A 121,476-nucleotide genomic window follows, 5' to 3' on the forward strand; every position below is an offset into this window, starting at 1 on the left:
CTTTAGGCTTATTTATGGTGGTTTGTGACAGAGACAACCTTTGTCATTATGATTTATACTCTTCCAACAAAGGAAATACAGAAAGAGATAAGAAACCCAAATTAAATCATGGCACTAGATAAGAAAACCCAAATTAAATCACGACACAAATAATAAATTTAAAACTCCAGTGAAGGAAAGGGGCTGACTCAGAATTTTAAATCAAAACAAAGAAGTGTATAAATATACGGACTTTGTACAATAAAAAGATAGAAATTTCAGAGCCTAAACTACATAATCTAGCATTTACCAAGTAAGCCGTTTTCAGTCTTGAGTCCCATATTTGTGGCTTTATGAAATAATGCTTGGCTGCTACAATGATTTTAAGTGCTTTGTTTTCATCGTACTTGGTTTGTGCTCTTGTTTGGGAAACCAAACATTATCTTTTGGTATGATAAAGTGTTAGTGGCAGCAGATATCCAATATTATTCTTTTTTTAATTAACTTCATTTATAACAAAATTGACCTAAACATCTGTTTTCATTTTTAGTGATACTTTTAAATTCCTTGATGGTTGAGTGCCAAATCTAAAACTTGATTGGATTTCAAGGAAAGACAATTGCAGTAGAAACAAAGAAATGGAGAGGAAAAACTCAGGTCTTTGAGCTTTGCCAATAAAAGCTTAGTTCATGATGGAGGCCAAAGGTTAGTTCAATAGAATAGGCAGTCAATGGTGTGTGCCCAGCAATCTAAATACTACACAGCTATACACAATCTGAGTAAACACTAATGTCCAACTCAGGAATTCTTAATAAAAGAAGTTACTATGACCACAGAATTAATTGATGCTAACTAAGCCGCCAAGGACATAACTGTCCCATTAATATGAGCACATAATTATACGGAACACTGTCTTTGATTTTGTGTGGAACTTGGAAGCAGAACAAATATTGAAATTGAGCTTGCAGGTCAATATTCTAGACTTAATTTCAAATGACAAACTCAAAAATGCCAAAAACTGGATGCAAAAATAATTTGTGAATTATTTCCTGGCTTTATAAAGAAAATACAAAGAATGAGTTCCACACACATACACACACTCACGAATGTCTATATTTTTTTATTGTGCTTTGCCATATCCCCCTACATTTTGTAAAAGTATTTTCCCTGCTCCATTCCCAATTTGTTTCTTATTATTACCTTATAACTGGTGGGGGAAAGGCACATATTTAAAGATTTTTACATTCTCTACATGCAGATTTCCAAGAAAATTAAGTTAAAATGGAATTGAATTAAGAGATATATTAATTTTCTTGTAAGCTTATCAATTTTCTTACTTAGCTGATCTCCTTAAGGATTGACTTAATCTTTTATTTCTAGAACCCAAGGTCCCAGCTTGTTTTTAAAATTAGTACATCAAAATCTTACCCAGTAGACATGTTTTATTTCCAAAAGATATTTGGAAATTATTTACCTGCTCACATGCCAATGGCAGTACTTAAAACAAATTGGATATAACCTCTGTCTATAAAAACCAAGCATTCACAGAGAAGACAAAGCTACTGGAATCTGAGGATTTAAAGGAAAAAAAGAAATATTCCATTCCATTATGTTCCCTCTTTTTTTTTTTTTTTGTCTTTCACAATAATGACTTTACATTATCAGCTCCAAATCTGCTAGGAAGTTACCTAATGCCACAATTCTTTATCCAAAAAAAAAAAAAAATGATTCAAATATATAAAAAATGAAAATCAACTTTAAAAAATGTTGGTAGACAAAAATTGGTACAAATAAGATATATCAGTAGATTCTAAGACAGAATTTATTTCTAAGATAGTACTTAGTTTTCTAAAGTTAGTTGATACAGTCTGGGGCAAAAAATAATAGTGCTGCCCTGACCAGATAGTTCTATTGGTTGGAGCATTATCTGGATGTGCAGATGTTGCCGGTTCAATCCCCAGTCAGGGCACATACAGGAACAGATCAATGTTTCTCTCTCTCTCTACCTCCCTCTCTCTCCCTCTAAAGTCAATAAATAAATTTTTAAAAAATAAAATAAAATGTTATTTATAATTTAAAAATCACTGTTACATTTCAAGCTGCAGAGTATCACCAATAAGTTATAGTTCATCTGCTCTGAGGTAACAACTATACTGTGATAACCTCTATCTAAACCTTGATAATCAGTATGTTTCTTCTTTCAGAAACCCAGAAAGTGACTGCAAGAAGTGAATTAAGGTTTTCAGTAATATAGTTTTATTTCTCCAAAAAAAAAAATCACATAAAAGCTAAGTTCACAGTATAACACTCTGGGATTAAAGTTGACAAATCAATTCCTAGCCACAAAAGAAAAACTGTAAAATGGGGAAAAGCCTACTCAAATTATTGTAAAATTGAATATAGAAAAGCATGGAGAAACTACAGCAAAAAAAGATAAAAGTAGACAAACACACAGAACAAAGTAAAACAGGAGGGGCACAATGTGTGTGGTTGGGTGTTAAAAATTGCAAATGAATGCTATAAACAGAATAAAACACTGGCTATTGAACACTGTGTTTGACAGATTGACACTTAGAGAAAGAGGAACTATTAGGAGCCATATGGTTTGTTTGGTCCTAACAGTCATTGCAGTAAGGACACTTTATTCTACCTAAAAATAGCTTCATAGTGATCGTCAAACATTTCAGGAGAGGAGCCGTGTTTCTCACTTGTTACCCCAACATTCCTGCTGCTGCACCCAAAATGCTCCTAGCAGTCTTTGCAGCAGCTTTGAAGAATTTGGGACTTCTACTGACCAGTTCAAAAGTCACTGTGGTAATAAATACATATCTCAGAGTCAACAGATATTAACATAACTTTGGTGGTGGTGGGGTGGGGGTTGCAGAACCTTAAAAAAAAAACTTCAAATACAGTTATGTCAGATTCCTTAATGTTGGTAAACCTCAGAGCTCAGTCCTTGCTCTCTTCTCTGTGTATTCACTTTTGCTGCCTGAAAGAGCTTTACAAACCATCTCTAAGCTGATGCCTCTAACTTAATGTCTAGACTTCAGATCAAATACTTTAGAGTCAGCCTTGACTCCTCTCTCCTCACATGCATATTCAATATGGTGGGAAGTCTTATTGGCTCTAGCTTCCAAACACACCTAGAACTGACCCTTTTCGCCACTCCCAGGGCACACATTCCCTGCTGCACCCTGTCGTGTTCTCTTACCCGGAAGGCTGCCACAGCCTCCTAACAGATCCCTTCGCCCTTTAATAGTATTCTCGAAACATCTGTTGGAGTGGTCCTCACATGTAGTGATATGGTTTCACCCCTCCATTCCAAAGAATCCCGTGATTGCTTTGGCACCAGAGGAAAAGCCAAAGTTCTTTCAATGGCCTTAAAGCCTGTGTTGGACACCATGTTGTGCTGCCCAGATCCTCTGCAGAATGACTTATTACCTTGCTGCTAGAAATGCTGCTGGCAGGTGGCCCACAGCTGTTAACATCTTCAGGAGTTGCCTCTGCTGAAGGGACTAACCTCACCCAAGGTCACAGAGCCTTCTCAGGATAGTCAGTGACAATGACATGGAGTTATCAAGGCCCAGACGTCTCAACCCAACCTGGGGCACCTATGGAAGGCCACTCTAGGTCCGGCACTCTGTGGGGATTTGCTGCAAATGTGGTTTAACCTGCATTGCAACAGGACCTCTACTTTTGTCCTACTTGCTTCCATTCTTTCCACAGGTCTTGATCCCAACAGCAGTCTCTAATAAATGATCTGCACTGCAAATTCTCCCTCAGAGTCTGCTTCCAGAGAATCCACACTGCAACAAAGATCCGACATAATCCAGCCCCCTGCAGCCTCTCTGAGGCCCAATCTTACCTACCAGTCTGCCTGGCTCACCCTGCTCCACGCTCACTGGCTTCGGGGTTTCTTCTAGAGAACAGGCCTGCTCCTGCCTTCTAGTCCTTGCACAGCTGATCCGTCTGCCAGGAACCGCCTTCTCCAGACATCTGCACTGCTACTTTTCCCACCAACTTCCAGCTTTGCTTAAGTGTTACCTTCCAAACAGGCCTACCCTGGCCATACACTTAAGGCAGTAAAAAAGAAAAAAGATTTAAGGAAGAGCAGTTCTCATCATTTCCTAATGTATATACTCACCTTTCTGGGTATGGATTTCATTTTGAAGAAATGACTTTACTCTTTTTTAAAAAAAAGAGTTAAAATTACTGTTTGAAACACACAAAGGCAGTACAGTGTAAAGAACACAGGCTCTGGACTCAAACGAGCCTGGGCCTGAGTGCCCCATCACTGCCCCTCTGTGACTGTGTGGGCTGGGGCAGGTGACCTCACTGCTCTCAGCCTTGGCTTCTTTCTCTGTGAAACAAGGACAATGATATTATTTAGACTTCTTAGAATTATTGTGAGTATTAAATAAGTATGTGTGTGACAGGCTGTGAAAGCTACAAGGGGCCGTGTAAATACTGGGAATTATGGAGAGACGGCCCTGTGAACTGCACATACCTAAACCTCCACTAGGAGCATATCTGCATTCTGGCTTACAGGTCAGGGTCCTAGGAAACGGTCTTCTTAGCTCTACTCAACCCTTAGTGGACTGAGAACTTCCAACAAAGCAGAAAGAGTTGGCATTGTAGAGCAGGGATCACCCCCAGGGCACAGTGAGAGCCTGGCAAACATTACGGGGGACACTGAAAAGTAGTTACCAACCAATATACTCCTGTTACATGGTACAACACTCTAATATTTTGCACTCTTTGCACTAGCTTTAATTACTTCAGACTTATTTTAATCTCTTAAGGCCCATGTGAAAAAAACAAAAACAAAAAACCACATAGGATTTCAAATATCTAGATCTATATATGTTCATCAGAAGAGCTTTAAACTTTAAAAACAGTCATTTGTCTGGTATTTGAGATTAGAGCCTAAGTCTTTTTCATGTGTATTTTCAACCCAAAGTTTTTATATTTATTTCTGTTTCTGTGATAAAAATAATAACTGTACTTGGCTTAAAAATAAAACAATAATGCCACCAAAATCCCAACTGTTTTTATGTTTGCTTCCATTCATTTTTCACTTACTAGAGTGAAATGTCCTTGCCTGTAACCTCAAATCCATAAGCTTGATTGATTTCAGAGGCTGTGCTGGAGGCCCACTCTGCCAAGCAGAGATGACAGACTGCCTATAAGCTGGCACTAACAAAAACCACACTAATCTAGCACTTACCATTATATTATGTATCTGCCTTTTCAGATTTATTTGCAGATCTAATTCTTTATTTTAAGGGGAGAATCACATGAGCTTATGTTCAAAACAATAAGAATGTTCACTATAGAGATATCATTATTGAAAACCACCATTCTAGTTACACAGTAAAAAATAACAATAATTGTATTATTTATTAAAGTGACCATAATAATAAGTGATGTTAAAAAAGGAGGGGATAAAAAAAGCAGATGTTGTCCCAACCTATAACCACATGCTCTGTCTGGGAAAATCACTATCTAGGGATTAGCAAGTGTGTATGTGTGTGTATGTGTGTGCTATGCCCCCCTTGAGAAAGTCAGTGCTACATCAGATTATCCAGGGTCTTCTCTAAATCATAATCTAATAGAAATTGCCTTTGCTTTCCAAGTCTTCCTTTGAGGATATCATGCACTCCTTCGATTTTTCTTCATAGCTTTATACAATTTGATATTCAGGCTAGGGAAACTAGAAATCTCCTCTAGGTCAAATAACTCCTTAAATCTATCTACAAATTTATTTTCTTTCTCTAACCTGAATTTCATGACCCAGAGGATGATGGTAGTTTCTTTGCACAGATGGTCAAAGGTAATGAGTAGTTCTTCCAGGAAAGGATGAGCATAGACAACATCAGCTGCCAGGATATAGTCAAAATTGTTGGAAGACCTGGGGAAGTTCTTGTCTAAAGCTATGCCCCAGGAGAGTTCTTTAACCTGAGGCAAATGCTTGCATTTCATTTTGGTGTTTCGGGAAATATTATATTGCAGATTTCCAAGTAATTCGGGTAAATCCGTGGCAGTCACATGTGCACCTGTGAAGCAAAAGGCAGTAGGAAAAGTAACCCTTGTGGAATAAAAAAACAATCAGGTTTCAAGCCAACATGTATTTTGCATTTCTGCACAACTGCTAGTCCCAAGGAAAAAACTGGTCAGTCAGTACATACAGGAAAGAAATCCCTTTCAAGAAGGATGTGAGGGCAGCTTTATGCCTTCCATTAAAAATTTTTTTTAGATTCCCATGGTTCTTTTGCACTTCATTTCATTTTTCTGTTCTCCTGGTTTTCTTCTTGTTTTAGTGTTGTTGTTATTGTTATTTTCTATTTATCTACTACATGCTAGGATTAAAAAATGAAGATAAAAAGAAAATCAAAATATTTGGTACCCTCACTGAAACAAACATAAATCTTTGTTGAAAGATGACCAACTTCTTCCCTAAAAGAATTCTGAGCCCAGTCCTGTGAGGCTGAACAAGTGTATACAACATTGGCCATCATATCGTTGAACAGGAAGTATTCAAGTGTGAGAAGTAGAGGAAGGAAAGAAGACTATTCAATAGCATTACATTGAAAGTATCTATGTTTATACCCAAGTTTTCAGCTTGACCTCATTTTAAGTGTGAGACTTCCCATCAAAAGATGTTTAAAACCTAGCCACAGCATGCATATAGTACTCAAACAGCCAAAGATTGCAGATGCAGAACAAAATGCTCAGATGAAGAAGATATAAACCATTTCCTAGTTAAAAGTCAATAGTGGTGGTCATTTTCAGGAGAAAATATGAAGGGGAAAATTGTAGATACCAATAACTACTGAAATTTTTCCTTTAAAGTAAACTTTGAACAGCAGGAGAGTCTGAAAATAATGTGCAAGTAAACTTAGGATGGGTCAATTCCACATCATCAAACAAGAACACACTTACTGAGCATTGGGAAAACAGAACTGGAAGAGAAGTCTAGCTCAGCCCAAACCAGTTTAGGCCCCATTCCTTAGCTACAGTGATATATTTCTGTGGCCATTAATTATATTTTATAGAAAATATTAAAATGGGATGGTCAACATGCACATCATTGGTAGAATTGCAGAAATATGCATCATCAGCTCTAATGTGGGTGGATCTATAATTTTGAACAAGTCTTTTGAAAATCCTAAGATAAGGAATACATCCCTACTGACAGTGATTATAAAATTTTGACTATTAATACCTTTATATTAATAGTCTAGAGAGGTGAAGATCACCACTTTTTGAATACTGACTAAAGAAAACTGCAATCTTTTGATATTTGTGTCCAGATATACAAGCAAACCAAAAGGATAATTGTTTTTAATGAAACAAATGACTTCCCAAACATAAATTCTGCTCCTAGGAAGTCTTCGAGTATCAATCCAATAGTGCCTTAGATTCAATTCATACAAATAGAATGGTAACTTAGGAAAGCAATATCAGGACAGAGAAATTTTTAATATATATATATTTGGGGAGGACTTCAAGAGTCCTATATTTTCTCAGTGTTTAGAAAGCTGTAAATTGATAAGTCTTGAATTCTTCTCAAGATTTTAGGACATCAGGTATGCACTTCTGAAGATCAAGGAAATTAAGACAGATGTGGGTAGCACACATTGGGAAAGGCAGCTAAATTAAGGCAATGAAATCTATAACAACGACAACAAAGAGTGAACTGGAGGAGGCAGAGGCATACATAGAACCTAGTACACATTTAGCTAGAAAAGAAGATTCCAGTGAGAGAACATGATTTCCAAAAAAGAAAGAAAGAAAAAGAAAATGAACTGAGGAAATAAATTCAAGAGCAAATATACAAAATGAGAAGCAGACATGATTTCTATGTGGTTTCTAATACTTCTCCATTCCAACAGGGGCTTTTTCATAAAAGCATAGGACTTTAAAACCCAAAAGTAATTTATGGCTACATGAAAATGGACTAAAATTTAAATAAAGAACATTAGAGTTGACAGCAGTAGATTCTGCCTACACCTAGTATCTCACACATCTCCTCTAGCAGCCCAGAGGCTCAGGTGCACCTCCCAATTGGAATACATTTGTGCCTTAGCACTGTATGATAAAACCTGATACAACTTCATAGATTTATGAAAGAAACACATTAGGTGACTTTAAAACTGGTTATTTCTTGATGAAGCTCATTCAAACAATTAAGGAGTTAAAAATAGGCCCAGGTCATAGGACACTAGATAGTAAAAGCAACTAATGATAATTGATCGTTACATTCTTCAAACCTACCTGACCTGTGGTAGTGCAGTGGACGGAGCATTGATATGAAGTGCTGAGGTCTCTGGTTCAAAGCCCAGGGCTTGCCTGGTCAACGCACATACGAGAAGTAACTAAAGCAACTACGAAGCTTCCCAGTCCTCCTCCATGCAACCCCCCATCTCCCACTCTCTCTCTCCTCTCTCTAAATCAAAAAATAAAATCTTAAATAAAAATATACTTCAAACCCCATTCAATCAAAAATAGATACTTACCAAGTAAACTTGCCACAATGGAGACTAGCCCTGTTCCAGCTCCAATTTCAATCACATTTTTGTCAACCATATTATACTGCTTTACATTTGTTTCCAGAAAATAACATAGAACAAGGGCCTATGAAAGTTAAAAAAAAAGAAGAAGAAGAAAAAGGAGGAAGAGGAGGAGGAAGAGGAAGAGGAGGAAGAAGAAGAAGGGGAAGAAGGAGAAGAAGAAAGGAAAAAAATAATGCTGGGCCAGTAATAACAAAATGTATAATTAAAATCTATTCAGTAAATATCCCACTAATGTTATCATATGTATGTGTGTGTATTTGTGTATATATTATACATACAGATCACTACAGAAAATTATTAGCAAAAGTACATTCTCCAATGGCTCAGCATTTAGATTAGAAAAAGTCTTTGGGGATTGTTGAGGAAAAAAGAGGCAACCAAAAATATGGAGTTCAGTTGTTTAGCTTAGATTATCTTTAAAGAAAGCTATTTTAAATAATCATTTCAAAGAAGTGTGTGGATTGGAACAGATAGTGGTGAGGGGTCTGCACCCTTCATGGGACAATTAGTAAAGAAGAATATTGTAGCATATTCTCCTCATTAACATTGGTAAACATTACATTATGATTGTTTAACTCAAAAGGAGCCAGTTAAATGGGAAATAAAATGGTCACGACTGACAAAAAAAATAAAAACGAAGGCATAAACATCTTTTTATTAATCCTACAAATCAGCAGTAGAATTGGTGGAAACATTTTTTCAATTTCATGATTCCTAAATTTTACTGTTGTTTAAGATAAAACAAAATAAACCAAAAAAAAAAAAAAAGAAACAAAACTTATTTTCTTTTTCCAATTAGTACATAATAATGAACAAAACTGACTGAAAATAATTGAAATGTAGCAAACTTTGTATGCAATTATACCGATGGCCAAACAACAGCACCATAACAATCCATGGCTTCAGTAATTCGAATCTCGTGACCAACAAAATGAAATCCCTCCCAGGCAGTGGTTGTTACTAGAGTTGGAAAAAAACATCTTGCCATGATCTCTGCAACCACTTTCTTGTCATCGTCTCCTCTGTCCCCTAAAAGGGGGGAAAAGAAAGGCAATTGCTATGGTTGTGTTAATAAAACTATGCAAAAGGAGAACCTGATATAAATGCAATGTCTCTACTTACTATAAGTTACTTTTGAAAATTCATTGACTTTAGGCACATATACTAATAAGGTAAACTATTTGAAAATAGCTCATTATATAAGCTAACATTTCACACATCAAGATGGCAACACCTTTCTGATATTTATTGAAGTTAAACTCACCACTATCCATTTCTGCAATGTTATGTGAAACAAATAATAGAATCATTTTTAAAGGCAATATAATTTAAGGCAACCCGATATGTTCACCTAGAACAATATCTTCACCAATATGTATAATGGTGAAGGAATATAGGAACCCAACTCTTCACATTGGCTTCGTAATACAATTTCAGTTATTTTAGTAATGTATACCCTTTTTGACCTGCCTTCATTCAGATATAAAATATTTAACACCAGCCAACAATATACTCTTATTTTATTATTACTTATTTTTAACATATTATTTGGGGGCAAGACATGACAGATACCATAACATCCACAACAATGCACAGATTAATAAGCAATGTTAACTACCAATTACTGAACACTTTCTCCACATACATTTATATGATATTTCATGTAATTTTTGCAACAAACCTTATAAGATATGCATTATTATTTGTACTTATACAGATAACAAAACTAAGATTTAGAGAGCTTTATTAATTGACCATGCTCATTTTTTCAGTTGTTCCAAAGCCCCCTCTCTAAACTATTACAAAGATATAATTTAAAAAGAACCTAATAGTCCCAAAGAATTGAAAACTAGTTATGGAGCAAGACACACATCTCTCTCTAAGCCTCCATTTCCTTATTTGTAAAATGGGAAAGACTAAAAAATATATGTCAAAAAGTATTAGGAGATTTAAATAACATGATGTGTATAAATCGTTTAGCACTTTGTCTACAATTCTATAGGGTTAAAAATTATTATTATTATTATTATTATTATTATATACTGCTCATAAAAATTAGGAGATATTCCAAAATATGGAGTGATAAAATATCACTTTTTAAGTTTTGTGAGCAGAATTAGGGGATATTTCAAAATGAATATGAAGCAATAAAATATCCCCTAATTTTGGTGAGCTGTATATTTTATATTTGGGTTAAAAACCATATGATAAAACAAGAACATATAATAAAAAATTGGATTGTGTGATATTGGATTATACACTGAAAATTCCATAGTCACTCATACAAGCAGAGAGTAGAATGGTGGTTGCCCAGGGCTAGAAGGTGGGGGTAATGGGGAGATATTGGTCAAAGGTTACAAAGTTTCTGTTATACAAGATGAATAAATTCTGGAGGTGTAATGTACAGCATGGTAACTATAGTTAATAATAATGCATTGTATACTTTAAATTTACTAAGGGAGTACATTTTAAGTATTCTCACCACAAAAAAAGAAAATGGTAACTATGTGAGATGATGTATATGTTAATTAGCTTGATTATAGTGTTTATTTCACTATGTGTGAAACAAGTTGTATATCTTAAAATACGTAATTCTTATCCACTGATTATACCTCAATAATGTGTGTGGGCAAGAATTCTATAGTTAAATAAAGAATAGTGAAATCACTGTGATGGAGGTCACACAGAGATGGCTTCATAAAGGAAGCATGTCTTAGGTTTAAGCTATCTAATATATCATTTGCATTAATAGAGAAACTATTTATTTCTTACACCAATCCTTAAAATCCACTGATTTTCAAGTTTTGTTTTTGTTCTTTGCCACTTCCCACACCTCAATACTAATAAATTTAGGCTCAATTATCTTCAGAAGAGAAGGTAGAAATAAAGACTGAACTTTTTTTATACTTTGAGCATAAAAAAGAAATATGTTATAAAACTTAGAAAAAGAAGAGAAGGGACAGATAAAAAAAGAGAGAGATGAAAAGCATCCACTCATAGTTGCAGCACCTTAGTTGTTCACTGATTGCTTTCTCATATGTGCCTTGACTGGGAGCTGCAGCCTAACCAGTGACCCCTTGCTCAAACCAGCAAACTTGGGCTTCAAGGCAGCAACCATTGGGCTCAAGCCAGTGACCATGGGGTCACATTTTTTTATCCCATACTCAAGCCAGTGACCCCACACTCAAGCTGATGAGCCCGTGCTCAAGCTGGATGAGCCCATGCTCAAGCCTGCAAACCTCAGGGTTTTGGACCTGAGTCTTCAGCATCCCAGGTTGATGCTCTATCCACTGCACCACTGCCTGGCCAGGCAAAGTTTATACTTCTTTAAAAGAAAAAGATAGGCAGAAAGAACTCATTTTAAAAACTTAAGCCAAAACATTTGCTCCTTGGTTGTTCCATTTACTTTTTTCAACAAAACTGTATCTATTGAAGGCCTGCTATGTGCCAGGTACTGTGCTAGATGTTTGAAGATAGCAGTTATTCAAACAGACGTGGTCCCTGCCCTCAGGAAAAGTAGAAATAAATGAGCAAAACTATCTGAACTTCAAAAATACATATGGTAGGTAACTCATGACATCCCCATAAAGAAACTGAATTGGATGCAAGTTAAGTTTTTCCACAAAACCCCCTAAGCACTTGGCTCTGATGCCCACCTATATAGACCTTTCTAATAAATGGGTGTTCACAGCTTTGGCCCAATTGACATTCTTGTTACCAGTTTGACTGATGATATTGAGAATGTGATCAAATATTCAAATGACATGAATGCAATGGGGAATTAGAGTAGAAGACTAAATGTAGTACAAAATATCTTAAGGGGCTATACCAGTAGATTGGATTTAATACGAAATTTGATCAAGACAAATGTAACATCCACATTCAGTCTGATCTATTTGTGGAGGGGAAAAGGTATAGAAATTTAATTGGCCACAGTCTCAACATGAGTCAAAAGTAAAATATGACTGTCACAAAAGTTAATATATCCAGGCCTTAAAACAAGGGCAGTAAAGACTCTGCTCTATTTGAAAGTGGTCAGGTCACACTTGTAGTTCCATCTTCAATTTGGAAAGCCCCATTTTAGAGGGCCATTGAAAAACTGGAGCAACTGGGAGGTGAGAAATCTTGACACTCCGTATGAGGTCAGTTGGGGAAGATCAGCATTTTCATTATAAAGAAGAAACAGTATGAGAGAACATAAGAGTTTTCACAAATTTGAAGGAGCAGCAAATAGAAGAGTTGTGAATATGCATGTGTGTGTGTTGGGTGTGTTCTCAGAGAGCGGAATCTGAACTCAAGGAGAAAAATTACAATAAAAATTATAACAGACATCAGAGAAATGGGAGCATGAGAGATACTCCCAATATCGCCCCTTGAAATTTCAACAAACTCAACAACTATACACAGAGAAAAAAAACCCAGGAGCACCTGAAATATATACACACCAGATAAAGATATGATTTGGTGAGAAGGAGGCCGGAGAGAGAATCCACTCATGTGGATGGAGAGTATTTCCTTTCCTCACTGATCTGAGGGACGGAGGCACTTTTAGCATGGGTTTTGTTTCAGAGCAGGGAGGAGTGAAGAGACTGAGAGACAGAGGGGAAGGTGCTGAATTAAGATGGAAACAAGAGCAGGAACATGACTGGTTCTTGTGTCTGCCTACATCATCAGGCTCCATCTGCCCTCGCAGGCACTGGGCATGCACATAGCCTGTGGCGCTCCTGAGAACAGCCCATGGAGATCAGCCCCAGGTCGCTGAGGTGTGCTCAATCTGCACGCGTGGCCCACAGAATTTGTCCTGCGTGACACGGAGGCACACTTAATCTGAGATCTGCACCCCCTTGGGCACCAGCTTGGTGCACAGACCCTGCCCTCCCAGGACCTCACTTTGAGTGGTATCAGAGGAAGGACCCAGCTGTGTCTCCACCAGTATCCCAAGTCCTACATTGCTCTCTTGCTGCATAAACAGTGGTGGTAGTGGATCCTCCACAGCTGAGTCTAGGGGCGCTCGCTTTTGTGAGAGGCAAAGGTGCCAGGTGTTTCATCCTCAGCTCTGATGGGATATGGTGCCAGAAGACCTGAGATGGCCATTGCTAGAGCCATAAAATTGCAAAGTCCTAACAATATGCCCTCCTATCAACGCACTGCGACCCTGCCTACATCATTACCACAGTGACGCCTCAGCAGAAATCTGCCCAGGAACCTCCCAGAGGCAAAACTTGTAGTACAGTGACACCTACCAGAAAAAGGGAAAAGTTACCTTTCAAAACTAGAAAATACGGCCCTGGCCGGTTGGCTCAGCGGTAGAGCGTCGGCCTGGCGTGTGGGGGACCCGGGTTCGATTCCCGGCCAGGGCACACAGGAGAAGCGCCCATTTGCTTCTCCACTCCACCCCCTCCTTCCTCTCTGTCTCTCTCTTCCCCTCCCGCAGCCAAGGCTCCATTGGAGCAAAGATGGCCCAGGCACTGGGGATGGCTCCTTGGCCTCTGCCCCAGGCGCTACAGTGGCTCTGGTCTCCGCAGAGCAATGCCCTGGAGGGGCAGAGCATCGCCCCCTGGTGGGCAGAGCCCGGGTGGATCCCGGTCGGGCGCATGCAGAAGTCTGTCTGACTGTCTCTCCCCGTTTCCAGCTTCAGAAAAATACAAAAAAAAAAAAAAAAAAATAGAAAATACATTTTTTTCCTTTTTCTAATTTTTTCTACTTTCCTTTCTCTTTTTCCTATTTGAACTTCATTATCCTTAGTTGTAATACTTTTTATTCTTGTTTTTTTGTGAGGGTTTCATTTCTGACACTTTCTCTTTTTTTTCTCTCTTCCTTTTTCTTCTCATTCTTTTTAAGTTTTTTTCTTTCTTTTTTCCCTCTTATTTGAACTTCATTTTTTGTCAAATTATTGTATTTTGGACTCATATTTTTTGGTGGCATTTTGCTTGTTTTTTTACTTCATTTTTTCTCTCTTTTTTCATTGTTCCTCAGTTCCTGCTCCTTGTTCTTGTAGTTTTTGTTCTACTTATCATTATTTATAGAATTTTTAAAGTATTTTATTTTTATTTTCTTATTATTTTTTTACTTATCTCTTGTTAGTTTTATTAACAATACCACTCTCAACTGCCATCAAAGAGAAAGAAATCAAATGTAATGAATACACAAATCAGAGACATAGCTCAGATAGATGATGAAAAATCTCTAGGAAAAAAATCTCAATTACATGGAAACCTTTAAGCTAAATTACATAGAATTCAAAATTGAAGTTCAAAAAAAAATACTCAATGAGCTACAAGAAAACATTGAAAGGCAATTTAGTGAGCTCAAAAAACAATTTAATAAACAAAAGAGTACTTCACCAAGGAGATTGAAACCATAAAAATGAACCAAACAGAGATGAAAAACTCAATATATGAACAAGCTTAGCTAATAGAATAGCCCAGATAGAGGAGAGAATTAGTGACATTGAAGACAGGCAACTAGAGATACTACAGAGATAAGAAGAGAAAGACTCATGAATTTAAAAAAAAATGAGAAAGCTATATAAGAATTGTCTGACTCCATCAGAAAGAGCAATATAAGAATAATGGGTATATAAGAAGAAGAGGAAAAAGAGAATGTAGAACATATTCAAACAAATAATTAGTGAGGACTTCCCAAGCCTGTGGAAAGAATTAGAAGCAAACAGAAGACTAAGTTATCACAACCCAAACAGACCTACTCCAAACCACATTGTAATGAAATTATTATAAATCAATGACAAAGAAAATATCATCAAGGCAACTAGGGAAAAAAGAATATAACATATAAAGAAAGGCCCATTAAGCTATCATTAGATTTCTAAGCAGAAACTCGACAAGCCAGAAGAGAGTGGTCCCCAACATTTAAAGTACTGAAAGAGAGGAACTACCAACCAAGAATACTTTACCAAAACTATCCTTAAAATATGAAGGGGAAATAAAAACATTTACAGACATAGAGAAGCTGGGGGAATTTATCACTAGAAAACTCCCACAGCAGGAAATACTAAAGGGGTTTTTTTTACCAGATACAAAGAACAAAACAAAACAGAAGTACAAGTAAAAGCTCCAACAAGACCACAATAAAAACAAGGTTAATCTGTGACAGCAATAAGATAAAAGGAGAGAGGACAAACATTAGCAGTAGCAAAGGTAAAAGGAGTGCAGAAGCACTCATGAGCTAATGGACTCTAATGAATATATTTTTTAAAATAACCTAATAGTAATTAACCATTCCTGAAAATGCCTCTACTGAAACACATAGCTTAAAAAAAGGAGAAACAGAGGAAAGAAGTATGGAATACCACTAAACACAAACACGTGACAGAGAAACAAAAGAGAAGAACCAAACACAGACCTATCAGAAAGCAATATATAAAATGGCAATAGGAAACCCTCAAGTGTCAATAATTACATTAAATGTAAATGGATTGAACTCACCAATAAAGAGGCACAGAGTAGCAGATTGGATCAAAAAGTAAAACCTAACTGTATGCTGCCTTCAAGGGACACAGCTAAGCTACAAGGATAAAAATAGATTTAATGTGAAAGGTTTCAAAACGATTCTCTAAGCAAATAATATCCAAAGAAAAGTAGGTGTGCCATACTCATATCTGACAATGCTGACTACGAGACAACAAAGGTAACCAGAGACAAAGATGGTATTAAATAATGATAAAGGGACACTGTATCAAGAGGATATAACATTTCTTAATATATATGCACCAAACCAGGGAGCACCGAAATATATAAAACACCCACTAACTGATCTAAAAATAAAAACTGACAAAAATACAATCATACTCAGATATTTCAATGCACTACTGATGGTTCTAGATTGTTCATCCAAACAAAAAAAATCAATAAATAAATATTGGCTTTAAATGAAACACTAGAACAAATGGATATAATAGACATCTACAGGACATTTCATCTCAGAACATCAGAGTATACATTTTTCTTCAGTGTACATAAAACATTCTCAAGAATAGACCATATGTTGGGCCACAAAGCTAACATCAACAGATTCAGAAAGATTGAAATTATACCAAGCATATCTCTGACCGTAGGCTTTGAAAATAGAATTCAACTGCAAAAAGAAGTAAATAGACCCACAAAAATGTGGAAATTAAATAACATACTTCTAAAAAATGGCTAGGTCAAAGAAGAAATAAAAGCAGAGATCAAAAGATATATACAGACAAACAAAAATGATAATATGACATATCAGAATCTCTGGGATGCAGCAAAAGCAGTAATAAGAGAGAAGTTCATATCATTATAGGCTTATATCAAAAGACAAGAGAGAACCCAAGTAAACAACATAACATCACATCGTAAAGAACTAGAAAAAGAGGAACAAAGGCAACCTAAAACCAGCAGAAAAATAAAATAATAAAAATCAGAGAAGAAATAAATGAAATAGAGAACAGAAAAACTATAGAAAAAATTAATACAACAAAGAGCTAGTTCTTTGAGAAGGTCAACAAAATTGACAACTCCCTGGCAAGATTCACTAAGGAAAAAAGAGAAAGGACTTATATAAACAAAATATGAAATGAAAGAAGAGAAATTACCACAGATATCAGATATACAAAGGATCATTGTAGAATACTATGAGAAACTATATGCCACCAAATTCAACAATCTAGACGAAATTAAATTCCTAGAACTATACAATCTTCCTAGACTGAATCACAAAGAAGTGGAAAGCCTAAATAGACCCATAAGCAGGAAGGAAAAAGAAAAAAAATATCAAAACTCTCCCCCAAAATAAAAGTCAGGTGCCAGATGGCTACACTAGTGAATTCTACTAAACATTCAAAGAAGATTTGGTTCCTGTCCTTTTAAAAGTCTTCAAGGAAATTGAAGAAGAAGTAATATTTCCAAATACATTTTATGAGGCCAACATAACCCTCATACCAAAACCTGGAAAGAACAATACAAAAAAAGAAAACTATAGACCAATATCTCTAATAAATACAGATGCAAAAATCCTAAACAAAATACTAATACTAGTGAATCAAATAAAACAACACATTAAAAAAAAATACATCACAATCAAGTGGGATTCATCCCATATGCACAAGGATGGTTCAACATATGTAAAGCGATTAATGTAGTATACCATATCAACAAAGTAAAAAACAAAAACCATATGATCCTATCAAAAGATGCAGAAAAGGCATTAAGTAAAATACAACATCCTTTTATGTTTAAAACACTCAATAAAATGGTATAGTAGGAAAATACCTCAACATAATAAAGGCAATATATATCATAAACCATCAGCTAACATCATACTAAATGGTAAAAAGTTGAAAACTTTTCCCCTAAAATCAAGAACAAGACTAGGCTGCCCAATTTCTCCACTCCTATTCAACATACTGTGGAAGTTCTGGCCAGAGCAATCAGACAAGAGAAAGAAATAAAAGGCATTCATATTAAGAAAGAAGAAGTAAAGGTTTCACTCCACAGAAAGACTATTAGAAACAATAAATCAATAGAGGGAGGTCACAGAATACAAAATTAATATACAGAAATCTATTGTTTTCATATATGCCAACAATTAAACATAAGAAAATGAACTCAAAGAAATAATTCCTTTTACAGTTGCAACAACAACAAGAAAAATACCTAGGAATAAACATAACTAAGAATGCAAAGGACTTATATACTGAAAACTATAAAGCATTATTAAAGGAAATCAAAAAAGACACAATGAAATAAAAAATATTTGATGTTTTTGGATAAGAAGAATTAATGTAGTTAAAATGGCCATATTACCCAAAGCAATATACAAATTTAATGCAATTCCCATCAAAATTCCAATGTTATTTTTTAAATAAATATAACAAAAATCATCAGGGTTGTATGGAAACAAAAAAAAATCTCTAATAACCAAAGTAATCCTGAGGAAAAAAATGAAGCAGGAGGCACTACAATACCTAATTTCAAATTATACTATAGAGCCATGATAATCAAAATAGCATGGTATTGGCAGAAAAATAAACACACAGACCAATGGAACAGAATCGAGAGCCCAGAAATAAAACCACATATATATGGCAAATCATCTTTGATAAAGGAGCCAAAAACACACAATGAAGAAAAGAAAGCCTCTTCAATAAATGGTGCTGGGAAAACTGGAAAGCCACATGCAAAAGAATGAAACTTGACTATAGTTTGTCCCCTTGCACAAAAATTAATTCAAAATGGATCAAACCTAAATATAAGACCAGAAACAATAAATTACATAGAAGAAAACATAAGTACTACACTCATGGACCTGGGCTGTAGAGAATATTTTATGGATTTGACCTCAAAGGCAAAGGAAGTAAAGGCAAATATAAACGAATGAGACTATATCAAACTAAGAAGCAAAAGAAACAGACAATAAAACAGATAGCAAACTAAATGGGAGCTGATATTTGCAAACAACAACTCAGATAAGGGGTTAATATCCAAAATATATAAAGAATTCACAAAACTCAGCAACAAACAAGCAAACAATCCGATTAAAAAAATGGAGAGAGGGCATGGACATTTCTCCCCAAAAGATATTAAAATGGCCAATAGATATATGAAAAGATATTCATCTTTACTAGATATTAGAGAAATGCAAATCAAAACTACAATGAGATACCACCTCACACCTGTTAGATTAGCTATTATCAATAAGAGAGGTGATAAGAAGTGTTGGAGAGCCTGTAGAAAAAAAGGAACCCTCATTCACTGTTGGTGGAAATGTAAATTAGTACAACCGCTGTGAAAGAAGTATGGTGGTTTCTTAAAAAAATTAAGAATAGAACTACCATATGACCCAGGAATTCCTCTACTGGGTATATACCCCCAGAACTAAAAAAAAAATGGTACATAAAGACACATGCACCCCCATGTTCATCGCACCATTATTCACAGTGGCCAAGACATGAAAACAATCAAAGTGCCCTTCAACAGAGGATTGGATAAAGAAAATATGGTTCATATATACAATGGAATACTACTCAGCCATAAAAAAAAATGACATAGTATCATTTACGACAACATGGATGGAACTTGATAACATTATACTGAGTGAAGTAAATAAATCAGAAAAAGCTAAGAACTGTATTAAATCCATACATAGGTGGGACACAAAATTGAGATTTATGAACATAAAATGGAATGTAGTGGTTACCAGGGAGAGGGTACAGGGGAGAGAGAGGGACATAAAGAGGGACAAATATAAGATGATGGAGGATGATTTGACTTTGGGTGATGGGTATACAACATAATCATCTGTCCAAATGATGTGGAGATATTTGCCCAAAATCTATGTACTCTAGTTGACCAGTGTCACCCTATTAAATTTAATCATCTAAATAAAAATTAAAGAGAAAATGATAATAAAGCAGATTTTTAACATTTTTCTAAAAATCGTATCTTTTCAAAAATAAAATGGCTCATCTCAAGAAGGCAGTAAACATTTAGTCCCCAGAACCCCAGAAGCTATCAAACAGAAACCAGAAGACCATTTTTACAATATATCAGGGATACATCAGATTGATGTTGATCTGACTGGACCACTGTGCGACTGAATTTCTATAATTCAACAAAATACATGTCATCATGTGGGGAAGTGCTATCATAGAGATAAAATGTGCTCAGGAAATGGAAGAGAAAGTAAATAAAAGCAAACAAAAGAAAGCCAGTAGTAAAGACAGAGAGAGAGATATCAGACTTTGGAAGAGAAGTGAATGAACGGGAAATAATATTCATCAGGAGGCCAAAGAGATGTGTCCCAAATGACACATCTTCTCAGTAAGTACTCACTATTTACTAAACTCTAAACTCTAGAAATTGAGAATAAAAAAAAACAACTCAAGCATACAGTCCTTGTGCTGGTGAAGCTTACAGATGTGCAGAAACACACAAAGAGACCATCACAATGCTTTCTGGTGAGTGCTAAAATGAAGGTGAAAGGAAAGCACAATGAAACACATGAAAAAAAATATCATTCAGCCTGTGAAATTCATAGATGATTTCCTGTCCTAAATTTTATAATCCCTTAATGGAGTCATATTTAGGATCTATACAAAATCAAGTATTACCCAAAAGAACTCCAACTTCACTACACACCACAGGAAGGGTCCAGTCTACCACACCACTCTACCAGCACCACAAACAATGATTGACTCTTGGCAGGAATGCAGAGAAAACAGATGAAAAATTTATATTCTTCAGCAATAACTCCCTCTTCTAATATACCTATCTTTCCTCTTAAACAACAGCGTGCATTCACATTCAGGAAGAGCTCTAAGAATCAGGTAATATTAGTAATATGTTGTATTTGAACTTTAACTTTCATTTCACTATATTCACTTGCCTTGCTAAAATGGGGTGGGAAGAGGCAATGTTTGCTGTGGAAATTCTTTAGGGAAAAGCAGAGAACATTAATTGCTTCCTTGACCTTTAGCTGAATATGCCCTCTTGGGCCTCCTTGCAAACTCCTTGTAAATGCAGCACTTCTTTGACAAGTCACCTAAGGTATCAGGGATTAATAGATGTTAGAGTACACTAAATCCCAGGAGCATCTCCTAAAGTTCCAATCTTTGATATAAAAACTTTGCCAGTGAATATTTACTGCTACAAACTGACATTTCTGACTTTAAACTCTCTTTTAAAGGTTAGTCGACCAGATTAGTGCATTTTTTTCTAAAAACTATAATGTAATAACAAATAATTCCTGGTTTTTGACTGTTTTTCTAAAGAAAGAATTAGTTATTTCTTTTTAGAATGACCACATCTTTGCTTTTATAAGGAAATGAGATTAAAAGTATATATGTGAATATATTATTGTAAAAAAAATCATAGCCGAAAATAAAGGATCTTCAAAGAGTTTTAAGAAACAATAACCACTATTGCATATCCATTTAAAAAAGCACAATTCTATTCATTATATATAGTAATTCAAAATTTGTTATAGACCTACAATAATCATATATTATATAGAAAACATGATCATGCTGAATAAAAATTAATTGATAATATTTTTATCTATATTCTTTTGTATTTAAATACTATATGAGTACCACAGTCATTCCATAAGAAGAAACACTGATAAAAATTAGCATAGTTTATACCAAAAAAACACAAAATATAGTAAACTTGACTGCTTAAAATATTTGTCTAAATATGTGATATTATAAAGCATATATACATACACATATAATTATTTTCATCTTAAAATGTTTACTGCTGTTTTTCAGCATTAACTTCTATTTAAAGCTTTTAAGGCAATAATTTTAATAGTAATTATTTATTTAAAACAAAAGACATGTTGATATTAAACAGTATTGCCAGCCATTACAAGGTTAAAGAACCTCTAAACTGAAATCTAATGAAAACAGTTGCATTATTATAAGAGTATCCCTAAAGTAGCCTTGTTGTAGAAAAAGAGAGAAATATATACTCCAAACGCAGCATACAGAGAATGTGTCCCTCAAAGTGCATATATATTTATTTGTTGAATATGGGATTGAATCTTGAGAAGATTAATAAATGAGTAGGCATTCTTTGGTGCTATCATTTGAAGACAATTGCCTCAAAAATTAAAAGCAATATCATGTAATAAAATTTAATTTATATTTCTGAAGAATAATTTTTCCACACATATTCTCTCCTTCTTATCTAGCACTCAGGCTCAAGAACAAATAACTAAAACCAGATAATGTTACACAAAATTACGAATCTTGGCTTTCTCATATGAAAAGCAGAAAATTCCTGATAGCTATACCTTTAGATAAAAACTATCTACTACATTCATAGAGTATTATTTTATTAATGAATTTAATATTGAAACAAATATTAAAATAGATTGTAAATAAAACATAATTAAGACATTATATTTGTGTTGCTATCTTGAATTTATCTACTTTAATGCTTTTTTGATACTAAAGTCTTAACACCATTTCCTACTACTAAAACTGATAGTGAATAAAATCTACCAGTTACTCTTGTTCTCCTGAAAATGAATTATAGAGTAAAAATTAGCAAGATTCTGCCATATTATGATCATCTTTCTTTCTTTCTTTCTTTCTTTCTTTCTCTCTCTCTCTCTCTCTCTCTCTTTCTTTCTTTCTTTCTTCTTTTCTTTCTTCCTTTCTTTTTTTTTAGGTGAGAGGAGGGGAGATAGTGAGGCAGACTCCCACATGTGCCCCAACTGAGATCTACCCGGCAACCCATCTGGGACCAATGCTCAAGGACTGAGCTATTTTTAGTACCTGAGGCTGTCACTCTCCCACAGAACTATTCTCACGCTTAAACCAATGGAGCCATTGGCTGTGGGAAGGGAAGAGGAAGAGAAGGGGTGGGGGAGGGAGCAGGGGAGAAGTAGACGTCACTTCTTTTGTGTGCCTTGACTGGGGATTGAACCCAGGACATATGGCTGACGCTCTTTCCACTAAACCACTGGCCAGGGCTGATTCTTTTCTTAAGAAGAAAATTCAACAGAGTTGACTTCCAAGTCTGAATTGCAGCATGACTTCTAAACAGAGGCTCTGTCTGTGTTCTTCTCTTTTATACTTTTAGGGTCAGTAACAACAATAATAAATGGAAAGGTCAAATCAAAGAAATACACCCCCCAAAAAATCTTTAATAGCTATGACAAGTGAATTTAAGCTTCCATTAGAGGGCTGTCATGAAAACTTGTCAGCAAAACTTAAAGTGAAAACCCCTCAACTAAATGAAAGAGACTGTCATTCAGTTGAACCTTCTATTCAAAGATGAATGTTATTGCTTCTTAAGAAATATCTAGAGATTAAAAAGAAAAAAGATGTTAAGGATATTTTCAGATTAGTAAATAGTCACAGTCTAACCTGAAAGACAGAATTCTGAATGCCTCAATAATGTCAAGGTCTGTATCCTTATGTCAAAACTAATTTCTGAGATTTCACAAACATTTTTTGTCCATATGTCTGTTTAATTTCAAGAATATACAGAGGCTGTAACTTTAATCAAGTGGATCAAATGATAATACATTTAATAAGAAAGAAAATTCATCTTTCACTCAGACTCCTCAGGCTGCAATTGGAAAAAAAAGAATTAGTTGTACTCAAAGTTTGCTGCTGGGATCAGAGTGGGAAGAGACATATAAGCAAATGCCAGTTAAGTATAATCAAAGAAATATTTCTAAAGTGCTATAGTAAGCACCACTGGATGGTCAGATTAGGAGAAGCATTCCCAAGAAGACATGTGAGCTAATTTGGAGGGGATGAGGAAGGCTGCCAAGCAGAGAAGGGAGTAAGCAAAGTCAAGGAAGATGAAATGCCCCCCGAGGCAGAAGCAGGCTTAGAGAGCCATCAGTATTTGGGGAGCTGTCCATGTTGAGGTGTTATAGAAAATTATCCTGAAGAAGCAGGTTGAAATCTGATCTGCAGGCAATGTTGACCTTTGTTCTCTAAGGTGAAAAGGAGCCAATAAGGACTGGTAAAACAGGAAATGCCATGATTAAATTTGATATATAAAAATTACCTCTGGCAGACACTGCTGAAGGCTAAGTTAGACAGTTGCAATAATCTGGACAAAAGATGAAAGAGTCTGAACTGAGGCAGCAGCACTGGGTTTAGGAGCCAAGAATGAATTTGTGAGCTTTTGAAGTAGTAATAGACCTCCCTTAATGGCAACAATTGCCATTCAAACTTGACATTGTTTTAGTATGGGTTACTATTTTCTACTATACTATTATATAAAATATTTCTTACAGCAATCTTTGTTGTACAAATTAGAATTATCAGCAAACTTGACATTTAAACCTACTTTTGAAGACATATGAGACAGACTGTATGTCTCATTTATTTCTATTCAATATGTGGAAAATTTATTAGTCTTATTTAGCATATACTTATTGAGGTTACTTTTAAAACATGTAAAATATGCTGATGAATGATTCTTTAGTAATTTTGTTATGGTAACTCTAACTGGTATATTAAACATATTGTTTCAGACTATAGCTTGATATGTTTCTTAAATAGTAATAGAATTATTTAAATAAACTTTCTTCTTTGAATGTGAAGTCAGTATTGCTTCTGACAGCTATTATTGGCCTTTAATGCAACTCTTTAAAGATTTATGAAGATGCTTGTGAAAGATTTTTATGTGATATCACTAAGTAATGTATTATACTTGGTCCTGAAAAGACTCAACAGACTGGTGACCAGAATCACAAGGCTATGACTAATAAGCAAATTTTAAGTCTAGTAAATAGGTCTCAGTTATACCTAATTCATTAATTCACTGATTAATTGAGTACTTGCACACTATCAATACAAAGATAGAGCAGTATATAAATACTATAATATAGACTTAACTAATTAACTCAAAAAGAGAAAATTCCATGTCTCAGAGAATTCAATAAAGAATGACCAGAGTCTTGACGATTATGACTTTGTGAGTCACATAAGAGAGGGCAATACATGCCATACATAGGAAGCAACATGCATAGAAGCCCTCTGGCAAAAACACTTGATCAAGTTTCCAATCGGGGAAACTCTGAGAACTAGAATGTAGGATAAATCAAGGTAGTAGCATGAAATGAAGCACTTTACGTCATGCTAAGAAGTCCTGACTTTATCCCATAAGAAATGAGACACTGACTAATTTTAAAGAGAAGGCAAATGTGGCAACATTTGAATTTTTAAAAGATCATGCAGGCTACAGAGAAATAACTAGAGAGGATAAAGAAAGGGAGCTAGCCCAGGGTGGGGGCAGTCAGTTGGAAGGCAGTTACAATAATCAAGAGAAGAAAAAATGCATACAGCTAGTGCTCAACTTACGACCACGATTGGTTCCAACAGACCAGTTGTAACACGATTTGGTCGTAAGTTGAGTACACTATATGTACAGTACTATGAAATGATGTTATAAAAATCTTTAAGTCATATTTTATCATAATTTACTTTCATTATTATATAACATAATTTTCTTTGTTCATTTTATGCCATTTGTATCATCTCTACACCATTTTGTTTCTTATTTTTACATTTGTCATGTTTAAGTAAAACACTGCATTACCAGACCAACTGGTTTAATATTTGCAAAGACAATTTCCTCTTAGTAGACATCTTGGGAGGGGTTTGATGAAAAATATCCAAGACACAAAACACAAATTGCTGTACCAAGTCTGGGATAACAGTTGAAATGGTGCATGCAGAGATGGTAGTGCTGCCAGAAGCTGGTCCGCACTATCGTACGCCCAGGTGGGCAATGCTTGCGCTGCCAGACGCGGAGCAGTCGTGGCTAGTGATTACGGTCCTAAAGTCGAATGGTCGTAAGTTGCATAGGTCGTAAGTGGATCAATATTTGTACTTGCATCAAGGCTGATGCTGCAAACAGGTGGTGGGGGTAAGAAAACATATTACGAGGCAAAACTCAGTAGGAATTAATGATGCAGGGTGTGAGGAAAAGGGAAAGACCAGGATGATTCCAGGTATCTGTGTTGCCAGAGAAACAGTGTTGTCATAAATTGAGATAGAAAATTAGGTGGAGAGGCAAATTAGCAAAGGAAAATTATTTTTTAACACATATTTAGAAATATGTGGCATGAAGTGCCAGTCACAGAGGTGTACCACTCAGAGGAAGAGAGCCAGCTATGGGGAGCATGGCTGTCCAACAGTCCCAGCTGCTGGCCCTTCGGCTTCTCAGAGGCCAGGCTTCTCCCTAGGGCTGCCTATGAAAGCCATCCCATTCCTGGTCCATAAAGGACACTCCTCTAGGGAGCAACTTATGCTCAGGGACTCCCCGTTGGCCGACCAGAGACTCTCAGAACTGGCTACAGTCTGAGGCTCTTCCTACCCAGACTCTCCTTCTCTCTTTCCTCTCACAGGTATCGAACCTGCGTCATGGTCTGAAGTCTCCCTGAGCACTTCTGTTCCTTCTTGATCCTCCACAAACATTTCCCCCAATAATTCTCTTGCACATTTAATCCCATTTTCACAACTGTTTTCTCGAAGGAGCCAAACTGACACAAGCAGTATGTCGGACGTCAAGTAAGCATTGGAGCGGTACAAATGCAGGAGTTATTGTGCACAAGAATCACTAAGCATCGGGTCAGTGTGGACCTGCTCCCAGGGTGCAGATTCTAAGGAGCACACCATGAGTTTATAACACAGTGCTACAAGTGCTAGCAGCCGGAGAACGCTTTTGGCAAAAGGTAGACACGTAAGATATTTGGAATAGTTAACGTGGATTAGTTTTTAAACAGTTTAGATTATAATCTAGCATTAGAACCATAGAGGAATTTTTAGCATACACCATAGTCCTAACTTTAATCTGTGTATAATTAAGTGACATTCTGTAATTCTAGGGTCATTAGGCCAGTGCTGTGATAGAAGAACTGGGCTGTGGGTTTGCTTCATCCCTTCCAAGCACAAGCTATTAAGAGAGTTAGAACAGGACAAGTCAACATCCTTTAGCACTTGAGAACTGAGTGTTCCTCTGGTGAGCGAAAGTCATTCCAACAAAATGCCATCTGACTCTACCCCAATAATACACACTTAATCCCTGCAGCCCTGTGCTGTGAACATGTTTTTAAAGCTTTAATTGGCTATATAGATGATTATGGGGTGTGATTATTCATGTTGTAAAATACTTTAAAGCTAATTCTGTCTCAACCTTACCTTGAACTTTCTTCATTTCCTTTGTAATTTGCCAAATTATTGTACATACAGTTGATACCAAGCATTGTTGATAATGATGTAACTGTATTCATAAACCACAAAGAAATTGCTTCTTCGTTCAAATCATCTAAATGGCTGGATTCTCTCAGTGATTACAACTTTAAATGTTTAGGTTTGAAAAAATTGCTACAGTAAAACCATTAGTGTTTAAGCCACATAAGCTGCCAACTCTGGGCATACACCCAGCTCTTCTGGCCTAGAAATATGCTCACCTAAGTAGAGGCCACCTGGAATGCCTAGAAAAGGAAAAAGGTAGGACTATAGTTCTTAGAAAACATCCACAGTGTGTAGATAAAGAAGAGAGAGGAAGGAGCCAAAGTAATTACATTTACAGTACAAAAACACGGTAATAATTCTTCTAGTCTATGTCAAGAGTGTATGCCTGCACTTTTTATCTCAAAATAATGAGGATAATTACATTATGTAATCCAGGCAAAGTCACATGTTTCAGATGATGTAAAATGTGGGTCCATTTCAAATAACTACACCAGTAGTAGAATTCAAACTTAAATTCTTTCACCAAGAGGTCAAATTACACTCCATATTTGCCTCTAACTAATACATCAAAGGGACCATAAACAAAGACTAGAAATGTTTTGATAATCTAAAATCATCTTTCATCTAAGCATTAGTAAAAACATGTAGTTTTACATAAGATTTTTTATCTCTCTTACAATCTTCTTACCTGGAATGAAATAACTCAGTGATCACAATCATGTGCACAGCCCTGGGGAAAAAATTATTCTACTTTCACAGATTAAAAAAATAAATATTTAGCAAATCAGTAAGTTTAATGTACTGTCTTCAAAATTAATTCTGCCTGACTGGTGGTGGTGCAGCAGACAGAGTGTCAACCTGAGATGCTGAAGTCCCAGGTTCAAAACCCCAAGGTCACCAGCCTGAGCACAGGCTCATCTGGCTAGAGCATGGGGTTGCCGGCTTGAGCATGGGATCATAGACATGATCCCATGGTCACTGGCTTGAGCCCAAAGGTCGCTGGTTTGAGCAAGGGGTCACTGGCTTCACTGGACACCCCCCTCCATCAAAGCACATATGAGAAGCAATCAATGAACAACTAAAGGACCACAACTACAAGTTGATGTTTCTCATCTCTCTCCCTTCCTATCTCTCTCTCTCTTTTTCCCTAAAAAAAAAAAAAAAAAAAAAAAAAAGTCTCTAATGTATTATCAGGACCATAAGTATCAGTAAACATTAGACATAATTAGAGATATTTATAGGTCAACAAACACAAGCCAAGATATAGCCTGCAATTGATAAAAGTCCTAGTTCCATTTAAGACATTAATGAACACTTTAATTACTAAAGGTAAGCTTTTATATTCTGTTGTTTGTCATCCTACATTTGGTCAAATTACATAAAGAAACATAAAGTGATTTACCTTTTTGAGCTTCTGTATCCATTAAGCAATGAACTAATGAATGATTATATATTGATGTTTTCTTGATCATTTCTTGAAAACTAAGAATATAATACATTAAAATATCAAACAGTAGCAATTAATTCAAAATGTATCAAGTACTTTTATACTTAGCTAATATAAAATTTTAACTTCAAATAAAACAGAAAAATTATATTAAAATCATATATCGATATATCATGCTTTAAGGAATACCATGCAAATACTATCTAGCACAAATCAAAATTCGAACAAAAGCTTCAGAATCAGAAATTTTAGAAGCTACAGGAGAAAGAAAACACATTCTTCACCAGAGACTATCTCAGCTATCACAAAGAAAGATATCAGCTTTATAGTGACTAGTTATATAGCAATCCTAAAACAAGTAATTAAAACATTGGGATAAAATGGGTTCCATTCAGTGTAGTAATACAAAAAACATAGTGTTAATCTAAAATAAAGCTTCCTACATAGCGATAAAATCAAAGTTGACACTGTTCCCATCAATGTGTCATTAGCACATGCCCAATGTCAAACAGCCAATTGCCAAATGGGCTTTTGAATAGCTTCTACTTTAAAGAATTCATATCACCTCAGCAAACATACTTAAATCTGTAAAAATTAATGTTATGCCTCTCAAATAGAGCATACCATGCAAATAAGCTTAAACAAGCTGTTATTCCAATTTTGGAAAGCAATAACTTGATGTCCTACAGCTTGATTTTGAATCATATAATAATCTTTGCACTACCATGAGTTTATTTAGCATTTCTTCCTTCCAAGGATCCCCAAACAGTTTTCACAGCCACCACATTTTTCTTTGTGTTAAATTAGAAAACAAATTATTCCCCTTACAGTTTACAAACAAGGAAAACCAGAGGTTAAACTGCATCCCTGAGGTCACATGGCTAAACAATAGAAAAAGTGGTCACACGTTTTGTTCCCAGTTTAGTTTCTCTTCTATTAAAGAGAGCAGTCTGTATTATACGTGTCTCCCTGAAAGTCAAACATTTATTAAATGTTAAGACTAGACATACCTAAATGAGTTAGCTGATTTTCTGGAAGGTTAAAAAGTATCATCCACAACTTTTGTTTGGCTGATGAGACCTCTGAGGGTGCCTGAAGGCTAGCACCAAAGCAGGCAGTTTGCTACTGTACACGCTGGCAAGGAGTCCTCACAGAAGGGATTAGGATCCTGACAGCTGCAGCTCAGAGCCTCTCGTTATACAACGAGTCTGTAACGCCCATGAATAAGGAGACCGAAGGACAGTAGGAATATCCCATGTGAGTGCCTCATAAAACACTCTTGCAAGTGACACCATTATTTGGGCAAAGTGATCTGTTTTTTAAATTCAGATGCCAAGAGTTATTTAATTCTCTTTAGTTATGACATTCTGAGACAGAGGTCACATACTTTTCATGTCACCTGTCTGGGTGCAAGTATCGTTTTTAGAATCAGACAACCACACCAGAATGTTTTTGAATGTGTACATCTGTGAATGCAGGAATCAAATTACCTGGATTCCTTCCTACTCAGAACAAGAAGGCTAAGGGTTATGTCCACCTGTTCACCTACACATGTGCATACATAGTAGCACCTGGGAGTACAAATAAATGTCTCGGTTCCCTGAAAATATCTTTTGAAAATTAAATTTATTGGAGTAACATTGGTTAATAATAGTTTTCAGGTGTACATTATAAATGCAACATCTGTGTACTCTATTGCATGCTCACCATCTGAAGTCGTTTCCTTCTGTTACCATATATTTGATCCCTTATACTCATTAGCCCTCTCCCCACCCCCTTTCTTCTCTGGTAACCACTGTTTTGTTCTCTATGAGTGTTTTTGTTAGTTCATTTGTTACTTTTTGTTTTATGTTCCACAAGTAAAATCATACATTTTTGTCCTCTTCCATCTGATTTCATCATATGGTAGTTCTATTCTAAATTAAAATATCTTCGATGGCAAGTTATTATAAACAAATCAAGCAATGTTGTAAAGTTAAAAAACAGGAGTGTGAATACAGCTCCTAAGAAATACTTTATATACCATAATGTATACAAAGTTGGATTTAGATCATGCTAATATATTGAACAGGACTAGTGGTCTGGGAGCCCAATTTTAGTTATTCCTGGTCAAAAATCAGCTTGTAATTTTAGGCATGTAATGTTTCTTAGCTTCCTCATCTATAAAACAGGGCTATAAAAGGCACACAGTATATATTTGTGGAATGAATATGGTAGGTAAAAAGCATTCTGGAAATTGTGAATTCCAAAACAATGAAAATTTATTCATAAAGTTAATTATGGGCAGAAGACAAACTCTCTTTCTGGCTTTTTAAAACAAGAATAAAGTTTCATTTGGTGAGTAAAAATCACCTTTTTCATGGAGATATTTAAAAGATCATGAAATCTCATTGCTAGGTTTCTTGAGAGACAGAATACCTAAGTCAATAATCTAAACCAGCAATTTTTCAACCTTTTTCATCTCATGGCACAGATAAACTAATTACCAAAATCCTGTGAAACACTTAAAAAAATATATATTTTTGCACAAAAAAAATATAGGTATAATTCACACCAAATGGCTGTTCTTGTATTGGCAGTAATCATTTTTCAATTTGTGCATCTAAGGGAAGAGGTCAGTGCCCCTGACTAAATAGTCAAGTATTGCATGTTTTAAAAATTCTTGCAGCAGCTCTGGCCAGCTGGCTCAGTGAATAGAGCATCGGCCCAGTGTATGGATGTGTCCTAGGTTTGATTCCCAGTCAGGCCACATAAGAGAAGTGACCATCTGCTTCTTTCCCCCCTCCCTCTCCTGCTTCTCCCCCGCTTCCCCTCCCCAGCCAGTGGCTCAGTTGGTTCGAGCATCAGCCCAGGCACTGAGGATGGTTCATTGGTTCAAGTGCATCAGCTTCAGGCACTAAAAATAGCTCATTGATTAGAGCATTGGCCTTAGACAAGTTACCAGGTGGATCCCAATCTGGGCACATACAGGAGTCTGTCTATCTCCCCTCTTCTCACTTAAAAAAACCTTGCAACACACAGGTTGAAAATTGATATTCTAAACTGATATGACAATGATTATTTCAATTATACTGCACTGTTTTAAAAGTGCACAGAGACTTCTGCCTCCAGCTTTACATAGCTTATAGCTATGTTTATATTTACAGTTCGAAAAGCTTATTTTAAACACACATACACACACAAGAAGGCATCAGAGTTTCTCAGATAAGAATTCCATACTTTTGATGATTATTGGTGTAAACACGCTGAAAAGCCAGAGAAGACAACATGGAAGGATGCTAGCAGTCTGGGGCAATTATACAGAACTAGGGAGACAAAAGAATAGTGTTTGGAGCTGGCAATGGAGCTGGGAATTGGGGTTTCAACATCCCAGAAAGGGACAGAAAAGTAAGCCTGACATGTCACTCAAGATATTTGCTCAGTAAGATGTTTAGGGCAAGAGACTTAATTTTGCAAGCATAAAGTGGGTAAAGCAAAGCAAAGCTCAAAGAAGGGGACACCTGGCTGTCAGCTGGTACCCCTCTAAAACTTTTTAGAAAATGGGGAGGGCATACTGAAAATAGAGTTCTACAAAGACCACGTACCAGCCTTGAATTCACTCACTTCTGATCAGTGAAGAGATCCTCCTCTCTACTGCCTGCCAGAGTATCTTCTTGAACATCTAGAGGAAGATCCAGAACATCTACAAATTTTAATACACAATGTCCAGCATTCAGTCAAAATTTACTAGCCATACCAAGAAAGAGACAAGAGAAACCCAAAGATAATCCAGATATTGGAGTTCTTTGGCACAGACTTCAAAGAAATGGTGATTATAATGTTGAAATATTGATTACAATTTCACTAGAGAACTGGAATCTATAAAAATGAGTCAAATAGAACTGAAAATACAATAAATGAAGTGCTCAACTGATGAGCTCCTTTAACAGCAAATGTAGAGCTAACTAGTCAAAATATTCGTGAGCTGAAAGATAGTTTTGTAATAACTTTATCCAATGGCCATCATCCCAACTAAGTTATAGGTATACCAACTTACCTTCAATTAATGACAAATTTGCTTTGCTGCTGTTTGTTTTAAAACAGGCAATTTAGTTTATGTTAAAACAGCACCTTGAATTTCAAGTTAGATTTGGGTTCAGGCTGGTGTTTTCTATTAGATAGGTGAATTTAGTAAAGCTGGTTAACATCGCTAAACTAGTTTCTTCCCTTGAAAAAGGATATTTCATGGTCACAGGGTTTAGAGGAAAAAATGATATATCAAACTGTTTTATAAATACTGTACATATGGCATAAGCTACTAATAGTCTTGCATATCACTTCTTCCCTTCTTCCTGCGTACATAGCCCAGGTAGAAACAACATTTTTCACTATTTCCAGTATATTCCAAAGAATATGCTCAGTTCAGTGAAATGGGAGCAAAAGTGATTTTTCTAGTCACCATTAAGATAAGACATTCTGCTTGCCCTGGACTTTGGGTCTTTCCTCTTCCAGTAGGTAGAAATGCAGATGTAACAGTGATCACTCAAGCAAGACAAGTTAATGGCTGAACCTGACATGAATGACTCATGGTATGCAACTGCATTACCAGCTCAGATGGGCCAGACTGTTGAGTAGGAGATAAATAATATTCCAGCTTATTCAGGCCATTCTATATGAACATTTCTGTCACAGCAGCTAAGCCTTCAAGCCAGCTATTACAGTGCAAAACAAATATAAATTACTGATCAAATGAAACAAAATTTCTTTAGCAAAACTACTATTTTTCTACCTACACATGCAGAAAACTCCCAAGAAAAATAGCTTTGAGAAATAACACAAAAAGTTAATTTTGCCCTCGCCCTCCAAGAGTATTCTGCTTCGAATACCTCCAGAGAAAAGCAGCATTAAAGGAGGTTTGTGTTTATTTATGTGGAAGTTACTGTTGACTTTAGAAGGCTGCTAGAGAAGAGACTGACAGAAGCAGAACACATTTCAAATTAGAAAGGAATAAATAATGAGCAAAGAAAAACAGCAGCTGTATTCCAAATATTTGGGGAGTTGGGCTAAAAAATAAATATAAATGAAAAGTCTAGAGAAAACATCAAGGAGTCACTCAAAGATTGTTGAAAGATATTTACTTGTGTTTGGTTTTCATCGGTGAAGATTTTCAACTCTTTGAAGACTGAAGGAAGGAAATCAGGAAAGATGGAAATACCAAAATGCCAGAAGAGAAACACTTGGGAAGAGAGAATCCAAAAGCCAAAGAACTCCAGCTCAAAGTAATTGGTAATACTATCTCCAGCTCATTCTTAGCTAAGCATCCAGAACTTTGGGAGTTGTGACTGAGAGGTCTCAGCAGGAGGAATCACAAACTAACCTTGGCTGCACCACTCTGTTAACAATAACCAACCTCTGGAAGCCACTCCTTAAGTTAATGCACCTACACCTGTCAGTTACAGCCCTACCCCCACACACATTTACACAGAAGTCAGCTGGGGCGACCAGAGTAGTTTGAAGGCAGAACGTCACGGTGCGAGGTTCCCATACAGTGCCTGTTCACAGAGAAATCATGCGCCCCATTTACACTTCCCAGTCACAGCAGACAGACTCCCGTCCGCTGCAGCAGAGAGGTTCCTCCCCTCCTGCTCTCCTAAGTGAACCCTGAGGGAAAATGGGAAGCAACAGAGGACGAGACTGTATGTAGCTGGGTATAACTGCTCACTGAAATGAGAAATCAGGACATTTTTCTCCTCATCTAGGTTGGAAAGTCAGAGGGACGTGTACTGAGAGTGAGTACTGATCAATATAAACCCTTTTTCCTTTTTTTTTAAATGTCACCAGAAAGCATCAAACATTGAACGATAACAGAAACATGAACAAAGCCGTGAATACAAGGAAATATTCAATGAGGTAGAAAATAGAAGAAAAATGAAACATTGAAAAATAAATACATGTCAAGTTAAGAATCCATATTTAAAAACCACACACTAAGTACAAAGACTGTGCGATATACTTATTTTATTATTTTATTTTACTATTTCCTTCCAACAAATTTATTACTATATATAAGTTGTACCAAATTATAGAGAATATATGTTTAAACTAGGTTTTTCTCTTTCTTCTTGTGCTTCCCAGTTTCCGCCTTTTCTTCCCAAACACAGATCTGGCTGTCACCAGGACTGGTTTTGTTTTCGCTGTGTCATCGTCACTAGAGTTGCTTGTAGTGGTACCTTCGTCCCTTAGAGGATCATCAGGTTTCACTATGTTCTGCAAATCTGAAGAGCTGACTTTTGCCTCTGCAGATGCTTTTTCCTGCTGCAACCTCTTTGGAGATGAACACTCAGCATCCTCACTTGAGGACGCATCAGATGACTGTGAGAGGTAGGCTTCCCCAAAAAACCCACCACCTTCGCGTTCTCCTTTAGAACCTGAAATCCTCATCCTCTTCTGGCTTGACGACTCTTTCCATTCATTTACTGTGCTTCTCTTCTGGGTAGTACCTTTTGCCTTATCGGAGAACTCAAATTCTTTCTCCATGGCAACAGAAACTGCTTCTATTTCACTGGCCTCTCTCTCTTTTCTCAGCATACATGTCACAGCTCTGTTAAGTCTCTGGCTCTTAATACCCTTAGCATCTTGTTTCTCCTGTTGAGCTAATCTAAAGAAAGAATCAATTCGGAGCTGGGTCTAAAAAATAAAATAAAATAATAACAAATCAGACAAGTTTCTAAAGCAAGTCTGAGAGTTCTACCTTGATCACTAGCACTAAACAGCCCTTTCAGAGAATACTAATTCATTATCTCAAATGCCATCCTCTCCAATTGAATCACTGACAGAAAACTTGACTTTTTATACTTAATTAAGCATTTGTATCACCTCTTGCAACTAATTCCTCTGTCCACATCTCAAATAAGAAATCCCTTCCTAGGCCTTCAAAAATCATCAACAATTTACAATAGCCAAATATATCATTTTCTTTTTTTTTAAATTTATTTTTATTTTATTTATTCATTTTTAGAGAGGAGAGAGAGACAGACAGAGAGAGAGAAGGGGGAGGAGCTGGAAGCATCAACTCCCATATGTGCCTTGACCAGGCAAGCCCAGGGTTTCGAACCGGCGACCTCAGCATTTCCAGGTCGACGCTTTATCCACTGCGCCATCACAGGTCAGGCCTATATCATTTTCTTTTGGAGGAACAAATTTCACGAGGTTTATTCCTAAATTCTACTATCTCCTTCTTCTGGAAATATTACCATGACAAAACCTTTTAGAGGCAAATTCACAGTCATAAAAATATTCATGCCTTTTGATCAGTAAGTTGATCTTAAAAATTCACATTTGGGAAAGTTATATGCCTAATGAGCATCACAATATTACTCATGAAAAACTAAATGAACTGAACATATTAAGTTAAATCTCTTTGATAAAATGTAATCTGGTCATTTGCTATGATGAAAATTAGGCAATACACAGGAAAAAAATACATTAATAGGTGGGGTTTAGATATACTAAATTGCATTTATGATAAATATATGTAGAAAAGAAAGGGAATTATAAAAAACTAAATGTTAACATCTATATTAGAAATAGATAATAAGTAATTTTAGTTCATTTATTAACTTCTAATTTTAAAGATATGAACTTATATTAACTTCCACATGAAAAGAGGAAAATGTATTACAACAGAATTTATCTTAAATTAGGTAAGAATCAGACACAAAGCCAACTGCCTCTTTGTCTGCTGATGTTCAATGTTTACAGCACAGAAAGTCATCCAATAAGCCATGGGAAACACTTTCTAGAAATGCTGTCTCAGTTTTAGGTATTTTCAAACTTTATTGAACATAAGGGAAAAGAATTTAACTTAAATATATATCTTACAGAATATGGCCTCATTTCTACATGCATGGTTTACCTGTATGTATGTTTTGTGCATTGTCTCTGGGGTGGGAGAATGTTTCTGTATGGGTAAGAACATACTCATGTATAAAAAGGTCCTCATATATAGGGGAACTGAGGACCACACAAAGGCCTTTTTTCTCCTCAAAAATCTTTCCTGGCCCTGGCCGGTTGGCTCAGTGGTAGAGCATCGGCCTGGCGTGCAGGAGTCCCAGGTTCAATTCCCGGCCAGGGCACACAGGAGAAGCGCCCATCTGCTTCTCCATCCCTCCCCCTCTCCTTCCTCTCTGTTTCTCTCTTCCCCTCCCGTAGCCAAGGTTCCATTGGAGCAAAGTTTGCCCGGGCGCTGAGGATGGCTCTGTGGCCTCTGCCTCAGGCGCTAGAATGGCTCTGGTCCCAACAGAGCGACACCCCAGATGGGCAGAGCATCGCCCCCTGGTGGGCATGCCGGGTGGATCCCAGTCAGGCGTATGCGGGTGTCTGTCTGACTGCTTCCCCGTTTCCAAATTCGGTAAAAAAAAAAAATCTTTCCTGTCAATATATTATAGTGACCAAACTTCTACCTTTGGTGATTCCTCCATAGAATTAAAGAACATTAAGACATTAATGATCAGAATTGCTTTGGACTGTTAAAAATAAAAGACTTATTAAAAATAAAAATAGTGCTAAAGAATAAAATATTTAATTATAAACACCTCAGCATGCAATTCATTATTAGACTGTTTTTCAAAGTCAGAAAGAATCAAAGGGACACCAAAGTCTAGTCCTATGGGTGACCTTAGAAATGAAAACAATGTCCAGCCCTATAGGTGACCTTAGAAAATGAAAACAATGTCCAATTTCTCTTTTTGTGTTTTCTTCTGTTCTCATTTAATCATTTAAAAATGTGTTACCTGCCCTAAACAAAAAACAGTAATAACTCTTCATCCTGAACTTAGGAAAAGAGCTACCATGATTACCTGCTGGGTGTTCAGTTGCTTCAACACCGGAAACAGAGACTCATCTGTCTTTGTTCTGTTCCAGCCAAAATACCGTTGACAAAATATGCAGGCAGTTAAGACTTTTACACATTTCTAAAGATATTTAAACAAGTGATATATACAAAGGCCCAAAATACCCATCCTTGCTTCAATTTCCCATATCTCCAAAGATTTTCATATTTATAAAATTAAAAGTGGTAAAAGTAACAAATTACTCCAACATAATCATCTAGCATTATTTTCTTTTCAATATCCTTTAAGATAAAACATATCCAACTCTCATTTTAGGACATCAAACACTCGTAACTGAAAAAAATGTTAACCTAGAATAAAAACAAGTTGCAGATGATATCCATACTTCTTTGAAATAAAAAAATTGCAATTAGGTTAATTCTATTGTAAACTTTAAAATATCTAATCAAATGATTATTTAAACATGCAGAAATGCCCTGGCCAGATAGCTTGGTTGACTGGAGCATCGGCCATATACATAAAGGTTGTGGGTTCTATCCCCCTTCAGGGCACATATGGGAACTAATGTTTCTCTCTCTTTATCTCTCTCTCGCTCTTCCTTCCTCTCTCTCTAAAAATCAATAAAATACATTTTAAAAATAATAAATATGCAAAAAAGAACATCAGTAATAAAAAAACTCTTTTCATTCTTTCAGAATACTTAAGTATGTGATTATATCTATGAGCACTATTACTAGTTATTTCAAATAAAGATACTCTTTAAAACTAAGGATATTATTTATAATAGTTAAAATGTGAAAGCTACCCAAGTGTCCAAATGTGATATATATATACACACACACAGGAGAATATTTTTCGGCCTTAAATAAAAAAATTCTGGCCTGACCAGGTGGTGGCGCAGTGGACAGAGCATCAGACTGGGATGCAGAGGACCCAGATTCGAAAGTCTGAGGTCGCCAGCTAGAGCCCGGGCTCACCAGCTTGAGCTCAGGATTGCTGACTTGAGCATGGGATCAGACAATGACCCCACAGTCTCTGGCTTGAGCCCAAGGTCGCTGGTTTGAGCAAGGGGTTACTCGGTCTGCTGTAGTCCCCTTATCAAGGCACATTGAGAAAGCAGTTAATGAACAACTAAGGAGCTGCTATGAAGAACTGATGCTTCTCATCTCTCTCCCTTCTGTCTCTCTGTCCCTATCTGTCTATGTTTGTCATACATACAAAAAAATTCTGATACATGCTACAATATGGATGAACCTTGAGGACACTGTGCTCAGTGAAATAAGCCCGACACAAAAAAACCAAAGCTGTATGATTCCACTTATATGAGGTACTTAAAATGGTCAAAATCAAAGAGACAATGTAGAATGGCAATGGCCAGGGACTGAGGCCAAGGAGACTGGGGAGTTATTGTTTAATGGGTCTAGAGCAGGGGTCTCAAACTCAACTCAGCATGTGGGCCGCAGAGCAAGATCACAGCCGTTAGGCGGGCCACACTAGGTCTACAAAAGGCAACTGTTACGCAACACTTTTCTCACTGCAGTTGAAAACAAAAAAAAAATCAGTACAACAAGCACAATCATACATGCAGTTTACTCAGTGTCACAAAACGACCAGAAACTGTAGTTCGCATCACAACTGCTGTTAACTAAGCTAATATCTAGCTAGGATGCTAGAGAAATGAAAAATACAAGTAGGCCCCTAGGCTTACTTAATTTTATCCAAAATATTTTGAACTTCGTGGATTAGTCTGCAGGCGCACAAAATTGTTCAGGGGGGCCGCATGCGGCCCGCGGGCTGCAAGTTTGAGAGCCCTGGTCTAGAGTTTCAGTTCTACAAAATGAAAAAAGTTATGGAGATGGATGGTGCTAATAGTTGCACAACAATCTGAATGCTTTAATACCACTGAACTGTCCGTTTAAAATGGTTAAGAATGTTAATTTTATGTGCATTTTAACACACACACACAAACTTGGAAAAAGAATCTAAAAGAAATGTCTTACACAAATAGAATATTAAGAAAATCCAAATTCATGATCCATAAATTTTAAATCAAAACACTATTTGGCTTAACATTCCTTTACGATTTAAGTTAAAGGATACTCTCTGATTCTGTCGAGATCAGGTTTCCCCCACAGAAACGAGCCCTTGGAGTCATCCACCACAGGTCTGAGGTAAGCCTCTGCAACAGCAGGGTTAGGAAAGCCAGCTACCAGTTGCAACTTTCGTAACTTTTTTTTCACTTTGGTGTCATAAGGATTAGGTCTTATCTTCTTATCCTTTTGAGCTTCATGCCACCACTCTCTATAAGGCAAAGGAAACGGGTCTTTATAAATAAGCAATAAGACATTGTAGTAGATGCACTACAGATAAAGAGCTAAACTTAAAGTCAGGAGACAAAACTCAATTCCTAATTTCAAAACAAATCCTACAACCTACAGAATTCAAATGTTATTATCTCTAGTGCTATTAACCACAATATATAATGAATGTAAACAATAATTAAGATTACTCTGTGTTTGGCACTGTGTTAAATGTTCATATCCAATCACCATATGAGCACGAGCCTATCACTGTCCTCACCTCACAAATGAGGAAACTGAACTCAAACAGAAGTCACTTACTCCAGATTTCCCAGCTGGGGTGGGTACAATCAGACCCTGGCAATCTCCTTCAAGAGCCCATACTCATAAAAAAGTCTCAATTTCTTTGGGTCTCTTTCTCATACATAAAATGGAAGTAATACCTGTGTTATTTAGCTACAATAATGGACTTAAGAACATTTAATAAAATATAAAAATGCCAAGAACATTTTAAATTTTAAAAATGCAGAATGTAATTCTACAAAGAATATGATGTCAATTTTGTTGGGGAGAAAAAGTAAATGGAGATATTTAACCAACATTATTTCACTGTGTGCTAGATGTTCTAAAGCAAGAATACAGCTGCCATTTTCTTCTTTATATTTTTTTTTTCATTTTTCCATTATGAACATCAATTATTATGGCAAGTTAAAGCTAACCACACATCCATTCCTTTCTCCCTTCAAGAAGCAGTCTGGCCCTAGCCAGTGACTCAGTGGATAGAGCACTGGCCCGGCGTATGGACGTTCTGTGTTCAATTCCTGGTCAGGGCACACAGGAGAAATGACCATCTGCTTCTCCCCTCTCCCACTTCTCTGCCTCCTCCCTTCCCACAGCCAGTGGCTCATGTGGTTTGAGTGTGGCCCCGGAAGCTGAGGACAGCTCTGCCGGAGTGCATCAGCTTCAGGCACAAATATAACTCAGGACTCGAGTATTGGCCCCAGAAGGGGTTGCGGGCTGGATCCGGTTGGGGTGCATGTGGGAGTCTACCTCACTATCTCCCGTCTTCACAGCTAAAAAATAAATAAATAATTTAAGAAAAGAAAGAAGTGGAGCCCACATCCCCTACCCTGGATCCAGGCAGGCTCTGTGACTGAAGTAGTCATACTATGCCCACCCTCAGGGACTACAATTTCCACATCCTGTCTCTTGGGTAATCTGCCTAGGAAGCAGCCAACATGCTCTAAGGAAGACCCAGCTTGTAAAGAGGTCCAGATAGAGAGGGTTCAAGTCAACAGCCCAGCCATGCCTGAGCTGCTAGGTGAGATAACCACTTGCCAGCTATGTGTGTGTCACCTCAAGTGAATTCTCTAGTCCAGGTGAGCTGTCCCCTAACATACACAAAACAAAGATGACACATCCAGACACAGCCTAACCAGACTGCAGATTCATGAGCAAAACCAATGACAGCTGCTATTTAAAGGTGGTTTATACTGAGGCAACAGGTAATCAGAAGACTTTATATAAGTTTAGTCTTATCAGTGGTGGCACAATGGATAAAGCGTTGACCTGGGACGCTGAGGTCCCAGGTTCAAAACCCCGAGATCACCAGCTTGAGCGAGGGCTCATCTGACTTGAGCACAGGCTCACCAGCTTAAGCATGGGTTTGCTGGCTTGAGCATGGGATCATAGATATGACCCCATGCTCATTGGTTTGAGCCCAATGGTCACTGGCCTGAAACCCATGGTTGCTGGCTTGAAACCCAAGGTCATTGGCTTCAGCAAGGGCTCACTGGCTCAGCTGGAGCCCCCTGGTCAAGGTACATATGAGAAGCAATCAGTGAACAACTAAGGTGCCACAACTACAAGTTGATGCTTCTCATCTCTCTCCTTTCCCGTTGGCCTGCCTGTCTGCCTCTCTCTCTAGCAAAAAAATAAAAAGAATTTACACAATTTTTTAAAATGAATTATATAAAAAGTTAAAACATAAATATAGTCCTTACCAATCTATGCATTCAAAAGAACCTAAAAAAGCTCTAAATCTCATGTTCTGATGCTTCACATACTTATCAATGTTAGCAACTCAGATTTGTTGGCTCAGCCACTGGTTCACATCTCTGATGCAGGAGGGCCATCTAGCGCTAAAAAAGGCTAACTACAGGCTTCACTGTCGGATCAAAAGGAAAAAAAGACCTTTCTTCATCAGTTTTACAATACTGTTTCCAAAGAGTGCACTAAAAAGATACCTACCTATATTTCTCCCCTACTCTGTTGGAATTTCATCTCAAACAGTCATCATAATTGTCAGCTAGGAGGATCATCACTACATGCTGTGAGCTCATCGAACCAAAAGAATCACACCTCCTTAAAGCAAGAGGGCCAGACACAACATAAATCAAAGACGAAAGATGGCACCTGCCAATCAGCTGAGGTGTGGGGAGCACAAAAGGGATGGGTAGCGCTGGTGATAAAATGGACAGATTTGTACCCTGTCCAAGTCAGGGTGGAATCACTATTCTCTACCCCAGCTGTTTTGGGGCTTATTTGGAATATGGAGCCAGTGTTTTCATATTTCATTTTCCTTCAAGAGAATCTAAAATTTTCTGTGAAATCTCCCCAAATTTAAATGTTGGTAGCCAATTCAAAATTACAGAAGAGCACACTGTGTGCCATGCCGAGCACATCTGGGCGAGTTCAGCTGGCACGGCAGAGGCACTCTGCTTTCCAGGGAGAGAATGCTCGCCAGCGCCTGGTGGGAAGGTGAAGGGAACTCAGTGCTACTCTTCCACTGCTTCTCTGGCTCTCTGCTGCTGCGTCTGTCAGGCCCCCGGACCCACGCCCTGCACAGGCTGCCCCGTCTGGCACTGAGGAGCTGGAAGACCAAAGGCAGAAATTGCTAGAGCTGACTAAAATATGGACCATTTCACTGGCAATGAACAAGCAAAAACTGTTGAAAGAAAAAAAAATGGCATAAACAGGGTAGGCATTGAATCAGAAATGCAAATTGTCAATAAACATGAAAAAAAGTCACTCTCACTAATAACTAGGACACCAAATTGATAAATTATATCATTTTCAATTATCCTAAAATAATAATCAGATAAGAACCCAAGGATAAGAACACTCAAACAATTTTTGCTTATACTTAAAAAAAAAAAGGCATTTGATTAGTTATTATACCTCACAAGACTAGTATGGAGTCATTAAAAACAATATGACAGAAATGTATTCATTAATGATATGCCTTGTTCTATCACCAAAAGAGGTACAGATAACATAAAAAGTATGTAACATCATCCCATTCTTGTAAAAAACCTAAATACATACTTACATGAGTGTGTGTGTGTGTGTTTTATATACGTGAGCATACAGCTGACCTTTGAAAAATGCGGAGGTTAGTGGCACTAATCCCAACACAATAAAAAATCCGCATATAAATTTTGACTCCTCGAAAACTTAAATACATTTGTCCCTCCGGATATAAGGGGAACTAGTTCCAAGGTCTTCCGTGGATACCAAAGTCCGTGCATGCATAAGTCCTTTATATAAAACAGCATCTACCAGTTCCCAAACAAACAGATAAAAAATACTGTTTTCAATCTATGGTTGGTTGAATCCACAGATACTAGACCTAGAATATAGGTCAACTGTATAGTTATTGAAAATGACCTACATATAAGTTGATCAATGCATTTCAAACCTGTGTTGTTCAAATCAAATGTGTGTGTGTGTGTATAAAATGTATGATTTTACTGTGCAAAGTTAAAATTACATAAACTAAAATGTTAGCTGTAGTCTTCTTAATCCACATTTTATTATTTTTCTATTATGTATTAATTATCTATACAAAAAAGTTATTCGTAGTTTTCCAAGTTATTTAAACACTGTGACCTACAAGCTACCTAATAACTTATGTCTAGTACATACATTTCCTCAACAATAAAATTATGGAAAGAGATATGAAGAAAGCATAAAGTAAAATACAGCAATATGTGTGCTAAGGCTGGAGGACAGAAATCATTAAAACAATTTTGTATTAATTCAGAAAAATTGAAGTTGTACCAAGCATATTTTCTGATCATAAAGCCTTGAAACTAGAATTCAACTGCAAAAAAGAGGAAAAAAATCCCACAAAAATGTGTAAACTAAACAACATACTTTTAAAAAATGATTGGATCAAAGAAGAAATAAGTGCAGAGATCAAAAGATATATACAGACTAATGAAAATGACAATACAACGTATCAGAATCTATGGGATGCAGCAAAAGCAATGATAAGAGGGAAGTTCATATCGCTTCAGGCATATATGAACAAACAAGAGAGAGCCCAAGTGAACCACTTAACTTCCCACCTTAAGGAACTAGAAAAAGAAGAACAAAGACAACCCAAAACCAGCCGAAGAAAGGAGATAATAAAAATCAGAGCAGAAATAAATGAATTAGAGAACAGAAAAACTATAGAAAAAATTAATAGAACAAGGAGCTGGTTCTTTGAAAAGATCAACAAAATTGACAAACCCTTGGCAAGACTTACCAAGGAAAAAAGAGAAAGAACTCATATAAACAAAATCCAAAGTGAAAGAGGAGAAATCACCACGGACACCGTAGATATACAAAGAATTATTGTAGAATACTATGAAAAACTTTATGCCACTAAATTCAACAACCTAGAAGAAATGGATAAATTCCTAGAAAAATACAACCTTCCTAGACTGAGTCAAGAAGAAGCAGAAAGCCTAAACAGACCTATCAGTAGAGAAGAAATAGAAAAAACCATTAAAAACCTCCCCAAAAATAAAAGTCCAGGCCCTGATGGCTATACCAGCGAATTTTTATCAAACATTCAAAGAAGACTTGGTTCCTATTCTACTCAAAGGCTTCCAAAAAATTGAAGAAGAAGCAATACTTTCAAATACATTTTATGAGGCCAACATAACCCTCATACCAAAACCAGGCAAGGATGGCACAAAAAAAGAAAACTACAGACCAATATCTCTAATGAATACAGATGCTAAAATACTAAACAAAATACTAGCAAATCAAATACAACAACATATTAAAAAAATAATACATCATGATCAAGTGGGATTCATCCCAGAATCTCAAGGATGGTTCAACATACGTAAAACGGTTAATGTAATATACCATATCAACAAAACAAAGAACAAAAACCACATGATCTTATCAATAGACGCAGAAAAGGCTTTCGATAAAATACAACACAATTTTATGTTTAAGACTCTCAACAAAATGGGTATAGAAGGAAAATACCTCAACATGATAAAGGCCATATATGATAAACCATCAGCTAACATCATACTAAATGGCAAAAAACTGAAGGCTTTCCCCCTTAAATCAGGAACAAGACAGGGTTGTCCACTCTCTCCACTCTTATTTAATGTGGTACTAGAGGTTCTAGCCAGAGCAATCAGACAAGACAAAGAAATAAAAGGCATCCATATTGGAAAAGAAGAAGTAAAGGTATCACTTTTTGCAGATGATATGATCCTATACATCGAAAACCCCAAAGAATCCACAAAAAGACTACTAGAAACAATAAGCCAATACAGTAAGGTCGCAGGATACAAAATTAACATACAGAAGTCAATAGCCTTTCTATATGCCAACAATGAAACAACTGAGAAGGAACTCAAAAGAATAATCCCCTTCACGATTGCAACAAAAAAATAAAATACTTAGGAATAAACATAAAGAATGTAAAGGACTTATATAATGAAAACTATAAACCATTGTTAAGGGAAATCGAAAAAGATATAATGAGATGGAAGAATATACCTTGTTCTTGGCTAGGAAGAATAAATATAATCAAGATGGCTATATTACCCAAAGCAATATACAAATTTAATGCAATTCCCATCAAACTTCCAATGACATTTTTTAAAGAAATGGAGCAAAAAATCATCAGATTTATATGGAACTATAAAAAACCCCAAATAGCCAAAGCAATCCTAAAGAAAAAGAATGAAGCTGGGGGCATTACAATACCTGACTTCAAACTCTATTATAGGGCCACGACAATCAAAACAGCATGGTATTGGCAGAAAAATAGACACTCAGACCAATGGAACAGAATAGAAAGTCCAGAAATAAAACCACATATATATAGTCAAATAATTTTTGATAAAGGGGCCAACAACACACAATGGAGAAAAGAAAGCCTCTTCAATAAATGGTGCTGGGCAAACTGGAAAGCCACATGCAAAAGAATGAAACTGGACTACAGTTTGTCCCCCTGTACTAAAATTAACTCAAAATGGATCAAAGATCTAAACATAAGACCTGAAACAATTAAGTACATAGAAGAAGACATAGGTACTCAACTCATGGACCTGGGTTTTAAAGAGCATTTTATGAATTTGACTCCAATGGCAAGAGAAGTGAAGGCAAAAATTAATGAATGGGACTACATCAGACTAAGAAGTTTTTGCTCAGCAAGAGAAACTGATAACAAAATAAACAGACAGCCAACTAAATGGGAAATGATATTTTCAAACAACAGCTCAGATAAGGGCCTAATATCCAAAATATACAAAGAACTCATAAAACTCAACAACAAACAATCCAATAAAAAAAATGGGAAGAGGATATGAATAGACACTTCTCCCAGGAAGAAATACAAATGGCCAACAAATATATGAAAAGATGCTCATCTTCTTTAGCTATTAGAGAAATGCAAATCAAAACGGCAATGAGATACCACCTCACACCTGTTCGATTAGCTGTTATTAGCAAGTCAGGTAATAGCAAATGTTGGAGAGGCTGTGGAGAAAAAGGAACCCTCATACACTGTTGGTGGGAATGTAAAGTAGTACAACCATTATGGAAGAAAGTATGGTGGTTCCTCAAAAAACTGAAAATAGAACTACCTTATGACCCAGCAATCCCTCTACTGGGTATATATCCCCCAAACTCAGAAACATTGATACATAAAGACACATGCAGCCCCATGTTTATTGCAGCATTGTTCACAGTGGCCAGGACATGGAAACAACCAAAAAGCCCATCAATAAATGACTGGATAAAGAAGATGTGGCACATTTACACTATGGAATACTACTCAGCCATAAGAAATGATGACATCGGAACATTTACAGCAAAATGGTGGGATCTTGATAACATGATACGAAGCGAAATAAGTAAATCAGAAAAAAACAGGAACTGTATTATTCCATACGTAGGTGGGACATAATAGTGAAACTAAGAGACATTGATAAGAGTGTGGTGGTTACGGGGGGGAAGGGGGAATGGGAGAGGGATAGGGGGTGGGGAGGGGCACAAAGAAAACAAGATAGAAGGTGACAGAGGACAATCTGACTTTGGGTGGTGGGTATGCAACATAATTGAACGACAAGATAACCTGGACTTGTTATCTTTGAATATATGTATCCTGATTTATTGATGTCACCCCATTAAAAAAATAAAATTATAAAAAAAAAAAAAAAAAAATTTGTATTTAAGTTTTCATTCTAATCACTGATTCTTCAGACCAGAACAATTCAGAATTTTTCAAACACAGGATATACAACTGGAGAGAACACTAAAAAAGAATCATTAAATCATCTGCTGCCAAATAGTATTTGATAGGTTAGAAGATGCTGTCACAATCTCGTGAACAGACTGAAAGTCACTGAACTATGCACTTTAAATACGTGAAATATATGGTATGTGAATTATACTTCAATTTTTATAAAAGGTGCCATCAAGGAACAACCTTAAGAAGGCGCTACTTTCACAGACATACTCATAACTACCACCATCTCAGAACCTCCAAAATTGAAGTGTACCCCAAATGTGGGACAACGCTAGATTCTGCATGGACTGCATCCCACCACTGAATGCATCTCTCACTCATGCAGTGAGAAAAAGGAGCAGTGCCTAATGGAAATTTCCTGGCACTGTATTTCCATGTCCCTGTCTGACCAACCTCTTTCAGAACAATCAACCAACAGAATACAAGTATGTGTTTCTTTCTGTCACCCCCAAGAGCATGGGAGCTGCTTGACGGTATGGCCTATAATTTTGTCATCTTTCCTAGCCCAGCCTAGCACAGTGTCTGGCACAAAGCAGCTACTCAATTAATAATTGAGTAAATGAAGCAGCAACTTCTACACACCTAGCAAATCCCACAGGACTGGCTTTGTACCCTTGTATTAGGATAAACCTGGCAACATACACAAAAAAAATGGTCTCTAATTTCATCAGAATTCTAGAGAAAGGGAAATATACTTTAGCAACCCCAACCAATACCTCCTCCAGTTTTTCTAATGAACGACTTGTAATAATTCATGGTGTAATAATAGTTTTGTTTGTTAATTTGGGTTTTATATGAACCCAAGAAATTAAGAAAGAATTTATGGCCCTGGCTGGTTGGCTCAGTGGTAGAGCATTGGCTGGTGGATGTGTGGATGTCCCGGATTCTGTTACCAGTCAGGACACACAGAAGAGGCAACCATCTGCTTCTCCACCCTTACCCCCTTACTCTTTCTCTCTCTCTCTCTTTCTCTCCTCCTCTCCCACAGCCATGGCTTGATTGTTTCCAGTGAGTTGGCCCCCAGTGGCTCTGTGGGGCCTCTGCCTCAGCTACTAAAAATAGCTTGGTTGTGAGCACTGGTCCCAGAGAGGCAGAGCAACAGCCCCAGACAGAGGTTGCTGAGTGGATCCCCACCTCTCACTTGGAAAAAGAAGGAAAAGAGAAAGGGAGGGAAGAAGAGAAGAAGGGAAAGAGGGAGGGAGGAAGAGAGGGAGGGAGGGAGGAAGGAAGAGAAGAAGGGAGGGAGAGAAAAAACTTATGAGGCCTGAACAGTGGTGGTTCAGTGGATAGAGCATTAACCTGGGATGCTGAGGTCCCAGGTTTAAAACCCAAGGTCACCAGCTTAAGTGTGGGCTCATCCAGCTTGAATATGGGATCATAGACATGATCCCATGGTCGCTGGCTTAATCCCAAAGATCACTGGCTTGAGCTGAAGGTCGCTGGCTTGAGCAAGGGGTCACTGGCTTGGCTGGAGCTCCCTGGTCAAGGCACGTATGGGAAGCAATAAATGAACAACTAAAGTGCCACAACGAGTTGATGTTTCTCATCTCTCTCCTTCCCTGTCTGTTTCTCTCTTGTAAAAAAAACAAAACAAAAACTTACGAGAATTTTTGGAGTGGTTCCAGGCCATGTCCAGGGAATTCGTTGAGTATTTCCATAGCTGTAACACAACCTACAGTTGGTATTCCTTCTGTGTAATCACTTCCAAGCAAATAGGCCAAATTTATTAATTTGTTGCGGTCCAATCCTGTAAGAGTAAAAATTATTTATATTTAAAATTTTAAAATTTTATTTTACAAATATTGCATAACATTTATAGACATATTATTATATGAACAATATATGTCCTTATCCAACAGCCAAAGATATCTCTTATATCTCTTATTTACTATTAGGAAACAAATTCTTTTTTTCATGGCATTCTATTAAGAATTTTAGAGTTTCATCTACCCTCCCAGCTTTAGTATCATCTATGAAGTACCATCTATACTCTGACCCGTAAATTTAACTCTGTAGCCTGGATTTTTCCTCGGAACCACAGTCACACATATTCAACTATCACGTTAGCATCTCCATTTGGATATGTCATGGGCATCTCAGATGCAACGGCTCCAAAAGTGGATCTTCCTGTCACGCTCTAACTGCTCCTTCCCGTTTTCCTCATCTCATTACTGATGAGGCCATTCTCCCAGAGGCTCAGGATGGGTAGTCATCTTCAACTGTTCTCCTTCTCTCAAATCCCACACCCAGTCCACCCACAAATCCTTGCTCTAGCAAGACAGACCCTACTTGGCTTTGGTCTCCTCCTTCCTCTCCGATATTAACACTTGCCATTCTCCTCATTCACTCACACTGGCCTCTATTTATTGGTTTGCTCAGCCTATCACAGCAAAGTACCCAGACTGAGTGGCTTAAATAACAGGAATATATTTCCTCACAATTCTGGAGGTTAGAAACCTTAAATCAAGGCGTTGGCAGGGTTGGTTTCTTCTGAGACTTCTCTCTTTGATTTTTCTTCTCCATGTGTATTTAAATGATCTTCCCTCCATATCCCCATCACCTCTTTTTATAAGGACACCAGTTAGACTGCATTAGTGTCCACACTAAAGACCTGATTTAATAATTCCTCTTTAAACACTGCATCTCTAAATACAGCTGCATGTTGAGGTACTAGGGGTTAAGACTACAACCCATAAACTTTGAGGGGACACAGTTCAATATATAACCTCTTGTTTCCCTAGAACCCACCAACTAACTTCTGCCCAAGGGGCTTTGCACATGCTAGCCCCCTTGTTTGACATGATTATCCCCAAGATATCTTTAACACCAGCCTCTTAGACCCCATTTCCTTTAGACCCCAGCCCAAAAGTTTGCTATTAATAAAGCCTTTCCCAACCACAATTCTGCATAAAGCAGTACATGCACTTCCTGCAACTCTCTCCTTCCTTTCACTGCTTTATGTTTCCATACGGCACATACCGCTAACTGTGCAATTACAATTTGTTTTTTATCATCTGTTTCTCCTACTAATTTTGTTCCCTGTTCTTTCCCCACTGTCACGAACTGGCACACAGGAGTCACCCAGTACATACTTGCTGAATGAATGGGAGAGTGAGACTGTCAGAAACACCAGTATAGGGCCATGAGGTTCATGATTTCAGCAGGAGAGATTTCCACCTTCCTCCCCTCTCTACCACCTGTGGTTCACTCTCAAGATCACAGGTAGCCAAAGTCTAACCAGATCAGATGATTAAATTGCAGAGAATGCCTAAACATACTATAATTTTAATTTCTTTCTTTCTTTTTTTTTTTTTGACAGAGACAGAGAGAGAGGGACAGATAGGGACGGACAGACACAGGAAGGAAGAGAGCTGAGAAGCATCAATTCTTCATTGCGGCACCTTAGTTGTTCATTGACTGCTTTCTCATATGTGCCTTGATGGGGGCGGGGGTTACAGCAGAGCGAGTGACCCCTTGCTCAAGAGAGTGATCTTGGCCTCAAGCTGGTGACCCTTGCTCAAACCACATGAGCCCGTGCTTAAGCCAGAGACCTCGGGGTTTTGAACCTGGGTCCTCCATATCCCAGTCCGATGTTCTACCCACTGCCCTACTGCCTGGTCAGGCTTAATTTCTTAATTCTAATTTAAAAATCCTATTCCTCTAATAAGCAAATGATCACTTATATGAAAATTGGTACAGACCTACCATTTCCATTAATACATCAAATTATTTCCTTAGAAAGAAAAATAATACAAATTCTGAAGGTAAATTTCAGAAAGTACTCATACTCTAAAGTCTTACCTAACTGATTGTGAAAGTCCACATATTGGTAATATTCTACAAACTTGTTTTTATTAAAAAAGTTTTTATAGACATGCCGTGCTCCAAATAGCCAAATATCACTATCATCAGTGATTGTTCCAGAAGTTTGATCAGTCAGATCCAGAATGGCGCACTGAGCCTCTGCTTCCATGGGAGCCTCAACGTAGGGAATTCCAAACAGACGAAGAAGTTCCTAAGAGTAACAAATTCACATTGACCACTACCAAAATGCAGTACCTGGCCTGGACCCTTTAAACATTTCATTTAACGCAGTCCCTCAGGGAACCTGATTTAGTAAAATCATTAGTACAATAGATACTATTAAGAGGCCCAAGCTGGTACACCTACCTGGCTTTCCAAAAACATCTGTCCTGTAACAGTAGCAGCGACCCGTTCTTGCTGCTGCTTTTGTGCCTTCAATGAATGCTCTTGTGTTAAAAGGTTGCTCTCCAGAGTTTCCAGTTCCTCCTACAAAATAATTTCATTTGCAGCTAAATTATACTAATAATCCAATTAAATTCATCGATTACAAAAGCCTGCATTTAGTCTGACTGAAATGATCAATAAGCTTTTCTCCTTATGAAGTTTTCTACTTGGATTTCTGAGCAAGTCTGTGATATCTTTAAAGTAAACTTCCCCAGACAGCTAACCTACATAAAATAAGGCATCACCAGCAAGCAAGAATAAAAAGTTGGATGCAAATAGGTAATAAATATTCATCTAGTAACTCCTTAAAATAAAATCTACTTAACAAGGCTTCCTTAGCATAAGTTAAAGCATGGTGTAAAATTATTACCAAATTAATATCTTGCCATTCATTGAGCGAATCATTTGCATCTTTTTCAGTTTCTTCATGTGGCTCCAAGCTCAAGGGCTCGCTTTCAGAGTTGTCTCCTAGGCCCTCCGAGTCACCAGTGGCTTCTTCTTTCCTAGTTCCTATCAGTTCCTCTTCACCTTGTTCAGAGGGAGGTCTGGATGCTTCCGTGAACTCCGTTTGAAGTTCCTCATCGCTGCTAATTACACTCTGCACTTCAATGAAATTTCCTGCACCGAAATAAGGTTACTTCATCTACAACTGAAACATTTCAATTATCCTGAAATCATCAATGCTTTCCAAAGTATTCTAAAACATGGTTTACCCTACACAGAAAAGACTTGAATGTAATAGAAAATGTGACAGTAGTATATTCCTATAGTATTAAATAAATGTAATATAGATGCCTATAACTTCAAAATAAGCCTTTTCAATGAAATAAACTGACACTCTCTTTGAAATTAGGAACCAAGCTTTCAGAGATTTGCATATTAACTTTATACAAATATATTTTTTTAATTTTTATTTATTCATTTTAGAGAGGAGAGGGAGAGAAGAGAGAGAGAGAGAGAAGAGAAGAGAAGAGAAGAGAAGAGAAGAGAAGAGAAGAGAAGAGAAGAGAAGAGAAGAGAAGAGAAGAGAAGCTGGAAGCATCAACTCCCATATGTGCCTTGACCAGGCAAGCCCAGGGTTTTGAACCGACGACCTCAGCATTTCCAGGTCGACGCTTTATCCAATGCGCCACCACAGGTCAGGCACAAATATATTCTTTAAATTAACTTACTGTTTAAAAATTCAAAAAGAAGGATTACTGGAGTATGTAAACAACCATGGAGGTTGTAAAAGAAGTTTTTATGCAGTTTCACTTTGGAAACAGCAAAGAATAAAGCTGTAACTTAGTGGGAAACAATCTGGGTTAGCACTCAGGAGAAACAACTCTTCCTCTTTCACACTCTTTCCCTCTGCTCTTTTGTCTTTTCTTTAAAATATGTGTTTCTCCCTGACCAGGCAGTGGCGCAGTGGATAGAGCGTCGGACTGGGATGTGGAGAACCCAGGTTCGAGACCCCAAGGTTGACAGCTTGAGTGCGGGTTCATCTGGTTTGAGCAAAAGCTCACCAGCTTGGACCCAAGGTCGCTGGCTCGAGCAAGGGGTTATTCAGTCTGCTGAAGGCCCGTGGTCAAGGCACATATGAGAAAGCAATCAATGAACAACTAAGTCTTGCAACAAAAAACTGATGATTGCTGCTTCTCATCTTTCTCCGTTCCTGTCTGTCCCTGTCTATCCCTCTCTCTGACTCTCTCTCTGTCCCTGTAAAAAAATATATATATATGTTTCTTCCCTTCCTTCCCTTCAGGCACAGGGGGCTGGGTCTGAGGACGCCATCAGGATGGAGGTTCGCAGGCAGGGGCTTGCCAGGCCTGTGACCTGGGGCGAGGAGACAGCCTAAGCCACGGAGGAGGCCAATGAGATCAGGAGAAATAGGAACATATGTTTAAGGTAATGAGAGCAAGCTTTCTCACCGTTGGAGTTAAATTACAAAGAAGGTAGAGGCTAGGCCCTGGCCGGTTGGCTCAGTGGTAGAGCGTTGGCCTGGCATGCAGAAGTCCCAGGTTCGATTCCCGGCCAGGGCACACAGGAGAAGCGCCCATCTGCTTCTCCACCCCTCCCCCTCTCCTTCCTCTCTGTCTCTCTCTTCCCCTCCCGCAGCGAGGCTTCATTGGAGCAAGGATGGCCCGGGCGCTGGGGATGGCTCCTTGGCCTCTGCCCCAGTCGCTAGAGTGGCTCTGGTCGTGACAGAGCGACGCCCTGGAGGGGCAGAGCATCGCCCCCTGGTGGGCGTGCCAGGTGGATCCCGGTCGGGCGCATGCGGGAGTCTGTCTGACTGTCTATCCCCGTTTCCAGCTTCGGAAAAATACAAAAAAAAAAAAAAAAGGTAGAGGCTAAAATGAAATTTGTGATGTTGGAATGCAAGTGCCGATATCCATTAATTTATGGATTTTAATATACAGACAGAAATAAACTAGATGTGAGTGCGCACGTGCGTTTATGTATTTGTCCTGGCTCTGCTGCTGAGAGGGCCTGAAGCAAGATACCCCAATAACCACGAACACACTCAGTACCCAGATCCTGGTTTCTAACACCACGCCATTGCAAGAAACCAGGGCTCCTTAGCAAAATGGCTGGTTTCAGTGAAGGTCAGGGAAAGCATAAGATAAACCTGGAATATCTTGGCCAGAAAGTAATGCTCAAAACATAATGGGTAATTGTTAAAAGTCACAGGAGCCGACTTGAAGGGGAAAACTAGCCACAAAGAAAAGTATGGTAGTACCATAACCCACTAAATAAGAGTCCGAAACAAGTGGGTAAGGGTCTGTTCAGTGACAGCATATTTATATATCCAATATCCTTTTCCATAAAACAGTAATTACAAAGGGGAGACGGCAACTTTATAAAGTGAAGAAGCCGAATAAACAAAATCATTTAAAAAAATGATAAAAATAAATCACCATGTATGTGTGTGTGTGTGTGTGTATACATATGAGGGAGAGGTGTGTCCATAGACCTTTCTTCTTATTTGCAGTGGTTATGTTCTATAAAGAGAGTACTGAATAATGAATACTGAATCCTTGCACCTGGAGGAAATATATTTACAATCTTAAATTCTAAAAACAACTTGTCTTGGTAAATGGTATTTTTCTTTATTTTACAAACAAGAAAACAAGGTTGAGGAGTGTTAAGAGACTTACCTGAGGCCACCCAACTAACTGGTGCCCAAGATGGGATTCAAACCCTGTTCCACTGGTCTCAGAGTCAAAGCTTCTTAGTCTAAACTGCACTGCTCTCTCCCCTCTCTACCCTCTGCACTTCTCTGTAGGCGAGTTGAGACAAGGTAGAGTGTCACCTTGCTCGACCTCAGCTGGGAACAGTGTGGCAGCTCAAATTCTTAGCTGCTCTCTACAAGTCCACGAAAGACCACAAAGACACTGACATTAGTATTGATTCTGGAGTTACAAATAAACTCTGCAAATATGGAATCTGTGAGTAATGATAAGTGGCCATACACAATTCTGTAAAGATATATAGATATGAAATAGACATGTGTACTATATAGAGAGATAGGATAAAGCCAATGTGGCAAAATGTCAGCCATTGAGTTTCTGGGTGAAGAAATCAGAATGTTTTATAATATTCTTTTAACTTTTTGAAGTTTGTAATTAATTGAAAACATAAAGTTAAAAAAACTAAAAAGAAACTTCCCTTTATCTTCTCCAGTTAGGGTACTCCTTCTTCCCTTTAAAAATAATAAAGTACAGCACAACTAGCTGTGTGTCCTTGGGAAAGACACTTCACCTTTCTGGGTCTCCAGAACAGAGGGGGAACTATCACACTAAAGGATCTCTCGGTTCCTACAAATGTGAAATCACCGTTCTTATCTCTAAGAGAGAATTAGCACCTACCATCAGATTCACTTTCTTCAGAGTCAGTTTCCATTGGATCCACGGACTTTGGAACTGAAATTAAATCCTGGCCTACAGATTCCATCGCCTCACGTTCTTGGGTGGTTTTCAGGAAACGTTCATGCTCTTTAGCATTTTCTAAGTCACCTATTGCCTCTGAAGGGACACTTAGTGTGCTACTCCTTTCTTGCAAAGTGACAATATCAGTAACTTCAGAGGCTGGATTTTTTTCACATTCTGTTTCACCACTTAAAAGAACAGAAGAATCACATGTATTGTCAGACGGACAAAGCTCTCGTTGCACCTCAAGCACTTCGGTGCATGTTTCACCCCTTGATGCAGAACGTGGACTTACAGGAGATGCTGGTGTCGGTTCTCTTCCACTCTGGAGCCCTGCTACATTCGTGTCTACAACTACTGTACTTGCTAAAGGAACTGCATCTTTCCTAACGTTAACCGTAGGCTCACTGCTTGTCTGAAAGGCTTCATTAACCACGTGAATAAACGACTTTTGTTCTTTTGGAATGCTGGATTCACTACCTTGACAAAAGACAGCACTTGAGGAAGGAGCCGAGTCTGCCAGCTCTTGTTCATTATTAGTGCTGGGTAAATGCTCCTCCGTGAAGTTCACACCGGCTGAATGAGGCACTGCTGTCAGCAGCGTTCCTTTTCCATCTCTGGTCTTAAGTCCTTCATCAGTTTCCTCATCAGAACTGCTCATAAAGAGCTGGCTTGCTCCTGACCGTCCCGTCTGCACTCCTTTCGCAGCATGCACTTTCACGTCTTCATCGTCGTCGTCAAGAGCTTTCTGAATAGCCAGGACAGTCAGTGGTGACATGGAGCCTTCCTCTGCAGCAGCGGATGCGGTCCTCCTCTTACTGTGGTGCTGCCTTCCGTTCTCACTTTCCAGCTCCTCTTCGGAGCTGCTTCCCAGCATGGCAGCCTGCATAGCCTGTAAAGTTCTTGGAGACGGAGGGGTAGCATCAGGCTCTTTCTCTGGATTCAGTTTTTCACATGGCGATGACTTTATGTCAAAAGATATGCTGTGCATTTTGCTGGAAGATGGAAAAGACTCTGAATCCACATCTGCAACTTTTTGAGGTTGTACGCCTTAAGAAAAGGTAAAACATTCTTACTGGGTAGTTTTACAGTATAACAATATACTTCTAGTAACATGAATAAGAGTATACTGGTTCTCATAAATTTAAGTTGTACATTTTCATTTAATCAGCAATTAAGAGTTAACTCATTAGTTAATCTTAAAGTGTAATCCATTAATAGCTTTACACAAGTAAGACCTCATTAATATTATCCAGGGGTGGTAGTTTATAGAATTCAGCGACACAATACATTTTTGGTTTTTAACTATCAAGTACGTGAGGGTGCCCAATACCTTTTATCAAGATGTAATGTGAAGTGTCTTCAGAGACCACTCTTCTTGACTCCACCTCCTTCAAAAAGCCCCCTTCATCCTCATATTGCCTTTGGATTTGTCCTGAATGTTGCTGATTCATTTCCTTTTGGACATTTTCTATGTGTTGGTTTAGATAGTTTTTTTTTAGTAAGCCTTTGAGTTGGTACTGTGAAAAGTCATTGGACTCCTAAAGCAAAATAAAATGATTTTTTTATATTAAATACAGATAATGTAACCATATACCCATCTCTTTTCCAAAAGGTGGACAGAGAGCAATTATATTTTTCATTGGAGGTATTTTCATATTTTCATATTAGAGGTATAATTTGATTACTTAGCAAAAAACTATAATATTATAATCTTCAAAGCAAAAAGAACTAGGCAAAACAAAAGACACCATGGGTAGTGTTTATGATTCAATCACTCATTCAAAATTCATGGATTGAGCATGTGGTGCATGCCAGGCACTGTGACATTGTGATCATGGCTTCACAGATGAGACAACTTTCTAGAATGCAAATAAATAGGCAAGTAAAGGGCCTAGCGTAGTCTCTGGCCCATAAAACACACACAGTAAATCTTAGCAACCAGTTATTAATAATAAGTTAATATCTGCAAAGATGGCAGCGGAGTAGGCGGACGCACAGATGCCCAGCTCTCAACACCAAACTGGAATACAAATCAATTTAGGAAAAATCATCATGAAAAACCAACACTGATCTGCAAGAACAGCTCTCAAAAACCAAGGAGCAAAGAGGAAGCCACAATAAACCTGGTAAGGAGTGCCTGAATCTCCTCTGCTTACAGGAACGGCAGGGGGGGTGAGGCTGAGAGCCCAGAGAGGATTTCACAGAGGAAAAAGAGCAGAAACTACTGCTCACAGCCACTTACCTGGCGACCAGGGAGCAAGGTGGGTTGAAAAGACCAGCTTATCTCCCAAGTGGAAAGGACAAGGAGAGGGACAGACTGTGAGGGGCTAAGGTATGCAAGAAACGAAATAAAAAAGCTGACTCATTCGTGCTGGAGGCGGCCATAGCTGGGGGAAGGACTGAACCTTTCACAAAACAGAGCTGAAGTGCTTCCGGATCAGAGATCTCCGGACATCTATCCAGCTCCAATCAGCGCAACAAGACACAGCTGAAAACAAGAAGTGGGGAGGAGGGGCAGTAACTCAGGTCTCCATGGAGATCTGAGATACACCTCCCCCTACTGAAGCTGAGAAAAAACCCTGCCCCCAGTGAGATTAGTTGATGGAAGAGACCTTGAGCGTCTCAGGTTACACCCACAGCATTCCTGGTTACAGTTTCAAGGAAGCCCCCTGCTGAGATCAGTTAACAAGACTATCACCTGTTAAGAAAACAAACAAATCAAGACTTCAAAGCTGCCCAAATCCGAAAGTGGATTACAAATAATAGCTGATACCAATCCAAGAAGACCTAGAAATAACACAACTGAAAACAGGAGGCAGAAAACACCAAGCCTAGACTCAAGCAACTCTACAAATAAAACACCATTATGAGAAGACAAAGGAGTGCAACCCAAATGAAACCACAAGAGACACCCTTGAGAGATGAGCTGAGTGATATGGAAATAATCAAATTTCCAGATGCGGAGTTCAAAATAATGATTGTAAGGATGCTTAGGGATCTTAGAACAACAATGGAAGGGCAGTTTGAAAACCTAAATAAAGAAATAGCAAGTATAAAAAAGGATATTGAAATATTAAAAAAGAATCAGTCAGAGATGACAAATACAATATCAGAAATGAAGACCACAATGGAAGGAATTAAAAACAGGATGGATACAGCAGAGGATCGAATCAGCGAGTTGGAGGACAACTGGAATGAAGGCATGAAAGCAGAGAAGAAAAGAGAAAAGAGACTCAAAAAGTCAGAGGAAACACTTAGAGAGCTCTGTGACAACATGAAGAGAAATAACATCCGCATCATAGGGGTTCCTGAAGAAGAAGAAAAAGAACAAGGGATAGAGGCTTTGTTCAATCATATCATAACTGAAAACTTCCCTAAATTAATGCAAGAGAAACTCTTACAAGTCCAAGAAGCACAGAGAACTCCATTAAAGAGAAACCCAAAGAAACCTACACCAAGACACATCATAATTAAAATACCAAAGCTAAGCGATAAAGAGAAAATATTAAAAGCTGCAAGAGAAAAAAAAGTTATCACCTACAAAGGAGCCCCCATAAGGATGACATCCGACTTCTCAACAGAAACACTTGAGGCCAGAAGGCAAGAAATATTCAAAGTAATGCAGAACAAGAACCTACAACCAAGACTACTTTATCCAGCAAGGCTATCGTTTAAAATCGAAGGAGAAATAAAAAGCTTCCCAGACAAAAAACAACTTAAGGAATTCATTACAACCAAACCAACGCTGCAAGAAATGTTAAGGGGCCTGTTGTAAACAGATCAAAGTTGGAAAAGAATATAGCAAAAAAAGGAATACACCTTTAAAGAAGAAAATGGCAATAAACAACTACATATCAATAATAACCTTAAATGTAAATGGATTAAATGATCCAATCAAAAGACATAGGGTAGCTGCGTGGATAAGAAAACAGGACCCATACATATGCTGTCTACAAGAGACACACCTTAGAACAAAAGACACACATAGATTGAAGGTAAAAGGATGGAAAAAAACATTTCATGCAAACGGAAATGAAAAAAAAGCTGGGGTAGCAATACTTATATCAGACAAATTGGACTTTAAAACAAAAGATATAGTAAGAGATAAAGAAGGCCACTACATAATGATAAAGGGAGTAATCCAACAGGAAGATATAACTATTATAAATATCTATGCACCTAATATAGGAGCACCCAAATATATAAAACAGACTTTGATGGATTTAAAGGGCGAGATCAACAGCAATACTATAATAGTAGGGGATTTCAATACCCCACTAACATCACTAGATAGATCCTCAAGAAAGAAAATTAACAAAGAAACAGCAGACTTATTGGAAACAATAGATCAACTCGATTTAATAGATATCTTCAGATCCTTTCACCCTAAAGCAGCAGAATATATATTCTTTTCAAGCGCTCATGGTACATTCTCTAGGATAGACCACATGTTAGGGCACAAAAGTGCTCTCAACAAATTTAAGAAGACTGAAATCATATCAAGCACCTTCTCTGATCACAACGGCATGAAACTAGAAATGAATCACAGCAGAAAAGCTCAAAAATTCTCAAACACATGGAAACTAAATAGCAGGGTGTTAAATAATGAATGGATTAAGAATGAGATCAAAGAAGAAATAAAAAAATTCATAGAAACAAATGACAATGAGCATACAACAACTCAAAATTTATGGGACACAGCGAAAGCAGTGCTGAGAGGAAAGTTCATAGCACTACAGGCACACTTTCAGAAGCTAGAAAAAGCTCAAATAAACAACTTAACCCTGCATCTAAAAGAATTAGAAAAAGAACAGCAAGTAAAGCCCAAATGTAGTAGAAGGAAGGAAATAATAAAGATCAGAGCAGAAATAAATGACATAGAGGCTAAAGAAACAATACAGAGGATCAATGAAACTAGGAGCTGGTTCTTTGAAAAGGTAAACAAGATTGATGCACCTTTAAGTAGACTCACCAAGAAAAAGAGAGAGAGGACTCAAATAAATAAAATTAGAAATGAGAGAGGAGAAATAACAACTGACACAACAGAAATACAAAATATTGTAAGAAAATACTATGAAGAACTGTATGCCAAAAAACTAGACAACCTAGATGAAATGGACAAATTCCTTGAAACATACAATCTTCCAAAAATCAATCTGGAAGAATCAGAAAACCTAAACAGACCGATTACACCAAATGAGATCGAAACAGTTATCAAAAAACTCCCAACAAAGTAAAGTCCGGGGCCCGATGGCTTCACAACGGAATTCTACCAAATATTCAAAGAAGAACTCCTATCCTTCTCAAACTATTTCAAAAAATTCAAGAGGAAGGAAGACTTCCAAGCTCCTTTTATGAGGCGAGCATAATTCTGATTCCAAAACCAGGCAAAGACAACACAAAGAAAGAAAATTATAGGCCAATATCTCTGATGAATATAGATGCTAAAATCCTCAACAAAATATTAGCAAACCGGATCCAACAATATATGGAAAAAATCATACACCATGATCAAGTGGGATTTATTCTGGGGAGGCAAGGCTGGTACAATATTCACAAATCAATCAATGTGATTCATCACATAAACAAAAAGAAGGAGAAAAACCATATGATAATTTCAATAGATGCAGAAAAAGCATTTGATAAAATCCAGCACCCATTCATGATCAAAACTCTCAGCAAAGTAGGAATACAGGGAACTTACCTCAACATGATAATAGCCATCTATGAGAAACCCACAGCCAACATCATACTCAATGGGCAAAAACTAAAAGCAATCCCCTTAAGATCAGGAACAAGGCAGGGGTGCCCCCTTTCACCACTCTTATTTAACATAGTCCTGGAAGTCCTAGCCACAGCAATCAGACAAGAAGAAGAAATAAAAGGCATTCAAGTTGGAAAAGAAGAAGTAAAACTATCATTATTTGCAGATGATATGATATTGTATATAGAAAACCCTAAAGTCTCAGTCAAAAAACTACTGGACCTGATAAATAAATTCAGCAAAGTGGCAGGATATAAAATCAATACTCAGAAATCAGAAGCATTTTTATACACCAACAATGAACAGTCAGAAAGAGAAATTAAGGAAACAATCCCCTTCACAATTACAACCAAAAAAATAAAGTACCTAGGAGTAAACTTAACCAAGGAGACTAAAGACTTGTACTCGGAAAATTACAAAGCATTGATAAAAGAAATCAAGGAAGATACAAACAAGTGGAAGCATATACCGTGCTCATGGTTAGGAAGAATAAACATCATTAAAATGTCTATATTACCCAAAGCAATCTATAAATTCAATGCAATACCAATTAAAATACCAATGACATACTTCAAAGATATAGAACACATATTCCAAAAATTTATATGGAACCAAAAGAGGACACGAATAGCCTCAGCAATCTTAAAAAAGAAGAATAAAGTGGGAGGTATCACACTTCCTGATATCAAGTTATACTACAAGGCCGTTGTACTCAAAACAGCCTGGTACTGGCATAAGAACAGGCATATAGATCAATGGAACAGAACAGAGAACCCAGAAATAAACACACAGTTCTATGGACAACTGATATTTGACAAAGGAGGTAAGGAAATACAATGGAGTAAAGACAGCCTCTTTAACAAATGGTGTTGGGAAAATTGGACAGCTACCTGCAAAAAAATGAAATTAGATCACCAGCTTACACCACTCACAAAAATAAACTCAAAATGGATAAAAGACTTAAATGTAGGCCGTGAAACCATAAGCATCTTAGAAGAAAACATAGGCAGTAAGCTCTCGGACATCTCTCAGAGCAATATATTTGCTGATTTATCTCCACGGGGAAGTGAAATAAAAGACAGGATAAACAAATGGGACTATATCAAACTAAAAAGCTTTTGCACAGCTAAAGACAACAAGAACAGAATAAAAAGACAAACTACACAATGGGAGAATATATTTGACAATACGTCTGATAAGGGGTTAATAACCAAAATTTATAAAGAACTTGTAAAACTCAACACCAGGAAGACAAACAACCCAATCCAAAAATGGGCAAAAGAGATGAATAGACACTTCTCCAAAGAGGACATACAGATTGCCAATAGGCATATGAAAAAATGCTCAACATCACTAATCATTAGAGAAATGCAAATTAAAACCACAATGAGATATCACCTCACACCAGTCAGAATGGCGCTTATCAACAAAACAACACAGAATAAGTGCTGGTGAGGATGTGGAGAAAAGTGAACCCTCCTGTACTGCTGGTGGGAATGCAGACTGGTGCAGCCACTGTGGAAAACAGTATGGAGATTCCTCAAAAATCTGAAAATCGAACTGCCTTTTGACCCAGCTATCCCACTTTTAGGAATATACCCCAAGGACACCATAGAATGGCTCGAAAAGGAGAAATGCACCCGCATGTTTGTGGCAGCATTGTTCACAATAGCAAAGATCTGGAAACAGCCCAAGTGTCCGTCAGAGGACGAGTGGATTAAAAAGCTTTGGTACATATATACTATGGAATACTACTCAGCCATAAGAAATGATGACATCGGATCATTTACAATAACATGGATGGACCTTGACAACATTATACGGAGTGAAAAAAGTAAATCAGAAAAAAAAAAAAAAAAAACTAAGAAGAATCCATACATAGATGGGACATAAAAATGAGACTCAGAGACATGAACAAGAATGTGATGGCAACAGGGGCGGGAGGTTGGGGGAGGGGGAAGGGGGTGAAGAAGGAGAGAGGGGTTAGGGGAGGGGAGGGGCACAAAGAAAACCAGATAGAAGATGACAGAAGACAATTTAACTTTGGGGGAGGGGTATACAGCACAATCAAATGTCAAAATAATCTAGAGATATTTTCTCTCAACATATGTACCCTGATTTATCAATGTCACTGCATTAAATTTAATAAAAAAATAATAATAATAAAAAAATAATAAGTTAATATTTGCAAAGCATTTCCTATGTAAATTGTTCTAAGTGCTATATATATACATATATATATATATATTACTCCATTTTATTCTCAGCCACTGATGAGACAAATATTATTATCACCAATCTAAAAACAAAATAGTAAGACTAAAAGAGGTTAAGCATCTCCCTAGAACTACACAGCTAGTAAGCAGGAAATCTGGGATCCAAGGCAGATCTCTGATTAACACTTATACTATATTACTTCCACTACTGTTATGATTATTACTATTATTACTCATACCATCATTACTATTTCTAATATCGTATTTGCCCAATGATACAACGATCCAGCCTGGATGACTCAGAGCTTCCCTTAGCTGTCAGATTACAGACCCAGCGAGCTGCTGTACTGTACTCCCCTAGTCTACCAATCCCAGAGGCTCTGTGGTGGCAGAAAGAGAAGCAAGTGGAGCAAATCATTAGAAACATTCTCTCTTTCTCATATTCCTCCCCACTGCTGTGTACATAATCCAGATTCTACTTCCTCAAAACCAGCCAGAGATCCTTTCACACACGAGAAATAAAATGCTTGACTCAGCCTAGATTTTTCCCAAAATAAAAACAATTTATTTTTGCCTTTGAACGTCATTTCTGTATACCCTACCTACTCCCTGTGTTCACATTCTTCACGGAAAACAGAAAAGAGTGATGGGAAAAGAAGTATCTCCTGCCTTTTTCACACTTGTTATCAATTTAAGAAATGTTCAAAAGTCTGCAGAAAAAATAATACCACATCTGTTCATTAGGAATAATAATGCTGCAAAAATTTATATTCCGTCCTACAGCGAGTTAAAAGAACAATGTTAGAAAAAATAGGTGGTAGCAGTGGAAAGGGAAACAAAACTCATCCATCAACTAAAGACAGTAACAATTTATGGTGTAGCATGATCAGGAGACATGCTCGACAAAACCCAACTGTGCACACCACCTGCTCGGGGTCCTGTGGCTGTGCAGCCACTGTCCGATGCTCTAATTTGAAGAATTTGCCACTACATTCTCTGGTACCACTGTCCAGGAAGAGGAGAAGGGAACATGGAGATACAACTGCATTACCAGCCCTGTGGCAGAGGAAGAGATACCTGGAATTTCCAGTTAGAACAAACTTTTCCATTGTGATTAGGTTCCTTAGTACTATTAGTATTCCACAATAAACATTATAGGTTAAAATAACTTTTATGAACTAACCTAAGAATTGAATCACTAAGCAACAGAGTGGGGCGTGAAAGATACAGAGCTAGGTGCTGAAAATAGAGAGGTAAGCAGTCCATTTGAGCACTAAAAACTATAACGAGAAGTTATGGGGTACTATGAAAACACAAAGCAGGAGAAAAGATCTAATCTTGCGTAAAAAAAAACAAGAAAGCCTTGTTTGAGTAAGTATTAATATTTATCATTTCAAACTTAGCTTCACGGGGTCTCTGAGATACACAACTGCTGTTTATTGGAAAGACACTACATAAGTAATGCTTAGTAATTTTCTTTTTTATAATGAGAAATGTTGCTGCAGTTCTCAATTTTACGCATTAATGTGCTCTTATACATTTTACCTCTGGCATTGCTTCAAATAATGTTCTTCTTCGCTTGGTAAATTCTTTCATATCAGTCAAGATTTCATGCTTTATTTCAAGGGGCAGGCTGCGGAAGTCTTCAGACTCAATATCTACAGCACGAGGATTCTGAAAGAACTCTTCCTGTAAAGAATAAAACAAATAACATGAAATTAACATTTCATACACTTAATGCTATTCACTATGACAGATATTTTCTGTGCTTATAAAATAAAGAGTTCTACATAATCTACAATAGGCAAAACACAGTTGTACATAATCTGCAGTAGATATCAAAGCAAATAGCAGATTAAGGAATGTATCCATTCACTCATTCATTCATTCAGAAGACAAAATACTTACCAGTTACCTCTATTGTGCCAAGCACTGATCTAGATCACGTTAAATAAGGTCCCTACTCTTAGCAGTAAAGAGAAACATACGATAAACAAATAAATATGCAAGATAACAGTGAAAAAATAAAGCAGGTTATTCTGATAAGAGTTGATTAGAAGAATAGAAAGCAAAATAACTTGGATAGAGAAGATCCCACTAAAAAAATGATCTTGAGCAGGGACATGAAAAACAACAAAAAGCCTGCTCAAATACAGAGCATTCCAGCCAAAGGGAACAGCAAGTGCAAAGATCCTGAGGTAGAGATGAGCCTTATAATTTTAAACAATATTTACAATTCCCTTACTTAAATTAATTTTATTTTGCTCTTAACCTAAGATTAAAAGCAAAATTAAAAGTGGGAAATTCCATAGACATAGAAAAGCCTAAAACTTTTCTAAATTTTAACTAATTACCAAAAGTACTTTAAAACTCTTCATCAGTAAAGAAAATAGAATAATACAGTTTGCTCTTTTGTATGTATATAACTTGTGTATATGTGCAAACCAGTGAGCACTCAGACCAGTCATTATGCTCAGAGCTGCCCATGCTCTCCCTCACTAATGCCCCATCAGCCCTATGAGGAAGGCTTTGGTATTATTTTTGTTTACGAAAAAGAAAATAAAGCCTTGGAGAAGTTCATTTGTCTAGGACCAAATAGCTAGTGAACAGCAAGGAGAACCTTCACTTATATGAAACTCTTTATGACCACAGATTCATGGTCTTTACCAAGATTGCTCTCACTTGCTATATTAATAATGCAGAACCTCTATGAGTTAAATAACCACACAGTTAAGCTCAAAAGTCTTTTATCAGATGTACCAAAATCATATAAACATACAAGAAACAAGAAACATGGAAATCAAAAAATATCTATTTTGAGAAACTTGAAAAAAACTTCAAAAACTTGTATCTATAGTACCTCAATTTATAAAGGTATTATTCATTAAAATATGGGTGATATTAAAATACAATATTAAAACATGTTAGAACATGTCCACAGGTTCTCCACCCCTCATCTTGTCTAACTTCCCTCACATTAACTACAGGCTGGCCTCAACCAACTTGTAATGAACAGAATGTGAGGGAAGGGATGCTGCCCAATCTCCAAAGCTGGCTAGAAAAGGAAACACAGGTCCTGCCTGGCACTTCCTCTGGGGGTGCCTGCCCTGGAACATAGTGCCATGCTGTGAAAGAGCTCTGGCCGTGTGGAGATGCCACAGGTCGGTGTTCCAGCTGACAACCAACATCAACTGCTGGCAGCGCAGACATGCAAGCGAGGAGGCCTTTGAGGAGATGCCAGCCCCAGCTACAGTCTGCCTGCACCCACACAGGACACACTGAGCGGAAACTGCCTCAGCAGGTTCATCAACCCTCGGAACAGTGAGAGGTGATGATAATAAATGACCCTTTTACACCAGTAAGTTACAGAGCAATAGATAAGTAGAGCATGTAATACAAAGACGTACATTTACATGTATATACATATACAATTCCCAAATAAACACACATACTCAACCATACAAGGGATTGAGGATGGACTTATATATACCAAAAAGTTACTAGAAGTTATTTGTAGATGGTACATGTTCTGTATTTTATATAAGCACATGTAACTTTAGTTATTTATTGGTTGGTAGGTTGTAAAAGAAAAATGGCTTATTTTGGATATCTAGATATGCATAATTCCATGTATGTGTATGTATGTGTTTGTATTTTATATATACATATATACACATGCATACATATATAATACACACATATAAAAAAGACATCTATCGCCATTATTTTTATCAAAACTTTTCATAAGTCATTCAACCTCATTCAAATTATTCATTTTAAACTGGACTACAGTCTCTCCCCCTGTACAAAAATTAACTCAAAATGGATCAAAGATCTAAACATAAGACCTGAAACAATTAAGTACATACAAGAAGACATAGGTACTCAACTCATGGACCTGGGTTTTAAAGAGCATTTTATGAATTTGACTCCAATGGCAAGAGAAGTGAAGGCAAAAATTAATGAATGGGACTACATCAGACTAAGAAGTTTTTGCTCAGCAAGGGAAACTGATAACAAAATAAACAGAAAGCCAACTAAATGGGAAATGATATTTTCAAACAACAGCTCAGATAAGGGCCTAATATCCAAAATATACAAAGAACTCATAAAACTCAACAACAAACAAACAAACAATCCAATAAAAAAAATGGGAAGAGGATATGAATAGACACTTCTCCCAGGAAGAAATACAAATGGCCAACAGATATATGAAAAGATGCTCATCTTCTTTAGCTATTAGAGAAATGCAAATCAAAACGGCAATGAGATACCACCTCACACCTGTTCGATTAGCTGTTATTAGCAAGTCAGGTAATAGCAAATGTTGGAGAGGCTGTGGAGAAAAAGGAACCCTCATACACTGTTGGTGGGAATGTAAAGTAGTACAACCATTATGGAAGAAAGTATGGTGGTTCCTCAAAAAACTGAAAATAGAACTACCTTATGACCCAGCAATCCCTCTACTGGGTATATATCCCCAAAACTCAGAAACATTGATACGTAAAGACACATGCAGCCCCATGTTTATTGCAGCATTGTTCACAGTGGCCAGGACATGGAAACAACCAAAAAGCCCATCAATAGATGACTGGATAAAGAAGATGTGGCACATATACACTATGGAATACTACTCAGCCATAAGAAATGATGACATCGGAACATTTACAGCAAAATGGTGGGATCTTGATAACATGATACGAAGCGAAATAAGTAAATCAGAAAAAAACAGGAACTGTATTATTCCATACGTAGGTGGGACATAATAGTGAAACTAAGAGACATTGATAAGAGTGTGGTGGTTACGGGGGGGAGGGGGGAATGGGAGAGGGATAGGGGGTGGGAGGGGCACAAAGAAAACAAGATAGAAGGTGACAGAGGACAATCTGACTTTGGGTGGTGGGTATGCAACATAATTGAACGACAAGATAACCTGGACTTGTTATCTTTGAATATATGTATCCTGATTTATTGATGTCACCCCATTAAAAAAATAAAATTATAAAATAAAAAAAATAAAAAAATAATTATTCATTTTAATGTCATTAATTTCAAATACTAGCAAAAATTCTGAATTCTCAAATTATTTAAATACCTGTAATGCTTGTTTTTGATTCATTCTTTCTTGCCATTCTTTTTCATCTTCCTCTTCTGAACTGAAAATCAAACATACATTTACAATATCTGTGATTTAATGACCACTTACAAAATATTTCTTGAACTCAAGGGTCTACAATGGTGACTAAGATGGCAAGATACATGCTACCACTGGTCTCAAATCTGGTGAGGACACGTGTAAGTGAGCAACACAATATGATCTAAGAACTTCCCTTACAAGAGAAGGGCAGGTCGCCAAAAGTGCTAAGAAGAGTCACGTCACCCCAACTGGGGATGTCATGAAAGCTTCCTGAAATCTCCTGCAATTGCATTGTTTAGAAAAGCATGTGATTAAAGAGTTGAAGTTTTATCCTGAAAAAAAAAAAAGAGAGAGAGAGAGAGAGAAGCTAGGAAGTGTTTTACACAAGGAAATGACAAATGACAATATCAGACTTGGGATTTACAGATGCTACACTACAAAGCAGAGATTATGCTTGGCAGTGACGGGTTCCTACAAAAAGATAAGATCAGAGACAGAGAATTTAGACACCGGTACAGTGACCTAGAGACAAGATTATGGTGGCAGTGATAGAGATAAAGGAACTGGGCTATTTCTAAAGTCACCTAGCCTTTCAGGAGCCCCTACAGACACAAGTAGGGAGTAGGGTGGAGGACACAGACAAACTGGCCCTCCACCTGCCCGTCAACCACAGAAGCTGTGACAGTGAAGAGCCAGCCAGAAGTGGTCCACAAAGAAACCTGAAAAAGTGGCCAGCGAGATTCTCAGCAGGCGCCACATTAAACTGAGAACTGCAAAGCATCTACTGGATTTACAAAGCTGTCATATGTGCTTGTTTAGCACAGTGGTATGAGAGAGATGACACAGGGCTGAGAAAGAGGTAGAGACAGCACTATAATCACAGTGTAAGAAAAACTAAAATTCACACCTTCATGAGTTATAAACCAACAGTCCTAGCACAGGCTCTACAGAATGAAAAGAAACCATCATAAACCACCAAAACACAAGGACAAGTGACTAATAAAAAAATTTAGTTTTTGAAAAATACTCTAAAGTGTCAAGAATGCATATTTTAGATGCCCATTAATTCTCATGTGCCTTAACATCTAGATAAAATATAAAGGTTTAAGTCTGTCTGAATACAGTGATAATAAATATTTTTAAATAAACATTTACCTATTTTTTTCCTTCTCTTGTAAAGGTGGCAAAGCATAAATGTCATCTTCTCTTTGAACCTGAGTAAGACTGGGTAGTGCTTCATCTCTGAAAAAGGACACACAGGCTTGAACAGATTTGATAGAGGAAATAGCACTTTGAATCAATAGCAGTACCCCACTGATTACGTAAACCATGCTGAGGAGGGGTGAAAGGGGAAAACAAAGGGGCACTGGCTTTCTCCCCTGCTGACCTGGCTGTGAGAAATACATATAGCCTGCCTGACCAGGCGGTGGTGCAATGAATAGAGCATTGGGGGACGTTGAGCACCTAGATTCAAAACCCTGAGGTCATCACCTTGAGCGCGGTTCATCTGGCTTGAGCGTGGGTTCATCCGGCTTAAGCATGGGATCATAGACATGACCCCACGGTCACTGGCTTGAGCCCAAAGGTCCCTGGCTTGAGCAAGGGGTCACTGGCTCAGCTAAAGCCCCCTCCCTCAAGTCAAAGCACACATGAGAAAGCAATCAATGAACAACTAAGGTGCTAGAATTATGAGTTGATGCTTCTCTTCTCTCTCCCTTCCTGTTTGTCCCTCTCTCTCTCAAAAAAGAAAAATCTGTCCAGCCTAAGAAAGAGAAAACTTGCTGCAGCTCTTCAGCACCTGTTCCACAGCCTCAGTGTGAGTACAAGAAAGACTGTGATAGGGTGCATGAGAGGAAAAAAAAAAAAAGAAAAACTGTGATAAAAGTAAAACATGCATGCAGTGCAACACCGCAGTTTTCTTTCTCATTGTCAAAGCTAATTCACATAGAACAGAAAATTTTCACAACTTCAGATTGCTAAGGCAGAGGGACATCCCACTTACTCCTCTCATTTCACCCTCTAATTTCTACTGAGAGTTACAATTAGAAAAAGGCAGCCACAGGAATCCAATGTAATTTCCTTCTTGCCTTTTGCGTCTTAAGGCAGTTTTGATAGCCTGTCTTTTCAAAAATGTGCTCAAAAGCTTCTCTGTAGTTTTTTTGGAGTCACTGGTTGCCAAGTCCTTTTTCTGTCTTCTCTTAGCCTGTGAAAAGAATGGACATAAGATTTTACTTCAGAGTATTAGTATATTAAAAAATCTGTGATTTTTTTCCCCCATAGAATTTGGTTTTCTGAGTGTTTAGACTATAGCTGTTTTAGTATGTCCTATATTTGCCATATTAGTGTATATCTTCAGCTTTCTCTTATGTAAAAGACACCCAGTCTCCATCTAGCTATTACTTAATGGACTGGCTATTACACATTTGGAAAACTATTAATTTACTTTCAGTTTCTTTTAAATGTCCTCAAGAAACCTAAAATTTAATGATAGGTAATTAAGTAACTGTTTACCAAAAGGGATTAACTTATTCTTTAAAATGTCACAGCTATGCCAAAACAAATTTCCGATATTGAAATATACATTACTTAAATGTTACTATGTCCTTCAATATTAAAGATTATGTCAAAAGAAATCTGAAAATATACTGGAATACCTTGTAAGAAATATCCAAGTAGGGAAAAACGGAATAGTCTTCTATACTTATGGTTCAATATAAGGCAGAAATACCAAAACATTCTTTTCCTTTTTTGAAATTGAGGTTTAACTGACATGTAACATAGTTTAAGATATACAGTGTGTTGGTTTGATACATTTATATATTGCAATATGATCGCTAAGGTACAGCTAACCCCTTTGTCAGGAGTGGGAACTGGGGACAGGCTGTGTAAGGGTACATACAACTTACAGCTAGTAGATAAATGCAGTTCTGGAGTTCTCTTTTTCTCTCTAATCCTTCCCAAGACTACCTGATATAGAATATGCCTTAAATAATTAAAAACTGCAAGATTCAAGTCTAGACCTTTTACTGATATAACAAATGTCTCCGAGCATTTACAAATACTTTTATCCTATGCCCTCAGTTAGACAATATCTGTGTAGTACGATTACAAGGTGATGAGATGACATTTTCACATATAAAGGTCATATGTCCAACTGCTCCAAAGTTCACTACAACTACATTGTTCAAACACTTTTTAAACTAATCTCAGAATAAAGAAACTCATTCTAATTCTTTTATATCCATTTAGTCAAACTTGGCAACACATAACATTGCTCACTCCTAACATTTCAATTGCCTTTAAAAGAAGGCTCATTAGCATGGAGGGTCCTCAATCTCAGATCTGGGGAGGCATCTCCCGGATAGGTTTTCTCCAATGCTCTGAGTAATAGCAACATCACTGGAACACACGTAGAACACCTAAGAAGTTACCATACTTGAAAGGAGAAACTCAATTATAACAATTTTGGTATTTTTATTAAAAGTTAAACTTTATCATTGCATCCATTATAGTCTCATATATAAACCTTTTTAAAAAGAAACTGCGCTTATTTGCTCGAGATAATTTCAATTAAATTCGATATGTGTCAAAATAAATCTTGGTTTACAAAATTCTAAAGATAATATTAAAATTTTATACAAACTTTTCTTGCTAAGAATGTGCAAAGAAAAAAAAACCCATCACTCTTACCAAAGTCTGTTTCTTCAGTAGTGGGGCGTCCCCATCAAACACAAAAATAGGACGAATTCGAAAAAATAAGAGTTTGCAGAGCCGATGAAACAAAGTGAGAAGATGAGCATTTTCTATTGTGTTCCCACGGTGGTCTCGGACCCCTTTAAGCGCTTGGTTTAACCAAATGCTAATATCTAAAAGAACTGTTAATGAAAAATATTTTGGAATTTCTTTCCTCATCCTCCCAGTCTCAAATTTCTAACGTTGAAACTAAGAACTCATCCAAACATTGAAACTAAGAACTCCCAATTTATTTGAAATTGAAAAATGATTAGCCCTGACAGAATCTACTTAAAAACCAATGAACTTTATTTGAACTAATATTCACATACTGAATTTTAAAATCTTACATAGACACATATATCCTTTAAAAAGTCTAATTGTAAAGAAAAATATGCTACTTTATTTATTTCTTTTTTAACTTAGTGAGAGGAGGGGAGGAAGAGACAGACTCCCGCATGCACCCAACCAGGATCCACCTGGCAAGCCCACTAGGGGGCAATGTTCTGCCCATCTGGAGTCCTTGCTCCGTTTGCAACCAAAGCCATGTTTTTAGCGCCTGAGGTGGAGGCCATGGAGCCATCTTCAGTGCCTGGGACCAACTTGCTCTAATCAAGCCATGGCTGCAGGAGGGGAAGGAAAAAGAGGAAGAGAAGAAAAAAGAGGAAGAAAAAAGAGGAAGAGGAAGAGGAAGAGGAAGAGGAAGAGGAAGAGGAAGAGGAAGAAGAGAGGAGAGGAGAGGAGAGGAGAGGAGAGGAGAGGAGAGGAGAGGAGAGGAGAGGAGAGGAGAGGAGAGGAGAGGAGAGGAGAGGAAAGAAGTGAGGGGGTATTGGAGAAGTAGATGGGTGCTTCTGCTGTGTGCCCTGACTGGGAATTGAACCCAGGACATCCACAGCCGGGCCGATGTTCTACCACTGATCCAACTGGCCAGGAGGAAAATAAGCTACCTTAAAAAAACTAATAATCTGCCCTGGCCAGTTGGCTCAGTGGTAGAGCGTCGGCCTGGCGTGCAGGAATCCCGGGTTCAATTCCCGGTCAGGGCACACAGGAGAAGCGCCCATTTGCTTCTCCACCCCTCCCCCTCTCCTTCCTCTCTGTCTCTCTCTTCCCCTCCTGCAGCCAAGGCTCCATTGGAGCAAGGTTGGCCCAAGCGCTGAGGTTGGCTCTATGGCCTCTGCCTCAGGCGCTAGAATGGTTCTGGTTGCAACAGAGAAGCGCCCCAAATGGGCAGAGCATCGCCCCCTGGTAGGCGTGCCGGGTGGATCCTGGTCGGCGCATGCGAGGATCTGTCTGACTGCCTCCCCATTTCCAACTTCAGAAAAATACAAAAAAAAAAAAATTAAAAAAAAAATAAACTAATAATCTCTAAGGAACCGCAGTAATAGCACAATTCTTTTGGAGAACAACTTGACAACTCATAGCAAGAAATTTATCTTACATTCCATTTTACCTAAAAATTCCACTTCCAGACATTTATCCTCAGGAAATCATCATAGGTTTACAATAACAGTAACTTATAAGAATGTTCATTTATAATAATAAAAATATTTTAAAATTTAAGTTTTCCAACAGGTCTTTTTTTAAAGCTAAATATGATATACTGATTTGCTGGAATACCAAGGAGCCCTATAGGATGGAAGGTGCAGGAGCATATATAGTGATAAGACAGTCACAAAATATCATTAAAGAAAGTAAAACAGGTTCTAAAAGTATAGAAAATATAATTCCATTGTGTGATGTGCATTATGTTAAATATAAAATACTAGTAGTTTGGACATCAAATTTTTAGGAGGACTTATCTCTACTGTGATCACATATAATTTATGTTTCCTTCTTAGTGTTTTCTCATACATTTAAACTTTTCTAAAAAAGTATTTAACAAATGATTTTCTATTTGTCTATAAGACAGAGGGACATGACCCCTGCTGGTTTTCCTGCTCTCAATCTCTTCACCAGCTCCTCTAACTCACCATTAACGTGTTGACTTCAGTAGTGATCTCTCGACCCTCTCTTTTCCTACCAGCATTAGACACCCAGGCAACCTCTGTCCCCAACACCATACCCTCCTCATATGTGTATATCTGCCCCAGAGCTCCACCCTGACCCTAGAATGAAAACCAGTTAACACCTCTGATGCCTCACAGACATTTCAAACTAAAGAGAGCAAAATATTTTGCTAATAGACTTTAATGCATTTTACAAATGTGAAATGTGAGACAAGTTAAATTATTCCTTATTGTATAAATGAACAAGACAGTTGGCTATCAATGTTGAAAAGACCAATTTATTTTAGGGATCTAAGAGTAAATTATGCACCTAGTATGATGACATCATGGGTGATGTCATCATTAATAAATCAAAATAATCTGAATGAATTTCAGATATTTGAATTTGAATTCCCATGAACATAAACAAAGCAAAATCAATTCTAGAACCATGATTCAAAGATACTCAAGTTATAATAACCTCATACACAAACACATATATGAGGTTATTATTATAACTTGAGTATCTTTGACAGGTCTTTTTAAATGATTTATTCTTTCAAAAAAGCCCCAAAACCCCATGAAAATGATTTCATGTCCAAAAGAGTTTCTAACACTTCTGAAAATAGATAATCTAAATTAAATGCTTTACCTATCCTTATTTTGGACAACGTGTCATCTCAATGATTTTACAATTAATTAATTCTTCACATGTTTCAATGTAAAATGGCCTAAATCCTTGAAGTTTTCAGGGCTCCCATGACAAAACTGCTTTCATTCACACTTAGTTCTAGAAAAAAAATCTTTAGAAAGCAATGATGTGAGGAACCACTAGAGGACAGCAATACAACATATACCCCCCAAAAAAAACACCACACAACTTTCCTTTTCCCTCAGGGTATCCTACATAAAAATTTGTAAGCCCAAATCCATTACAGATTTATTTCAAGGTTAATCACATTACAAAAAATATAGGATAATAATAATCATATTACTTATAAGATCCCATTAAGGGAACTGGTAAAAGTTACCACCAGCTTCTTGAATAGAATAATAAGACACTCAAAGAAAAAAACTGAAATTTCAGGAAAAGCACCCACATGTTTTGATAATGAAGAAAAACATTTCATTTCAAGGGCACAAACAAAACCAGCCAACCGTGCACACAAACAAGAGGAAAATAAGTCACTGTACAGCTTTCAAAATATTTTCCAGTGCAGTGTAGTTACCAGGTAAATTTCTTACTCTACACACACACACACACACACACACGTTTGCAAGGTCCAACACTAGCCAGTGGTGGCGCAGTGGCCTCCATTTGGAACGCTGAGGGCGCCAGTTCGAAACCCCAGGCTTGCCTAGTAAAGCCACATATGGGAGTTGATGCTTCCTGCTCATCCCTCTTCCTCTCTCTCTCCCCCTCCTCTCTCCAAAATTAATAAATAAAAGAAAAAGGTCCAACACCTGAACAAAGTACCCTTACTCTAACAAACATAAATGGAACAGGACTCAAAACAGCAGGAACTACAGGCAAGAAGCCTACTTCATTCTTTCCTTGCTGACGTCACAGCCTGAATAACACTTGAACATATTAACTATGGCAGACACTATTCTAAGCTTTCTTTATTTAAATGTCCCTTTATCCCTCATACCAACTTTCTGTGTGTGGATACCATACCTCCACTTTCCAGGGCAGAGAAGTAAAACACTGCCCCTAAGTGATAAAACCAGGATTCCAATTCAGAATGGAAATAGCAAGGGGGGGGGGGGGTATGGGGGTGCAGTAAACGTCGGAAAGGGAGTACACGCCTGACACAAATCACTGCACCCCAAGGCTGACGCTCCGTTAAGGATACCCACGGCAAGGATCTTCCCTTCCAGCGTGTCCGGGCTGATCGGCCTCCCGGAGCGCTCGAGCAGCTTCCAGAGCCCCTGGACTCCCATGAGGCAGGCCTGTCTTCAGAGGTGACGGTCCGCAGAAGACCTTTAATTCCAATTCCTGTACAACCAGCTACACAGCTGCCCCGAACTCCGGGTAGAGAGGCCCTGCGCCAGCTCAGTTAGAATGCAAAATAACCCGTGGTTCCCAGCAGCAGACACCGCCTACCTAAAAAAAAAGGCGGATCCGACGGCAGGGAAGAGATAGATGGTCCTCTCCCAATGCTTTATGCCAAATGTTTGCAGTCTTAACATTCCTAACAGAAGACTACGGTGAGGGGACAATAGAGCCGAACAGCCGAAAGACTTCCCTCTGACAGCACCTATTCGAGTGAGTGCGTAAACCTACGCGAAATGGAGCCTCTCGGCTTCCGTCTAATAGGAAGCGCAAGGCGGAAGTCCCGCCGCACCGCGCTGACGGTATATTTGCTGCGTCGCTTCACTCTGCGAGTAAGGGCTCGGTGTTCACGCTAGTGTTGGTCGTGTCAAGACCTGTTACTCGTTGGCGTTTTGTTGCAGTTAAACTTTAAAACTGCTTGCTTGGCTGACGGTTGTTTACAGCTTCGGTATCAGTCGCTCCCCATTGGCCGCCACTTGTGAAAACTGTTAATACTAAGTATTGTTTTGCACATGGAGCGACAACAGAAAGGTGGCTGCTTTGTTGGTGTTTTTAAGTATTTATTCGATAACTTGTAGTAATACGATTTAAAGCCTTGAAATACAGTGCCCTATTTCTCGGCATCTAAAATTTAGGAGTTTACAGCTCGTATATGTCAGAAATGACGAGAAACTAATTGCCAGGGGAGCTCCTGAGGGGCGAGGGCTCTGGAGCCCTCAGGCCGATTCAGACCCCAACCACGGGACAGTGGATAGCATTGTTCAAGCAGCAGGTGTTCAGAACTGTTTCTTCTTTAACGTGGGCTGAAAACCAATCTTGCGGACTATTAGCAAGGACCAGAACTGATTGTATGCAGACTACTTACACTAGTAGTTACTCAATAAATGATAACCTTATACATATGGTTTCAAATTTGAACTATTGAAACTAGATTCACACTCAGTGAAAAGGCCTATTTAAATGAGCAAGTAATTTTGTTAAATGAACGTTCTATGACCAAAAAGGTATCAAAAATTTGCTTTTAGGCCCTGGCTGGTTGGCTCTGTGGTGGAGGGTAGGCCCCACGTGTGGAGGTCCCGGGTTCAATTCCCAGCCAGGGCACACAGAAGTGCCCATCTGCTTCTCCACCATTCCCCCCTCTCCTTTCTCTCTATCTTTATCTCTCTCTCTTCCCCTCCCACAGCTAAGGCTCCACTGGAGCAAAGTTGGCCCCTGGCACTGAGGATGGCTCCATGGCCTCTGCCTCAGGCGCTGGAATGGCTCTGGCCCCCTGGTGGGCATGCCAGGTGGATCCCAGTCAGGCGCATGTGGGAGTCTGCCTCCCCACTTCTCACATCTGAAAAATACAAAAAAAAAAAAAAAAATAGCTTTTAGTAAAACCATTGTTACCCCCAAACATGGGGGGATAGTAGCTTTAGTAAAAGCTTAGTAACAGCTATCAAGGATATTCCTGACAAAGAGCTTTTTTTCTTTTGCATTTCCACTCTATGTAACATAACTCCCAGAAATTGTCCTTAGTTACATTTTAGATAGATTAAAATAATTGCTTATTCAATTTTTGTTTCCCTCCACAGACTAAATTTACTGAAGCAGAGAACTATTTTATTCACTGTTATATCCCTTACTCCTGACACTTAGTAGGGATTGTGTATTGCCTAAATGACCTATTCAGCCTCTAGGGTGAAGCTCTCCAGTGCATCTTGCACCCTACTAAATAAATTTCCTCATAAGTGAGGCAGATATCTGTCCCAATCCCACCTGAGTCACATAATAGTCCTATGTTAATGGGCTGAATTGTGTCCCCCTCCAAAATTATGTTAAACCGTACCCACAGTAACTGGGAGTGTGAATATATTTGGAAATAGGGCCTCTTAAAAGTTAAGTTACAATAAGGCTGTTAGGGTGAGCCTAATCCAACTGACTGAGGTCCTTATAAAAAGAAAATTAAGACACAGAGAGATACCAGGAATATGTGCACAAGCAAAACACCATGTGAAGACATAGTGAGATGACCCTCTGCATGCCAAGGAGAAAGGCTCAGGAGAAACCAAACCTGTCAAAACCTTGATCTTGGGCTTTTAGCTTCCAGAACTGTGAAAAGATAAATTTCTTTTATTTGAACCACCATCCAATCTTTGGTATTTTGTTATAGAAGCCCTAGCAGTCTAAGACATCCTGTGATCCTAAGCAAGTTTCTTCACCAATGAGAATCTATTAATGAAACGGAGATGCCACCATTCTCTTGGGGTTGTTCTGAAATCAGCAATTTAACATGAAACACATAGTGGGTAACAGTGCCCAGTTTGCTGAGGGAATGTCTGAGGGAGAAAACACTGTGGGTAAAATTGAGATACAGAATGTGATGTATAATATTTACTAGAGCACGTTATCTGAGCCCCTCCAGTGTCTGGGAGAAGGCAAGTTGGAGAGTGCTATAGCTGCTGCACCAGCTTGGACTAATGATGGGGAATAGTAGTGGGTAAATAAACAGTCTCAGGATTTTATGTAAATGAACATTTTTTTACTATCTGACAGCTGGATAAAATAAAGTAACCAATGTGGACATGTGAATAATCAAGTATTTTCAGATTTTTTAAACCATAGCAACATTTTTTCTAACATTTCTTAAAATATACTCTTTTGAAGAAATAGTAATTAAGAGCTGTATATCTGATTTACAAGGAATTGGCTCCTTGAGATGCTGTTTAATGGGCTCTCAAGTTTCTGAACAGTAAAATACACATCTTCTGGAGTAATAATAATAGCAAGCACTTAAATAGCGATTTCTATCTACAAAGCACTGTTCTGAACACTTTACATGTATTAACTTATTCATTCTTCAAAACAATTTATAAAATAGATACTATTATCTCCACTTTACCAATAAGGAAATAAGCAGAGAAAAATGCATCAATTTGCCCAAGGTAATACAACTAGTAAATGCTGAACCTAGATTTGAACCCTTAGTGCTTCTAGTGGAGACTTCTAGGAGTTGACCAAAAATAAATACTATATGACAGGAATGTTACTAATATTGAAAGAAATCTGTGCTGAGCCCATTTTTGAACCTGCATTGGTTCTATGGAGACTCCTAAGAAGAGTTGACCAAGAAAATAAATAGGTCAGAATGTTACAAACATTGTTTTGGAAGAGTGTAAACCTCAGTGTGCTCTTAATGATCGTCAAACTTATAAATCAACTTATAAAGTGATCATATATATCAAGACTTTTATAAAAAGTGTTTATGGCCAATAAGCAATATGTATAAACTCATCCTCTTTTCTTAGGTGTCACTGTATTCTTTATGTTGCATTTATCTACATTCCTCTCGTCTTGAAATATTCAAACTATATGAAATTGCTGATATTCAACTACGACCTACAAAACTAATAATTTTATTTGTTTCAAGCAAATTAGAATTAAATTGTGTATTTCCTATTATAGTCTTATAGAAATCTAAAATTACGGTTATAATGCATATTTCATTAATATAAGTCAGATACAAGATGATTTCTTATAACATACTACTTAGAATTGACAAATGATCATGCACGTTAAACAAAATTATAATACTCCCCCCTCCTAAAACAAATGTTCAAAACATTCACATGATCAAAAGTAGAAAACAAAACTTTATTTGATGAAAACTTCTTAAAAGTTCCAGTATGAAGTAACAAAATCAACAACCTACAAATCTTTCAGTCCTTTGCATTTCAAGCAAAATATTCCCTTCATAAAATGACCATTTCATAATATATATCCCCTTTTGTAGGCTTAGGTATGTCTGAGTGGATAAATGGATATATAATTCAAAAGAGAAAGGAAAATATTTTTAAAATAAAAATCTAAACCTTCTCCTTGAGATGTATTACAATATGGTTACCAACATATTCAGCACCTTCTAACAATCAAGATACTGATTTGAGTTCTGGAGCACCCCTGAAATGAAAAAACACAACATCCCAGTTACTTGAGTCACGGGTTGACAGCATAAGAAAAACTGACAGCAAGTACAGAGGGGCTCAAATATATGAAATCCACGGTTTCTGAACTAAACACTTCAAACAACTGATTGTGTTTTAAAAAGGCTCAGAATATGGATATAGTTTGGAATACGGATAGCTGCCCTCTGAGGACATGGTGTTTTGAATGCACCTTTAATGCTGTTAACAGTACTTGATTCCATATTGTGGGACCAATCAAATACCAGATCTCATTTTACAGATTACCTTGGATATAGAAACTATGGGTGCCCCCTGTTCTTTTACTCTGTCCCTAAATTGGTTTACTATAGACTTACAGAAGTCTTTCAAGACCTAAAGTTTATGTCAATAGATGATAGTATCATACCAAGTCAAAGAAAGTCAAGAACATCTTGAAATAGTACACTAGGTCGCTCATTTGCACCAAAAGAAAGGACTACATTTCTTGAGTCTTTTCTCTTTTACCTCTTTATTGAGAATCCTGAGAAAGTTAACCAGGAAACAAATGATGCAGGCAAGGCATTGGTACCAGTGAAGGAATTACTAGACTTACTGCCTAATTTTAAATGAGCTTTAACCGTGAGAGAAAACTAAAAATAAAGAGCCCCAATTTTTTTTTGAGGGGCAGATGGTGCCTTATATCATGAGTTTAGGAATAAAACTATCTCCAACATGTCTGGGGACCAAATCATAAGAAATCGTGTCATGCTTAACTATTTCAAATTGTGATGTTATTAAGTAAATTTGTATTTGTTTATATGTAATTGTATTGAATTTTGTTAAGTTGTCCAGAATGTTTACATTCTCTTAAATTTAAAAAGACAATAATCTGTGCTTATCTGCTTAAATATCTCAAACCACCCATTATAATCATATACAACTCATTTACTGCAGAACTACAGGGTTGTTTTGCACCAGAAGTTCTGTTCCTATTTAAAGTAGACTTAATAAAATCTACTGCCTTAATGCACTCCTGTATACAGCATTACGTAACACAAGTTTTTCAGTATCCAGCATAGTCAGTCATTCCCACCATAATCACTATAACCCTGGTAGCCGCTGTTTCTTCTCTCGTGGATGCTGGACATCTTTTTCCATGCTGAGTCCTGATGGAAACTAGCACTGAAGGACCGGCCCAGACGCCCGTGATGTTTCTTGGAGATATTGTCTTCACTCTCAGATTTGGCAATTCCCTGGCCATATGTTGGAGGCTGTGACTCTTGTCTAATGGTTCCAAATGGGAAGTTCCAAAGGCCAAACCTTTGCCAGTTTAGTCTCTGGAATGCTATAATACAATGCAAATTTCCCCCAACCTGAGAAGGAAAAAAAGGTAGGTGAAAAAAATGATGGGAAATGAATTATACTAATATATGAGTTCCTATGAATCCTCTTATTCTCCTCGTTCACCTGCCTCAAAACAGTCCTTATCCTTTCAGACACCATCAGGTCACATTATCCTGCATCTTCCTGACCAGCTGCAGTTAAAAACTGTAACAATGCCCACACTTTTTTGAATACTTGATATTTAGTCGAAAGTCAAGAATATACTGAATCAATGCACTAAGTCACCCATTTGCACCAATAAAAAGGATTAGTTTCTTGAATCTTTTCTCTTTTGACTCTTTATCGAGAATCGTCAGAAATTTAACCAAGAAAAGAATGAACGAAAACACCTTTCTCCCATATGCCACTCTCATACTATAACCTCCCCTTCTGCCTAATCCAAATACCATTCTTCATTTGTTGGTAGGAGTCTATCATTGGGATGTGATGTCTACTCAATCCACAGAATCTACCTTTCTCTCAGAAATAGGCCCAGCAGTCTTGATTGTAAACATGGCCCTGCCCCATGGCCACAGTTAAGATGGCTCAAAACTGAACACCTAACCCAAGCTGGACCAAGACTATGGAACTAAGTCTGAGAAAGGCCAGTCTCAGTCTAGACAGCTGCTCTGAAAGAGACATAAAGGTGATGATGATCTTCAGGAAGTATATAATCAAACAAAAAGATAACATATGCCATATTTCCCCATGTATAAGATGCTCCCATGTATAGGATGCACTTTAATTTGGGGGCCCAAAATTTGAAAAATAAAATATATTAGACAAAGTTATTGAACTCAAGTTTAATTCATCATAAAATTCATACAACTCCTCATCACTGTCAAAACCCATCCATGAGCTTGTCCTCATCGTGTCTGATGTCAAATCACTGTCTTCAACAATGAGCGCAAAACAAGCACGAAAAAGTAGGAAGTGCAAGTAAAAACAGTCTACAACCACTGTATAAAATGCACCCAGTTTTTAGACGCCACATTTTTTGAAAAAAGGTGCGTCTTATACATGGCAAAATATGGTAACTCCCAAAAGAATGAGACAGACCAACTACTTTGCCCCTGCTAACAATCTTTTACCTGATAACAGTCCCATATGAATCCAGAGTACACTCCTTGCCCTTTTGTTTTAACCCTTTGAGTACTACAAACATTCATGTCTGTCCTGGTGCCTCCTGACCAGAGTACGATTGTACAAAAATTTTTATTTTAAAAATGTGTAAGACAACATTATAAAAAGGCAAATGTATGTTCTTCTTGTTTCCATAAATGGGTTATCAAACAAACATTATTTTAAGTTAATAAAACTGTAACTAGAACTAATTTTATTTTTTGAAAAAAAATTCACTCTCAGGAGTCAGCAAGCATGAAAAAAACTCACTAATCAAAGGGTTAAACATACCCCTTTTCCTTAAACTAATTTCCACATTTCTGTCTAAGATGGTCTGAACTGGTTTTCTATTAATTAGTCTAGAGTACTGAGTAAAATACTGCATTTTGGCCAGTTGGGAAATACCTTCAAATACAATGGTGTTCTTACCTTCTTGGTCTTTCGATACTGCAGCCCCCTCTCCAAGTGCCGGATATCTAGATATTCTGGATTTTGAGTATTTAGATCAGTAACAATATCTGCCCATCTGTAGTTAAGAAGAAAGAATAAAGCACAGTTTTCTTTTTAGTACAAAATAACATTGTAATAGAACATTTTACATGAGCAATATTCTACAATATTACTGAGGTAAGTCTCTTAGGATTATTCCACCTATTAAGCTCTAATAAATTCATTTTTAACAATTCTGTTTATGCAACTATTGCCAAGTTTTTATGTTTAAAAATGGTTGTCTCTGTATGAAATAAATATGTATCAACCTATTAGATGACATCTTGCAAGCTAAACTAAAAACATTCTATATTTCCTTCTTAGTGTTAAGTACACTTCCAAAGGACTTAAAATTTTAAATGCCTTTATTTACAAACAACATGATTGTGTGGAAAATCCAAAGCAATTACAAATTCCTTTGTATTACAAAACTATTACTAAAAACAGTAAGTGAATTTGGTAAAGATGCAAGATTTAAGGCCTGTATATACAAACACTAATTGTATTTCTGTAAACAACCAGAAAATAACTGAGAAATTTTTAAAAATCAATTTGCAATAGCAACAGAAAATAGGGAAAGTTTTTAACAAAACAGATATAAATCTCTACTGAAAAATACATAACATTACTGGAGAGAAAGCTGTAATTAAGTGGAGATATAGTCTATGTTCACAGGTTAGAAGATGGCATAACATTATGATACAATTCTCCACAAACTAAACTATGGAGTCTATGGATTCTATCCTAATCAAAATTCCAACAGGCTTTTCAGCAGATATTTTAAAAAAAGTTAACATACTTTTTACAGTGAATAGCAGGATGTTTTCTACTTGATTCTCCAATTAAGATCCAATATTCTACTTCTTGTGGTGCTAGGGGACCCCTGCTAGATTTAAAATACATTCACAGTAAACTTAATAAAGGTTATTCACTCCCTTGAAAATAGTGCTTCAATTATATATTAATAAAAGATATACTGAAGTTTATTGAAAAGTAGCATTTGTAAATGCTAGAAGAGATACTGGAGTTTAGGCTTGAGCAAATGTCTGAACACAGAAAGCATAAACTAAATTTAGGTCTTCATCACTTATTACAAAATCTAGGGTTAAAATGTTGAAATATAGTATCTCTTAGCATCTAAGAGGAAAATAAAATCCTAGCATGCTACCACAATTCTTCAGCTACTCTTATCCTTTTGCCATGCATTCAAAAAGTTTCAAAAGGCATCCTAAAAACAAAACCTTAAAGCAACAATTCATCTGTGGAACTTCTAAATATACGTATACTGATGCCCTAATCCCACTCAGCAATTCTAATTCAAAGTGGTCTGGAGTGGAGCACAGGCACGGATTTGTGCAGTTTGAAAAGCATCTCAGGAGATTCGTAGCTATGGCCGAGGTAACAAACCCTCCTCTAAAGTGGACAAAGTAGAAAAACCTATTTTTTCATGTGTTACAGGTGATAGATATCTGGAGGAAGGTGATGTTGCAGGGTAAAATCACAGAAGAAACACAATGTACCTCACCTCCAGAGAGGTAAGTAAAACATTTCAGGATTTGGAGAGACCAAGTAATTTTTCTCTTGTTCCACATTCACAAAATTCCAATATCCAGCTTCCCAGTTCTCTCATCTTACTCCTACCTTTCCCCAAATCCCCCCAGCACACAACCCTCCTCCCCCTCCCAACCTCTCCCAAGGACCTTGACTGGGATGTAAAGGCCGTAGAGCCTCCAGCCTCCAAGAACCCATCCTATCCCTCTGACCAAGCCATATTCTCCCCACCTGACCTTCGGTCCTCACTGAGAGCAGCACTACCTCTTCCTCCTCTTGAGTTACCAATTCCACTGACCCAGATGGGACCAAACAAGAACCTCAGCTGGGTGAGGATAACTGTGCCTATCAATACTTTTAATCAAAGTGTTTGTGGCTTCTGTTTTAATCATTCTCAAATAGGACATTTCCTCCTTTGCTTTTAACTATCCTGGCATTATCTCAACCTGCATGAAGAAAACCTGCTAGAGAAAAAAAAGAATACTGAAATTCAGTCACCATAATAAATTAATTTTTAAAAGAAAAAAGTAAAATTCAGTCAAATGTAATTCTGCAAAAAAAAAAATCTTCATGTAAGGAAAACAAATCACTAAGTCTTCCAATTTCTAATCACTAAATGTATCTTCAATTCTTTCTATAACCCATCTTATGGTCAAGCATCCACATAACATATATAAATGCTTACCTAAATGCTTTATTAGCTTTAACAGGGGTTGCTTCAAAGCCAATTGGACAAAAATAATGATTTTGGCAATGATAGATATAAGCCAGTGATTCATCTTTCAATCCATGAGTTAACTTCGACAAGGCCCCTGAAGCTACAAAAAATGAAAACAGAGGGACCATAAAGCACTATCCACAAAGGACTAGTTAACAACTAGAAAAGAAAGACAGTACTCAGAATACAGAACATTGCTGGGGGAAAATGAGAATCTATTGATGATACAAAAAAATATTAATAAATTTATTTTCAGGTGTAACCTTTAAACTGAAATTCAGATCAACTAACCAGCAAACTCAAGTACTGAAACCTGTCTTTGCTTACCAGAATCTTCTATTAACACACATGCTTCTCTATGAAATTACTGTATAAAACCAATACCTTGCATATAGCAATGGTCTCAACTTTTCTGGTTAAGCACATCTGTCACTAGAAATTTGTGAATAAACATGCCCATTACAAGCATTTTAGTTTACAGAACTGTGCATATACTACTGTACTAATATGTTTTTATAAAATATATACTGTACTAATGTTTTTTACAAAAAGTAGGAATTTTAAATTAGATTAAAAAATAGATATTCTAATATGTTCTTCCCATATCAGTGTTCATCTTGTATAGCTCTTATATAGTGTGTACATCTCAATCTGAAGACCACTGAGGTATATGAATATAAATTCCAGATGATAAATTTCCAAATACGGAAACTTCCTCCCACTGACATACAAATTAATCTTTCTCCAAAAGTTACACAGACCAGATAACAGCTTTTTCAAGATGAGATAAGGACATCTCCAGAGGCAGACTGGTAGTCCCATGCCATCTCTTATCACTGCTCCTCCTTGTATAGTTCCCATGGCTGTATTAGGTTTGAGCCCATTTCAAAAGTATTATATAAACAGTTTTACTAGGACATACTTAAAGTTATTACTGAGGTTTCAGTAACTTGCATCTTTTAGAAGAAACTAAATTATTCATTAACAAACAGTCTATTAAAATTGGGAATCCTAAAAATAGTTTAAGTAGATGAAAGCTTGAAAATCATGGTTTCTCTGACTTTCTAGCCACTGCCAATAGCTGAAGAACACTAAGAAGAGCAGGTAAATGGCTATAACAGAGCCCAGCAGGTGAACCCGCCCTCACCCCTGCAGACAGGCACGATCCGTGAGTTCCATGGAGACAATAATATTTCTGTTTTAAACCCTTTCTCTAAAATTTCAGCTAGACCTTTCCTATAGAGTTTTGCTTCATAGCCTACCATCAGAACATACATACATGCATGGCAAGGTGGTCTTTACTGCTAACATCTCTATTTTTGTGTTTTAAAGTATTTTATTTATTGATTTTAGGGAGAGGAGAGAGAGAAAGGTGGAAGGAGCAGGAAACATCAACTCATAATAGTTGCTTCTAGCCCGAGGTTTTGAACCACTGACCTGAGCATTGCAGGTCAACGCTTAGTCCACTGTGCCACCACAGGGCAGGCTAAAATCTCTGGTTTATAACGATAAGTAAATCATTCTGGTTGAGTTACCCTGACAATGTAAAAATGGATCCTCAATGGGAGCTCTAAATAAACAATTATAAGAACTAGAATTCAGAAGACACTCAATACTTCGTTTCCATAGTTGAACTTGATTATAAATAGGTTCCCGGGTAGGGAGCAAACATATGTATGTATTTAGACTTCCCACAAATCAATAAATACAAAAAACGTTTATACATATCATTGCTTTAGGAAAAACTTTAGAAATCTTTTAAAAACTATGAAAATGCCAAATAAAAAGTTTTCCCAAATAACTGAAATTAATAAAAAAAAATTATTATAACTTCTAATGGAAATCTGTATTTCACACTTTCCTCCTTTCTTAAGTCAAATGTAATGCAAAGCAACTGAGTACTTTAGTGTAATTATGATTAGCAATTTATTTTTAAACACATATTTACTGAGTCCTCCCATGTGTGAGGCACTGGTAAAACAGGAGGGACTAGGACAGCCAGGCTGGGTTCCTGGCTTCATGGAGCTTACTGTCCAGTGGAGGACACCAACACTAAGCAAATAAAATAATTATGAATGGTAATTTGTGCTTGAAATGAAATAAATAGGGTGCTGGGTTAAAAGAAATGGCTTAGGCATGAAACTTTAACATTCAGTGAACGCCCCTTGGAGGTGGTAGCATTTAAGCTGAAACGTGAAAGATGAGAAGGATGTGGGGGAAGTGAATTCTAGGGGATAGAACAATCCAGTAGAAGTACATAGAGAGCATATTGCATCTTTGAGAGGCACGGTCTCATTCTGAACTCCATCATAGTCTCGTGAAGCAGGCACTTGTGGTAGGCACTTGACTAGCAATTACTTGAACATTCTTGAATACATTCCAGATTTCCTATCAGTGCCAGAGTAAAGTCTTGATAAAGAGGTTAAATAATACCTTTATAGAAAGACTATAGCAGTAGTTCTCAAACTTGAGCATGTGAGGCTTGTTAAACAACACATCACTGGTGTCTTAACCTAGTAGGTCTGGGATGGGGACCAAGAATTTGCATGTCCAATAAGTTACCTACTAATGCTGATGTTGTGTAGGAATCACATTCTGAGAGCCACCACTCTACAGTTAAGAGAAATTTTCATTTAACTCAATTCAGTAAGCAATTTATGAGTACCTACTAACTATGTCAGGAACTAGTGGAAACAAAAGAAAGTAACACAATATGTCAAGCTCTCCATGTAGGGAAGATTAAACAAGTAACTTTAATGTAAGGAAGAATAAGACAGTGCCTAAATAAAGGGTTACAATTCAAAGAAGAAAGCACATCAGGTCTAAGGAATCAAGGACTGGCATCTAAGGTGGAACTTACTGAAGTGGGAGAATTTCAACAATCCAGACAGAAGACAGGGCATGAGGAGAAAACAAAATCACTAGAGGGGATGGCTATAACCAGAGAACTTCAAGTAGCCTAGTTTAGAATAGAGGGTATGACAGTATAGAGAAGCACCCCCAAAATTTCAGAACAAGGTCATGAGAAGATCACCCTCTGAAATAAAAGACAGTAAATACAGTATTTAATATATTAAAATGGCCATAAAAAAAATAAGTCCATTTAGGAGAAGACTTTAAATGTGTTACAAATGGAAACTAAATTTAGAACAATGTTCACTCTAGATCAGAGTATATCTAAAAAATCTTATATTTAAGCAACAAAGCAGCTATTACCAAAAATAGAGCCCTAATCTGATTGATATATAGAAAGGGGGGGGGGGAACTACTGAAATTAGCTGGCTTGCCATACTGTGAAGAGGAATATTCGTCCTGTGCATCTAACAAAAGAATACTGGTATCTCTGATATTCTATTTATCACTTTAAGTTAAGGTATCAACACTCTGATAGTTGTCGACTTTAATATGAGTTTATTCTGTGGAGAATGATCATCTATAGAACAATTAGAGAGGACTCAAGAACTATGTATTAGAATATATTTTTACACCTTCAAAGCCAAGAACTGGATTCTGTAATAATATCCTGTTAGGTTCTTATTCCTTTCAAATATTTGAAATACAACAGGTACGTGCAGAACAGCAGTGGAAAGCCAATCTATATTGGCTTTGAACGGTGCTAAAGAATTTATGCTTTAAGCAGTCACCAGAAAGCTCTTCAGAATGAAAGATTTCTATTAGCATTGCACATTAAAAAGATTTATCTGGCCTTGTGTCTATTATGACTTGGAGAAAATCAGTGGATGAAGAAAATGAAACCTTAATGCATAGTCCACCTGATGAGCTAATGCATTGCAATAAGCTGGTAGCAAAGGCCATAGTGAGGGTATATATGAGTTATGTCAGGATAAGGCAGAGCTATGCTCTGTTAAGCAAAAATAATGAGTCCTGATACCTGTAGAAAGAGTATAAGTGAAACACATGAAGAACATTTATATAACTTTCAAGCTAGCTGATTAAAAAGATGAATCTAACTTCTCTGGTACAAATGTTGGTGGCTAAGTGAAACAACAGTTTGAAGTTATCTAAATGATAATAATAATAATAATAATAATAATAATAATGGTAAGTGAATAATAGGAAGTGAACAAATAGTTTGAAACTAATGTTGATAACCTGTAGCACAAACTTTTATTGTAAGTAATTGGCATCTCTGAAAAAAAAAATACTTTAATGCATATTAACAGTTAAATCTATTATTTTTGTAAAAATCCCTGACTTTTGTGTTTATTCCATTTGTAAGCTGAAGGTCCAGTGGAAATGAGCATGCCAGCAAGAATGGAGGAGTTATAAAATCAAAGAAGCTTAGTACCCAGGAAAGCTTAAAGCCTACTATGAAAAACAGGCCTAACAGTCCTAAAAAAATAACAAACAAAAGAAGATACATTTCAAAGTATTTTTTAGAACATAAGCAACAAGTGATCATTGTTTTCTCTACTGCATATAACAGAGACAAGTGAGAAAAGACTATTTCTGCAACTCTTTCTTCCACAATGAAAAAGAACAGAAAAGTCTTTTCCTTAATACATGTATCACTCCTCTGAATACAACCAGAAGTTCTAAGGTAACATGGATGAGGTCATAGGATATTATGTATGAAATCAAAGGGCTATTAAGGGATAGTCCCTGTGATCTCAGAGCTAGATAGACACATTAAAAAGACACAACATAAGGTTGCATATGCCAAGTGCCACATGACAGACACAAACAATCATTACTATAGGCATTAAAAGGAATAGGCTTCTAAGTTAGCACGGAAAACTTCAGAGTTAAAGCAGGGCTTGCACAAGACCACTGATTATTGAAGAGGAAGACAAGGAAATTCCAAGTGGGGAGGCAGATCAAACATCCTTCAGAAAATACACATAGAAAAAAAAAATAGTGAGTAGTCAAATATTGTAATAGGAAAAATAAAAACAGGAATAAAACTGAGAATATATAGCATTAAAATTTACTGAGCCCCGGCCTGGTAGCTCAGTTGGTTAGAGTCCCAACATGCCAAGGTTGTTGGTCTGAAACCCAGTCGGGGCACATACAAGCGACAACCAGTGAATGCATAAATACACTGCTCACAAAAATTACAGGTATTGCAAAACAAACATAGAGCAATAAAATATCCCCTAATTTTTGCGAGCTATGTATATAGGTAGAACAACAAATTAATGTTTCTCTCTCACCCTCTTTCCCTTCCCTCCCCCTCAAAAATCAATCAATAAATAAAAACCTTTTTTAAACTTATTGAAGAAATTACACCAATCATTCCTCCCCCTGCCAAAAGGGAGAGATGGAGTATAGGTAGTTTATCCCTTTTCTCAAATAAGAAAAGTTTATGTATAGCAGAATGTATACCCTTTGTTAGTTTTTAATTGCATGACCAATTAGTAAGAGAGGTGTGCTGACAGTCGCACTAGAAACAGAAAAAAATACTAGCACGCCATTTAAAGCTGCCCTTGCCATAGGGACAGGCCTCCTCCACAGAACTGTCAGTAAGAATAAAAGCAACACTATTGAATCCTTAGTCTGTGTCAAACAAGGAGCTACATGTATGACAAACATGTCTCCTTTTTTTTTTTTTTAATTTTTTTTTTTTAATTCATTTTTAGAGAGGACAGAGAGAGGGAGAGAGAGAGAGAGAGAGAGAGAGAGAAGGGGGGAGGAGCTGGAAGCATCAACTCCCATATGTGCCTTGACCAGGCAAGCCCAGGGTTTCGAACCGGCGACCTCAGCATTTCCAGGTCGACGTTTTATCCACTGCGCCACCACAGGTCAGGCAAACATGTCTCCTTTTATCTTCACAGTGACTGTATGGGAGGGGGATACAAATATGGAAAGACAGAAGTCTACTTACTGTTCAAGGTCACAAGTTAATATATGTAAAAACCAACATGTGAATTCCAAATTTACCTGACTCATGACCAACTTGATATGCCTGCTATAGGTCAACAGAAATATATCCTTCTCTATGTTCAACCCTTGACCTTGGTAAACCATATACTCTCTCTTGTTGACAAAGACTATTTCCTTGACCAAACTTTAGTCAGGCTTCTCGAGCCTTCTTCTCGAGTAGGCCTCAGTCTACAGCTTCTGTGTCCATCCTTGCTGAATCCAGTTTTAGCAAGATTCCTGCTAAATCAATTTAGATATTAATCACCCTTGATATCTGATCAGGTTCCTCATCCCCCACCCTTAAGGTCTAAGCCCTTAGCCTGCTTGTTGTAAGAAGCCTGTTAGACCAGTTTGGCAAGAATCCCCCTACCCTTAATGCCTCCTCTTAGTAATTCTCCATCCAGATCTGTCACTTGCCAGCTGTCTATGAATTCCCAGCTGCCTTTATCACACATTCAGGGTTGAGCCCCATCACTCTCCCGTATTGCAATAACCCTATTACAGTAGTCTTGAATAAAATCTTCCTTATTGTTCGACATCAGAATAATTTTTCTTTAACACTATATTACAGTTTTCTGACTTGTAAAGTCAAAAGATTGCCAAATTAGGCCCTGGCCGGTTGGCTCAGTGGTAGAGCGTCAGCCTGGCATGCAGAAGTCCCGGGTTCGATTCCCGGCCAGGGCACACAGGAGAAGCGCCCATCTGCTTCTCCACCCCTCCCTCTCTCCTTCCTCTCTGTCTCTCTCTTCCCCTCCCGCAGCTGAGGCTCCATTGGAGCAAAGATGGCCCGGGTGCTGGAGATGGCTCCTTGGCCTTTGCCCCAGGTGCTAGAGTGGCTCTGGTCACAACAGAGCGATGCCCCGGAGGGGCAGAGCATCACCCCCTGGTGGGCAGAGCTGGTGGGTGCCGGGTGGATCCCGGTCATGCGCATGCGGGAGTCTGTCTGACTGTCTATCCCCGTTTCCAGCTTCAGAAAAAATACGAAAAAAAAAAGATTGCCAAATTAAAAAATGAAAATTGTCAAATAATGCAAATGATTTAATTAGCATCTAACTAAAACAATCCTTAAAATCAATTCCATCATTCTCTATTATGACTAAGACTATTCCATAATAGAATTTGTGTCACATTCACGGTCCGTTTTCCTGCTGTTATGTTATTATGCAGGTCTAAAATCAAGTATTTTAAAATCCTTGCATCCTCTTTTAGAAAAATGAACTGCAAATTCTCTGCTGATTTCTGAGAAAGGGTTTTACTAGCACACACAAACACACACACACACTCACACACTCCATGGACCCAAACAATACAAAAAATATATTAAAGTAGTATTTATGACATGCCTTAAAAATTCTAAAAGCTCTACATGCAAAGACTAGAAGAGCTAAAAATACTAAACTGTAAATTGAAAAGTGCCTACAGACCCTGGCCGGTTTGCTCAGTGGATAGAGCATCAGCCAGGGTGTGGACATCTCAGGTTCGATTCCCGGTCAGAGTACACCAGAAAAGCAACCATCTGATTCTCTCCCTCCTCCTCTCCCACAACAGTGCCTCGATTGGTTCGAGCATTGGCCCCTGGGCACTGAGGATAGCTCGATGGGTCCCACTGCATCAGCTTTAGGTGCTGAAAAGCTCTATTGATTTGAGCTTCAGCTCCAGACGAGGTTGCCATGTGGATCCCAGTCGGAGAGCATGCAGGAATCCTCTCATTATCTACCCTCCTTTCACTTGGAAGAAAAAAAAAGTGCGTATAGATTATTATTATGATTTCCCTCTTGTAAAAAAGATATAGTCTGCTGTAGCCCCCTGGTCAAGGCACATATGAAACAGCAATCAATGAACAACTAAGGTGCCACAACAAAGAATTGATGCTTCTCATCTCTCTCCTGTCCTGTCTGTCTGTCCCTATCTGTCCCTCTCTCTGACTCTCTCTGTCATACACACAAAAAAGTATCAGACTGTGTTTAGCACTTACATAATCAAAACAGGTAATTTATACAAAGCATATATGTGCACATACATGTATATGTGTATAAATCTTCTATATGTTTACCTACCTGTTTCTCCAGCTGTTTTATTCTTCCCATGAGGCTTATATAGAACATACGAGCATCCTTTTACATGGAAGTGGTCATTAATTTGTCTAAACCATCTGAAAAGAATAAGATTTGCTCATAGCAACAGTTCTATAACAAAAATAGCACTATTCCAATTCTAGACAAATTTAGGCAGAGCCTAAGTTTGGCATATCTACTACAGGTTGGGGCCTGGCAGCTGGACACATGGTTTACTATCAACACACATCTACAGTATCATTACTTTGCAGAACTAAAAAAGGGCTTCATACCTCATAAGTGTTGTATTTCCAGTGAAAGGGCCAAACCTAATATCTTCAAATGGGGGTTGAAAGCCCAAAATATGTAATGCTTCTTCTTGGGTAATAGGTGGAAGACTACAAAAGAAACATTGCCTTTCACTTTACAATTCCAAACATATACAAATATAACCTGTCTTATTTGTAAATAATTCTGGTAATATTTTTCATTTTTATTTTATCAAAAATAATGTATACATATATTTTTAGTTAAAAGACTTAAAACAAAATGCAGCAGTTTTTTCTCAATTTATGAAAAATCTATCCTTAAAAACCTTCCATTATAGAAAAAGCAACACCAAATAGTGAGTGGTACCTTGACATACGAGCACTTTAAATCACGAGCAATTTGAGAGACAGCAGTGGCTCGCAGGAGTTTTTGCTTTGTTACTAGCGGATATTTGAATCACGAGTGTTGGGCAAATGAGTGTGTAAAAACTGCGTTTTTTGAGTTTGCTCACTTTTATTGTTAAAAATGGCGCTGGGCAGCCACCTGTGTGCTTGCCCTCAGAGCAGGGCAGTTAATTGTAAATTGTGGGTTACCTTGCTGCTTGGGAAGGGCCATTGTTATGCTAATGTTGACTGGAGGAGAGGTTTTGGCACCAGAATAGTTTTAAAAAGGAGAGAAGAAGGAGGAAGAGAAGAAGCCATGCTGGCAGAGTGAGAGCAGAGAAGATGCAGAGTGCTGAAGGAGGAGCCAAGATGGCAGGAGAGAGAGAGAGAAGCCAAGATGGCAGGGTGCTGACAGAGAAGTCAGTCTGTGCAGAGAGGAGAAGGGAAAAGGTGTGCAGATGTGGGACCAGAGGTGACTGAGACTGGTGGGGCCTTTGATTCTAGGAAAAACTAGAGAAGATCTGCCTGGTGGTGGAATCGGAGAAAATGTAAGTGGCTTTGAGAGCCCTGCATGTATTTGCTTGTTGGCTGGTATGAGTGTTGAGAATAAAGAAATGGCCCACCATATTTTGGCTCCACTGTTTCTTTTCGATCTGCCCGAATCTAATGGGAACCTGCATGTGTATGGCCATGATAGCCGCGACTACGGGCCATACATTTGGCATAGTTTGCGGCAGGATTCAGATCAGATCGGTATAGAGCTGCCACCACTCTTGAGGGGTAGGGTAGAGGACTAGTTGTTGTTATAGTTCCCCATATTTTTCCTTTTGGGGACCATGGGCTGGCTGATTTTTACAGCCCTGCGAGAGGAAACCGAGAGCTCTGTGCAAGAGACTGCCCAAGGCCTGCAAACTGAGGACTGGAAAGAGTTGGAATGGCCATCAGAGAAAGAGATGCAGATCCTGGAACTGAAGCAAGTGCTGGAGAAGAGGGCCGACCGGGTTCGCGAGCTGCACCTGGAATTGGAGCAGTCTCTGGAGAAGAAATTACAGGTTTGTGAGTTGCAGTTTGCCCTGGAAGTTGTGGAGAGCCGGCAGCTGCAGGAGCCTAAGCTGGAGCTGTGCCAGCAGAATGGCTCTGAATCTGCGGGAACAAGTGTTCCCAGCTCTTCTTCTGAGGATGAGGAGACTGGGGCTGAAATTGCCATCCAAAGACTCCAGAAGGTAAAAGCCCAGCAGCAAAGAGTACCTACTAAGCCCCTGGTAGGTTTGCTATGGTTATGGGACACAGAGGTGGATGGCAGCATCCTCTCTGGAGCAGAGGTGGAAATGCTGGCCGCCACTGCCACATGTTCCCCTTTGGGGCAGCATCTTAAGGCTGCCAGGATGGCAGGGATGAAGGGGGAGGCCTGAGGCTCCATGTGCGTGGACTGACTCTTGGACGGCGACCAGAGGGGGCACCAGCTTCCTTGTTGGATGGACATGCAACTATTGGACAATATGAGACCCTGATGAAGGGGAGAGCAGGTCTGGTTGAAACTGGATAACTTGGCCTGACCTGTGGTGGCACAGTGGATAAAGTGTCGACCTGGAAATGCTGAGGTCGCCGGTTCAAAACCCTGGGCTTGCCTGGTCAAGGCACATATGGGAGTTGATGCTTCCAGCTCCTCCTCCCCTTCTCTCTCTCTGTCTCTCCTTTCTTTCTCTCCCTCTCTCTCTCCCCCTCCTCTATAAAATGAATAAATAAATAAAAAATTAAAAATAAAAAAAAAGAAACTGGATGACTTATGCTGTTGCTGTAACTTGTTTGTGTGATGTGCCTAATTCCTTGCACAGGAATACTTGTGGTGTGAATTGCAAAGTGAGCAAAAGGTGTGGAATGTTGAGCAAACGAGTTTGTAAAATTTGTGTTTTTTTAGTTTGTTCACTTTTATTGTTAAAAATGGCACTGGGCAGCCATCTATGAAATTGCTAATTACCTTCCTGTTTGGGAAGGGCCACTATTATGCTAATGTCTCCTCCCCCCTCTGCCAGCATCTTCGCCTGACCGTGAAGGTAAATACACTTCATAAACCAGTTTATTTCTTTACAGTCTCTCTTATTGTATGTGTGTGTGTGTGTGTATGTATTTATTTATAAAGCACATTTTCTTTAAAAGCATATAAAACAAAAAATTTGTATAGTTTTTGGGGGCCGGAACAGATGAATTGCATTCCCATTAATGTAAATGGGGAAATTTGATTTGACACACAAGCAAACTGAGTCATGAGCTCAGCCATGAAACAAATTAAACTCGTGTGTCAAGGTACCACTGTAACTTGGAGTTTAAAGATACTAATAGATTAACATACTCACTTTCCAGCTCCCATTGTGCTATATAAGAAATTCCAACAAGAAATTAATGAGGAGATACCACAAGAAGTCTTATATTGTGGTCGGCTTATGCAATACCTGGGAAAACAAAAGACTTTGCTTGCATAAATACAAAATAGGCATATAAAAATATAACACTCATGGTAACTGAACGTGTTAACTTAATGAAAATGTGATCATTTAAACCAATATAAAATCCTTGTTCACTTAAAATATTTTTTACTTATTAAACACATTATAAATGCATTACAACAAAAATCATTCATTTTAATAAAGATGGCTAAGTATGACTACTAGTTAAAAGTGGATATAATCCAAACCAGTGGAAAAAGTAATGGTATATAAAGTTAGACAGCAACTACTAAAATTTCAATGCAAATTTCTAGTTGAGCTGCATACATGATTACTTGCAAATTCATTTCTAAGAGTTCTTTATGTATTCTGGACATTAATCCCTTATCTGATATATGATTTACAAATATTTTCTCCCATTTTGTCTGTTGCCTTTTCATGTTGTTGATTGTCTCCTTAGATGCACTAAAGTTTTTAAATTTGATGTAGTCCCTTTTGTCTATTTTTGCTTTTGTTTCCTGTGGTTTTGGTGTCAGGTCCCAAAAATCACTGCCAGATCCAAAGTCAAAAAGGTTTCCCCCTATGCTTTCCTCTACAAATTTTATAGTTCTAAAACTATAAAATTTGTTTTAGAACTATAAAACATAACATTATATGTTATGTTTTATAAACATAAACATTATATTTATGTCTTTCACCCATTTTGAGTTTATTTTGTGTATGATGTGCACTAAGAGTCCACTTCATTTTTCTGTATGTGTTTATCCACTTTTTCCAGCACCACTTTCCAAAGAGGCTGTCCTTTCTCTATTCTGAGGGCCTGGCACTCTTGCCAAAGAAGTTTTGTTCATTTATATGAAGGTTTACTTCTAGACTCCCTATTCTATTCCATTGGTCTATATGTCTGTCTTTACTCTAGTACCATACTGTTCAATTATTATCTTTGTAACATGTTTTAAAATTGAGGAGTGTGTGGCCTGTGTTCAACTCTTGCAATCATCATCTCCCCAGCAACTCTCCAGAGGCAGTATCTTCAGCTGGGAGTTGGGGAGTAAGATAATCACGTGGCGATCAGCACCATGTCTCTCCGCCAGCCCTCCCTGCAACATTACTGAATGTTGACCTGGATTTTTATGAAGAACTCCAATGTTTCAGCACTGATGCGCCTTCACGCACCACATGATCTAACCAAAGGGTCACTGGATGGTTTCAGGACTGTCACATAAACTTTAGGGAAGCCTCATTACTTGAAGTCAGCAGTTTATACACATAATTTGATAAGTATGTTTGACCCTCTGGTTTGGGGACTTTGCTATTTGTTTCAAAGACAGAGTTTTCCCTGTTTTTCATCTTGTTATTGATTTCATCGGTTTGAGGGAAGGAACAGAGTAAAAAGACCTTATTCTAACATATTTAAGTCTCCCTTTTCTATTTTAAACAATTCTTCATAAAGCCTTGGGATCAACCATTGGTATAAGGTTTTTATATTTCTTTATCAATCCAAACTTGTTTACTGGTCTTGTTTATGACCAGCTTATAACTTTTACTATATTATTCTATCCTCTGAGGGTCTTTCCGTTCCAATCCTAATCCTGTATAATATTCTTAGTGGGAAATAAGTTGCCATCCTAGTAATTTTTCTCCTCAGGTTATGTCTCCCATCTGTCCTTTCTCATCCAAGTCTTTAAGGCCTCACATGTTATACTACACTAATATAACTCCTTATAGTTGTTAAATCAAATACTAGGATTAAAAGCAAAAATGGGCAAACTTTGCTCCAAAGAAACTAATATTAATGTTTTTAATCCTAGTGTTTCTTCTCTAATACACTTTTCATACTACTACTGCCAATTTATCCTCATAAATATTCTTTCATTAAGAAATCATTAATGACTTATCTTTGCCCCAGAAAAAAATCAATCTAAATCCTTAGCCTGATATCCAAGAAAGAGATCATGATAGGTGTTATAAAGAAAAACATGGACTTTGGAGTCTGGCTTTCTTTGATTTCAAAACATGATCTACTTATTTGCCATGTAATGTTGGGCAACTGTCTCGGCTTCTCTGAGCCTCACTCCAGACAAACTGGCTTACCCTTCACTACCAACATATCAGACCCTTTCATACCATCCCTTAGATTTCCTCTCTTTAGACCCAGCTCTTCAGTGAAGCCTTCTGTTCATTATTTTATTTCATGTTCGTTCTTTATTCATACCCATCACCTGACAAACTGCCTGAAATATCTTGTATTTTCTGCTTAGTCCCCCTCTTCTCAACTACATTTTAAACCTTAAAAACACAAAGACCATATATTATGTACTCTTCATTCTCAGGCCATAGTTAAGGGTCCAATATTTATTAAATAAGTGGGAAAAAAATCCAATATTTCTAAAATCTCACACAGAAGAATTTTTAAAACCTCAAATGAGAGATCAGCAATTTTATAGCTACCATAAATTAAAGCATGTTTTCTTTAGAACAAGAACTGTATTTTAAGGTAACCAAATAGACCTAGTTGATAAAGGAAAGCTCTTCTTATTAGAAGAATGCCAGCTAATAAAGGAAGAAAAAAAAATAACAGAATTTTGAGATATCACCATTTCTTAACAAGGATTCGGGCAAGTATCATCATGGATTTGGCTAACACCACTAGGTGAAAAGTAGATATGAACAGGGTATTAGCCACATGCCATGTCACTCCACTGATTACTTGATGGTCGCAGAGGGAAATAAATAACTTGACAATGTGGGCTAAGGCTGTCACCTTTTAAATCCAGTAATAACTCTTAGAATCTCTAACATTGGATGACCAGATACAGTGTACCCCTGATGTGATCCAGTATGAAGGACACAGGATCAGTTAGGCAGTATTCTTGCCTAAAATGTTCAACTAAAACATAATCAAGTCTTTATTATCTACCATCCAGTTTTCAGGAAATACTGAGGTCATATAAATAATTCAGACAATAGTGAAAGAAAATCAGACAAATCCACAAGGTAGAAAATTCTACAAGATATCTTGCCAACTCTCCTCACCAAGTCAATCTTCTAGAATTAAAATGAAGGAGAGTGAGGTGGAGACTGTTTCAAAGTAAGAGAGACACCTGGGCCACAATGAGTAAACACAAAGTATGGTTCACGGTTGGGTCCCACTTTGAACAACCAGGCATGGATTCATTGTCAGAACAATTTAGGAGATCTAAATTTAGCCTGGGAATTAAATACTAAGAAGATATTGTTAACTTTATTAAGTATGACAATGGTATCGTGGTTTAGGAAGAATAAACAACTTTTAGGGATTACCATCGTCTGAGGTCTAATACTTTCCGCTGCTTAATATCTTCAAGAAGAGAATATTGAGGCCACTCCCTTTGATGTCTTCCTTTTTTATCTGAAGTTTTTTTCTTGGAAATTTGCTTCTTTACATTGCCTACAAATATAAGAGTATAAAATAAGCAAAATGCCTAAATGAAGTAAACTGCCAGGACAATGAGATTAATTATGAAACAAAATTTAAAAATAACTGCTGCTAGTTCTAAAAGTGATATTTGCGAACATATTGAATACATGTATCTTCAAAAATACTCTCCTATCTTAAAGAGAGAAAATTTTTTAAACTTAAACAACCATGAATGTTATTTCCTATCAGATTTGTATATTCTAATTCCTAAGCTAGTCACCTAGCTAGCAAAAGAATCAATCACAAAATCTTTAATTTAGAAAATCAAATTACCAACAATAAAATATTTAACTAGACCACTTTCCAGTGGAAATGAATCCTTTCTATAAAACAATAAAACCACATTAACGTTGCTCTGTTAAAAAGTAAAAACATTAGATCTACTAATGCAAGAAAGTGATAGTTAAAAATATCCCCAGGCCTACAGAGACCTCAAAATGGATTTAAAATCATGCACACATGTATAAATTTTTAAAATGCAACTTTAGCACCAGGAACTATAATGGAAAACAAGTTTTTTTTCTGTGTGAGTGTATGATATTTCTCTCTCTTCTCTCCCTCTCTGTCTCTCTCTCCCCTGTTCCTTGCTTCCCCTACCTCCAAAAGACACATAAGACAAATAAAAGTGGTAACCTATGGGGGTAGAAGAATTGAGAACTAGACAAAAGGAATCCATGCAAATGGATTACTCAGTCAAAAAATTTATATAAAGTATTAACGTCCAAGACTCACTTTACTAAAATACCAGTAACAGTTCAGATAACTTAAATACTTTCATAATGTCACACATATTAAATTTTAAATAAAATAATCAAATGTTATTAAAATAAAAGCTAATATTTTATTTTTATGAGTTATTCATAAATTATGAAACATAAATTATATAGATATACGCCCATAAACAAACATGGAAAAGGGTTCATTTATTTATTTAAGATGTTGTACAATGAAATCATTTGGCACCCAAAACCAGCTAGAACTCAGAAACTATTATGACACAGGAAAGTTCTCTAATTTTTCTAAAATATCAAAATAACACTAAATTTATCCAGAAACAAGTTTCTATCCCCTTCCCTCTAGTTATTAAGTATTCAGAAAACACAAAATTTCTCACAGAGCTAAGACCACTGGCAAATGTAAGCTTGAAAAAAATGAAAAAACACCTCATTATGACAAATGACCTTTAATAATAATAAATGAATTGTAGAGATCCAGAAAATAGAAAACCTACTTTCCACTATTTCTTGATATGTCTTCGCTGCCCAATAATGCCTTAATTCCCTAAGTAGTTTTCCCAGCTACTTAGAATGTAGAGGCTAATGAAGCAGGATAATCTGGACCTCTCCAGCCCTGAGTGGTCTGCACCCACACATTATTCTGATGCTTACCTAAGCCTGTTTTTCTCTGTTCTGAGCTTACTCCCATGAGCCCCCGAAGATAAATAAGTATATAAGTTCCAAATGAGCATCCTCATAACATCTTACACTGCCACACAGAGAACTGGTCCCCAAACAAAACTCCATTCCACTTGAGGAAGAAAGCTCTGTCAAAGTAGAAAATAAGTTTGAGAGGGGAACATAAAAGAACAACACCTGAAGACTCTGTTTTCCCCATCTCATCAACTCCAGTAACCTTTACCTATTGCTCCTTGTTGTTGCCATATTCTTTTCTATACCTTACCATGCCCACAGCATACCCAGAGTGCCCTAACACCAAATATACATACATATTATATGTATATATACACCTCTATTCACTACACTGGCTTTTAGAGAAAGGTAGAAAGAGAGTAAATAAAAATAGAATGCCCACCATCTTCCTTGCTTGAAGAACTGCAGAACAGAGCTCTGAACAATCACAGTCACTAAAAAGTGAAGTGGGGGAACCACAGAAAGAGAGCCAGATAAAGTTATACCTAAATTCTGTGTATGAATTTGGCCCAAATCGTAGCAGACCCCAAACAGCACAGCTAATGCTAGAAGAACTGAACTGAGATTTGAGATGTCTTCAAGAGACAGAGTTGATTGGGCCCAACCAAATTAACTGCTGCTAAATTAATTACCGATAACTAGTTAATTAAAAAGAAAACATACACACTCTTTGAAGGAATATACCAGAAACCAGAATCCAAGTTACCACAAAATAACATGCCCAATATTTAGGATGCAATCCAAAATTACTGAACATGTGAGGAAACGGGAAAAAATATGACACATTATCAAGAAAAAAAAAACCAACTGTGAAATAACTCAGATTTTAAAATTGGCAGATTTGGATATTGAAGTGGGTATTATAATTATGCTCTATGAAATCAATAAAATGTTATAGTAATGAATGAAAAAATAGCAAATCCAAGATAAGTAGAAACTATTTAACATTGTAAATTCTAGAACTAAAATAAATATACAAAATAAACAATTCACTGAGTATACTTAGCTATCTTTAACAGATGTACTTTAAATATAAAACAAGATACAGGTTGAAAATAAATGTTTGGAAAAAGATATGGCCTGCAAAAATGAATCAAAGTAAACTAGATTAGCTTATCAGCAGTTTCCAACCTTTTTCATTTCATGGCGCACATAAACTAATTACTAAAATTCTGTGGCACACCAAAAAATGTAATTAATTTTTCCAATTTAACAACAACAAAAAAATAAGTGTAATTTTGATCAGCTATTGTTGTGCTGGCTGCTGTCATATTTTTTTTACTTGACAATCTGAGGGAAAAGAAGTCAGTGCCCCTGACTAAATAGTCAGTTATGGCATGTTTTAAAAATTCTTACACCGGTTGAAAATCACTAAAGTATATAAATATCAAAGAAAATCACTTTTAGAACAAGAAATATTGCCAGGAAAATGAGAAACATTTCAATGATAAAAAGGTCAATTTGTCAAGAAAAAATAAAAATTATAAATGTGTGAGTACCTAATAAGAGAACTTCAGATTACATGATAACAAAAATCAACAGAATTAAATGGAGAAAAGGAACTCCACAATCATAGTTGGAGATTTTTAATACTCTACTTTCAGCAATTGATGGAACAAGACAAAAGTTAAGTAGAGACAAAAACACATGAGCAACACTTTCTTTTTGTATTTTTCTGAAGTTGGAAACGGGGAGACAGTCAGACAGACTCCCGCATGTGCCCGACCGGGATCCACCCGGCATGCCCACCAGGGGGCGACGCTCTGCCCATATGGGGCGCCGCTCTGTCGCAACCAGAGCCACTTTAGTGTCTGAGGCAGAGGCCACAGAGCCATCCTCAGCGCCCGGGCCAACTTTGCTTCAATGGAGCCTTGGCTGTGGGAGGGGAAGAGAGAGACAGAGAGGAAGGAGAGAGGGAGGGGTGGAGAAGCAGATGGGCGCTTCTCCTGTGTGCCCTGGCCAGGAATCGAACCCGGGACTCCTGCACACCAGGCCGATGCTCTACCACTGAGCCAACTGGCCAGGGCCAACACTTTCAAACACTTTGACCTGATATGTCTTAGTAGAACACTACACCCAACAACTACAAAATGTACCTTCTTTTCAAGTGCACATGGTACATTCACCAACATAGACCATGCATTAGGTCACAAAACAAGTCTCAGCAAATTTAAAAAGACTGAGATCCTATGTTCTCTGGCCACAATAGAACTGAGTTAGAAATCATTATTTAAGAAAACCCCAAAAGATCTAGAAACTGCAAAGCATACTTCTAAAACGTGCATGGATCAAAGAAGAAATCACAAGAGAAATTATAAAATACTTCAAATTAAATGATAATAAAAATAAAGTATATCAAAATGTGTGAACTATATCTAAAACTTAAGACTTAGCAATTTAAAACAATAAGTACTTATAGTAGAAATGTCTTGAATCAAGAAGCTAGAGAATGAAGAACAAAGAAAACCCAAAGGAAGAAAAATGAAAAAAAAAAAAAAAACAGAAATCAATGAAATAGAAAACATTTGAGAAAATTAACAAAGCTAAAAGTTGGTTACTTGTAAAGATGAACAAACATATAAACCCCTAGCAAGAAAAAAATTAACAACCAGCTCAAGAATGAAAGATTAGCTATTACAAAAGACCATATATATGTTAAAAGGATAAAGGAACTATTGTATTAGAAACAATTTTATGCCAACACCTTAACCTAGATAAAATGAACAAAATAAAATTTTACAGAATGGAAATTAAGACAACATAATCAAAGCTAGATATTTTTTAATACCCCTCAGAAAATAGTAGAAAACGCTTCCCAACGTATCTTAGAAAACCTGAATAGTCCTAATTTCAAGACCTGAAAAAGACATTATAAAAAAATTATAGGCTGCCCTGGCAGTTGGCTCAGTGGTAAGAGTGTTGGCCCCGTGTGTGGATGTTCCTGGTTCGATTTCCAGCCAGGGCACATAGGAGAAGTGCCCATCTGCTTCTCCACCCCTCCTCCTCTCACTTCTCTCACCTCTCTCTCTCCCCTTCTCCTCCTCCTCCCTTCTCGCAGCCAAGTCTTGATGGAGCGAGTTGGCCCGGGGGCACTGAGGATGGGTCCATGGCCTTTATCTCTGGCTCTGGCTGCAAAGGAGAAGCAAGGGCCCCAGATGGGCTGAGCATCGCCTCCTAGTGGGCTTACCGGTTAGATCCCGGTCCGGGGGCATGCAGGAGTCTGTCTCTGCCTCCCCTCCTCTCACTAATAAAATATATATATATATATATATACACACACACACACACACACACACACACACACATATATATATGCCAATCACTCATAAATATAGACAAAAAGTGAAATCCCCTGACACCCTGAAAATTACAAATTTACAAAACATTCTGTGAAACAAGTTTATTTTGCAAATGAATGGGTAGAAGTCATGATGTTACTTCTAGGTGAAACCTAGAAGTAAAATACAAATCCTAGTTCTGCTACTTACTATACAGTTGTGCAAATTAGGGCAGACAATTTATTCCCTCTATGCCTCAATTGCTTCACCTATGAAAAGGGAATAACAGTACCTACCCTATGAAATTCCTGTTACTGTTTAAAAGAAATTAGTATCTGCCAGAGGACCACCACAATGCAATTGTGAAGGTTGTGCACTGCACCCTAGGTGACTCCCTAGGTGAACGGCACAAAGTTGGGCAGTACACAACCTACTCAGTGTTATCTGGAGATCTTGCAGAGTAATAAAAATTTTAACAACAAAAAAGTCTCAATGTCATATGGTAGAAAAGAAAATTAAGTGTTTAATTGGGAAATATGAATTCACTTCCTGCAAAACTATAAAATAGTGGTATGTTATTCTAGCCACCTCATTAACCACTTCTGAGATCCCATGTACTTATCTGTAAGACCTGTGTTCTACAGCTTCACAGATTTTTCAAAGCCCTCAGACTGTAACGGTAATGTTTGAAGTTTCCAACAGCAACACATTAATGAACCAAATGGCCCACGTCCAAGGTTATGTCTTAACAACAATAATAGACAAGATGATAGCAATGCTCTCTATTCACTATTATAAAAGCATGTTTAATGGCAAGTTTAAACAAGATACATTGTTTTCTCATCATTTTTACATGTGAACTTCATGGCTCCTTCCTTACCTGATTTGTGTTTCAAATTTGTGGTCACCCCATCAAATTCAGACTTATCAATTTCCCATGCGAGAGGTAGCTTGCCCAGGCTACTGGATAAGTTTTCCAAGCTATTTTCCTCATTGTAGATGATCTCTGATGTACTAGACGGGATTCCAATGTATCTTGAATTATTTCCAGCAGATAACGACGTATTATCAGGGAGGCAAGAGGAGCGAGATAGATTTGTAGTTTTATAGATTGAGGTTGCCTGGTTGAGAAAGGCATAGTCAGAACAGATGGCATAAATTTTCTCTCGGGTATGGGTCACTGGACAGCTCCATAGATAATGACCATCTCCTTTGGGACCCAAGGGTGCTCCTGACGCACGTGTGCAGAAAGACTGGACAGCACCTTGTAGGTTCTCTTCAGGAGACTTTCTCTCAGATTTGTGCCCACCATTTCCAGAATCATTTGTCCTTTCTGCTTCTGCAATGTTAGGCATTGAATGCAACTATAAAAGTTCTATTACAAAGAAAGAATTGCAACCCTGTTTCTTGAAAAGCTGTGACAATTGTTTATAGCATTCTACAAAAACTTGAGAGCTGCAAAATGGACTCCTAAGAAAAGAGGGAGAAAGAGAGATCAACAATCCACCAGACACTACAAAGAGCCCTAAAAAATATACCAAATGTCATGACTTCATTTAATAAGTATTTATTTTACAACTACCATATGCATAGTTATAATAATCACTATTTGTCCTGTTAAAAATTATTTTAAATAATGCATTAGAATAGCCTGACCAGGCGGTGGCGCAGTGGATAGAGTGTTGGACTGGGATGTGGAGGGCCCAGGTTCAAGACCCCGAGGTCGCCAGCTTGAGCGTGGGCTCATCTGGTTTGAGCAAAGCTCACCAGCTTAGACCCAAAATCGCTGGCTTGAGCAAGGGGTTACTCGGTCTGCTGTGGCCCCACGATCAAGGCACATAATAGAAAGCAATCAATGAACAACTACGGTGTCGCAAGGAAAAACTAATGATTGATACTTCTCATCTCTCTCCATTCCTGCCTGGCTGTCCCTATCTATCCCTCTCTCTCTGACTCTATTTTTAAAAAAAAATGCACTAGAATAAAAAAGACAAATAGCCCAATTAAAAATGGGCAAAGTATGTGAATACTCACTTCTCAAAGATGATATAGAAACAGCAATAAGCACAAGAAAAAAAAAACTAAGCATCATCAGCAATCACAGAAATAAATGTAAATCAATACCACAATGAGCTCCAGCTGGTTGGCTCAGTGGTAGAGCATCAGCTGGCATGTGGATGTCCTGGATTCAATTCCCAGTCAGAAAATACAGGAGATGCGACCATCTGCTTCTCCAACTCTTCCCCTCCCCCTTCTCTCTCTCTGTCTCTCTTCCTCTCCAGCAGCCATGGCTCAACTGGCTCAAGTACCTCAGCCCTGGACACTGAGAATGGCTCCATGGAGCCTCCACCTCAAGTGCTGCAAATAGCTTGGTTGAGAACATAGACCCAGATCATAGGCCCCAGACAGGGGTTACTGGGTGGATCCCAGTCAAGGCACACGCAGGAGTCTGTCTCTGTATCTCCCCTACTCTTACTTGGAAAAGAAGAAGAAAAAATAACAAAACAATGAGATACCAACTGACATATACCAGTATGACTATAATCAAAAAGGCAGATAATAATGATTTTCAAGGATGTGGAGAAATTGGAACCTGCAACACTGCTAATGGAGGTGCAAAATGGTCCAGTCACTTTAGAACACATTTCCTCAACATTTACATAGAGTTCCCATACGGTCCAGCCATTTCACTCCCAGGTATATATAGCCAAGAGAAGTAAAAACATGGGTCTACACAAATGTTCATAGCAGATTTATCCATAATAGCCAAAAAGTGGAAACAATCCAAACATCCACTGAATAAATGTTATATATCCATGCTATGGGACATAAGGCAATAAAAATAAATGAAGTACTGAACCAAGCAACAATGTGGAGTAACCTTGAAAGTGTCAGACCAGGTGAATAACGCTAGTCATAAAGGAACAAATAGTGTATAATTCCATTTATATGAAATGTCCAGAATAAGCAAATCCATTCAGAGACAGACGGTAGAGTAGCGGTTACCAAGGACTGGAGGGTAGTGAAGCTGGAACTGATGGGGTTTCTCATGAAGTAATGCATATGTTCCATAATTGGCTGTGGTGAGGAATGCACAACTTTGTAAACATACTAAGTCATGTTAATGTACACTTTAAATGGCTAAATTGTATGATGTATAAATTGTATCTCAATGAAAGTGTCTAGAAAAGTAAGGCATTAGCAAGGTTATTTTAAAAGCATATAGGAACAAACAGTACATGAGGAATAATGAGCACAGATTGAAATATAACTACAAACTTAAATTATTTTTAAATTAAGCAGTCTTGATCTCCTTTTCTTTTTTTAGCTCTATTTTCCTTTAGTCTTTTAATTTTTATTGAATTGGGATGACACTGGTTAGTAAAATTATGTTTCAGGTGTACACTTCTATAATAGAGCACATGTATATGTTGTGTGTTACTCTAAGCCAAGTCTCCTTCTATCACCATGAATCCCCTCCCTCTTCTCTTCTACCTCCCTCACCCCCTTTCCCTCTGGTAACCACCATATGTTGTCTGTGTCTATCAGTTTCATTTCCCTTGCTTAATCCTTTCACCTTTTCCACCCAGATCCTTGATGCTGCCACCAACAGCTGCAAGTCTATTCTATCTATGAGTCTGTTTTTATTTTCTTGGTTAGTTTATTTTGTTAATTATATTCCACATATAAGTGATCTCATATGGTATTTGTCTTTCTCTGGCTGGCTTATTTCACTTAGCATAATTCTCTCCAGGTCCATTCATGCTGTCACAATAAGATTTTTTTTTCTTTTCTAACATCAAATAGTATTTCATTGTGTAAATGTATCACAGCTTTTTTAATTCATTCATCTGCTGATGAACACTTGGGTTGCTTCTAAATTTTGGCTATTGTAAATAATTGCTGCAGTGAACTTAGGGGTATACATATTCTTTCAAATTACAGTTTTAGGTTTTTTCAGATATATATATTTCCAGAAGTGGAATTGCTGGGTTATAAGGCAGTTCCATTGTTAATTTTTTGAGGTAACTATATACTGCTCTCCACAGTGGCTGCAACAGTCTGCATTCCCACCAACAGTGCACACGGGTTCCCTTTTCTCCACATCACTGCCAACATTCAATAGTTAATTTATTGATGCTAGCCATTCTGACAGCTGTGAAGTGATATCAGATTGCAGTTTTAATTTGCATTTTTCTTATGATTGGTGAATTGAGCATATTTTATGACTATTGGCCATCTGTATGTCCTCTTTGGAGAACTGTCTATTCAGGTCATTTGTCCATTTTTTAATTGAGTTCTTTATATTTTTGGTGTTAAGTTTTATTAGTTCATTATAAACTTTAGATATTAACCACTTATCAGATATGTCACTGGAAAATATGGTCTCCCCTTCAGTGAGTTGTCATTCCATTTTGCTGATGGCTTCCCTTGCTGTGCAAAAACTTTTTAGTTTGATGTATTCCCATTTGATTATTTTTTCTTTTGTTTCCCTTGCCTGAGGAGACATATCAGAAAAAATACTGCTCTGAAAATGTCCAAGGTCTTACTTCCTATGTTTTTTTCTAGGATTCTTATGGTTTCAAGCCTAACAAATCTTTAACCAATTTTGAGTTTCTTCTTTTGTGTAGTTTAAAAAAGTTCTCTAGTTTAATTTTCTGCACATATCTGTCCAATTTTCCATACATCATTTATTGAATAGACTAGCTTTGACCCATTGTATGTTTCTGCCTCCTTTGTCAAATATTAATTGCCATAAAGGCATGGGTTTATTTCTGGGCTCTCTATTCTGTTCCATTGATATATATGTTTGGTTAATGCCAGTTCCAGCCGTTTTATTATGGCCTTTGTAGTATAGTTTGATAACAGATAGCATAATTCCTCCAAATTTGTTCTTTCTCAAGATTGCAATGACTATTAGGGTCTTTCGTAGTTCACTATAAATTTTTAGAATATTTGTTCTAGTTCTGTGAAATACACCATTGGTATCTTGATAGAAATTGCATTAAATCTATAGATTGCTTTGGGCAGAATGGACATTTCAATGATATTAATTCTTCCTATCCATGAAGATGGTATATGCTTCCACTTCTTTGTATCTTCTTCAATGTCTTATAATTTTCCAAGTACAAATCTTTTACAACCTTGGTTATATTTATTCCAATGAATTTTATCTTTTGATGCAATTGTAAATGGGATTGTTTTCTTGGTTTCTCTTTCTGATAGTTCACTATTAGTGTATAAAAAGGCAACTAATTTCTGGATGATTATTTTCTGCTACTTTACTGAATTCATTTTTAGTACTTTTCTTATGGAATTTTTAGGGTTGTCTATACACAAGCATATCATCTGCAAATAATGACAGTTTTACTTCTTTTCTAATTTGGATGCCTTTTGTTTCTTCTTGTCTGATCTTTATGGATAGGACTTCCAATACTTTGCAGAGTAAGAGTGGTCAAAGTGGACATCTTCATCTTGTTCCCAATCTTAAGGAAGACATTTTTAGTTTTTGCCCATTGAGTATGTTTGCTGTGGGTTTGTCATATATAGACTTTACTATGTTAAGGTATGTTCCCTCTATTCCCACTTTGCTGAGAGTTTTTATAATAAATGGGTGCTAAAATTTATCAAATGAGTTTTCTGTATCTATTGATATGATCACATAACCTTTATCATTTGTTTTATGTGGTTTATCACGTTTATTGACTGGCAGGCATTATGTCAACCTTGTATCACTGAAATAAACCGCACTTGATCATGGTGTATGATCCTTTTAGTGTATTGATGAAACTTGTTTGCTAATATTTTGTTGAGGATTTTAGCATGTTTATTAGGGATGTTGGCTTATAAATTTTCTTTCTTTGTATTTTCTTTATCTGGTTTTGGAATTAGGATAATGCTGACCTAGTAAAATGAGCTTGGGAGTCTTTCCTGCCTTGAACTTTTCGAACTATAAAGGTAGATGTTAGTTCTTTGAATGTTTGCTGAAATTCACTGTAAAGCCATCTGGTCAAGAATGTTTGTTTGTTGGGAGATTTTTCTTCTTTTTTTACTGCTTTCATTTCATTAGTTGTAATCTGTCTATTCAGATTTCCTAATTCTTCCTGATTCAGTCTTGAAAAACTATGTTTCTAGTTTTTCTAGGAATTTATCCATTTCTTCCACATTGTCCAATTTGCTGGCATACAATTGTTTGTAATATTTTATTATAATCCTTTGTATTTCTGTGGTGCCAGTTGTTATTTTTCCTCTTTTAATTGATATTATTTATTTAGCTCCTTGCTTCTTTTTCCTTAATGAGTTGGTTAAAGTTTTGTCAATCCTATTCATCTTTTCAAAAACCAGCTCTTGGTTTCATTAATTTTTTGTATTGTTCTTTTAAATTCTATTTCATTTATTTCTGCTCGATCTTCATTATTTCTTTTTTCTACTTGCTTTAGGTTTTGTTTGCTGTTCTTTTTCTAGTTCCTTTAAGTGTGAAGTTAGATTGTTTATCTGAAATTTTTGTTTCTTAGGTAGGCCTGTAATGTAATTTCCCTCTTAGGGCTGGTTTTGCTGTGTCCAGATTTTGGGTTATTGTGCTCTCATTTTCATTTGTTTTAAGGTAACTTTTGTTTCCCTCCTTGATCTTATAGTTAATCAATTCATTCTTTAGTGACATGTTTTTTAGCCTCCATGCATTTGTGTGTTGTTTATTTTTTCTTGTAATTTCTAGTTTCATATCATATGGTCACAAAAGATGCTTGATATGATTTCAATCTCTATAACTTTATTGTTTTCTGGCCTAAAAAAAATGTTCCATGTGGGGCCCTGGCCGGTTGGCTCAGCAGTAGAGCGTCAGCCTGGTGTGCAGGAGTCCCGGGTTCGATTCCCGGCCAGAGCACACAGGAGAGGCACCCATTTGCTTCTCCACCCCTCCCCCTCTCCTTCCTCTCTGTCTCTCTTCCCCTCCTGCAGCGAGGCTCCATTGGAGCAAAGATGGCCCGGGCGCTGGGGATGGCTCTGTGGCCTCTGCCTCAGGCGCTAGAATGGCTCTGGACGCAACAGAGCGACCCCCCAGAGGGGTAAAGCATTGCCCCCTGATGGGCATGCCGGGTGAATCCCAGTTGGGCACATGTGGGAGTCTGACTGCCTCCCCGTTTCCAGCTTCGGAAAAAAGAAAAAAAAATGTTCCATGTGCACTTAAAAAGAATATAGTCTAATGCTTTGGAGTGAAATCTTCTGATGTTATGAATTAACCCTTTGAGTAGTGAGTTTTTTCATGCTCGCTGACCCCCGAGAGTGAGATTTGTTGTTGTTTTTTTCAAAAAATAAAATTAGTTACAGTTACAGTTTTATTAACTTAAAATCATGTTTGTTTGATAACCAATTTATGGAAACAAGAAGAACATACATTTCCCTTTTTTAAATGTTGCCTTATGCATTTTTAAAATAAATTGACCCTACTTTGGATGGTCAGGACACACGAGCACGGACATGAACGTTTGTACTATTCAAAGGGTTAAATCCATCTAGTGTGTCATTTAAGGCTAATGTTTTCTTGTTCATTTTCTGTCTGGAAAATCTATTCATGTCAATAAGGTGTTAAAATCCCCTACTGTAACTGTGTTACTGTTGATCTCTCTCTTTATGTCCATCAAGATATGCTTTATATATTTAAGTGCTCCCATGTTGGGTGCATAAATGTTTACAAGGTTTTAACCTCTTGTTGGATTGCTCCCTTTATCATTATGTAGTGTTCTTCTTTGTCAAAGTCTATTTTGTCAGATATAAGTATTGGTGCCCAGCTTTTTTTTTCCTTTCCATTTGCATGAAACACCTTTAGCTTTTTCTATTCTAGAAAGCTCTTTATTTCTCCCTCGTCTTTAAGTGATAGCCTTGCTGAGTAAAGTAGTCTTGGTTCTATATCTTTTCTTTTCATCACTTTGAATATTTCTTGTCAACTCCTTCTGGCCTGAAATGTTTCTGTTGAGAAATCAGCTGACAGTATTACAGAAGCTCCCTTGTAGGTAACTACCACATTTTTTGCTCCATAAGACGCACCTGACATAAGACACACCTAGGGTTTTAAGGAGGAAAATAAGAAAAAAAAATATTCTGAACCAAATGGTGTGTTAAAATATTTAATTAAATATCGTATTTTTCACTCCATAAGACGCATGGGCATTTTTCCCTCCAGTTTTGGGGGGGAAAAGGTGCATCTCATGGAGCAAAAAAATACCGTAATTGTCTTTCACTTGTGGCTTATAGGATTCTCATTGTTTTTAACCATTGCCATTTTATTTATGATGGGTCTTGATGTGAGCCTCTTTGGGTTCATCTTGTTTGGGACTCTGTGCCTCCTGGACTTGTGTGTCTTTTTCCTTTACCAGATTAGGGAAGTTTTCAGTTATTATGTTTCTTCAAATAGGTTCTTCATCCCTTACTCTCTCTCCTCTCCTTCTGGTACCCATATGATGCAGACCTTGTTACATTTCATGTTGTACCAAAGGTCCTTTAAACTATCCTCATTAAATTTCTTTTCTTTTTACTGCTAATTGAGTGTTGTCTGTTACCTCATCTTCCAAATAGCTGATTCAGTCCTCTGCTTCAACCAACTTACTTTGTATTCCTTCTAGTGTATTCTTCATTTCTGACTGGTTGTTCTTTTGTGTTTTCTATGTCCATTTTTATGCTTGCTATCTCTTTGTTGAAGTTCTCCCTATGCATCCCTATAAACATTTTTTAAAATTTTGTATCAGGTAAATTGTTCACCTCTATTTTCATTTAGCTTTCCATAGATTTCTCCTGTTCTTTCATTTGAGGCATGTTTGTCTCCCAATTTTGGCTGTCTCTTTGTGTTTGTTTCTATGTATTAGGTAGAAATGCTATGACTCCCAGTCTTGGTAGAGTGGCCTTATGTAGTAGGTGTCCTGTGGGGCCCAGTGGTGCAACTTCCTTGGGCTCCTGACCTGGGTGACCTAGAAATGTCCATTATATGGGTTATGTGGACCCTCCTATTGTAATTGAATCTTGATCGCTATTGATTTGTCTGTGCATGGCATCAACCGTCAATCTAGCTGTGAGGATGGACATATCTCAGAGTACAAGCTGCTGTACAGGGGCTGACCATATGAAGCAAAATTCACACCTCTGTAGGATCTGGTGCCTGCCAAAATCTCCTTTCAATATGTCACTTCTGAAGCTAATTGGACACTGTTCTGATGTTGTCTGAAGCTGGTCACTCAGTATGCTGTTTCTATAGGCTCTTAGGAGGGACTCTGGTGCAAGTCAATGCCAGATACTACTGTGACTAGCCCTGCACAGCTAGTTTGGAGCTAGAAAGTGATTCCTAGTTGGTGGTTGCCTCTCTGAGTGTGCACAGGAAAGATCAAGCTGTACACCAAGACTGGCTTTTACCAGCACTGGGTGAGAAGCAGGTCAGCAAATGTCCCAAGGCACCCTGAGACCTGCTTCCACCTGCTTCTGACTGCCGGCTGCCTGTTAGGCTCAGTCACTGATAGAGCCTACCATGGAATTCAAATTGCATGAGATAGATTCTTGGTGAGTCACCAGCTAGGGGCGAGCAGTATTCACCAGACTGAAATAAGTTCAAATTTGTGTCAGTGCTGGATCTAAGGTCACTAAGCAAATGTCCCAAGGTATACCAACTCTTGCTGCTGCTTCTTCTTCTTCTTCTTTTCTTTTTTTACAGGGACAGAGAGTCAGAGAGAAGGATAGACAGGGACAGATAGACAGAAACAAAGAGAGATGAGAAGCATCAATCATCAGTTTTTTGTTGCGACACCTTAGTTGTTCATTGATTGCTTTCTCATATGTGCCTTGACTGTGGGCCTTCAGCAGACCGAGTAACCCCTTACTTGAGCCAGCGACCTTAGGTCCAAGCTGGTGAGCTTTTTGCTCAAGCCAGATGAGCCCATGCTCAAGCTGGCGACCTCAGGGTCTCAAACCGGGTCCTCCGCATCCCAGTCCAAAGTTCTATCTACTGCACCACTGCTTGGTCAGGCCCAACTCTCGCTTCTACATGCTGGGAGCTCACACATCTTTGTGGTGGGACAGGATCTCAGGCACTCATCATGGTGAAGCCAACAGACTTTATCTGACCCAAAGAGACCAAGATTTAGCCATGTGAATGGAGGGCACTGCACTGCTCAGGCATGCAAGGGGAAAACTGCCCGATTCCTAGAGCCACACAACTCAGTCTGCCCCAGATTCTGCCAGGAGCCCAATCTCACCAGGATGTGGTCACCAGGAATCATGAGGGTGGGGCTAGCAAATTTTCATGAGGGGGCAGTGCCATTCAGTTTCACGGAAGAGTGGGGAAATAGTAGTACCCAACCCAAATCCACACAACTCAGTCACTGACAGAATTGGAGATCTCAGCCTAGACAACTGACTCATCAGCAGGGCATAAGATATGCAGGCTGGGGCAAGAGGGAGTATAGAAGGTAAGGCTATTCTTTTCCCCAAGGCTGATGTCATACGAAGGGGAATAATCTACCCAAGAAAGATGACATCTGCAGTGTGGAAAAGTGATGTGGCACTGGGATCCTGGTGGCTGTCCCTTCACTCTCTGCCCAGAGCCACAACCCCAGTCCCTCCTCACAAAACTCTAGTCCACTTCACTCTGCCTCTGCTAGAACCCATAGTGAGTGGCTGCAAAAAAGATTTTGTGCACTGGCTCTTTAAGAGTGCACATGTGTCTCTAGCAGACTCCTGCGTCTCCCTGGTAAACAGAATTCCTGCGGATTTCCACAGCCAGATGTTTCGTGGGTACCCCTTCCCAGTTCTGGTACTCTGGGCTGGGGAGCCCAATCTTGGTGTTGAGATCCCACACTTCTCAGTAGAGACCTTTGCAGCTGAGATTTCCCTCCAGAATCTCAACAGCCAGCCAGCCATGGGAGCAGGACTAACACTTTTCATGTCTCTTCTTTTCCTACCAATCTCAATGTGGCTTCTTCTGTGAATTCTTGGTTATAAGACTTTTCTTCAACTAATCTCTAGTTGGTTATTTACACTGATAGCTCTACATTTTAGTTGTAATTCCAGTTTGGCCCTGGGAGGAGGTTAATGGTAACATCCACCTACTCCACCATCATCTTGGTGGATGTTACCCCAGAATTCAAATTTTTTAAGTATCTGTCACCTGACAAAAAACAGGATCAAATCTAGGCAGTCACCAACTTCTGATCAATCTCAGGAAAAACTAAACTTCAAGTCTAAATTGATTTCTTTAATGAAGAAAACGACAAGTTTACATAGCTACTGAGCATCGAGGAAGCTACAGATATAAACCAAAGGAAGACCTAATGAGTGAAACCATTAGAGCACGTGACCCAATGCAGGTGCCAGAGAAGCGCATGCCCCCTTTGTGGGACATTAGTGATGGAGCAGTATTCAAAAGATTCACCCACCCTGGGTGACCAGTTTGAGGTTTACCTGTTAATATCTCTGCCCGTTTGCTTACTTAAAAAATTAGAAATGAGAATAACTTTCAGAGATTCAGGACAATGATTATATAAAATCCAACATACAAATACTGAATGACAAAACCTATGACTAAGGTGATAAGACATAACCGAAGATAATTACCCTAAGTCTGTGAGAAGAAATTAATGAAGGTACTGCATGTTCTCCATGTTAAGGAAAGACCTCCACCCGGAGGACTCCACATACCCTAGAAAAGATTCTATTTTCTTTATTTTTAAGGAATGCTTAAATGCCTTCTATTCAAATCTTCATGTAATTTGTGCAGAGTTTGTAGTTATTTGTAGGAGGGTCTGTTTGGCAGGAGATTCACCAAACATGGAATCTCTGATGGTTTTGAAACTTTCCTTTTCTTTTTTTTTTTTTTGGCCAAGAAATAATAAAAGTACTTATAGTGGGTCACTAGGCAGGACTCTGTTATGCTTTCTCCTTCTTCTTCATCTCTTAGCGTGATGGTGACAGTGGAGGAAGATGCAAGAGAAGCTGAGTACCTGCGGTTGTGCAGACCAAACTCTGTACTTATCTGAGGAGTTGAATTCTCCAAGTCTTAGCAGATATAATACAGGAGCATCTTCTACTTTTTATCCGTTATCCTCATGCCTTTCTTTAATAGCATAGTGTGGACAGTGGTGATATTTGTAGCACTGGGACTGTGTGGATGGGTTGTACTAGGATAAGACATGAAAGAAGGCAGCATATGAAAGAGGTCACGGTAAAGGGCAATTAGCAAAGGGGACGGAAGTTAGTCTGGTAAAGAAGACATAGGCCCTGGCCGGTTAGCTCAGTGGTAGAGCGTCGGCCTGGCGTGCAGGAGTCCTGGGTTCGATTCCCAGCCAGGGCACACAGGAGAAGCGCCCATCTGCTTCTCCACACCTCCCCCTCTCCTTCTTCTGTCTCTCTCTTCCCCTTCCACAGCCAAGGCTCCATTGGAGCAAAGTTTGCCTGGACGCTGAGGATGGCTCTGTGGCCTCTGCCTCAGGCACTAGAATGGCTCTGATTGTGGCAGAGCGACGCCCCAAATGGGCAGAGCATCGCCCCCTGGTGGGCGTGCCGGGTGGATCCCGGTTGGGCGCATGCGAGAGTCTGTCTGAACACCTCCCCGTTTCCAACTTCAGAAAAATACAAAAAAAAAAAAAAAAAAGACATAAATGTTTCTGGCACTGCCCTTGTTATCTCCATCTCAAGCTCCTTCCACTTTGCCAGAGATTCCTTCCTCAGATTGAATGGAATTTTACTTGTGGGACCAGCTCCCTGTGTGGCATTGTGGGGATTTTATGAAAAATGCTAATTTGGAATGCACATAAAAGAATGTTCTTATCAAAAACATATGCAAAAGAAAAGTACAGCATTTGCACACAAAAGGGGCTGAGCTTCCAGAAGCTAATGACAAGAATTACCATAGCAGTTGAATAATACAAAATGTAACAGTCTCAGCCCTGGCCAGATAGCCCTGGCCAGATCCTGGTTGGTTGGATCATCATCCCAAAGCACAGAGGTTGCCAGTTCATTTCCTAGTCAGGGCACATACAGGAAGAAATCAATGTTCCTGTCTCACACTCTCTCTCTCTTTTTCTCTCTCTCTCTCTCCCTTCCTCTCTAACTAAAAAACCAAGAAATAAAATGTTTTTTAAAAAATTTAACAGTCTGTTTTTGTGTTTGATTGCTTTTAAATAGTACTCAATGATCAAAAATAATGCCTTTGGTTGCACACTTACCCCCCCCCAAGAAAAGAGCAATGACCATCAACATAAAAGCATATTTTACATTGTTAAAATAAAAGCCAAGAGTAAATTTAGAATGGTTTGCAAACTTTCTCACTGAACCACTGTTTATGGAAATTTGTCTTTGAAAACTGTAATATTTATAATTTTTTATCACATAGCAAAATAAATTACAGAAAAACACTGCAAAGTACAAAAACATATTACAGAGAAAGTAAAAATTATCCCAATCCCATGACCCAAATGCTGCTATAGTGCTATTTTTCCTTATTATCTTTCTGATCCTGTCTTTTCTCCCCACTTGAGCAAGGTCTCCATGAGGCCAAGGGCACTAATATTATTGTGGCCTCAGGCTTTCTTACAAGTGAATAAGCACAAATTATTACTGAAGACAAGAGACATTATAGATGCCAATTACTGTATTCTATCATAATTATGTAATTATAGCCTCAGGAGTTAGATAGAGGCAGTTTGTCCCTCCATTACATAGCCCACAGTTGTTTTTTCATACCTTGTATCTGCTTTTGTCCCTACTTTTATAAACCTTTCTCAATTCCATTCCCACTCCTATCCCCTACCATTCCCATTAGTTGACATTTCTAATCTGACCTGTGCATAGATATTAGAAAATAAAGTGTCATATAACTCCTCTGCCTGAAGCCCTCTGCTGTTAGAAATTATCTGAATCCACCCATCCTTCCACTCTCCCTTCCTCTCTGAGCTCCCTCCATGCTGACCAAACTTTCCATTCTCTGAACATTATTTACTCCCACTCACCCTTCTTTATTTAATTTCTATTTCTATCAGATATCCTTCAAATGCCACTTTTGGGGAGGTAGGGAATACCTTCTTTGCTTCTTAAAATGGGCCAGATCACCCTGCATACACTATATGCTCAGGTACTATCCTTAACCAGGGTGCCAGTTTACATTTATAAGTGTATTCATGTGATGAATGTCTACCCCTGCATATCTGGTTTTCCTGACCATTGTATTCTCAGGGCCCAGCATTTGCAGAAGTGTCATCTGCAAATACTTATTTTTAAGTGCTTACATCATGCCAGGCATTATTGTAAACACTGGCTTAAGAGCCTACATGCCAGAAGGGCTTAACAGGAATGGTCTTAGGAATCAAGAACTAGAGTTTAAGCCAAGGAGTCTCTTCTTCTCTCTCTACTTCTCACCTGTGAGAACTGAAGTTCCCTAATCCAGTTTAGTGAGGCGATGCTATATTAACATTTAATAATAATGACTGCAGGATGTAAGGCTCAAATTAATTATTTATTCATAAGATCATGGCACAAGCAACAAAAGTATTAATTGTGTGCAAACAAAATTCCATAAAATGGCCAGTGCTAAAAGCACCGCTAGAGTAATGATTTGAACTATTCTGCAAATTAAATGTTCCATTTGTAAGAATACTCATTTCCTAGGTTACATTCTTGTCCACTCATATGTTAAATCAGTATCTTTAAGAATCAAGTTTGCTTAGAGAACTAAACGTCTTAAAAAGTCTCTTCAGAAAAAGCATTCCACATATGACAACTATTATGATCTATATTCTGAAAGGTAAAGCCACCGAGACACAGAAGCAGGTAAGTGACAGGTAAGGGTGGAATGCTGGAGGGCCAGGCAAGGCAGACACATTAAGCCCCAGAGCTCCGATCTCCGTCCGTCCCCGTCCCCGCCCCTCTCCATTCCTTCCCCACGTCCCCCAGTCCTCTCTTTCTCCATCACACCTGAACCACTCGCCAGGCAAAGGTTGCCAGCGTACGATGAATACCGGGGGCCTCCCGCGTACCGGCCAGCGTCGAGCCCGGTCTCCCAGGGAGGCGAGCGGAGTTCCCACTTGCCTCCTCTACGAAGCTCGCGGCGCCACGGGACTCGGAGGCCTCCGGGCCGAATGCGAAAGCCGCGCAGGCCACTGCCCCCCAGGCCGGGCCGATCTGTGCTCAGGGGGCGCCAGCACCGAGAAAAAAGCGCGGCTACGCCCCCTGCCCGCGCCCCTCTGCTGCCTTCCCAGCCCGCGCGCCTTCCGGGGGGCCCTGAGTCCGCTTCCGTCGCCGCAGCCAGGCCTCCTGGCCCCTCCTCCCGCCCTCCGTCCCGGGCCGGAAGTCGGAGTTTGCAGCCAGGCGGTGTGGGCAAAGGCTGGCGGGTGACTTCCACTTACCTGCCCCACGATGCTCTGGCTGCTTTAGGCGCTTGGGTGGGTGGGACTTGGGCAGTAGTCCCCGGACGGAGAGCCCCCGATGGAAGCTTTGGAATGCACGAGTTGACATCATTAGTAAGGACAATTACAAAAAATAAATAGAAAAAGAAACCACCGCTGTGGCTCCAGCCCAGGCTCGCTTTGGTGGGCTGAGCCACCCAGCCTGTCTAGGTTTTCAGGGCAGCTGACGAAGTCGAGAAAGGGAGGGAGGAAGAGGAGGCGGCTCGGGTCCAATTACGGAGCGGACTGTGACTCCTCCTGGTGACCAACCACCTGGGCCCCAAGGTCGGCGTGCAGGGGAGAGGGGTAGGGTACCGCGCGCTCTGGACTGGGGCCCTACAGAGCGTGGCGGAAGACCGGCTTCTGGCACTAACCACCGGTATACGCGGGAACAACTCCAAATCAGGTTTTGTTCCCAAGGCTCGTCCCTTCCGTCCCTAACTCTTCCCTCCATCCTACGGCCCGGTTCGTCACCCCACTTTTTCAGGGGAGAACGAACACCGACGCAGTGGCCTCCACTTGGACCGCCACGGGACCTGGGAGAGTCTCTGGTCCCTGCCAGCCCAGGCGGCATTAAGGCGCCTAGAACAGGCGGGTCGCATAAGGCCCGGCTCGCGGGTCCCAAGTGCCTGGCGCAAGACCACGCGCGGAGGGAACACAGCCGCGGACCACCACTTCGGTTCTGACCACAGACCTGGGTACCTTTAGATTGTCTGGCAGGGTCGGATCGCTGCGGCCGCCGCGGAACCCAGCTACGGACTCGAATCAGAGCCTCCAGAGCGCAGCCTGCGACGCTCGTCGGGTTACCCTGGGGCTGGCGTCTCTCGTCCCATCGGAGAGCACCGGGGCAGCGCCTTGGACGGCTATGCCCGGAGACCAATAGTCAGATATCATTGACAGCACCTTCCTTTCTTCGTGTTTTATACCTGACCTCTGCACGTACGGAGGATATGGCGAAAACTTAAAGAAAAAAAATCTTAGCTATTCTTTCAGATCCGCGTGCCCTTCTATTAAACATCTAGTATTTATCCCCCGGAAAGCGGCAACCGCAAAGTAAATAAATGAGTGGGAGACCGTAAAACCTGGCAGGATTTCCGCTCGTCTTGTCGCGAACTACATGTCCCATGAAGCCACGGCGACCTGATGCGTGTCCACTTTGCCATCCACTTGGAGAAAGTCTTACTCAGCCTGGTGCGACCCGCGGGGCCAATCCCCTCACC

The 121,476-nt window shown here is 38.1% G+C and overlaps 2 protein-coding genes across 14 annotated transcripts; both read right to left on the minus strand.

Moving 5' to 3' along the window:
* Positions 1-2,303: 2,303 nt before the first annotated feature.
* LOC136309176 (putative methyltransferase-like protein 21E) lies at positions 2,304-28,772 on the minus strand. The gene is made up of 4 exons (XM_066237286.1): positions 28,676-28,772; positions 9,421-9,584; positions 8,499-8,616; positions 2,304-6,035 (listed from the first exon to the last, which is right to left on the minus strand). The coding sequence occupies exons 1-4, from the start codon at positions 28,770-28,772 to the stop codon at positions 5,632-5,634; spliced, it is 783 nt and encodes a 260-aa protein (XP_066093383.1). The 3' UTR covers positions 2,304-5,631.
* A 5,930-nt stretch (positions 28,773-34,702) lies between these two features.
* On the minus strand, positions 34,703-121,095 carry BIVM (basic, immunoglobulin-like variable motif containing). 13 transcript variants are annotated; one of them, XM_066237314.1, is made up of 24 exons: positions 120,951-121,086; positions 105,721-106,310; positions 99,976-100,102; positions 96,583-96,678; positions 93,869-93,973; positions 93,579-93,673; positions 85,606-85,738; positions 84,169-84,255; positions 83,310-83,406; positions 81,517-81,748; positions 72,370-72,545; positions 70,767-70,882; positions 69,835-69,921; positions 68,638-68,698; positions 65,088-65,231; positions 56,893-57,100; positions 55,500-56,609; positions 52,022-52,269; positions 51,574-51,693; positions 51,205-51,418; positions 49,006-49,150; positions 39,650-39,852; positions 37,558-37,640; positions 34,703-35,386 (listed from the first exon to the last, which is right to left on the minus strand). In XM_066237314.1, the coding sequence occupies exons 2-24, from the start codon at positions 106,193-106,195 to the stop codon at positions 34,802-34,804; spliced, it is 4,947 nt and encodes a 1,648-aa protein (XP_066093411.1). In that variant the 5' UTR covers positions 106,196-106,310; positions 120,951-121,086; the 3' UTR covers positions 34,703-34,801. The 13 variants fall into 13 exon arrangements, with proteins under 13 accessions (XP_066093411.1, XP_066093403.1, XP_066093402.1 ...); XM_066237306.1 differs by lacking the exons at positions 34,703-35,386; positions 37,558-37,640; positions 39,650-39,852; ... (9 more) ...; positions 70,767-70,882; positions 72,370-72,545 and adding an exon at positions 120,218-120,303 and having other exon boundaries at positions 80,062-81,748; positions 120,959-121,088; XM_066237305.1 differs by lacking the exons at positions 34,703-35,386; positions 37,558-37,640; positions 39,650-39,852; ... (9 more) ...; positions 70,767-70,882; positions 72,370-72,545 and adding an exon at positions 120,218-120,303 and having other exon boundaries at positions 80,062-81,748; positions 120,951-121,076.
* Positions 121,096-121,476: the final 381 nt, after the last annotated feature.

This window comes from Saccopteryx bilineata, chromosome 6, assembly GCF_036850765.1.
Source record: "Saccopteryx bilineata isolate mSacBil1 chromosome 6, mSacBil1_pri_phased_curated, whole genome shotgun sequence".
Lineage (NCBI taxonomy): Eukaryota > Metazoa > Chordata > Mammalia > Chiroptera > Emballonuridae > Saccopteryx > Saccopteryx bilineata.

Excerpts from the sequence above, each read along its gene's own strand:
- LOC136309176 (XM_066237286.1), bottom strand. The coding sequence starts at position 28,772 with ATGTATTATATTCTTAGTTTTCAAGAAATGATCAAGAAAACATCAATA. Across the intron at positions 9,585-28,675 it reads GGATACAGAAGCTCAAAAAG|GGGACAGAGGAGACGATGAC; the intron begins GTAAATCACTTT and ends CCCCCCTTTTAG. Across the intron at positions 8,617-9,420 it reads GTGCTGTTGTTTGGCCATCG|GCCCTTGTTCTATGTTATTT; the intron begins GTATAATTGCAT and ends TAACTTTCATAG.
- BIVM (XM_066237314.1), bottom strand. The coding sequence starts at position 106,195 with ATGCCTAACATTGCAGAAGCAGAAAGGACAAATGATTCTGGAAATGGT. Across the intron at positions 100,103-105,720 it reads AAATTTGAAACACAAATCAG|GCAATGTAAAGAAGCAAATT; the intron begins GTAAGGAAGGAG and ends TTATATTTGTAG. Across the intron at positions 85,739-93,578 it reads TAAAACAGCTGGAGAAACAG|CTTCAGGGGCCTTGTCGAAG; the intron begins GTAGGTAAACAT and ends CATTTTTTGTAG.